The sequence below is a fragment of the Mercenaria mercenaria genome, chromosome 17 (genome assembly GCF_021730395.1).
Source record: "Mercenaria mercenaria strain notata chromosome 17, MADL_Memer_1, whole genome shotgun sequence".
NCBI classification, from domain to species: domain Eukaryota; kingdom Metazoa; phylum Mollusca; class Bivalvia; order Venerida; family Veneridae; genus Mercenaria; species Mercenaria mercenaria.
In genome coordinates, this window is record NC_069377.1 from 62909697 (window position 1) to 63053875 (window position 144179).

The window sequence follows — 144179 nt, forward strand, 5'->3', positions numbered from 1 at the left end:
AAAAAATTTTAGCACAACCCTTTAATAAAAAATTCCACTTTACTTTTAGTTTTAAAAACATAACAAAAACGTGGAAACCCCCTTTATTTTTAAAAAAAAACAAAAATTTAAATTTTTCCAAATTAAAAAAGCTTTTTGCAATTTCAAAAAAAAAAAAAGGGCCAGTAAAGGTAAAAAAATGGGGGTTTTTTAGGAGCTTTTTGGGGTTTGTTGGGAAAAACAATTCTTCCAATGGCAGCAAAAATAGCTCCAAAAAATTAGCCCCTCTAGGCATTGGTGTTTTTGTCTGGGCAAAGCCAGTTTGGTGTCAGTAAGTTATTTGGGAAATGGAAATGTTTTTGGGGTAGCAAAATGAAAGAGAAATATGATATGCCCCATATCTTAACCTATCTAAAGAAAGAAAACCTAAAAGGGATTGGAGTGTTAAAATTAACCAAAAAACAAAAACAAGAGGGGGGGGTTTTTAGGTATGTTGGCTGTTTGGGTCAGAATTTTTTATTACTTTCTTTGTTGATTTGGGAAAAGGACAACGGGATTGTTTCCAAAAGGAACCTTACAGACGAATTCCTATAGTAAAAAAAAAAAATTTATAAAAAAAAACCCAAATATCTAATTTTGGGGAAAATTGACGGGGGGTTAAAAAAAATTAAAAATTAAAAATTTAGGGGTGTATTTAGTAAAAAATAATTTTTTTAAAAATTAAAAAAAAAGGGAAACGAGTGGGGGAATAATAAATTTTTGATGACTCTATTGGCCCTGGAACCCTTTTGGGGTTTTTTACTTAAAAAAAATTTTAAAAATTTTTTAAAAATTCCCTTTTTTTGGGAAAAAAAACTTCCTCCCCCAAAAGAAAGAAATTTCAATTTTTATCCCAAATTTTAAAATCCCCAACAATTTTTTTTCAATATCAAGAAAAAACAAGTATGCTTTTTGGGGGAAAAATTTTTGTTTATTTTTCTTTAAAAAAATTTTTACCGTTTAAAGTCCCTTTTGAATAAATTTTTTGTATAAAATAAAAAAATTTAAATAACAAAGAGTAAATAAACCCCAAACTATTATAAATTATTTTAAAACCAAAAAGCCTTTTAAATTTAACTGGAAAAATTAATATAAGGGGAATATTAAATTTTAATATAAATGAAAAAGTAAATAAAAAAAGGAAAAACAAATAAAAAGGGAAAATTTAAATAAAAAAACCCTTTCCATTTTTTTTAAACAATTTATACCCAAGATCCGATGGTGGTTATTTAAATGGAAAACTGAAAAAATGCAAGCCCCGGTTTTAGTTAAAAAGGGGTAATAATGTAAAAATTTATTTTTTAATTGCTTTTTTAAATTTTTCCCCTTGTTGATGAAAATTAAAATTTAATAAAGGGAAGTAAATTACAATTAAAAAAAAAAAGAAAATTTTAATTTTCAAAGTTACGAGAAAAAAATTAAAAAAAAAAAAATAAAATCTATTTCTTTTAAATTAAATGCTAAAAAATTTTTAAAATAAATAAATTTTAATTTATTTTAATTCTTTCAACGTTAAAAATTTTCATTTAAACCCAATTTTAAGGGTTTTCTATAATTTAAGATTAATTAATTTAAGAAAGTAAATGTATCAATCCATTATCAAGAATAAATCTTTTACATCATAACATGATAAAGATGTTTTATTTAAACATAACGGGAAAAGATTATGCTTATAGAACGAATAAACTTTAAAGGTGTGATTACTTTGGGTTAAATTAAACAAAGTATCTTTTATAATTTTTATGAAAAATTGTTTTTTTAAAAAAACAATTTTTTTAATTTCCCCTTTACTTTTTTTAATGTTAATTCATTTTTTTAATAAAAAAGAATACTTTTTTAATTCTTAATTCCGAAAAAATTCAAAAAAAGGGGAATCCCGGCAGCTTCATTTTTAAATTTTTCCCTTTTATTTTTTTATTTTATCAAAAAAAAATTTTTAGTTGTTTACGTAATAAATTTTTATCAAAAAAATTTCTTTGTCCTTTTAAAAAACCCATATCATTTTGGGGTTTTTATTTCTTTAACAAAATAAAATCATTTCGGGTGATATTTATTTACAATTACCCGGGGACTTTTCTTTAATGAAATTAAAAGAAAATCCTTTAAATTAAATATTTAAAAAAATTTTAAAATGCACTTTAAAAACAAAAACAAGGTCTTTTTAAATAAAACAAACTTTTTTTATTCTATAAATCCCAAAAAAGGTTAGATTTTTAAACATGGGTTGAACAAAAAAAAATAAAGGTTTGGTATTTTTTTTTTAAAAAAAATATTTTCATATGAGTTAATTTAATTTTTCCCCTCTTCCCGTAAATTCTCCATCGCTTACCGAAACAGAATTTTTTCCTTAATTTAAAAAAAGTCCTTTTAAAATTTTTTTTTTTGCTTTAGATTTTTTTTGAGTATTAAAATAAATATTTTTTTTAAACCCAAGGATTTTTCGTAAAAAAAGTTAATATTTATGTTTTTTGGGTTCCTTTTAACCCAATTGGTTTATAGTTAAAGGTTTTTTTAAAAGGGAACTACATAATTTTTTTTTTTTAAATTAAAAAGTTGGAACTTTTTTTTTTACATTACTTTTTCCTTTTCAAATTTTTTTTAAAATTTTTTTACTAAATCAGAAAGCCTTTGATCGGGTTTTTTTAAATTTTTTCAGGAGCAAAGGATAATCTTGGGGGTTTTTATGTAATTCTTTGGGATATTAAAGTTCACTTTCAACTATAAAGTTACTTTTCCTTTTGCAATTAATATCTTAAATTTTTTTCGGTTTTAAAATTTAAATTTTCCCCAAAAGGGTAAGGGTTGGGAACATAGCCCAACCGTAAAGGTTATTGGCGTCGAGGGGAAAATAATGTATTTGCTTTTTTTCTTTTGGGAATTTTTAATCTTTCATATATTTCTTGTTTTGGGTTTACTGTATCTGTTTTTAAATATAACTTTTTCCTCCCTCATCCCTTTTCAATAAAAGAAAACATATCAATATCAAATTATTTAAAACTAACTTAATTCCAGTCATTTTTAACATTTCATCCCAACTAGCCCAGGACTACTTTAAAAAATGACAAGGGTCTAATTTGTAAATACTCTAAACATAATTTTCTAAAATTTTCGAATACATTTAGCTAAAATAAAACGTCAGTTTTAAAAAATAGGAAACGTGATATTCTCCCATTGTTTTTAAATTTTTAATTTTTTTTCCCCTTTTTTTTAGCATGTTTATATTTTGGGTTTTCTGATATATGTGTTTCATTTTTAAAATTTAATTTAAAATCTTCTTTAGAAGGTAATTTCTGTTTCTTTGTTTTTTAAAAGAACCAAGTAATCATAAGGGTAAAACCTTTCGTTTTTTAAAATTCTAGGGGGAACCGGAAAGGGTTTTCCCGCTTCGCAACACTTTTACCCTTTTTAAAATTTTAGATAAGTATTTAAATTTTGAAATTTTTTACTAGGGGTTTTCCCATGATTGAGACAAAACTGGAATGAACAATTAAAAACCAAGTCAGAAATCATAAAATTTCCCCAAAATCTTTCCAAAATTGTTAGGAAAAACATTAATTTTTTTTTTAAAAATTTTCCCATTTGTTGCATAATAAAATTTACCGTCATAACCTCTTAAATTATGAAAAATAACAGGAATTTTATGTGTTAGTTTAAAATTAATATTACATTTTTTGAGTGAGCACTTCCTCGGGAAATTTTCCCGTTATTTGACAATGAACCCCCCGGGCCTTTTGGGCCCTTTTAAAAAATTTGTTTTTTATCACGAACTGGACTTCACCTTTTATAATTTTTTTTCCAAAAAAAGACAAAACTTTTTTTTTAAATTCACTTTCATCCTTTTTTTTGACATTCCCCAAATCTTTGTTTAAAAAATTCTTTTAAAAATTTCTTTACAATATTCCTCTTTTCCCCAAGCATTTTTTTAAAAAACTTTAAACTGCATTTTGGACCTCTTTTTAAAACTGGGGTTTGGTTTTTTTTAATTTTTCGTCATAACAACAAACAAATTTATAGCCGTAACCCCCAATCTATATGAATTTTTTATTTTGGTTTTAGTAAATTTAAGGGTTTTAGTTGTTTGGTTTTTAAAGAAATTAAAATTTTTTAGTTATTGATTTTAAAATTTAGCAAAAAATTACAAAAGGTTTCTGCTTAAAAACCTTTTTGATAATTTTTTTTTTGGGGGTTTTTTTCCCTCTTTTTGGGATTTTTTTTCAACCCCTTGGGGGACCTTAATTTGCAAACAAATTTTGGGAAAATGTTCTTTTTAAAATTCTTTCTTAGAAAAATTTTTGCAGGGAAGATCTACAAAAAAGTTTCGGTTTTTATTTTTTTTTTTTTGTTATTTTAAAACTATTTAAAATCTTTTATCCAAACATAATGTTGGACTACAGTGGTTTTAACCCTCTTACAGTCATCAAACAGTTTTTTTTTTCATTATTTTATAATTTGTAATTAGCAACATTCAAAAGTGTTCTTCGTAATTTTATTTTGATATGTTCAAGGGGTAAATTCCCGTAGGTTCTTTATATCCAAATATATTAAAAAGAAATATCCCTTTAAAACTTCTATTTTAGGATTTTATTTAATGTAACAGGAAAAATTTTTTTTTCCCGGATAATCAAGGGTAGTTTATAGGTTTTTTTTATTTTGAAACTCTATGAGGGTTTTCTTTAACAGGAAAATTTTTTTTAAACTAAAAAGACACCATCTAAAACAATTCATTTTCATCGTTCTTTTAAAAAATTAATCCTTTCATTGAATTTTTTTAGTTTATTTGGTAATTCTAAATAACTTGAAGCCCCCCCCCAAAATGGACTTTACTTATATTATTTATATAATTTAGCATCAACGAAATCTATTCTCCAGCCACTTCCTTCAGAAAACCAATTACCAATTCTATTTATTATTTTTATCCCAAAAACTTGATTAAAGTTTTTTTAATTTTGTTTGTGGTTTAAAAATTTTTAAAGCCTTTGATTGAAAATAAGCTGATTTTTTATATTGTATCAGTTTTTTCCTTTTTGCAAAAGTTATTTTTAAAAAAGTTTTTTTTTATACCTTTTAAAGTTTTAATTCAGATTTAAGTATTTCTAAGAGTTGTTTATAGTTAAAAATAATTGATTCTTTTGGGTCTTGTCTTAAAATTAAAATTTTTTTTTCAAATTTCTTTTTAATATTGTTTTGTTTGATCTCTCGATTTCCCTCTATATATTATATTTAGAAAAAAAAAAACTTTTAAACAAAAAAGGGATTAAAAAAATAATTTAAAAAAAATAATAAAATAAATAAAGGTTTAAATTATCTTTAAGAAGAAATAAAAAAATTTAAATTTATATCTTTTTTTCCCTTTAACCTTTTTATATTCCAAAATTTTACTCGGTTTTTCCCTTTTTTTAAACACCCTTTTTTTAAAACCCCGCATTAATAACCCCAAATTCCCTTTTGAGGGTTTATAAGGGGCCCTTTTTTTAAAGTTTTTTTTCTTTTTGTAACACATCGGTTACCCCCAACTTTTTTAGGATTGTTTCGATAAATTTTTTGGTTGGGGACAATCCATAATCTTTCAGCATTTTCTTTTCATTTAAAAGAAAACACAGTCCCATTCAAAAAAAAGGTTTTTTTACGAAGATAAGGACTATAACATTTTTTTAATTTATTTAATTTAAAGTGATTTTTATATTCATCGCTAAATATTTGAACAAGTTTTTTATTTAAAAAAACATTTCTTCTTTTTTTTAAAAACTTTCTTATATGAAAATTTTTTTCTGGATTCATTATTTCTCCCAAAAAAGCTAGATAATTTTGCATTTAAACATTCTATCTACCTTTCTATTAACCATCTATATATAATATTCTTAAGGAAAAAAAAAACTTTAAAAAAACCCCCTAATGAAATTATATTGAATTTGAAAATTTGGGTTTTTCTTTTCTATCCTCTTTTGGGAAAAAGGAAATTTTTAAAATCTTTTTTTAAATTTTTTATCAAATGTTAAAAAAATTTTAAAAACCTTCTTTAAACTTCTGTTTTTTAAACCCTTCTTCGGTAATTTTTTTGTAGTTTTTTTAAATTTAAACTAAACCAACTTTTTTTTTTTTCCCCTTTTTTTGTTTCTTTTTTGAAGCTTTTTAAAAAAATATTTTTTGGGGTTTGGTTTTTTTAAAATAAAAAAAAAAACCATCAATTGGGGTTTTTTCCGTTTGGTTTTATTTTATATCAGTTTAAGGGGAAAAGATTTTTATACTGCCCAACTCGGGGGCATTTAAAACACCGTTTTCGGATTTTGTTTTTGAAAAAAGTTACTGTTAGTTTAAAAAACAAAGGGTTTAAGAACCGAAAACAAACCCCCTCAAAATTGGGTTAGCCAAAAATAACATTTTTTTTTTGACTGTTTAAAGTTGTTAAACGAAAAAGGAAAAAAAAATATTTGGAAGGTTTTTTGAACCCGCAATTTTAAAAGGTTTTATGAAATTTTAATTTGCGAAGCTGGAAAACCCTTCGGGTTTCACGGGGATCCATAACCCTTTTTCCATTCGTGAAAATTTTTTTCCCGGAATTTTATTAAAAAATTTGGATTATATTCTTTAATAATATCTAGAAAGTACTTTTTTTTCCCGATGCAAAATTACCTTCAAATGATAAATTTTTTTTCATTTATATAAAATACTTTTTTGAAAAAATCTTTTAATTTTAAAGGTTAATACAGCTCTTCTTTTTTTCTTTTATATTTCCAATTTAAATTTTTAAAATTCCTTTAATGCCTTTCAAGAGGTGGGTTTAAAAATTTTTTTTTTTTCTGCATTTCTAATAGCATTTTTTAAAAATATCCCGCTTTAAATTTATTTGGATCTTCTTTTAATTTTTCTTTTTCCCCAAACCGTTTCTTTTGTTTTTTAAGTTGGGTTTTTTTTTGGGATGATGTGTTTTTTAAAAAAAAATTTCTTGTCTCAAGTTTTAATCTGTTAGTAAATTTTGGGAAAATTTCTGATGGAACAGGCCCCCCACCTGCTACAAATACCCGGAATAGGGTGGAACAAGTGCTAATGCAGCCTGAAAAAACCCCCAAAAAAACCTTGCTGTAATATTAATCCGGTTTTCTCTCCCACAAAATTTTTAACTTTTTCTTTAAGCGAGTGTTTAGTTAAGTGAAAAATTAAAATTGATCTTTTGTTTCTATTCCTTTTATTAGAATTAGGTTTATTGCTCATTATATAATTAAACTTTTTTATTTTCAAATTTTAAATTTTTTTTCAAGATCGCTAAACGGCCCAATATTAAATTTTCTTTTAACCTTTTTCCATTTTATTTAAGTTTTTTTTTCTTATGTCTGTCTAATAATTTTTTTTTCAAAAAATTCTTGGTTGTGGTAATTTTCTTTTTCTAAAATAAACCCCTTTAAATTTTTTCATCTTTAAATTTTTATTGTGTATTTTCGGGGATTTGTATTATTAATTTTAAAAATTAAAAATTTTCCTTTGCCCAAATTTTGGTGTAACCCTTTTTTCAAAAATGTTTTTTAATTTTACTTAAGCAAACTCGATCCCCAATTTTAAATTTTGCTTCTCTTTGGTATTTTTAAAATCCCCTTTAAAAATTAAAGTAAAAGACCTTTTTATTTAATTTTTTACAGTTTCGGTTGGTGTCATTTTTATTTAGAATGTTTTGTTTTTTTAAATTTTTATCAACCATATCCTGAAAATTTTTTAAAAATAATAAGTTTTATTTGCTGAAAAATTTTTCCACATTTTTTCTTTTTAAATTCATTAATCTTTCTATTACTACACCCTTTCCTTCTTTAAAAGTATGATACTATTAATCTTTTTTTATTCAAAAATGATTCAATTTTTTTATAAAATTCTTTTCCTTCATTACCATAATTTATGGAAATCGTTTCTAAATTTTTTTTTTCAAAGTTCAGTACAGTTTCTCCAGTTTTTTTTTTAATGGAAAAACCCCAAGCTATTTCTAAATATATCAATAAGGGTTTTTACAAGTATTTTATCCTTTAAAAAAAGCTTGCTGTTAAATCAGCTGCCCAAGTATCATCAATATCATTAACTTCACTCTTCGTTTCCAAATTTTCCCTTTTTTTGGGTTTTGTGTAATTTTCTGCTAATTCATCGCTCACGGTGTTGGGTGCAGTGATTCCGGGGGTATTCTCTCCCCCCTTTTCCCTTTTTTTGACTTTTTTTTTGTCTGGGCGTTAAGCCCATGGGGAAAACTGTTGTTCCTGTCCAACCCAAGTTTGTTTTTTGTTTTAATTATAGGTTTTACAACTAAATTTTTTTCAATTTTTCCCCAAATTTTTTTGATTTGTTTTATTTAAATTGGAAAGCATTTGTTATCCATGTCCCTTTTTTTACACCACTGTCATAGCAAAAATCATGGCCCATAATACTGCATCTAGTTCGTTAACGGGGGGTCATTTTCTAGGGGGCCCCCGGCCCAAAATAGTTATACCCGGGAAGTGTTAAACCTTTCTTGGGTATTAAAAAGGTAACTTGCTTTGGAATACTAAATTCCCCCTGTACTTTAACAAATTTGATTTCATTTTTCCACAAGATTTACATTTTGTTTTTATCTTTTTTTCCCCCCATTTTTTGTTAAAATTATGAGGATTTACTTTATCTGTAAATTTCTTTCTTTCAAACAATATATTTTTTTTTGTAAACTCTTTTTTATATTATATTGTTTAAATTTTTTGTTGGTTAAAACTGTGGTTTTTAAAGTTTTTTAAAAATTTGCCCGGTTTGGACCGTCTGCCCAAAGGGTAAAAAGGTCAAATGAGGTTATACTGTTTTCGCACAAACAATTACTTTCCCTTTGACCATGATGGCCCTGAATCGTCCCCTTTCCCACATGACCCAGTTTTGAGTAGACATCGTTTTTTCTATTTTTTAAATTTGGGACCTATTTTTAAAGAGTTTTTTTTGAGTCATGTGCCCCTTTTTGAAACTGAATTAGATATTATCAAAAAAAAAAATTTTCTGCCCAATTTTATAAAGATCCATTGAAAAAATGGTTTAGGGGTACAAGGTTTTTTCTTATTTGACCTTTGCCTAGTTTTCAAAGGTAGGACACTGTTTTGACCTTTCCCTAGATATCATCAAGGTGAAAATTCGATAAATTTTCTGAAGCCATTAAAAAATATGGCCCTTAGAGAGGAAAAGATTTTAATAATTTTAGACCTATGACTTTTTTTTGTAACGTTACCCTTTTCAACCTGACCTGATTCATCAAGAAAAAACATTCAGACCAACTTTCATACAGCCCCATGAAAAGTTGGCCTCTAGAAATGTCAAAAGGTTTCCTTTTTTTAGACCTATGCCCTAGTTTTTGACCGCACGTCCCCCGTTAAAAACTTGACCTGATATCTTAAAAATGAACTTCGACCAACTTTATAAGATCCCATAAAAAAAATTTATGGCTCTGAGAGGTCACAAGGTTTTTCTTTTTTTGACCTACTGATGTTTTTGTGGCCAGCCCCATTTTTAAAGCTGCCCCTGATATCATCAAGAGAACTTCTCCCAATTTTCATAAAGTCTCGAAATTTTGGCCTCTGAGAGGTCACAAGGTTTTTCTATTTTTGCCTACTGCCTAGTTTTACCGCACGTGCCCCGTTTCGAATTTGACCTAGATATATTAAATGAACATTTAGACCAACTTTCATACAGATTCCATGAAAAATTATGGCCTTGAGAGGTCACAAGGTTTTCTATTTTTTTGACCTTGGGGACCTATTTTTTTAAGGCAGGGGAACCAGTTTCGAATTGACTAGTATCAAAAAGGTAAAACATTCTGACCAATTTTTATGGAGATCCTTTAAAAAGTAGGGCCCTCTAGAAAGGCCAAAAGGTTTTTCTATTTTTAGACCTCTGCCCTTTTTTTGACCGCCTGACCCTGTTTCGACTGCCCTAGATATCATCAAGATGAACATTAAACCCAATTTTCATACGATCCCTTGAAAATTAGGCCTTAGGGGTCAAAACGTTTTTCTATTATTTGACCTACTGACCTATTTTTTGATGGCACTGCCCCATTTTTGAATTGATTATATCATAAAGTGCATTTGCCCAATTTTCATGAAGATCTCATGAAATTAGGGCCCCTTTGGAGGTCAAAGGGGTTTTTCTATTTTTAGACCTACGACCTATTTTTTGCCCGCACGGACCCAGTTTCAAAATTAACCTTGATATAATTAAAATGAACATTCAGCCCAACTTTCATACGACCCTATGAAAATATGGCCTTGAGAGAGTCACAAGCTTTTTTATTATTTGCCTATGCCAGTTTTTGAGGCACGTGACCCAGTTTCAAACTTCCCTAGATATCTCAATTTGAACTTTTTGCCAATTTTCAGAAGATTTTGTGAAATATATGGCCTCTAGAGGGGTAAAAGGGTTTTTCTATTTTTAGACCACTGACCTAGTTTTTGACGGCCGTTACCCAGTTTCGAATTGCCCTAGATATCATAAGATGAACATTTGCCCAAATTTTCCATGAAGATCGTGTAAATATGGCCTCTAGAGAGGTCAAAAGGTTTTTTTTTTTTAGACCTACTGACTAGTTTTTATGGCATTTGACCATTTTGAACTTGACCTGATACATCAAGATGAACTTTCTGACAAACTTTCCAAAGCCCCATGAAAATGTGACCTCTAGAGGGGTCAAAAGCAAATTTTTTAGGACGGACGGGCACGGACTGCGACGGCCCGCGCGTCACAAAAGCTACCTTGTACTTTGTGACAGGTGAGCAAAAAATTGTGAATCAAGGGCCTAAAATGTGTGAAAAATATCAAAAGGAAAAAGCTCACTTTTTTCTAACTGATTTGGCAATAGCCCTCTTGTGCGTTTAGTGTAAAACCATCCGTTTTGTCAGTAAGTAAAGACTTTGTTTGGAGGGAACACATTCAGGGAATCCAACCCTCTTTCCCTATACTTATTACAAGTAAGTGAAAACTTTTAAACTATCAAAAAAACAATTCAAAAATACAGTTGAAAGACCTACAACAGAGGCTAAAATGGGCCCAAGTTGCTCACATGAAGAGGACCTTATCTGGCCCTTTAAGTATATACTCATTGAAAAAGTTTCCGGACAGGTAAATCAAAGAAACATTTTATAGGCTGCAAGAGATACAATTTAGTGTGTTTTTTTTTTCCATTACATTTTTTCCATTTACTTGGTCCTTCCAGTTTAAGTCCTTGTCAACTTGTCCTCCCAGAAGTATGTCTGAGTGTGAAAGGTCTATTAGTTCATTTCCAAGGTATAGTTCAAAACAGTTAATGGCACTGGATTTGTTGGCAGTCTGGATTGTCATAGCATTTTTCTTTTAAGCATTTAAAGACCTGAAATTTTTTCGACACCAAATAAAAAATTTTGTTCAGTGCGGGTTAAGGTTTTTTACTTAGCTACAGTTTAGTGGTGCTCAACAAACTTTTTTGAATAATCTTAAGTTTTCGGCGGTATCTATGTAAAAAAAAAAAGAGTGGGGGGCCCAGGATGACCCTGGGGGACCCCCAAAATGTTTAAGTCAGGTTCAGATAATTTGCCCGAGATACTGATCCTTTCACATCTTTCAGGCAGGTAAGATTTAAACCCAAATAAAGAAGTCACTGAAATTGAAAGATTTTAACTTCTCCAGTAATGTTTCCTGATAATGTCTAGAAATATTGTTCCTTGGAGTTAACAGCATTGAGCCATCTATCTCTTATAGCTGTAGTGGCAGTTTCACATGAATGGTATGCCTTTAATCCTCGACTGGCATTTGAACAACAAACTATTTTCTTCTTAGTTTTGTCTAAAACAAGTCGTTCTATAATCTTTAAGAATACAAGAAAAACTGAAATTGGCCTGTTAATTGTTTTTATCACTTTTTTAATGTATGGGTGTAATCTTTGCAATCCCTAGCTGGTCATGAACTACTTTATGTGTAATACCGAGATTTAGAATTTTAGTTAGAGGCCTTGCTGTACTTTTTGCCGACATTTTCAAATATTTAGTCCATCCAAGCCAGTGGAGTTTTTTTGAATCTATACAAAGATTGAGTTTTGACACTTTTTTCAGTTTTCGGTAATCAGTTGTATTTCATACTTTGTTTTGAATTAGAGTTGCTCCTATGTAAATTATTTGCATTTTGATTAAGGTTCTGTTGAACAGATTTAAATATATTTAGGAACAAGACTGCCAGACTGTCACAAAATGCATCAAGAGTGTGGGGGGTTTTCTTACTTGGTCGAGTATTTTGGGGCCCCAAAAAATTTTCGCAAGTTTGGGGTAGATCGAATGAAAATTTCGACCCTAGAGTGGACAGGTAATTCGGGGTTTTTAAGTAATTCAAAGGGGCCCAAACCAAGAGGCTGGGGATTTGGCTGTTATGAAAATTGGCCCCGATATGCTAAACGTTTCGGGCATGCGTTTGACGCCCATGCCCACCCCTGGTTTCAAGATACGCCCGCTCTTTCAGAGCGGGCGTTTAAAAACAAAAGGGACCCTGAGGTCCTGAACGCTCCCTCTTCCCAATGACCCCCGTTTTGAGTATGACCGTTTTTTCTTTATTTGATAGTGACCCAGTTTTTGAGTCATGGACCGTTTTGAAAATTTACTTAAAATTTTTTAAGATAAAATTCTGACAATTTTATGAAGATCCTGAAAAATATGGTCTCTAGAGAGGTACAAAGGGTTTTTTTTATTTTACCCATTTACCAATTTTCGAAAGGACGTGACCCTCTTTTGAAATTTTCCTGATATCATAAGGTGAACATTCTCACTAAAATTTTTATGAAGATTCATGAAAAAAATTTGGCTCTGGAGGTCACAGGTTTTTTTAATTTTTTTTCCCACTGGCCCCAGTTTTTGACCGCCGTGACCCCGTTTCGAAAAAGACCTAGATATCATCAAGGTGAACATTCAGATCAATTTTCATGAAGAGCCATTGAAAAATATGGCCTCTAGAGAGGTCAAAAGATTTTAATAATTTTAGACCTACTGACCTAGTTTTTGACCGCAGTTGACCCAGTTTCAAACTTAACCTAGATATCATCAAGATGAATATTCAGACCAACTTTCATACAGATCCCATGAAAAGTATGGCCTCTAGAGAGGTCACAAGGTTTTTTTATTATTGACCTACTGACCTAGTTTTTGAAGGCACATGACCCAGTTTCAAACTTGACCTAGATATCACCAAGGTGAACATTCTGACCAATTTTTATGGAGATCCATTCAAAAGTATGGCCTCTGGAGAGGTCACAAGGTTTTTCTATTTTTAGACCTACTGACCTAGTTTTTGACCGCACATGACCCTGTTTCGAACTTGACCTAGATATCATCAAGATGAACATTCAGACCAATTTTCATACAGATCCCATGAAAAATATGGTCTTTAGAGAGGTCACAAGGTTTTTCTATTATTTGACCTACTGACCTAGTTTTTGAAGGCACGTGACTCACTTTTGAACTTGACCTAGATATCATCAAGATGAACATTCAGACCAACTTTCATACAGATCCCATGAAAAATATGGCCTCTAGAGAGGTCACAAGGTTTTTCTATTATTTGACCTACTGACCTAGTTTTTGTAGGCACGTGACCCAGTTTCGAACTTGACCTAGATATCATCAAGATGAACATTCTGACCAATTTTCATGAAGATCTTGTGAAATATATGGCCTCTTGAGAGGTCACAAGGTTTTTCTATTTTTAGACCTACTGACCTAGTTTTTGACGGCACGTTACCCAGTTTCGAACTTGACCTAGATATCATCAAGGTGACCTATTTTCATGAAGATCTCATGAAATATATGGCCTCTAGTGATGTCACAGGGTTTTTCTATTTTTAGACCTACTGACCTAGTTTTTGACTGCACGTGACCCAGTTTCGAACTTGACCTAGATATCATCAAGGTGAACGTTCTGACCAATTTTCATGAAGATCTTTGAAATATATGGCCTCTAGAGAGGTCACAAGGTTTTTCTATTTTTAGACCTACTGACCTAGTTTTTGAGGGCACATGACCAAGTTTCGAACTTGACCTAGATATCATCAAGGTGAACATTCTGACCAATTTTCATGAAGATCTTGTGAAATATATGGCCTCTAGTGAGGTCACAAGGTTTTTCTATTTTTAGACCTACTGACCTAGTTTTTGAAGGCACGTTACCCAGTTTCGAACTTGACCTAGATATCATCAAGGTGAACATTCTGACCAATTTTCATGAAGATCTTGTGAAATATATGGCCTCTAGAGACGTCACAAGGTTTTTCTATTTTTAGATCTACTGACCTAGTTTTTGAAGGCACGTGACCCAGTTTCGTTCTTGACCTAGATATCATCAAGATGAACATTCTGACCAACTTTCATAAAGATCCCATGAAAAATATGACCTCTAGAGTGGTCACAAGCAAAAGTTTACGGACGCACGCACGGACGGACGACGGACACCGCGCCATCACAAAAGCTCACCTTGTCACTTTGTGACAGGTGAGCTAAAAAGTCAATGAAAGTATTTGATGTTTCAGGATCCAATATTAGGTTTTGGAGGACTTTCATGGACAGACTACTGGTGCTATAGCAAACTGTGGATGGACAACAGGCATCAGACAATCCTAAAAGCTATTATGAGCAAGCATAATAGCATCCACTCCAGTTCTGAATAATTTGGTTTGAACAGAAATAGTCCAGGATGTGAAAATTTCAACAAGAGGGTCATGATGACCCTGGATCACTCACCTGAGTAGCTTCATGTTTCAAATGTCAAACTTATGCTAAAAAATTAAGCCTCTTTTCACCCCAGGGGTATAATTTGAACAATCTTCATAGAGGACCATTAGATGATATCACATGCCAAATATCAAGACTACGTCTTGCGGTTTTGGACATGATTTTTTAAGAGTTCTTTGTGGAATTTATTTTTTTTAATTTTGAAAGGGGACTACCCAATGATCATTCCCGTGATGTTTGAAGAATTTTTTTTTTTTTAAATTGTTGACGGACAGACGATGCACATTGAGCGATCACAATAGCTCACCATGAGCCTTTGGCTCAGGTGAGCTAAAAATGAAAATCCATTCAAGGTGTGGTTAACAAAAATTGTAACATGAACCTTCATGAATCTCATTTTACTACTTCCAATCTGGTGTACTCCATTAGTGATGCAGCTTTTTATTAAACTTCTTTTTTCAGTTTGAAAATGTCCAATGCTTTTTTTCACTCCAGTAGAAGAAATGTAAACAGAAACATTGGTCTTTTTCTCTTTATTTTTTTCTTTGTATGTACACAGAAATTGACTTATTGTCCTCCACCTGGAGCAGGGGGAGCTCCAAAACCTCCTCCACGGCCTCGTCCAAATCCACCTCGTGATGGCCCACCACTTCCAGCACCTCCTCTCTGTAAAAAGAAAATAAAACAATTTTTAAGTATGCTTAAAATGAAATATCTTATTCGTTTTTTAGAAATCAAATGCTTTATATAATAGGAGTTTCAGAGGATATAAACCCATGCTTTAGACCAGTCACTCAGATTTGATGATTTTGAGCTTATTCTTACAATACAAAAATGGTAAGGCTACATTCGAAGACTGATTTTTAAGCTCAGTCTTATAACCTTTGTTAAGATCTGAATATAGACTGTAAGTTTAAAAGACCAGTATGATTATGTTGTGAATTAGACCCCGTGGTGTACTTTGTAAGGTCATATGGCCACTTTTCCAGCTTTTTTTAGGTGGTGAAAGATCCAAGGTGACAGTTGACCCTCCAAGCATTGTTCAGGCATGGCATCTCCCCTGGGTGGAGATTAATGTTTTTTTGGGAGGATTAGATGTTAACTTTTTACATTAGCATCTTTTTATCTAATCCAATCCATGTAAAAATGTTCTCAAGTAACTGACAAAAACAGTACAAATAAATAAACACAAGATAGGTAAATGAAAGGCATATACAAACGAGTTTCTGTAAACTCTAGTAAAACAAGTGATATTTTACACCTTGAGCCAATTCAATCTAAAGATCTGTTAACACTAATGAAGGTTATAGTACTTTAGGAGACTGTGCTGTCAATATTATTACAGTTCTTTTAAGAAATTAAAACATATTTGGTTGTGTCTACTTCAGCAATGCCACCTGGCAGATGTCTTCATATAACTTTCAGAAGACCATCGTGAAAATACATCATCTGTAGACAACACAGGCTGAACAACTAATCCCCTGTCTGATGTTTGCTTGTGGAACTCTTCTAGCCTATGACCCTGATTTTAACAAAGAAAACCAGTGCAGCAGGGATATAAATTAGCAGGGGCCCAGTAGCCCAAGGCCCCTAGATTGCTGGGAGAAAATGGACATATACCTAATGTTAAACATTTATTTTTGACAGTCTAGGCCCCTAAACAAAAACAGCTGGGTTATATCCCAGGTGCATTTATTTATTTTTTATTTTGTTGGGTTTAACGTCGCACCGACACAATTTTAGGTCATATGGCGACTTTCCAGCTTTAATGGTGGAGGAAGACCCCAGGTGCCCCTCCGTGTACAACCTCATCACGAGCGGGCACCATATCCCAGGTGCAGGTATACGAAAACTTCACAAGTGACAAAGAGTATCCTGGTGGTTAACAAACATGGCCAATATAAATTGCCTATAAACTCATAACATTGGAGTATAGCAGACATTTAATGAAAAGTACTTTAGTCATTAAATGGAAACTGTGAATTTTCACAATTTCAAGTAATTCAAGGACCATAACTCAAGACTGACTCAGAGTATTCTGTGATTATTAAACTTGTCCAAGGATATTATGCCCAAAAACATTGTAAGCAGGTTTGATGGACCCTGGATAAGATCTACTCATGTCAGATAGTATACACTGTCAACTTTTGCCATTTTTAGTATTTCAAAGGCCTTAATATCAGAGCTACTGAGAAAATCCAATAATATTATTGTTATCAAGCTAGGCTTGGATATTATGCCCATAAACATTGTTGTTTTTGGTGAATACTAAATAAGAACTGCTCAAGTTAAGAGCGAACAACTTAAGTGGACAACATTCGTGGCATAATACCTCCTGTTTTCAGAGACTGTTTGATATGGGATCAACTTCACATTTCAGTTACTTTAAACACTAGCGTTCATGGATTCCATAGCAGTTACGAGATTAGACAGAATGGTGAACAGCATTTCAATATCCAAGTTACACACTCCTTCCACTTTGTGAATCTGCAGTGTGTTTTATCAGTGGCACAAGGCAAACAAATGAAGTTTCCCACAGAACATCAGTCTCACCAGGAGAATTAATTTTATCTTCTTTGATTTAAAGCCTCAAGCTATCCCAATGAGTTAATACAGCAGGCTTATTTAACTATAACTTCTTGCAATCAATGAAATGGTCTCTAAGCAGCTTTCCGTTTTAAGTTCTGATAAACATACTTTATGTTCAAATAAAGGTAACATTATCAAAATTAGGTGTGACTATTTTCTTCCACCTAATTACAAAATCATTCCATTTCTTGATAAAGTGAACCATGAAACTGCCCACATAAAAGTTCTGAATGTATTTGAATACTTAAGATATATGAACTAACTAAATTCAGTCTACATCAGCCACGCCATCTGGCAGTTGTCTCCATAGCATTTTCAGAAGACCATCGTGAGAAAACATCATCTGTAGACTACACTTCACACTATAACTTAGAATTAGCAGTCTTACAAGGAATCAGGTATCTCAGATATCAAATTCACCACATACAAATACTTGAAATTCAACTCCATAATTTTAATGTTTGAAAAAAGTGTAACAACAGGAGTCAAACCCACAGCTTGCATCATGTTGTGACTTTTGTGAAGCTTTAATGAAGAAGTACACCAATCTAAGCTGAAGATTCACCATTAACTTGAGCAGACATGGACTTTTTAAAAAAAATTTAATGGCCTAGTATTTGTTGTTTCCCTTAGCCAAAAACACCTGCAATTGTTATAATTTCCTCTATAGAAGGTCCTATCTTCCCCCTTCGAATTCAAACAAAAAGTTACCTAATATGAATATAAAGAGCGGACAAATTTATGAAAGTCTGCATTTACCTATTTTTAAACCAGAAGTACCTCATGTTATTTCAAATTTACAACTTTTGCGGCTGTTATAGACGTATTATTACTCCACTCTTACTGTGTTGACTTCCCATTAGGTGCCAGAGTTATATATTGGCTTCAGTTTCTGCAAATTGGCACCATGCCTGTTATCCCGAAAATCTAATGTCCAGGTTTCAAATCTAGACTTTCTCTTATTGGTATTTCAAGCGCTATAATTTCCCCTACAGAAAGCAACAGATTGTTTCAAACTAGATGCCCATGGGCAACATGTCGAGCCCGCCAGCTGTCAAAAGGACTGGGAGTTGCATATGACACTCCTTGTCTCATTGAGGCAAACATTTATGCCAAATAAAAAAGAGATTGCAAAAAGTTACAATATAAGTTATTTAAAGTAACAACAAAGGGACGTAAATCTTTAAAAAAAATAAAAAAAAAAATTCTAAGTCCACACATAAATCCTCACCAGTAGAGATAGGTCAAATACACCTGAAAATTGGATGTAACATGCATGTTGTACTACAGAAAAGTGGTCTTGATTTTTCCCTACCGCCAGTAATAAAAAAAGTTACGAAAATAAGCTATTTATAGTAACAACAAAGGGAAGTAATTCTAGGATCTTGCGCATGACACTCCGTCTCATGATGATGAACAATTGTGCCAAGTTACATCAAAATCCCTCTATGCATCAAAAAGAAATGCTCCAGACAGTCATTCTTGTATCTGACTTTTGACCTCTGTGTGACCTTGACCTTAGACTTAGGGACCTGGTTCTTGCGCATGACACTCCCGTCTCATGGTGGTGAACATTTGTGCCAAGTTACATCAAAATCCCTCCATGCATGAAGAAGAAATGCTCTGGACAAAGTTGTCATTCTCGTATCCTTTGACCTCTTGACCTTAGACCTAGTTCTTGCGCATGACACTCCATCTCATGATGGTGAACAATTGTGCCAAGTTACATCAAAATCCCTCCATGCATGAAGAAGAAATGCTCCGGACAGTCATTTTTGAATTTGACCTGTAAGTGTGACCTTGACCTTTGAGATAGGAACCTGGGGTTTGCGAATGACACTCCGTCTCACTGAGGTTAACATTCAGGCCAAATATAAACAAGATTGCTCCAAGCATGTCAAAGTTATGGTCCGCACAAACAAATCCGGACGGACTGACGCACGCACATACACCGAACAGCAATTTGGGCAACTATGTCTTCGCTTCCGCAAGCAGGCTCGACAAAAATCAAGAAAAATTTACTGGAAGGAACACCAGTGTTAAAGGTGGTCAATCACATTTGAGGAACATTTTCTGACATTTTTCAGTATTTATATATTCTGTTAGAGATTTATTTAAGGAACAAAAAGACCCATTACATAAAGTTAGATAAACCCGTTTGGAAATGTATGATTTATTACTTCTTAAGAAATTTTGTAATTATCTCCCTTTATACAAAAGTGTTTAAAAGTAAGTATTTCTTTGTAATATCAAAATAATTTCTAGTTTGTACATTTGCATTTGATATGAATATTGGAATTATAAATACTCTGAAACAAAAGGCAAGTTTGAACAAGTGTAGCTTTTGATTGATTTATTTTAAATCTATCGGCCCTTTCGCAACAAGGATTTAGACACTAGAGGGGTAATATTTAATTATAAACCCTTTCATTCTAATGAAATTTGGCAAACATTTGTTCTTGTCAATGCAATATTCTTGGTACCCAAATCATAATACATTGTGCTTATATTCATAACATTCCTTAGGCAATGTAGTCTTATTGAAATTTATTAATTATGCTAAAATAAGCTAATCTGGTTGGGCAACCCAGGATAGGAAATATAAAAGTTTAAAAAATTTTCCAGTGAAAAATCTGATGTGATTGAAGAACTTGATAAACACAAATAAGTGTAAATTATCAGTTGGTAAAGTTTTAAAAAAATCTGAAAGTTGACCAAAATCTGATTAACCACCTTTAAGATGCCAGCAGACAAGATTTCTAAAATGACAATAATTAACTCCTTCCAGGTGTGAGGAATTGTAATAACAGCTGGGAAGGGCAATTCAACACTATCAGGACGGGAATGATTAGCGGAATGACAAGAGCTGTACGTAAGAACAGTTGAGCTAACAAAAATAGCACCTTAGAAAAGCAACAAATCGAAATAGACTGTGTCTACATCAGCCATGCCATTTGGCAGTTGTCTCCATAAATACATCAGAAGACCATCGTGAGAAAACATCATCTGTAGACATGCTAGTCAAAACCTGAACCAACAAAATTTATGCATTTTACTGGCAGCTTTTCTAAAGTTCAGCAAAAAGCATATCCAGTTCCTCATGTATAAATAAAATCTTTACCCCTTGTGACACAGAACTTTATGCTTTTCTGAAAACTGCAGTCACCATTTTAGTTCTATGTGTTAATGATAATATACTTACAAACTGGAAGTCTCCACCACCGGCACCAGCATCAGCTTTCTTGTCACCACCAGCTATAAATAGATTTTATTCAAAATGATTTCCTTTGTTTCTATTTGTTTTCAAGCAATATTGACACAGTTCAGATCATACTAAGGGCATGTTTTCCAGTTTCAAGCATAGAACATAGTTGAAAATGTCTGCGTACTATTTTAAACTCAAAATCTTGTTAGTTTCACATTTACTTTACTCAAATATCGGGAAATTCTCTTCTAGACTAGGCTTTTAAAAGTCTGAGCAATTTCATAAATAAATCAGACACTTACGTGGTCCAGCTGCACGTCTGTACTCCTGTCTGTCCTGTGCCTGAGCTCTCTGTCCCTCACCACCTACAAAGTTTAAGATTAAAACTGTAAAAACATACACTAGGCCTAAGAAGTATCCAGTCAAAGCTGCACCACTTTCAGCATTTGCCCAGTACTGTAATACTTATACCAAGATCTCAACTGTTTATTAAATCAGACTTTAATTCATGGAGTCCAACATTAGAATCATTATATCAGGTAATTTGATCAAAATTTAGTGAAATTTTGACAGTTTTTATCTTTTAATGCATAATAAATTTTTCAAAAGTAAAAAATCTTCGATTCTGTGCAGAATAATATGAAATACTCAAAAGTACTATATTAGAAATATCTTATTCCCTCATAAATATTTCTCATTTAACACTAACAGTATTTCAAGAGAAAGATTATGAAAGCAGTTCACTAAAACCACTAAGTTGTAGAAAAAAATTCTTTCCAGTAAATTTAGAATGGTCTACCATAAGATTCTTTAGGTCTTGGTCTGGCAGTCTCTGGCCTGGTCTGACGTTTCAATGTAGCTGGAACGATTTCTGCAGGCAGATGAAGGAAATCTCGCAGGTACTGAATACCTTCATTTGTCAGGTACCAGTAAAAATGTCTCCATGCGAATTGTTCTGTTACATAACCCCGTGACTTCAATGACTGGAAACAGAGACAGTAAATTTAATACAAACTAGATCAATTCGTAATTCATTTTATTACTTTAATCTACATACAATTAAATGGCAATTTTTAGCAAACACCTTTCAAATGTGGCTTAAACCTGTTCCAATTTTGTCAGCAACTGGAAGAGTTTGAGTTGTCGTGTGTAAGTAAAAACACACTTATATTTAATCTTTTGGAGAACACTTTATTTTTCTGCAAGATACTGATATAGTTTTTAATAGCCTCATCCAGCAGTTTCATTTACTCACTTGTCAGGACGCTGCCAGTGTATAGAGCCTTAAACTCTTTCCTAAGACATATAGGTCATCTTGCAATTTCTCTGCACCCTTGATATGAGTATGGTATGGTTTACATATATATTCTAAGAATTTGGTTGGGAAATATTTAAAACAAACTTTTCTAATGGAAAATGGGGGTGGGGGGTGGAAACGCTTTTGGGAGGGGAATGATGCAAAGTTTTGCCCCTTCCCCCCAAAAAAGTAAGCAAGAAATATTGGAACTGCTAGAAATAAAATTACTGCATATTAAAAGCAATAAAGCTGAATTTATCAAGTGGGCACATACCTTGTCTTAGACTTAGTAGTAAAGTCAACAAAGAAGATACTTAGAACTCCAGCAAATGGTTGCTAAGTAATATTCCAGACAAGAATTGTGGGACAGACACATGAAGCAGTGACTATATGCTTCCCCATTTAGGGAGTATAAAAACAACCTACTGGCCTGCATACAAGCACTACCAGTTAGCATTATTCACTTGAAAACAAACTCAGCCTTGTCAACTATATACAACTTACTGTCAGAGCTTTTATCACATGCAGATTGGGGACATCAATTTCTGGATGTTTTGGAGCCGTGAAGTCCTTTTTGGCTACTAGGACTCCCTCCTTGAATAAGTATTCGTAGATGGACACACGGTTCTTCTTGGGCATCAACATCCTTAAATAAGAAAAGAATAAACATTAATACAAAGTCATTGAATAAGAATTACCCATCATATAAGTTATTTGTCAGTCAAAAGGTATCAAGGCTATTCAAGCATGCTCATACCTGTCAAGACGTGCGTGTGTCACACGCATTTCGGCCCTAGATCACGCGCACATGCCTACTATTCCAAGTCACACGCATTTTAAAGAATAAAACAACGTTTTTTTAGTAGAAAATCACTGAATCATACTTGCCTGGCGACACTGACACCGTGTTTTCATTCCGTATAATACAGCTTTTACATTCACCGGTACAACATGTAATTTCAACCGAATGAATAAACGTCACAAAAAGTAAATATGGAGGAAGACAATTCAAAACCAGGTCTATTTTGTGTTGAAACAAGAGCACCGCCTTGCGGGTGCTGACGCTCATCTGATTTTTTTTGTGTAATAGAAATATTGTCCTACCCATGATTTTCTAAGTCTTAAATGGGCCATCATTCTTGCAAAAAGCAGGACAGAGTTATGTTTCTTGATGTTTAGTGTCCACTTATGATGGTGAAAAACTGTTGCAAGTTTTAAAGCAATAGCTTTGATAGTTTATGAGAAAAGTTGACTTAAACATAATACTCTACCAAGAAAATGATTTTCTAAGTCCAAAAGGGGCAAAAATTATTGCAAAAAGCAGGATGGAGTTATGTTGCTTGCTGTACAGGGTCAGCTTATGATGGTCAACAAGTGTTGCAAGTTTCAAAGCAATAGCTTTGATAGTTTAAGAGAAAAAGTTGACCAAAACATAAAACTTAACCAAGAAATCTGATATTTTCTAAGTCCAAAAGGGGCCATAAATCTTGCAAAAAGCAGGATGGAGTTATGTTTCTTGCTGTACAGGGTCAACTTATGATGGTGAACAAGTGTTGCAAGTCTTAAAGCAATAGCTTTGATAGTTTAGGATAAAAGCTGACCTAAACATAAAACTTAACCAAGAAAACTGATTTTCTAAGTCCAAAAGGGGCAATAAATCTTGCAAAAAGCAAGATGGAGTTATGTTTCTTGATGTACAGGGTCTGCTTATGATGGTGAACAAGTATTCCAAGTTTCAAAGCAATAGCTTTGATAGTTTAGGAGAAAAGTTGACCTAAACATAAAACTTAACCAAGAAATCTGATATTTTCTAAGTACAAAAGGGGCCATAAATCTTGCAAAAAGCAAGATGGAGTTATGTTTCTTGCTATACAGGGTCAGCTTATGATGGTGAACAAGTATTCCAAGTTTCAAAGCAATAGCTTTGATAGTTTAGGAGAAAAGCTGACCTAAACATAAAACTTAACCAGGCAACGCCGACGCTGACAACCGCTGAAGTGATGACAATAACTCATCATTTTTTTCCCAAAAATCAGATGAGCTAAAAAACTGTATTTTCCATGTGAGTGAGGGCATCTCCGGAATCTAGGGAGAGTCTTGACAGCTATGCATGCTTGCAGTGTTCGAAATTAGCGGTAGTCCGATAGCCCGTGGCTACTGAATTTCAGCTCGGGCTACAGATTTTCCGCAGATACAAGCCCGATCAGGATATCATTTTTTCCTGTGATTAAAAAAACAAACATGCTAATTAAACGCGTATAGCATCATGATTTCATATGATCTCCATTAATAAATGCTTATTGTTCAAGAACATGGTTAGCCAACACGTCGTTTTTTTTTTTGCACTTGCACATGTTGACAATCAAACGCAAAGTGTCAAAGACGTAACCGGGGCGCTAATTGGCTGAATATAATTACCTCTGATCAGTCTACCCTTACTGCCTCATTTTGACATCTTGCAAATTGTCAACAGTCCGAGTAGCAGTAAATAGCGAGTGTGGATCCTAAAAATTTGGGCAACCTGAATTTCGCTTTGAGGTTAGATTTCGTTTTGCAAAGACTCAGACTCATGGATTGATGTGTCCAATGATGGGGACACCGACGATGATGATATAGAGTATTCAGAGTCTGCCATTGATAGACTTCTTTCTCTGTACAGCCGATAATAAATTGTTTGAAAACATGGCAAACATATGTCTTTTTTATTCCTTCAAACATGCACAGATGTCAGTAAAACAAAATGTTTTATGGTGCAAAAATTAGAAATTTTATGGCGTTTAAGTTTGGGCTAGTGAAATTGGTGTCGGGCTTGGAAAATTTCCTATCTGGTAGCCCAAACAGGCTAGTGGATTCAAATCTGAATTTCATACACTGTGCTTGACTCCAAATAGTGACCCTGGACTAGTGCAACTGTAACATTAGTTGAGCACTTCGTCTTGACAAGGAGAATGTTCAACTCAAGCTTCATAAATATCCTACTAGGGGATTGGACAATATGATCTAGACACCTAAGCCAAGTAATTCAGTTGTGACCTTGACCTGGTGCAATTGGAGCATGTGTTTTGCACATTCACTTCACGAGATGAACAATCAACACAAATCTCATAACTACAGACAGGGCTTTTTTTCCCTATAAATCTACCTCCGGTAAAAGGAGGTAATCCCAATGCCAAAAAGTATGTTTTTTTCCCAAAGTTGAATTTAAAATTCCCAAATGATTATACCTTTTAGGGTTTTTGCTGTTTTAAGGTAGTTTTGCTAATTTGTATGTATATTTAGGTAAATTATAATACTGTTGAACAATTACTGAAATGCAATTCATTAATTTTTCACACAAAAACACATTTATGTAGATTTTGGTATTATGTAATTTGCAAATTGTCCCAATTAAGATAATTTCCGAGAGCATTTTCCCAATTCCACTGGTGTCGGTGGCATTCCCAAATTGATGAAAAAAGGCCTGACAGATGACATGGACAAAACATGAAATATATCTGAACAGGGTTCTAGCTGGAAAAGGCATGTTGTAAGAAAAATTTGAGAGACACACACCAACGAAGAGGAGAGTGCAGGAGTGGCTGCCCCTCCTTCTGGAGGTTGTATAGCAGGGTTAGAATTTAACTTTTTTTTTTCACTTGCAAATTTTTGCAAGTACAAACAATTTCAACTTACAATTTATCAACTTTAGTCGCAATTTTGTTCAACGGTTTTGGGCAGAAACAAGGCTCTGTCCTTCATAACACAACCGGTAAGCCTGTATAGTACAAAACATGTTTTTTTTCCATCATATATCATGCGCACGCATACTGGCAATTGCCGTGTTGCGTAATCAAAATCTGCAAACATCCGACGCACTATGTAAATACATCATCAATCGGTGCATACTGTGTGAATGTCATATTAAATGTGTATTTGCAGCAGATTGAAACTGAAAGTTAAAGAAATTAAAACTGTTGAATTTCTACTTGAGATTTCGCACTCGCCAAATTTTGCGAGCTTGGGCAAAAGTCACCCGCATCTTTTCAAAATGTACTCGCATTTTGTGAGTATGCGAGCTTAAACACGAACCCTATACAGGGGCCTTCCCAAGAATTATTTTTGTTAAAATGACTTTTGGCACATTCTACAAAAATATAAAAACATATTAACAGTATTTGATAAAAAGCTGTTTTCTTAAATGCCATTATTTATTAGCATCTGCCACAGAATTGAATTTCAAAGAAAATGGCTTTGTGAATCAAAGAAGCGGTAAAGCCCCCTTAAAGCTTTTAAATCTACACAACAATTTCTAACTTATTTTCTATGACTGGAGCTAATTTTTACCAATCATTTCTGCTGATCTTAAAGGATGGTGAAATGTCCAGCTCATAAACTGAAGGCATGTCGCACCAGCCTGGCGAGAACCCTGCTGAACTCAGAGACATGAAATGAAACCTAGATTGCTCTATCTTTGATAGGGGGTAATAAGCTGGGATGCAGCTGAAAAAAATGTCTTTAAAATATATCTTTAGCATGCCTCAATACAAGAAGCATTCTTTCAGAAATCTTAAATTTTTTTCTATTCCATCACTTTGCGACCACCTTGTCATGTGCAACAAAATGGCTATTAATGGATGGTTGTATCAAAATGTGTGTTTTAAGGAACTACCAGTTCCTGCAGGATCTAAAAGTGTCTTAAAAGAATACTTCAGGGTTTCGGAAATCCTTAGAAATATATAGTTATTTTTCTCATGGGCAATATCTCCACTCGCGTCAATCATTTGAAAGACCAAAATAGTGGAGGAAATTTTAAACGAAATTGTCATCACTGCCGGTTTCGGTTTTAAGGATGATCTGCAAATATAATAAAACGTATATGTATCAAAAGAGGAGTCCATTCCTCATTGATTTATGTAAAAATTATCAAATAATTTTCAAGATTATGAATTTTCTGGTGATTTATACCCATGAATAAAATTTCTGGTGACTTAAACCTATGTATGTACAGTACTGTACACGATTAACATTTACCACTGTACATGGCAATATGCGAAAGCGATAAAACCAGAAACTTTATACGACTGTGATTTATCCACAATTATCAGGTCGGAGACATCCCCTGGATTGAGAGACATTCTCTTGATCTAAACATTGTCTCTCGTTCGAAAGACAAAATGTCTTTGGATCGAAAGACTCAAATTAGCTTAAGCAATGATAATCATTGAAAGAGTAATTAAAACTCTCTTTCTAGAATGCGCAAACTTATTTCAAATATAGAAAATTATCTTTCTTTTATCAAATCTTCAAAATCAAAATTATTTTGGGAATTTTGTTTAAGCATTATAATGCTTAAGCAAACTTCTATGGCAATGTGTTTCTTGTACAGTTTACTTGAAATAACAAGTTGTTTCAATGAATAAATAATGCGACTGTAATGAAATGATTGTTTTAATAATGATTTCATGTTTTTTCAACACTTAAGCTAAGGCATAAAAAAAAAATATGTTTGTTTCCTGTAACATGCTGAAAAAAATGGGGATCGGTAGGTAGGGAATTTTTTTTTTTTTAAATTTTTTTTTAGTAGGTGTCAGAACATTTCAGTGTTTAGTAACCTTATTATCGCCAATTAACTGCCTAATCAGGCCTCAACCTTAACTTTCTTCAGCAGTTGCCAGCAGGTTCACCAACTGCTAAAATCTAGTAGACCTGCTCAGACTTTAGTGGACCTCCAATTCTATCTCATAAATTGTGATGCTGTAGACGTCATAACTTCATATGACTCAAAGAAACAGGACTTATTTCTAAATAATTAAAAATGGAAGACTGTAGCAATCTGTTATCCCGAAAAATAATTATTTTGAAAAGTGTCCCAAAATATGGACACAATCAGCACCAGTGTTGAAAGTGAAAAAAAAATAAAAACATCAACAATTATCGGTAATCATTCTGATGATAAACTAAGTAATTGGCCTCGTTTTCATCATCAATTAACACCCCCTCAAAGAGCTAAAAGAAGTGTGTCGGTTATTGTGGCATCTGCAGTGGAGATCAAAGCGGTATAGTTTCCACAAGATTGTCATTGCATTACGTCATGTTTTCGCGCCATGTGACACATCACTGTCTGATCGTACTTTCTCGATTCCTTTAATTGTTGAGAAGAAATCAGTAAAAAAGTTTTTTCTTTAATTTTTTAAAAAGCGAATGTGCAATATCCCGAATAAACTGACATGTAAATGTGTCAGATTGTGAACGATACTGACCTATTTGCCCTCAAGAAATTTACATTATTGTTTGAGAAGAATATCTAACAAAGTGTTGTGTCAAAAAATATATGTACGAAGACTCATTTAAAACTTATTAAAAATCGCAACGACATCATACTGCCTCATTTTAAAACCACATTTCTATTTACGTTCATGAGGTCACGTAACCTATTCTGCCGTGCTAACAGAAATCTGTTTGCCAAAAAATCGTTTTACTCAATGTATTTAAATTGCTGCCGCTTTTTCATTATTTAAGATTTTTTAATTGTGTTTTGTACTTTCTGGTCAAAAGTCTGAATTTTATTACCATAGTATGTACCGTTTATTTACTTTAAAAAGGAAATAAATAATCAAGATCGCGCTGTTTGAAATTTTACAAAACATTATATGAAAATTTGATCGTTTTAAAAGAATTTTGCCTACATTCCTGTCGATATCTTATTAAAATTGTTATAGAATTCAAACTGTATTAGTTCTCAAGCGGTGTTGAATATCTGAAGCGAATATATTAAAAAATGAATGCACTACGCGCGCTTTTTTAAGTATTACGATAGGGCGCACGTGCTTGTGGAATGGAAAATTACCAGCATGACGTTTTGATATTTTTACGACTCGCGGGTAAATTCCAGTCAATCCAGGTAATTTTGCCTGATGTAATTACTCAATTTGGTAAAGTTACCACGTAAAAACCACTCACCCGATCGGTGGAGTAGTCCATTCGTGCTATCCTGACTTTAACTCGCCAATGCTTATAACTGTAGAATGCCGTACTAAGGCAAAATCAACTTTCGTTTTGTGAATTCGCCGACATGGGTACGATCCCCCACCCCCCCATCACCCCTATTTTTCCACTTTTAAGGGTTTTATTTTATTTGCAGACCGTGACTGAAAATTGGTTGACCGTCGGTCTACCCAACTTTTGGTTGCGTCGGTCCAACAGTCCACCGCTAAGGTCGAGGCCTGTAATTAAATTACTAATCAAATAAAATTGTTGAAAATTTGCTCCCGCCTTTCAATAACAGATGTTGTTCATACAAGTTTTTTTTTCTACACTGATTCCTTTCGTTCAGTAAACATTGTGTAACAGGCAAAGTTCATAGTTTTGCAGACAGACATGGCTTCGGGCTGTTTTTGCCAATTAGAGATTTTCGGGACCACAATTAATCTTTTGTCGCAAATGGCTCAAGTGCAACCGACAGCGTGACCCCTGAACAAGTGGTACAAACATGATAATAGACTGCTCTTCTACGAATTGTTTATCAATTAACGTTTACACCTTGATCAATAAACACCTTTCATAATGAAGTACTAAATACAAACCGCGAGATAACCACGTGTCAGTCGGCGCGTGGCATGATTGACATCTGTCAGTAGCTAATTAGTATATGACGCTGCGCCTACTGCCATACTTCCGCTTGTGGCGGCGAACAGTATTGAAATTCACCGAGATTTTGATTGACTAGGGGCAGAACTTTTGAACTCGATATGCATCAAAGAAAACTTCTCGATTTTCGCGGGTGAAAACCCGGAACCTCGAGTCTACCGACAAACAGGCTTTTCGCCATGTTGTTTCATGTCGACAGAACCAGGAACGTTTGTGACTATGCGCGACGAGGTTGGGTGCAACTAAATTATCCCTATAATCAATAAAGATACGATCAGAATCTCGAATTTCAGCCCATAAAAAAATTGCGGTCCGCGGTAAAAACTTAGTCGGTCGGGTTACAGGAAACAAACATATTTTTTTTTTAGGCCTAAGTACAGTCTTTCGATCGAAAGACATTTTGTCTTTCAAGCGAGAGACAGTGTTTAGATCTAGAGACTGTCTCTCAATCCAGGGGAAGTCTCCGACCTGATTATTTTGGTCCTTCAAAGTTTCGACAGTAACACTGATTGTCAAAAAAATAAAACAATCTTGACTGTCAAATTGTTCCGACTACGTCAATTGTCTTTAGCACACAGTGAAATAAACAAGTTCTCTGTCAGTTAGGTGCAGATTAGGAGAGGGAAAGGGACTGACAGGCCCTATGTTATGTGCATTCGTACAGATCTAATAAATTTATTTTTGTAGACAGGGAGTCGAACTTTGTTCAGTTGCACGACAGTTACAGAAACAGGCGATTTCCTACTTCACTGCCACCGATTTAATTTGCCACTATTTCGCAGCTTCCTTAGACAAACATCTGAGAAAGTTGTTAGCATAGTGGGTAGGAAAACTATTTCTATGGTAAACTATCTTGACTCGGGGTTCTATTAAGATACAATTTTACATTGAATATGATGGTATCTTACTATAAAGAGTTACCATATGTATAATGATATGAGGAGCTCATGTGGTGTTCCTATATTTACAAACAAAACTCATTATATGCAACGATATTCACAGATTTATGTGCAAGGTAAATACCTACTTGCTGATGTTTTCACCGCAACCGGAAAAGGAAGTACAAAGGTAAATTTCTCGTTTTGTACGGGAATGAGATCCAAGATGTCAGCGCCCATGTTACGTGTTATAATATTTTCAATATTTTTCATTTTCTTCTGCGAAAACCGAATTATAAAAGAAGAGGATATAGTTTATTACAGGTAAAAAAATAATTGAGCCCAGAGAAAGCTCACAATTTTGAGGTTTCTTCAAACGTTTGACCACAATAACGATGCTTAACAGATGGGCTATGTTCGGTTACTAGTATTTCGGATGTTAAAGACTGAACAGCACTAAATCCGGCTGAACATTCTTTATTTCATAATATTAAATTAGGTGCTACACGAAAAGCAGAGCTCAAGTGAAACATCACCAGTGTGCAATAAAAATCTTAATATGAACTAAGGCAAAGCCTCAGAGCGAGCTCAAAGAAATCGGATTTATCTAAAAATATTATACATCATTTATTTGTCACAAAGAAACTATTCACTAGTCACAAGAATTCAGGAGAACCTATTCACTTGAAAAAGTCTACATTTAGTGTCACCATGCCTTTAACAGTGAATATCATACGTTGCAAAATTTATGGGAAGCCGGTGTCACGGTGACGTCATTACCGCGTGCCCGTTTCTTTCTGCTTATTAATGACATTTTTTCCATTTTCTGGCCGATGCTTGATCTTTTAAATGCAAATAATATTTTTTTCAAACAACTGGAAATCATTCTTTCATTATTGTTGAGTGATGAATATTTTTTAGCAGTTGAATGAAGTTCTGTATTCACTCCGGAAAGAAGTACTTCCTGTGAGCACCAGTCCGCTAGGGTGCGCTTTTTTAAAACTTCCGACGAAACTTTTCAAATCCATCACCAAGTGTGAAAGTATACTTGCGTTACCCTAAAGCTCGATTCTCGAGCAGGCCCTTTGGGCCTGCTCTTCAAGCTCGCTATAAAGTGGTGATATCACAATTTGGCAATATGTGGTAAATATTACAGATCAGTTTAAGGTAATTTATCTTCCAATTACTATCTTGGACTTCCATTACTGTCTAACCCTTTACAGGGATGTAGACAGTTCTGTGCGTGTCAAGTCACAAAAAATGTTAGTATAAAATAAAAGAAAATCCAGCCAAATAAAGGGAAAGGAAAATTTGTTAGAGATTTAAAGATAAAAACAGGGGTGATGAGCAAGGTTATGGTGAAGTATGTTCAATATTGCAAACATCGGCATTAAACTGCTCAAGTGTTGGAAGGAAGGGCGTGTCAAGATTATTCCAAAGGACTACAATCCTGGGGAAAAAAATATATTCGTAGTAGTATGGAGTATTTGTAGTAGTCAGTGGTTGCAGAGATTAACCTGTAAGGCAGCGATAATAATGAGGTGACTGCCTTGTTAGGGGGATGAGGTGATCTTGCATGGGGATTGCAACCAGTTTATTTGAGCTTTTATACATGGAATGATGGATAAGAGAGAGTCGGGAGTCAATGCGCTGGAGATCAAGCCTGCACCAATTTAGTTTTGTGTAGCATGTCAGTGACACTGGAAGTGCAGCCAAAGTTAGACATAGCCCAACACACTGCCATCTTTGGACTGCTTCTATTCTGAAAAAGTTGTCCCCCTTTAAAAATGAATGCTATTTTGTCAAAATATGCCCCCATTTTAATAGAAATTTTGTTTATCTTTTTTGTAAGCACAATTTTCAAAAACTACTTGGCAAAATACTTTCAGACTTTACTCATGTCTTTCATAGCATCATGAGATGACCTCACAGGGCAAATTACATAACTCTAGCTTTTATTTCTTTAACATAGAAATTTTATGAAAGTTTTACATGTAAGCATGTTTCTCATGAGCTTTTTAACTCACCTGAGCAAAGTATGCAATAGAGGCTGTATTTTTCAACTGATCTTCATGAAATTTGGTCAGAATGATAACCTTCATGAAATCTAGGCCGAGTTCGAAAATGGGTCATCTGGGGTCAAAAACTAGGTCACTAGGTCAAATCAAAGAAAAACCTTGTGTATGTAATAGAGGCTGTATTTTTCATTTAATCTTCATGAATTATGGTCAGAATGATTACCTTGATGAAATCTAGACCGAGTTCGAAAATAGGTCATCTGGGGTCAAAAACTAGGTCACTAGGTCAAATCAAAGAAAAACCTTGTGTATGCGATAGAGGCTGTATTTTTCAATTAATCTTCATGAATTTTGGTCAGAATGATAGCCTTGATGAAATCTAGGCCTAGTTCGAAAATGGGTCATCTGGGATCAAAAACTAGGTCACATCAAAGAAAAACCTTGTGTATGCGATAGAGGCTGTATTTTTCAATTAATCTTCATGAATTTTGGTCAGAATGATTGCCTTGATAAAATATAGGCAGAGTTCGAATGTGGTTGATCTTGGGTCAAAAACTAGGTCACAAGGTCAAATCAAAGAAAAACCTTGTGTATGCGATAGAGGCTATATTTTTCAATTGATCTTCCTGAAATTAAGTCAGAATGATTGCCTTGATGAAATTTAGGTCGAGTTTGAATATGGGTCATCTGAGGTCAAAAACTAGGTCACTAGGTCAAATTAAAGAAAAACCTTATATATGTGATAGAGGCTGTATTTTTCAATTGATATTCATGAAATTTCCCCAGAATGATTGCCTTGATAAAATCTACGTTGAGTTTGATTATGGGTCATTGGACTCAAAAAGTAGGTCACTAGGTCAAATCAAAGAAAACCCTTCTGTATGCGTTAGAGACTGTATTTTTCAATTAATCTTCATGAAATTAAGTCAGAATGATTGCTTTGATGTAATCTAGGTGAAGTTCAGTTATGGGTCATCTGGGTCAAAAAGTAGGTCACTAGGTTAAATCAAAGAAAAACCTTGTGTATGCAATAGAGGCTGTATTTTTCAACTGATCTTCATGAAATTTTGTCAGAATGATAGCCTTGATGAAATCTAGGTCAAGTTCGAATATGGGTCATCTGGGTTTTAAAAACTAGGTCACTAAAGTCAAATCAAGGAAAAACCTTGTGTATGCAATAGGGACTGCATTTTACACTGGATTTCATAAAATTTGGTCAGAATGGTTGGCTTGATGAAATCTAGGTCAAGTTCGAATATGGGTAGTCTGGGGTCAAAAACTAGGTCACTAGGTCAAATCAAAGAAAATACTTATTTATACTCAAGATTTTTTGCTCCAATTTTAATGATAATTGGTCAGAATATTTTTTTCCATGAAATCATTAGGTCAAAAATGTTTACACTGTTATGGTATGTTTCTCAGGTGAGCGACCTAGGGCCATCTTGGCCCTCTTGTTTGACCAAGTGTTTTCAAATTCTCCTCTCTTGACAAGTTTCATAACTCTGGCTTACACTTCTGCAAAATTATGCCCCAACTTTGCTGAGTTTTTGTGTGTAAGCTAGTATTAGGTGGAAGGGCTTCAAATAGTTAAGCCCAATCAGCTCTTGTTTAGTTATGTTTATGTACCATTGAAATCTCTTTCACTGAGTGTCACCAAAATAATGTTCCAATACATAAAGATGGGTGTTCACGATATAATTATAATCTTTCATGTGAAACAATAGGGCACTCGTTTGGCCATTTTTGGGGCCGAATATGGGCCCCATTCCCCTCATAAACTAATTTGTATTTTTCCCCTTTCTCAGAAGAAAATTCCCCTGATAATAGGTTGTTTGACACAACTAAATATGAACTCTCTTTCAAGTTATATTATAGTGCCTCTAAGGAAGGTTACTGCTGCAATATAGTTAAATTAGTTAGAAATGACTGAAAACAGTATTAATAAGTGTGAAAAGTAGTAACATATATATGGCTAAAAACTTCCCGTTTTTGTCTTAAAATGGCGAAAAACTCCCCTTCCTGAGGGTATGGGTACCTGTTCCCAAAAGTTGTCTAGTGCCCTGAACAAACATAGATCCATCTTTTTATTGAATGTCAACAGAAGTTGATACATTTCAGCATGTGACTACACACATATCATAATATCAGCACAACATCAAGACATCACAATGCTCATGCAGTTTTCTGTCAAAATTGTGTCCTTTAAATAAAATAATCATTTCAGTTAACTTGTTTCTAAAATGGACTACTCAATCTTTCAATTTGGACATTACCATTTATAGATCATAGGGGTATTCACTAAAGATTTACTGACTGAACAGCGAACAGTGCAGATCATGATCAGACTGCATGGATGTGCAGGCTGATCTTGATCTGCACTGGTTGCAAAGGCAGATACAATTGCTGCTAGTTGCTAAGAGTTAATAGGATACCTTCCCATTTTCCTGTATTAACAGGCAAACAGAAAAAGATTTTTACAAAAGTATGGCAATTAAGATGATATATATCCTTTCTTTATATTCAGGAAAAAGGTAACTGATATGTTCCACCATGCTTATGATGGCTACATCAGACATGCATATCCGTATGACGAGCTCAGACCATTAACTTGTGATGGACATGACACTTGGGGCAGGTGAGTTATATATACATGCCATGTTGTAAGCATTATTAATTTAATACCTCATTTATGTAGCACTCTTTACATGTATATATTAAACATATATTCAAAAGTGCTTTACAGAATACATGTCAACAAAAAAAGAAACAAATACAAGTAGAAAAAAATCTGCATAACTACATTGTATATCCTTATGATGAAATCAGACCATGAGGTTGTGACAGACGTGGGCATGGGTAGGTGATTGTGAAATGTGTTACATATTGATACAACTGCTCCAGGCTGGATTCAGACCTTCTACCATCTGTTTCAGAGGCAGATGTCTTTACCACTAAGCCACAGTAAATGGTACAGTTAAGTGATCTTGTTGAAAATCTCTTTACAGATTTTAAATAAGCATCTGCAAAAACATGTTCAATAAATTAATAGGGAGGCTTGTTACATGTACATATACTTTTTAATAGTTTAATCTTTAAAAATCAGTTTACAGATGTTAAAAATAAACATTGTGTAAACATTTTACTAAACTTTCTGTGCTTAGTACTTGAAATCCAGTATTCAGGGGTGGTATAGTATGTCATCAACAGGTGCGCGCAACACTTCCCGATGCGGCATTTTTGTGTCAAAACATCTCGATTCGGTGAGTAAACTTGCGATTATTACATTGACAACTAATAGATTCGGAAATGACATATAGTCTAAAGTACCCGCACATGCGTCTAGTTCATCGTTTACGTTTGCATTTTTAGCTCGACTATTCATAGAATAGTAGAGCTATTGGACTCGCCCATGCGTCGGCGTCCGCGTCGGCGTCGGCGTCCGCGTCCCGATTTGGTTAAGTTTTTGTATGTAAGCTGGTATCTCAGCAACCACTTGTGGGAATGGATTGAAACTTCACACACTTATTCACTGTGATAAACTGACTTACATTGCACAGGTTCCATAACTCTGTTTTGCTTTTTTACAAAATTATGCCCCTTTTTTGACTTAGAAATTTTTGGTTAAGGTTTTGTATGTAAGCTGGTATCTCAGTAACCACTTGTGGGAATGGATTGAAACTTCACACACTTATTTACTGTGATAAACTGACTTACATTGCACAGGTTCCATAACTCTATTTTGCTTTTTTACAAAATTATGCCCCTTTTTCGACTTAGAATTTTTTGGCTAAGGTTTTGTATGTAAGCTGGTATCTCAGTACTCACTAATGGGAATGGATTGAAACTTCACACACTTGTTCACTGTCATGATCTGACATGCACAAAGCAGGTCCCATAACTTTATTTTGCTTTTTTACAAAATTATGCCCCTTTTTCAACATAGAAATTTTTGGTTAAGTTTTTGTATGTAAGCTGGTATCTCAGTATCCACTAATGGGAAAGGATTGAAACTTCACACACTAGTTCACTGTCATGAGCTGATAAGCACTATGCAGGTTCCATAACCCTATTTTACTTTTTTACTAAATTATGCCCCTTTTTCGACTTTCTTATTCATTCAAGCGACAAGGCTGTTAAAAAGTCGAGCGTTGCTGTCCTCCGACAGCTCTTGTTCAAGAAAGCCTTCCGTTTAAGAGAACATTCGTGCACAATGCACTTCATGGAAATACTTCCCTATTCACCACACCGTATTATGTCGCATAACAAGAGTTTACATGCATTTCTGATAAATCCAAGCATTGACGGGTGTTCTTTCATGGTAAACAGATGTCAGTGATACCTTGATTAGTCATTGGAATCTAAACTTTCCGAAAAATCAGTAAACTAAAATTTCGCCTTCCCGGTTCACCAACTGAATTGATGTCCTTCCCGGCTCACCAATTTCCAGCATGACTAACATCAGGCTGGTGCCCATGTAAATGTAATCACGCTTGCCTGGAAGTTCTATTAATTGGAATAACTAATTGTTAGAGTGCTTGCACTAGATGGTCTGTAACCTTCATTTAAGCATTTGAAGATAGTACTTATTGAAAAAACGAGGCATATCTTGAACATATGTTGTATACTATAAACGTGCATATGTATGATATATGTTCTATCATGTCCTTATATTTGTTATTTTAGGTACATGAAAGATGAAAAAGGAAACAAAACTTCTAGTCTGCATCAATGGAATTGTCAATATATGTTAAAAAGGATTGCTGAGTGATTGGCATGCAAGACATAATTGACGTATTATATTTTCCAAAAGCTGTATGACATAATATTTGAGAAATGGAGAACATCCTCTAACGGAATTACCCCCAGACAAGGATTTCAGTGCTAAACTAGGTCTCCGTACCAAACACGAATATGTCGGTTGCTGTTTGAAGGTATGGATATAAATTAGTCCAAATAATATTGTACTCGAGAGTTGAATATCGTTATATGTTTTTGACTTGTCGATATCCGCAGACAACATAAAATAACAAAATATAAAATAGGTCTACCCGAGGTTTCATTATTTAGACTAGGATATAAATAACTGATTTAATTTCAATAATTTTACAGTAGAGAAACCTTTATCAGGGGTATAGATAGATAGGCACTTCAATGCATGATAATATAAATAGAAAGTATTTTGGAAACCGTTAGTTAACTTGTTACTCTAATTATTTTTTCATGATAACTATATATGGCGTGTCATCGAAAATAGTCGAATATGATGGCTTTGATTCCGAACTTGAGTTCAAGGCAAGATTCTGTGGGACAAATGCATTGATAATATGCTAAGTAAAGCAAAATTATATAGTTAAATTATTATCATGTGCTGTTTTTTAAAGGAGCAACCTATTAATATATTTTTAAAGGTATAACGTCGCACCAGTGCAGTTTAGTTTTTAATGATATGCTACTATTTAATTTTGTTTAACGTTTCAGGGCCACGTGTTCATCACAATTGCTCGGGAAAAATGAGAAATTACTGTATCGCGCCAACGAAATGTTCTTATTAAGGGGTTTTAGATGTGCGCAGGGAAGGAACAAGAGTGACTGCAACCGAATTATAATTACCATGTAGCAGAATGGGACATCGATTGAATCTACACTAGAAAGCGGTTCAGGATTTAACATTTGACTAATGTTCAGATTTTGCTTGCAAATCTTAGTGCACCCAATTACATGTTAAAACTCAAAGTGAGCTTGAACAGTGGTAGAACAATTTTACTTGCAATGTTAATTATTTTACTTTTCTTAAACTGTTTAGTTGTTGAAAATGTTGTTGTATAAAAGATTATTTAAAATAGGAAACTTTACTGATTTTTTATTTAAACCCTTACACAGTGGAAGCCGTTGTGACATAAACATACGCACATACACTTTCAAGACACAGCAACATTTTCCTTGTTATCAGCTTATGTTATATATTTACACAAATCAACGAAAGTAGATTTATTACTTGATTGTAGCGATTCTAAATTTTATACACACTTAAACGAGTATAATGATAACGTTTCATTAACTTTGGACGTAATTCTTTTTAACTCAACATTTAAAAAAAATGAAATTCACCTTAAATTTCATTAAGATCACATATCTGACAAATTCGTTCCACATTGTATGCCTTAATTTTCTTCGATCAAGAAGTAGTGTACATCTCTATGTCACATATTCTCAATAACTGGTAATATTCAGACACGACAGGGAACCCTAAAATAATTACAAAACTTTTGTGGTAATTTTAGTGTAAAAGAAAAACGATAAAAGACTATTGGTAATTTATTATCACATATTCTTAAACGCACAATACCCTCAACAACATGGTTATTATGAAATTAAAGGTGTTTTATTTCAAATGGCTGTTTGTTTTATCCACATTCTGAATAGACGACAGCAGCTTTTTGTGGAAAAAATGTCAAAGAATATGTCAACGTCCATAGAGGAAGGAATTACACGGAAAAGAAAGCTCGGAATGTTATTGATAAGTTACCGTTAAAACCAATTATTGCCATGATATACACCATGTACAAGATTTGTAATTATGAAAATTATAAAAAGATTGAAGTGGAGATGCACTGCCTATACTTCAAAATCAACAAAAATCAGAATATGATAACTCTTGAAACCATTAAACTGGAAAATGTGGAGGTTTTGCGCACTTACACTAATTATAACTCAGAAATTTCATTAAAACACACAAAAATTGATAAAGTGGCAATGTAGTATAATCTGTGAACGTTTATTGACAGAAGCATAGAGATAACAAGAATATTTAGTATTTACATTGTTGTGTTTTACCCGTTATGAGCATTAGTGTCAACGACATTTCATACAAAGTTTAATACTGCTGTTGCCTTTCATCAAAATCTGTCAAATGTTATTTAGAAGAGAGGAGATGCACTGACAAGACTCTGTGACTTCAACACAGACAGACAAAACAAAAAATGTTTCAATAAAAAAACACAATTGTTTGAAGGACACCAAAGTCACGCAAAATCTGTTCATGGCTAAATGTTGACGGTAGTGGTCACACGTAACAGTGAGTTGTTTTAAACGGTGTCTGCACATATTGCCAGTGAGTGAACCTCAAACAACGACTACTTTTGTGGTCTTCATTTCTGACTTTTTCACAAACATCCACAACAAGCGTGTATTGTTCTTTCTTCAATTCTGATTCTCATTTTATTCCCGAGAATGAATTACTATATGCAGTTTATGTTCATCTGTGTACGGATATCATACTGCTGAACCCTAAGTGTTTTGCTTCATAATTTAATTCTGATAAACAGAATATCTCTGGTGTTTCTGTTGTGATCTGAAAAAGAAAAAGTAAATCTGTCATAATATAGCCCTTGAAGGTAAATTAAGCACTGTTTTTACTGACATAAACGTTCATTGCTAAATACTATCTTTGCTGGTAAGGCAACCGAAGTACCATGCGTCAAAATAAATTGAAAGGCTACATATAATTAAGTCAAACACGATGTCACCCGGGCGGTGAACCGGGAAGTGCATCGTTTTACCTGGTGAACCGGGAAGGCGAAATTTTATATTACTGATTTCTTTGAAATTATAGATTCCGATAATTAATTAAGGTATCACTGACCTCAGTTTGCCATAAAAGAACACCCGTCAAGGCATTTAGTCATTAGAAATGCATGAAAACTCTTTTTATGCGATATAGATATCTAATATGGTGCGGTGAATAGGGAAGTGTTTCCATGAAGTGCATTGTGCTCGAATGTTCTCTTAAACGTAAAACTTTCTTGAAAAATGCAAACGTCAGTGATAAACTAGAGACACATGCGGGTACTTTAGACTATATGTCATTTCCAAATCTATTCGCTACCAATGAAATAATCGCAAATTTACTCACCGAATCGAGGTGTTTTGACATAAAAATGCCGCATCGGGAAGTGTTGCGCGCACCTGTTGATGACGTACTATACCACCCCTGGTATTCTTAGAATGTGAATCTGTATACACCCCTTTGATGTCTGGGCAAGCTTTATTCAAGGGAAAAACATGGGATTTCTTCGTTCAGTAGTGTACATCAGATTAGAACTTAAGACTTGAATCATAAACTGTTCAAAGGGACAAAGGGAACTCTATTGCTAAACAACTGCCCTTTCTTTTAATATATCATATTTGTGTATATTTTCCTTTGCATTTATCAACTTGCTCAGTTGGAAAGTCTGTCTTTGTGTGGCATGGGGGTAGGTGGGGGGGGGGGCAGGAATGGAAAGCCTCTCTGATTAATTACATAAATTAGCCATACTTAACAAGTGTCATGAAAAGATATGAATATGTTTCTTTAGTTGTTAAGGAATACAATCTTTTCATTAAGTATAACAGTTCAAATTCCTTTTGAACAAAATTGAAATTTGAAAGTGCAGTTTTTTTTTCCTTCGAATTTAGACATATCTGTTATGGAGCAAGTAGCACAGTTGTTAGCAGTTTAGACAACAGTGCTAGCAATATATAGGTTCGATTTCTTTAGGTTACAACTGCTTTCCCAACTGGTTTTCACAATAGACTGATCGCATGACAAATGTTCAGTGCTAGGTTATGCCGTTTCCAGCATTATGGGTAGACTGGATGCTTTGAAAGTAAATATTGACAGTTGTTGTTCCATCCATTTCAAATGAGGACTTTCATTGATTTCTCATGTTAAGGCCTAAAAAAATATCCTTTGTTTCTGGTAACATGCTCAGAAAAATTAGGGTAGGTAGGTCAGACGATTTTTTTTGGTATTTTTTTTATTAACATGATTAAGGGAGACTTTTCGGAAATTATTTTTGTGTCAAAAAATGTATACAAATAAGGGGGTTATGCCTTTAGAGAATCAGTAAGTTGACTTCTAACATCACTGGCCATGTTTAAAGCATAAAAGTGCACTTTTGTAAATTTTTGTTAAAAAGTTGAAAAAAATATTCTCCAAGGCCATAAAAACATTTAGGGTCGGGCCAAAAATTTAGGGTAGGTCGGGATACCAGAAACAAACAATTTTTTTTACACCTAAATAAAAGACCTTTATTATTTTCTAACTGTTATTTGCAAAGGTGAACAAAACTAACGTTTTGTCATTATTTTAAAAAACATTTATTACAGTTACTCACTGACACTGATAGATGCACTTGACATGTTGGTGATTATGGGGAACACAAGCGAGTTCCGGCGTGTTGCTAACCTGGTCATAGAAAAGATGGACTTCGATGATGATATTAATGTCTCTGTGTTTGAGACAAATATCAGAGGTAAATATTTCTAAGAATTTTTATGGGAATTAATGTTAAAAGAAAGATAGATCTAATTACCTTGATGTTTTAGGGGGTAGTTACTTTAAAAAATGAAGGCCGAAATGACTGGTCTTTGAAATCTCCTTAATTTTTTCCAATGTTCAACTAGTTTGTCAGATTGGTATATACTTTTTAATGTAAGATTTATGAATAGCAGTCAGTCAACAGTGACTTACTTAATTTCTCAATTTCAATTAATTCTAGTTTTGTTACCTCAAGTAAAATTAGGTGTATCATAAATAGCATGCAAGCCAAAATACAGCAAAGGTATTATGTGCACTTTTCCTTTTCCACACCAGTTGAAGAAATAAAAATCAAGCAATATCATGGGGCATAACTTAATTGTCACCATTTTTCCATCAAGATCTAACAGTAGAAATATTGCCCACAGTTTTAAGTAAGATGTCTCATTGGCCCAGTGGTTAAAGATATACTGTTCTCATCTTTTAGTAAAATACTTTATTATCAGATATTAATGTATAACTGAGAATATTTTCATAAAATGTATAGTAACAATCTTAAAAATCTGCCATTTTTTGTTGGTAGTACAAGTTCATACTATGTTTAGTTATACTTTTTAAACCTCACTCATGGCACTATTTATACACACAAATGTGTTTATTTTATGTTTGTATAGATACTCTGTAGCAATCATTTTTTTCAAATATGACATTCAGGCATATTATAAATTTAAGGCTGATGACTTTAAATCACTGTTCTGGTTTCAGCCATGCTCCAGATGTCATGTGAGGAAGCACTGTAGCTGACTTATGGAAGGTCAGTGGTTCTACCCAAGTACCTGTTTATGTCTGAAAAAATGCCCTGAGGAGCACCTGGCATCTTCTTACACCATTAAAGTGTGTCTGTAGTTCAAGCAACAAAAATAAGTTTTGAAACTATATCTAGTAACATGCCAAAGTGACCATATAAGATTCTGAAAAAATGAACTGAACCAAACCATATTTTAGTTGTTGGAGGCCTTCTATCAGCTCACCTGATGTCAAAGAGAGGTGGTTTGGACCTTGAACCAGGCTGGCCATGCTCTGGTCCCCTGCTAAGAATGGCTGAAGATGTTGCTAGGAGACTGTTACCAGGTAACTAATAATTCCAGGATACAAATTTAGTATTCCTAGATCATAGGTATGTGCAGCCACAAAGACAGCAGTTTGTATAATATAAGCAATGCCTCATTTCTGCAGAAAAATAACTACTTACATTTCTCATGTTTAAAGACTGGACACGCATTTATATTGGATTTTCACAGTTGTCATTGAGACCTTAGTATGTCTGGAAACATGTCGTCGTCCAACTTTAGCATGGTGTCTTGCCAGATGTTTTCAGTTCTTTTTTCTTTTTCTTTTAAGCTATAATGCAAATTTCAGATAATTATAACAAGATACCCACACCTTAATATTTCAGTAAAAAACTGATTTTATCAGATTTTTTAAAAAACATTTCTTTCACTTCAAATCTCTTCTTCAAAAAATTAATGTAAAATTTTGACAAAAACAGCTTTTTTTCTAGCCACAGATATCTACCAATTAATATTTCATTTCTTTATGTATTTTCATAAAATTATATCACTACACAATGGAGAGTATACACTTTCTAAAGAGAAAAAAATATGCAGTACTGTAAAAAAAAGGTTTATTGAAAATAGTGCTTAGATAAAATGTATCTTTTGGGAGAATAAATTGTTAAACATTCAGGAGAGAAAAAAGTAAATTTGCCAGGAAATACAGGCTCCAAAACATAGCATAGTATTTCTTTCTTCTACTTAGATAAATATCTTTATGTAGATTATAAAATATCAGTTACTACAGATGGTTAAGAATATGCTGTATTTTTTAGTCATATTTTGCAGAGATGGCACTACATACTGTTGTGCCTCATTATGCTTCAGCTTATAACCCAGAAGAGTAGGATTATTCTGCATGAATCAACTAACCTGTGATTCTATATAATTTTATTACATAAACATGCAGAATGTGTATGAAATTGTACTACCTTTAAAATTTTTGCTTGCTCTTTCAGCTTTTGATACACCAACTGGTATGCCATATGGAACAGTGAACTTAATGTATGGTGTTCCAACAGGGGAGACAACTGTGACATGTACTGCAGGAGTCGGCACATTCCTGGTTGAGTTTGGAGCACTAAGTAAACTCACTGGAGATCCGATATTTGAGAAAGTTGCTATGAGGGCTATGAAAAGTCTCTTCAAAGCTCGCTCATCAATTGGCCTGGTACTTTATTATTGATAGTTCTCATTTAAGGTAGTTCTGCACGTTTGGATCAAAACTTTTTCTACAATATAGAATTTGATTAAACCCTAATTTTTCAGATTTTCAGAAAATACTTAGCAAATTTGGCAAATAAATAAGAAAGAGTTGTGTGCTCGATTTTTTGCTAGTCTGATCTGAAAAGAGCCTATGGGAAAGTCATAATTTCAATAACATTTTTGTGAACAGAATTTTTTCTACGATGTAGATTTTAATGAAACTTCTTACTGTCATATATCGTATACTAAACCATTAAATACATACAGCAAAATCTATTAGCTATCAAAATTTTGCTTGACAGTGTTAGAAACGGTCATTGCAATATTTGTGATGAAGATTACAATAACATGCTCCCGAACATCGCCACAAAATTTTTATCCTGCGCCAAACATCGCCTTTTTTCTTGCATATGGTGTATTTCAAACTTAAAAATCTTCACTAAAACACCGATTTAGACATTGTAATTTGGAAGGATGACAGGGAAAAGGTTGATAAATATAGTCCATAAAGATATTGGCTTTGTTTTGTAATATTTTCAAAGAAATGTAGTTATAAACTTTATAATTGCTGAAATAGGCGTAAAGTTTAACATTTAACTTTGCCGTTTTTGCTCAAAATGGCATCTTTTCAAGATTATAAATTGGCTTTGGAAACATCATTTATTATGCGATAAGACTAGTAAGGTAATTTTACTGGTTATTTGTTTTTATAGACCGAAATAAGGAGAATAGTAGCACCACTAAAGTTTTCAAATCAGTGTATCGATCCTGCGCCGAACATAGCATCCTGCGCCAAACATATCAGGTTACCTAGTGTGTTTTAGAATTGAATATTTAGAAAAATTGTTATTATTTAAATTCTAAAATTATATACATTTTTGGAAAATTAAATATATCTTGATTCTTTCACTATTGGAATCAAGTACTCAAAGTAGTTTGTATTCTAAATATAGAATGATGTAGTTACATATGCTTTATGAGACTATATTACATGATTACAATTAATAGGTCCTATTACACTCATTCAAGCCTGTGCATTATTTTTTACCAGCATTTTAATTGTTTGGCAGGTCTGTAATGATGAGGCATTATGAAAATCACCCAAATGATACTCATATTGCCATTTCTAAAATTTGTGATGAGTAATTTGTATGGCGCTGCCCAAAATGTCAGTAAAAATGCAATTTCTGAGTACAAGTTTCTAGGCTAATTAGACTATTTTCATGATATTATGTGTAATTAAAAACATTTTGAATTGAGCATGTAATAAAGTTATCGATTAAAATGGGTTTTCACAATGACCCTATAATAGAAACCAACAGCATGCAGCTCGAAGTAAATAGTAAAGACCTTGGATCCATTATAGGGCCATTACTAAAAATACCAACATATTATGTAGTATTTGTAGTAAAAGCATTGAAGTTATGTATGCTGTATTTCAGGTAGGAAATCATATAGATGTGGCAACAGGAAAGTGGACAGCGTTGGATTCTGGAATTGGGGGTGGGGTGGACTCGTACTTCGAGTATCTTGTTAAAGGATCTATCATGTTCCAAAATACAGAACTTCTGGATATGTATAATGGTTTGTGATTTTATTAATCATTGCTACTGTTTGAAAATATGCTATCAGTCTGTTTATTGTATTAAGTTAGTTCAAGAAGTTATTTTAAATTTTTAAAGCAACGCATTATACATGATTACAAGTGATAGTGGTTAGTGATTGCTTAACAAATTATAGAGTTGCAGTAGAAACTCAGTATCCGTGTTTTACTTCAAGATATAAACAAGAATGAATCTAAAAAAAATGGAATAAGGTGCAGTTGTTTTTAGATTGCTCTGTGTTAAATTCATATACATATTATACATGTTTGTGTTTTTGACTAAAATTTGGTAAATCTTGTTTAAATGTGTGGATGCAAAATCTAAAGGTAAAATGGATAGGAATGTTCTTTGTTCATTTGGATTCTATATTTTGGATGGACACAGCCACAAAATCTACGAAATATGTAACTATATATATAATGATGAAAATGAAACAATACAAGGTCAAGGATGAATATTTCTCCTTTTCAGAATACCTTGTTTCAGTGGAGAAGTATTTGAAGAAAGATGATTGGTATATGTGGGCACATATGACAAAGGGATCAATAAGTCTACCAATATTTACCTCCCTTGATTGTTACTGGCCAGGAGTACAGGTATGCTATTATTTACCTCCCTTGATTGTTACTAACCTTGTGTACAGGTATACTGGGTAACACATTGCTAAATTGAAAGCATCCCAGGGTGATTAATTTCTAATTTATGACTTTAATCATTTTTTCAAAACTCATTCTTTGCAAAAACTAAGGTTTAAATTTTAATTTTGAGTTTACATGAAGACTAAACATTGAGTAATAGCACTGTTTAATTCCAACAAAAATACATGAAATAAGAGTTCATGAACTTTATCTTGAGCCTCAATTTATGTAGGAAATTATCTGCTACCTGCAGAGAATACATTGTATTTAGTAACAGATCGAGGAATAGAGGTAGGTGAATTGATTATAAAGAAATAAAAATTGGAATATATCGGATTCCAACAAAACAAACCAAGTATATTCAATGAAAGGCATGAATTTCCAGCAAGTGATTGTTTTCGACTTTATGTTGGGGGAAATTTTCTCACACATGTATTGCCCAGAATTTTGGGAACATGCTTCAGTTAAATCACAATTAATAGGTATTTAACTGAAATATGGTTCAGAAATCACTAATGTTTCAACTGAAATATAATTTAAATGTCATTGGACAAAAGACATACAATTTATCTAAATGTTTGCAGGCCATGTTAGGTCAAGTGGACAAGGCCATGAAATCCCTACATAACTTCCATCAAGTATGGAAACAGTTTGGAGGTCTGCCAGAGTTCTACAATATTGTGAAGAATGAAGCATATGGTGGCAGGGAGGGTTATCCTCTTAGACCAGGTAAATATTATGTTGTTAGGGAAGTATGTGATGCAGGGGTAGGGCATTGGGCTCATTGTACGAAAGTGATGGGTTTGAATCTGGAAATTGGACTTCAGTTTCCATTCCCATACCAAAACATGAGTCCTGGTCGAAACATAAGTTGTAAGAGCTTTCTCTATATCAAAGTAAAATAAAAAGGTTTAAACTTAACCAAAATGTTATGACTCGTTTTATTGTTGATATTATTGGGACTGCTGTGGCTATTGTCAATGTTGTTAAATTGCTTGCACCTCACTGCCGTTGGTTCAAAAGATTATGATGTATAATTCATGTTAGGAAACCATCTAGCTGGCTTATGGAAGGTCATTTTATCACCAAAAAAATGTACCAAAAAGAACATCAAACAAAATAATCCCATTTTTTGTGGCAGACACCTTGCATTTACAAATATACTTAATTTGCAATATCAACTGAAGTATTTGGAACAGTATTTATTTTGCATAACTGCAGAAATTACACCATTTTTAGTAAATCCTTCAAAACAATGAAGCTGATGTTACTGTCAAAATTTCCTGTATTCTCTTCATGGGGCAGTGTTAAAATCTTGCTTAAGTGTGAGATAAGCAATATGCACTTTAGTTTTGCACTTTATTTGTAGTTGTTGTTGTCATAGATATAGAACTATGTACCATTTTTAAATGAATGCTTAAGTCCCTTCTATTTATAACATCTTTTGTGCAGTCAATGAAAAGAGCTAAGAGATTGCAATTTTCAATTCACAATTGAATTAACACAGTATGATAATTACTAAAATTTCATTAAAGGGATTGGCCTCCAGATAGTTCAACAACAAAAAACAACATTTGTTTTTAGATATCTGGAAATAAATGCTATATTTCTTAAGAAGGCTTTAAAACTTAATTACTGACAAACTGTATGTTACGGAAACACTTGAGCATTTGCTGTTTTACTACTTTTTACGATGAAAATTGAAAAGCGTTTGTAACACTTGACTCCAGGGAAACTGTTTCAATTATAAATATCTATATTTTGAAGTCATAATTCACTAATTCCACTATAGTGCTATTGGTTATGACGACGAGAAAATGTCTTTATTGCGGCGGTGGTCCGGGGTTCAATTCCCCGATGCGGTCATCTTTTTTTCTTGATTTGGAATTTTTAAAATATTTAGAAACAAAAACTCATATTCTAATGTTCATAATATGACCAAACTTCAATTTGAAAGAAAGATTATTTTCAGCCAAATCTGGAAGTCAGTGCCTTTAAAATCTGTTTTCATGTTTAAAATGTTTATGTCAATATTTACAATAAAATAAGTTTAAAATGGTGAAACAAGTTTTTAAACTTTAGAAAATGTATTATTATTATTATTATACCAGATATTTTATATGTAAGATGTAACTATTCCTAGATAAAGTCACAGTTAACATTTCTTTCATTTGAAAAGACCAATGCCTCATTCAGTTGAGTGATTAGCCATGTCCAGTTGAAAAAAGAAAAGACCTTTGACTATTTGGCTCTTGACTTCTAAATCAGCATTGTTGAAAATCATTACTTTCAGTAGATTACAGTAGTTATTTTAACAGTGCATTAGTTATCTTAAGGGACAAAATGTTAGGAATGTCTTCAGCATTTTCTTTTCACTGTTTACTATGATGACCTCAGATACTTGTTAATCATTGTATATGTAGAGTACAGAGTATAGTTATGCACTTTGGAACTAATACTTCTATTTGGACTTTGGAATTATCAGCTGGTTTTGTCATCATTTATTATATGGAAATAAAGAAGGATATATTCAAGACTGAGACATTTGTTTGGTTTAGTCAAAATTCTCAGAATCCAGTTTCTCAAATTATACAGTATAAGTATACAGATAAATCACTAAACTTTACTGGCATTGAATTTTGTTGTTTCAGGCAAAATGATAATTTCATGGGAATTTGTGGATTTCATAAAAAAATATTTGAAATATAGAACAAAAGGTAAATTTACTTGATTGTAGAGAATAAATGTTGGGCCAGAAACAAGCATGAAATCCAGGAAAAATCAGTCCTCCATAACACTTCTTATGATTTCACAGTATAACCATAGACCAGAACAACATTAGACTGACTACATTATCAGAACATCTTAGAATTTCCAGTACCTGGACCTGGATTTGAACCCTTGACATTTGGATTGACTGCCAAGCATGTTTCCACTAAACCGCATTGCCGCTTCTGTCTTATGCACATGACTGTAGTAAGACCCACTTGTATGCCTATCAATGTAGTTTCATTTCTGATATATTGTAGAGCTGGTTGAAGCAGCCATGTATTTATACCAAGCCACAAAGGATCCATACTTATTAGAGATCGGTGTAGACATGCTGGAATCTATAGAACAGAATACCAAGACAAGTTGTGGATATGCCACTGTAAGTATCTGACAGAGATATGCTCAAATATATCTTACAGAGATAGGTGCTGGAATCTATTGAACACATCACCGAGACAAGTTGCACATAAGTTACTGTAAGTGTCTTACTTAAACTGCCTTATAAAGATAGATGTAGCCATGTTGGAATCTGTAGAGTTAAATATCAAGACAAGTTGTGGATATGCCACTGTAAGTACCTGGCAGAGATAGGTGTATGTATCTCACAGAGATAGGTATAGCACCAGGACTAGTGTTACATTACATATCTTAAAGAGATTGGAATCTATAGAATACAACACAGAGATTAGTTTTGGATATACTGCTGTATATAAGTAAGTATCATACAGAAACAATGGACTTATGCTGTAATCTGTAGAACACAGTACCGAGACTAGTTGTGAAATATACCTATAAGTATGTTATAGAACTAGGTGTAAATATCTTACAGAAATAGTTGTAGACTTTCTGGATCCATAGAACAGATTACGTTTGGACATTGTACTGTAAATATGTAGACAGACTGGAACATGTAAATATATTATTAAGATTAATGTAGGATATGCTTTTGTAAGTATCTGAGAAAGATAGGCATAGATATGCTGGATCTATAGAACACAATGATGAGGATGTATGTAGTTTTAGTTTGTTTAAGAGATGTGTGTTGACTGGCTTGAATCAATAAGGCAGAATTACAATCTTCAAGATGTGGATATTCTTCTGTAAAAAACTATTTCCAGCTATGAATTTGTTCATTTTTTTTTTCTGCTAAAGATTGTAAAGTGCATAATTTGTTAAAATGATTTTGCATCATTGTAATTGTCAAGTTATTTGTCAGCTATGCTAGTAGCTCAAAAATGAGCATGCACATGCTAAGATTTATTATTTGTAGATTTTTTTTACACTTGAGTAATCAGTTTGCTGCAATGATAAACAAAAGAGCTTGTTAATATAAGTGATTTTCACACAGATCAAGGATGTGACAACACATACACTGGAGAACAGAATGGAAAGTTTCTTCTTAGCAGAAACCACAAAATACCTGTACCTGTTGTTTGACCCTGACAATTTCATGCACAACACAGGTGATCATGGTACAGTGATAGATACACCAAATGGACAGTGTGTTATAGATGCAGGTATGACTTATTCTTAGTAAAATTGACCTCGGCAGTCAAGTTCGTTATGGGCTAGTTCTGTAGTATAGAGTTTGTGTCCTTGTTCTTTCCAGGACACATGCGCAGAATCATTACTAACTGACCTATGCTTATAGTAGTAATGCTGTCATTTCTGGCAGAAATGGTAAATTACTTGCTAGAATCACATTTGACAACACCCCTGGAATATAACTTTCTCCCAGTGCACCTTTGTTATTCTTCCCCACCCACTTGACAAAGAGGGATATATTGTTTTGCTCATGCTGTCAGTCTGTAGATCAGTTACTAAAGATTTTGGCCTACAAATCTAAAGATGATTTTCTGTGGTTAGCACATCACTAGGTCAAAGGTCAAGATCACTGATACCAGGTCAAGGTCACTGACACCTTTAGACTGGAGTCGATTTTTGATCAATAACTAGAGAACACTTGAGCCTCCAGTGAATAAAGGATCACTAGATGACTTGTATTGTTTCTGGGATCAGTAGGTCAAAGGCCAAAGTACAATGGACCAAAATACTGTAGAGAATGTCTTTGCCTAGGAATTTGCACTTCATGAGAATATTTATATAATTAGGATGTAACACGTATTGTTTTGGGGTCAGAAGGTGAAAGGTCACACTGATGTCAGGGATATCAGGACACCAGTGGTTTCTGATCAAAAGCAACAGACTGTTTGAGCTTATGATAATGAAACTTCATAGCACTATGACTGTTGCTTTGTTTGTGGTATAGATCAGTAAATTAAGGTCATCATCACAGTGGCATTCACACACAAAATTTTTATTTATTTATTTGGGTTTTACGGCACTACAACACTGTATAGGTTATATGGAACCAAACAGGACTACAAATTTTGGTTTCACATCTCATTTACATCGAAATAAAAACATTAGGTACAAAATTTTTAGGATCTGAACTTGCTGAAGAATGTGTGGGCAGTGTGCCAAGAAACATCATAGCACTTTTGTCTTTAACTAGTAAATGACCCTTTAGTTTTGGAGATCATTAGGTGAAAGGTCACAGTTCCAAAAAAAATGCCTGTTCTTAATTTTTCATGAAAATATAAATACATGATGACTTTATCAGTAACTTGAACAATTATATGTGAATATGCTGAGACAAATCACACATTTGTTACAACAGACTTTAATAAGTGAAATTTTGTTTTCAGGTGGCTATATTTACAATACTGAAGCCCATCCTATAGACACAAGTGCTTTATATTGCTGTAGTGCAGAGAAGAAAGAAGATGACATTGAACTTCAGAATTTCCATGACAACCTTGACCTTCTGACCTTATTTGATATTAATGAGAATAAGGATGTAATACAAGGGGTAAAATGGGATAAAAGGAGAAAGGAAGATTATCTAGATGAAATCATGGGTGAAAGTTTACAATTTCTAAATATTGATAACAACAAGTTGAATGTTCTTGGAAACTTAGGTGGAAGCCATCAAGCTATTATGTCAACTAAAGGGGAAAAGTTTGTTGTCAAAGATGCAAAAGTAACATCAGTTACTATTGATGGATTCAAAGCAGAAGTTAATAACCAAGATATATTAATAAAAATTCAAAGTTCCCAAAAAGATCAAACAAAATTTAATGGTCAGAGTGAAAATATTGAAATTAGACAGGATACTGCATCAGCAGAGGAGAGAAAATTTGAAGAAGTTTGTGATCAGGATGGCACATGCAAAAAAGTTGGTTTAGAATTAAGTATGAAAAAGTATACAAAAGAAGAAAATATAAATGATCCAGATCCTGTCTTCGATACTGAGAAAGAGAAGATAGGGGAAGAGACAGGTTCTGTGGATGCAACTTCAGACAGCAAAGTTGAGGAACATGATAGTTCAGATACCAAAGTAGAGAAAGTTATGGATACAGATGTAAATGTTGAAGATGAGAATAAAGATAATGTTAATATCAATACAGAGAGTAAAGTTAGTAATACTGATAAAGTTGATGCAGTATCTGACATTGAAAGTGAAACTGTAAATGTTGGTGATGAAAAGGAAGGTGCTAATTCAGAGACAGCAGCAGCTAGTGAAGATCTCAAAATAGAACATGCCGAAAATGAAGGTGATAAAGATACCATAATATATGTACATGCAGCCAAAGATAATATAATCAAAACTGAGAATAAAGTAACAGAGAATATACAAACAAAAGTTGATTCTTCTGAAACTGCACAAAGTTATAATATAAAAGTAAAAACAGATAGTCAGACTGTAAGGACTGAACCAGTAACAATGACTATAACTAAACAGCTTAATGCTAAAACTGGCACGGAAAAATTCAAAGATGTTTTAAATATTATCAAGAGTTTTACTGAAGACTATCTTTCAAATAAAGGTGTTAAAAGTATGAAATCTTTACATGATAAGTTGAAATATTACAGTTTATTTCATAGACAGAAACATGAACTATTGACTTGTGAAGCTCAACCATTCCATATGAAGTTTTCATTAATGGGTGAAATGTTTGTCACAGAATAATAATTTGATGTATTGTTTATTTATGATAGTATTTTACACAGAAAGTTTTGCACAACAAAACTTTTATAAAAAGGATTTCCGTTGAGAATGACTGAAGGCTAAATAATTCATTCTGCTTGGAAGATTTTATTATAGGAAAGAGTTAATGTTATGTAATGCATAATGTCTGTATTAGTTAAACACATGTTAAATGCAATTCAAAATATGATTACAATACAAAAGCTATGTGCATTATTATATATGGGACATTATTTATTTTTTTAGCTTTAAAATGTTCGTTTTGACTATTAAATTAATTATTTGACCAATCTGACATGCTTTACAAACTGTTTAGTTAATAGTTATCACTGTGACATTCTAAACAACCTTACATGTTCATAGTGACTGGTCTACTATTCTGAACAAACCTGATTGGACAATAGTTACCACTGTTAATAGTTACCACTGTGACATTCTAAACAGACTGACAGGTTAATAGTAACTAGTTTAATGCCTGAACAAACTGTGACTGTTTAATATTAAATATGATATTCCTGGCATGCTAAACTAACTGTGGCTAAAAGTGGCCTGTGTGAAATGCTAAATATAATAGTGACATGTCCGGCATGCTAAACAAACTGATCAGTTAAATGTGATTGATCTGAAATGCTAAACAAACTGTTCTGACATTCTAAACAAACTGTAACTGGTTGAAAGGGACTGTTCTGATATGCTAAAGGAAACATTCCTGATTTATAGTGATTTAGTATGATATGCTAAACAAACCGTGGCTGGTTAGTAGTGCTATTACTGTACAGGAACTGAAATTATGTTTTGAGAAAACCAGACAGTACTTGTTTGAGATCTTTGTTATTACATGACATGCATGATACTCTCTTATTGAGTTTAAAATGGATTATTCTTGCATTCCAAAGAGGATTTTCTTGTGTTTTTGCGGGTTCTGGAAGAACTCATCTTACAACCTGTGTGTAAGATGACTCAAGATGTTATTTATGAATGAATGCATAAATTCCTATGCTTCTGTAATAAAATAGTGTCTAAAAGAAAATAAATTAATAATTGTAGAATATGGTATGCAAGAAAAAAAGTCTTACCAAGTAACCATTAGTTGAAAGTGTAGTTCGAAATATCTGGCTCTAAGTGTTTTGCAGTAGCTAGGCAGAGCCTCATTACCGCCTAAACAGTTACCCTTGAGCCAGATATTTTCATCTTCACCTTCAGCCAGTGAAAGGTTCTTATATTGATAAAACACAGTGTAATTTATGATTGTCAGTATGTGTTGAAAAAGAGAAATTGTCTCCATGAATCATTGTTTAATATATAGTTTTGATTTTTGAAATGTGTTTTTGAAATCCATTAAAATGGTGAGGTGTTAATCTGTTTGGTGTTACATATATTCATATAAAAACCCGCAACGGAACAGTTGTTAATCATTGAATATAGAAGGAATTATGTTAAAGGGACCTGCGTCCAGTTGAAAATCAGAATTTCAGAATATAACCATATATCTACCTGTATTCTGTAAAAGAATATGGCTTGTTTTTAACAAGTAAATACAAACGGGCAGAAAAAACAACTCCATATTGTACTGTGAATCCTGTATTGTGTAAGAGTACTACTTTCATTAATAAAGTTTTTATGACCTGACCTAATTAAGTATAAATAACGAACACCAAAAAATCATGTTCTATTGAAGATTCTGTTTGATATTCATTGGTCTCTTACAAAGTACTGAATAAAAAGTGTTTTTAAATTTAATAAAATTGAAAAAGTTTCATGTTTCAGATACATTTATAGTTGGTTCTCTTTCAACAGTTATTAATACTTTGAAATGCTATGGTCTTGCATAGCTGACAGGATTGAACAGATGACAAACTTCCTACAGTACTATATACCTGCACGAGTACATTTCAACTACATAAGTAGCTTTTATTTCAGAGAAGTATTTAGTAATCTTCTGTGGAAAAAAAACCCCCAAAAAACAAAAAGGCATAGGTATAATAAAAAGGTCTTTATAACAATAGCTTGATCTGGGAAATTGTATTCAGATCTCTTAGATTTTGCCAGGCCATATCACACTCGGAGCTTGCATACCTCATGTGAGCTGGCCAAGCAAAATCCTCTGTAGGGGAATACAACATCCCAAATTAAGCAACTGCTTAATAACCCTTTATGTGCATGTAGTGAATTAAAAAAATTCATGACTTATTTTTTAAAATGATATGGGTATTTTATAAAGCATAGCAAAGATATTAATCTACATCACACTAATGCTTTAGGCAGCTTTTCTGACTACACTGGGTTTTATATATATAGATACTGGCCAGAACACACTGAATCATTTATAGTTACAAATATCTGATATAACCAAATATAATATTTTATTAGCTCTTTTTTGGCTTCCTTTGTTTATAGCTCTGCTATATAAAATATATGGAGAGCTATCCTATTCTCGGGGACATTCATGTCCGAACCTTTGTTAAAATTTTGATACGCATACACTTTATATCTGCACTTTATAACTGATGGTTTGCTTCTCTTCTAAATTAAGAATTGATATTCCTCATCACCACCCACATCATATAACACAAACTCCATAACTTGCACACTAATATTTCATGATTTATCCCTTCAACCATTTTATTTCAAGTTAAAGTTTTGATGCACTTTCATTCTATCTCTGTTTTTACTAGATGCATTAGATTTAAACTTAAAGAAGTTGTTCTTCTTCATAACGAATATCATATGAAACAAGAGCCATGTCAGACATGGCTAATCCCCCCACCGGGCATATCATAATTGAAGGATGTGGTCCACATCAGGGGTTTTAAGATGTGGAAGAAAGAATAAGTCAGTAGTGAGGTGGTTTACTGCTAAATTTTATTAATTTTCATGAAGAGTATAACTATGATGTTTTTCTATATGGCTACTGTAAAAAGAAGGAATGGAAAGCTAACAGGGAACAAGAGTGCCAGAATGTCACAATATATGCCCGTCAAAGCAAATTTCTTTACTCTAGCAGCTGTATTTGCAAATGGAATGCTAATTTTGTGGTTGTTTAGTAATCATTGTAAGTCTTTTGTTTTTTAAAGTCCACAAAAAAACTCCTTACTAGGTAGAGATACCTTATATATAATAAAATTAATAAAATACACCTAAAACTGGAGAGTAACATCTATGCTGTACCACAGAAAAGTGGTCTTGTTTTTTCCCTAGGGTCAATTATAAAATGTTACAATATAAGTTATTTATAGTAACAACTAAGGGAAGTTAATCTTTAAAAAAAAAAAAAAAAAAAAAAAAAAAATTGCAAGTCCACACAAAAATCTTTATCAGGAAGAGACTGGTCAAAATACACCTCAAAATTGGATTTAGCATGTTTGTTGTACTACAGAAAAGTGGTCACGATTTTTCCCTACGACTAGTAATGAAAAAGTTACAATAAAAGCTATTTAAAGTAACAACAAAGGGAAGTAATTCTAAAGAAGGGAACTGCGCATGACACTTCGTCTCATGATGGTGTATAATTGTGCCAAGTTACATCAAAATCCCTCCATGCATGAAGAAGAAATGCTTCGGACAAAGTCATTCTTGTATCTGACCTTTGGCTTCTAAATGTGACCTTGACCTTAGGCCTAGTGACCTGGATCTTGCGCATGACACTCCGTCTCGTGGTGGTAAACATTTGTGCCAAGTTATATCAAAATCCCTCAATGCATGAAGAAGAAATGCTCCGGACAAGGTTTTTATTCTTGTATCCTTTGACCTCTAAGTGTGACCTTGACCTTAGACCTAGGGACCTAGTTCTTGCGTATGACACTCCGCATTGTGGTGGTAAACATTTGTGCCAAGATAAATCAAAATCCCTCCATGCATGAAGAAGATATGCTCCAGACAAATTTCTTTAAGAAAATATGATAAAGGGGAATAACTCAAAAAATAGGCAAGGTAGAGTTATTGTTCTTGCACACTGCACTTCCTCCCAGTGTGTTCTATCAGTGTATGAAGTTTGAAGAAAATCCCTCCAGTACTTTTGGGGTTATGCTCCAGACAAAAGGTTTTAAGAAAATATGATAAAGGGGAATAACTCAAAAAAAATAGGCAAGGTAGAGTTATTGTTCTTGCACACTGCACTTCCTCACAATGTGTTCTATCAGTGTATGAAGTTTGAAGAAAATCCCTCCAGTACTTTTGGAGTTATGCTCCGGACAAATTTTTTTAAGAAAATAAGATAAAGGGGAATAACTCAAAAAATAGGCAAGGTAGAGTTATTGTTCTTGCACACTGCACTTCCTCCTTCTATCAGTGTATGAAGTTTGAAGAAAATCCCTCAAGTACTTTTGGAGTTATGCTGCGGACAAATATCGTTGCGGACGCACGGACGGAGAGCATTTCTAATATCCCCTTCACCTTTGGTGGGGGGATAAACAAGGTCTATAACTCTGGCACCATTTTTTTCATGCCCCCTTTTTCCCTAAAATTTTATGCATTTTTGCAATATTTCTGTTATTCAAGAAGGGATTTGATTCAGACTTCATTGTTCCACATCATCACGCACATTACATGACATAAGGGCCATAACCCTGGCACCAAACTACACAAGTGATCAATGTTAAGCCTAGTTGTGCATGTCATTGGCATTTTCTGCTTTGATGATTTTCAGTGGAATTACGGTCCTTGGTTTATCAAATTTTATTTTAGCCCTTTCTCTTATATTATTTGGCGGATTTCCTTTCAGGAGTGATCAATGCTAAGCCTAGTTATGCTTATTATTGCCATGTTCCAGCTCAGTGATTTGCTGTTTAGTTTTGGCTCTTGATTTTTAGCTCGACTATTTGAAGAGTAAGTAGAGCTATCCTACTCACCATTGCGTCGGCGCCACACCTTGGTTAAGTTTTTTGTACCAGTCCACATCTTGACAAAGCCTTTTGAGATAAAACTCATCCATCACCATGTCCAGTTCGAGGCAAGCATACATAACTTCATCAAGGATTTTTGCTGAATTATGGCCCCTTTTAACTTAAAACTTTTTCGTACCAGTTCATATTTTGTGTAAACTGTTTGACATACGGCTTTGAAACTTTTATCACTTGTTTATTATAACAGGCAGGAGTACATAACTCTGTTAACTATTTTGGCTGGAAATCAGTTAAATTTTTCTTACTAGTCCATATTTTGTCAAACCGGTTTGTCATATGGCTTTTTAACTTTGACCACTTGTTTATTATCATAGTCTACATATGTAGGCAAGTCTATATAACTAGGACAAGTATTTTAGCTCAATTATGGCCCTTTTTAGACATAGAAATTAGTTAAGTTTGGCATACCATTCCATATTTTGTCTAAACTGTTTGATATATGGCTTTGAAACTTTGAACACTTGCTTACCATCATGGTCACACATTGCCATATAGTGCAAGACTTATCCAAATCCACAAATACAGGTACATTGTTTGTCTAATCAATTTTTCTTCTTTTGTCTGAAAATCCCTGGTAATATTTTGACCCTATACTTCCACCAATTCTTCGAATAGTCGAGTGCGCTGTCAACAGCCAGCTCTTGTTAATATTTTACCTTGTCCAAGCAACTGCTTTGATACCACCTGGAGGAATTGCTTCAGAATTTATAAAGTGATCATTGCTAAGCCATGTTGCGCATATCATTGACATGTTCCAGTTCAGTTGTTTTTTTTTCAGAAGAGTTATGATTCATCAATTTTTTTCATCTTCTAGCCACTCTCATTTAATAGAGCAGAATTCACACCAAACCTTACAGGAGTGATTGATGCAAGGTTTTATTTGTGTGCGTGTTTTTCTGTTAAATCATCGCCAGAAATATTCCCCTTGCCTTGGGAACTTTATACTTGTACTTACTGCACTACCAGAGGGACTGTGTAGAAGTAAAATCTCCTCATCAGCCCAAAAAGACAACATGGGGTTACACTGCATCAGTTCGCCTGATGTGAAGGTATTTAATGATAAGTTGGTATTCTGTTTCCAGTCGCACTAACACACTTTAGGTCATATGGTGTCTTTCTAGGCTTTTTTTGAGAAGGAAAACCCCAAATGCTCTATTGGGTATTATTACAGCGTTAGGTGGGTACCTGGGTAGAACCACCCACCTTCTGCAAGCTAACTGGATAGCTTCATAAGACAATCACAACCTCGCTCTAATCCACTGATGTAAGGGACAGGTGATTCCCTGGTCAGTACTGTCTGAGTACACAAAATGAAAATTTATTTAAAGGGAGGTAATCAGTAGCTTAAAAGCTTTCAGAAGACTTGTTTTTTTTTTAATTTACATAAATAAATGTTTGATTTGGGTGAACCATGTTTTTTTTTTTTTAAAGTATTTCAATTGTCTAACCCCATTTAGTTAACCTAATCAGTCTTACTGGATTCTGGACCAGTACTTATACTTCTTCTCCAAAAGTATTTAAACTCAAAACTGACAACTTTCTAACACGAATAAGAGACAGAGAATGAAAGATAACAAACACATCTTGTCTTCTGTCAAATGGTTTTGTGGATTGAACTCTGGACCTCTGATTCATAGTTTTGCACTCTATCTTCTATGCCAACCTGGTGGGGTATACAACATAAAAGAATCATTACCATTCTTCACATTTTTTAAACAATTTATTAAAGGACACTTTCATTTGAGTACAATAAATGTGAAAATAAAAGAAATTATCAGCAATATAGTTGTTATACATAAACAATCTGAGTATATAAAATGATATGCTTTCATATATCAATCTCGTACAAAATAAGAAATTGCATGGTTATAAAACCTAGCTCAGAGACCAGTCTCATAATGCAACCTTACCATTGGTCAATTTTAATTTCAAACTCCGAAACAACGAATCAGAGACTGGTCTACAAACTCAAGTTTTGTAACCATAGAATCAGGTTCCAGGGGTGAAACACTTTAAAAAATCTTGGTAACACATTCAATTTTATTGGTCGGAAACTTGGACATAATTATTTATTAAGACCAATCAAATTAACTTGTTCATGACTGAATCAGAGATAGACATTAAGTTAGAAGTTTGATTACATTCAAGCTTGAACACTGCTGCAAAATACCATTTCAAACTTTAGGCAAGTAAACAATTTCTATGGCCTGCTGAAAATCATTTCATTTCACTACTAATTGCTTGTAAAATTTATTTCAAGCAGGGTTTAGATCCTTTCTTTTCTTGAGAGGACCTACTTGTTGGGGGGTACAAAATTATGAAAAAGTATTTTGGCATCTGATTGGCTATCAATATCAGTAAACATTTCATTTTAAATACTTGATTAAAGTATTGATACTACAAAAGTCTTTATGAACACTGAAAGGATGGTAATGGGAACTTAATCTTAAATAGTCTTAAATAAATCTAAGAAATCACTTCTCATTAAATATGTTTGCATGGTAAATTTCAGCCATTTTGGAAACCTAACATTTCAATAGCAACTTTGACTAGATTTCTTACAAAACTTTATGGACATCTTTATTAGCATAAATGCAACATAAATCATGTCAGCATTTTGGAACATTTTGAAAAGATGGATTTTTGCAATTTCCAATGACCACAGGAGAAAAAAGTGTTACAGAATTGTAGGATCAAACAGTAGTATCTTTCGTATATAATAACAAGATAATGGTAAAAGGCAAACAATCACACCAGTATCCTGAATATAGCACAACAGTTTAAACTCATACAAATATGTTAGCAGTTTCATTTTGGGTACTACCCAATTCGAACTGACTGTAGATACAGAACACAATACCAGTTGTTACAATCATGAGTAAAATACAATACAAGACAGAAATGAAAGACCTAAGTTGTTCGCCTCTCATTGACCTTGCTTTCCTTTTTCAGTTCTGGTGGCCACTTACTGCATTTAAATTGAACTATACAAGTAAATCTGAGAAAAGTTAATACAAGGTAGCTAAAGACCATGTTTGGTAAATATCCTTCAGCAATTCATGAGAAACAGTCATTATTTTTCCAATTTTAAGCATCGTAACTCCTTAATGTAGTCAAGCTTAACATTGAGAAGTCCATGCCAGGACACTACAGACCAAGTTGGACATAATTCTTATCTGAAGTTTCAGAGGTGTTTAAGCAAAGATGTTGATGGTGGATGATAGAAGATGGACAATGAACATCAAAACCATCCACCTAAACTATAAGCTCATCCTGAACAATTGCTTCTAGTGTGCGAAATACTGAGTTTGAAGACCAGTCTCAAAACTCTTGCATCTGATTGGCTATTTCTGGCAAACATCTTGAAATTGGCCAATAGCAATGTTGATATCTGGGACTGGTCTCAAATTTTGTTACACATACCTATACATTTTATTTCATCTTGTTAAAATTCATCATAAGTCATATTACATGCATTATATTTTCCCTTAAAGCTTAGCATCTGGACATCCTAAAAAGAAAATATGGAGGTTCAAAATAGAAAACTGAAAAAAAATCTGTTTACAAAGGTTCCCAGTTTTGTTTCCTAAGTAGTTTCTAGCTGAATATACTCATTTTGTGTACACAATGCAGCATATAAAAGTGTGTTGTAAGCCTGAAAGTACATCCTTGTTTCATTAGAAAAAAAGTGTACAATGAAAAGGGTCAAACATATAACCTTTTTTTGATCAGGATTATGTCTGTGAAAGTAGTTTCAAAACGTGTATAGGTTATAATTGTTGTATCTATGGGATGTGGATGTCGGAATTATTTTTCAAGATCAAACAGCTGGCATAATTGAGCATAAAATGTCTTTGGTATGTACAATATATATAAGATATCAAAATAATTAGTGTAGGTGTTCGGCTGTTGATTTTCATACAAATTTTTTCAACTATTCCACACACAAATTCTAGTGCAGTGGTTGTCCACATTGTAATTCAAAAGTGTAACCCCCATACTGATAGTAGTATATGAAACCCTAAACAGCCATCAAAGTACTTTGGTCATAGGTAAAAACAATCTATCACCTTTGTACAACAACACCTGAGTATCCTTACAACATTGCATCAGTATTAAATGTATATTACCCGTATCAAATTTGAGGTAGATTCAAAACATCATACCAGTAACAAGAGTAAAACAACAGAAAAATATTTAAAAATCTTGAGTACAAATACAACAAAATCTTAAATACTGGAGTATTCCTTAAAAACAAGTAAATACAAGTTAAAAACAACAAGTATCAGTAAATACAATTAAAACAAGAGCGACAGACCGGTAAAAACAATTAAAACAAGAGCGCCAGACTGTCACAAAATACGCCCATCATCGAACTTGGCCTAATTCAAGGACCATAATCCAAGAGTGCCTGGGGTGATTTGGCTGATTAACGAACTTGGCCAAGATACTGTGAAATCATTTGAATTTGCTGGCATGAAATTTCGCGCAAACATGAAAAAGGACTGTTTCACGCGGGCTTTAATTCGCGCATTTTCAATTTATAAATGAAAAAATAAATTTTAAAAAATAATAGCGCGGTCTTGAATTCGCGCATCGGTCCTAGCGCGAAATACGCAAAAATTTGTGCTACGCGAATAAAAATTATTTCACAGTATTATGCCCACAAACATTGTCGGCAGGTTTGGTGAACAATGGATGAAAACTGTTCGGCTTAGAAAGCAGACAAGGCTAAATTCGCAGTTTTTCGAGTAATTCAAGGGCCATAATCCAGGACTGCCTGAGGCGATTTTGCTGGTTATCTAACTTTACCGAGATATTATGCCCACAAACATTGTCAACACATTTGGTGAAGATCAGATAAAAACTGTTAGAGAGCAGAGATGCTTTTGGACGCCGCCTGCCCGCCTGCCGCCCACCAAGGGTTCACATAATACAACCCGCTCTTTCAGAGACGGGCGTATGAAAAGCAAGTAAATGCAAGCAAAAATAGGAAATACAAGTGAGAAACAAGTAAATACAAGCAAAAAAAACAACAAGAAAATGCAAGCAAAAAAAACAAGTAAGTACAAGTAAAATCCATACTAAAGTAGAACATCTAGAACTGATACATATACAACAATATCATAACCAAAACATTATGTTATAACGGCTCACTCAAAAGCTTTACAGAAAATAACAAGAGGGTCATTATGACCCTGGATCGCTCACCTGAGTAATATGAGCTACATGTTTCAAATGTCAAACTGATGATAAAATATTAAGAAAAGCAGTATGTCACATTCATGGTCAATGAAATTCAGTTTTACGCTTGGTGTGCAAAACTGTTTATGTCATCAAAATTTCAAGGCTGTATCTTAAAAAAACAAGAAAGTAGGTCAGTAGGTCAAGGTCACAGTCAAGTGACAACATATTACTTGGGGTTATCAGGTACTTATAATTAAACAGTCTTGGAAATAGGATCAGATGATTTTTAGTATTTTTTCCTATATATCTCACATAATAACTAAGTGACCCCAGGGCGGGGCCTCTTTTAACCCCAGGGGCATAATTTGAATAATTTTGATAGAGGACTACTAGACAATGCATCATACCAAATATCAAAAGCCTAGGTCATATGGTTTCAGACAAGAAGATTTTTCCTAAATAAGTCTATATACAACTTGGGACCCCCAGGGCAGGGCCTCATTTCACCCAAGGGGTACAATTTGAACAATTTTGGTTGAGGACCATAAGACAATGCTACAAACAAAATATCAAAGGTCTAAGTGTTGTGGTTTCAGACAAGAAGATTTTTAAACTTTTAGTCCTACATAAGTCTATGTTAAACTTGGGACCCCCAGGACGGGGCCATATTTGACCCTAGAGGGATAATTTGAAATAATCTTGGTAGAGGACCTCTAGATGATGCTACATACCAAATATCAAAGCCCTAGGCCATGTGGTTTTGTACAAGAAGATTTTCAAAGTTTTCCCTATATAAGTCCATATAAACCATGTGACCCCCGGGGCGGGGCCATATTTGACCCTAGGGGGATAATTTGAACAATTTTGGTAGAGGACCACTAGATGATGCTACACACCAGATATCAAAGCCCTAGGCCCTGTGGTTTGGGACAAGCAGATTTTTTAAGTTTTTCCTTTAAGTTGCCATGGCAACCAGAGTTCTGCATGGAATTCAATTCTTTGAATAATTTTGAAAGGGGGCCATCCAAGGATCATTCCTGTGAAGTTTGGTGTAATTCTGCCCAGTGGTTTTCAAGAAGATTTTTTTAGAAATTGTTGACGGACGACGGACATCAAGCGGTCACAATAGCTCACCCTGTCACTTTGTGACAGGCGAGCTAAAAATGGTGTATGATTTTGTAAACTGTATGTTGTAGATATGTAACCTGGCTCAGAAAGGTCACATCATGTTGTAAAAAACTTATGAAGAACTTGTAGCTTTCAGTAAAATTGTTCATAAAAAACCTGCAAAACTCTCACCAAAATTTCTAAGTTGAAAAAGTGGCATATTTTTTACAAAATGTATGCCCGAGTTATAAACCCTGGCACAGGAGGTGACCTCATGATGCGAAAGATGTCAACAGAATTTGAAAAAAAAATTTAAGTTCTGAGAAACATGCTTACATACAAAACATTCATAAGGTTTCTATGTTAAAAAGGGACATGTCTTGTATCCTTAAAAACAGAAATGAACTCCTACACAACCTTGAGCATTAGTTTTACATATTATATTTTCATATGAAATTACTTATGTAGTAATTACAACAACAGAAAGCAAAATGATTGTATTTGCAACAGGAATTACTCATATAACAAAACTAGTTACATATTTGTACTTGTTTGTAATCAAGGGTGCAAACAATCATTATCACTGTTCATTACTAATTGTAATGTTGTCTGTATACTTTATACCTCAATCATTAAGTGAATAATCTTTAAAACAAAACTTTTTACTTTTTTCACCTTTGAGAGTATTCTCAACTAAAATTATATACCTCAAACCTGCCACTAATGACTTTATTTTACTACCTCTTTATAGTTAAATAGCAGTTTTCACACCTTATTCTGGCATTAAACCATAAAGAGGGATATTCTTAGAACATGCATGCCCCACTTCATGGTCAGTCAGTAATGGGGGTGACAAAGAAATAACAAGCAATTAACTAGAAACCATTCTGATGTTCAAGGTGACCTTGACCTTGATCCACTGATCTTACAAAAGATGTTTGGAAAATATGCAAGTGCACCTACAGGCTGGCAAGTGGTTACTGCAGTTGAATCAGCCCGAACATGACAATAGCAACTAACTGACATGTGCAAAGCAACACGTCCCTGCTTCTTTACTTCAAATTCACAAGCCCAATCATGCTATCAAGTTCGAAGGTTCTGGGTCAAGTGGTTCTCAAGTTACCATTCAGAAATATTTTTCAATATTTAGGTCCGTGTGACCCTAATCTTTGACCTATTGACAAAATGATTACAGGGGTCATCTACTTTATAAGCCCAATCATGCTATCAAATTTGAAGGTTCTGGATCAAGTGGTACTCAAGTTACTGAGCTGAAACCATTAACAAGGTTCAGGCCCCTGTGACCTTGACCGTTGACGTATTGAACTCATAACACAATAGGGATCATCAACTTCAAAAGCTCAATCTTGCTATCAAGTTTGAAGGTTCTGGGTCAAGTGGTTCTCAAGTTATTTAGTTGGAACCGTTTTCAAGGTTCAAGCCCCAGTGACCTTGATCTTTGAGCTATTGACCCCCGAAACAATAGGGGCCATCTACTTCATAAGGTTAATCATGCTACCAAGGATGAATTCAATGTTTCTCACAAGGCATGACTGACATGTTCTTCGAAAGGGCATATTAAAATCATCTTCCTTCCAAACACAAATTCTATGAGCAGGAGAAACATTTTTTTTATGACTCTTTAGAAATATAGAAATACAAGAGGACCATGATGGTCCTGAATCGCTCACCTGTCCCAACATGACCCAGTTTTGAACTGAGTATGACGTCGTTTTTTTTCTATTATTTGACATAGTGACCTAGTTTTTGAGCTCATGTGACCCAGTTTTGAATCTGACCTAGATATCATCAATATGAACATTCAGACCAACTTTCATACAGATCCCATGAAAAATATGGCCTCTAGAGAGGTCACAAGGTTTTTTCATTATTTGACCTACTGACCTAGTTATTGATGGCACGTGACCCAGTTTCAAACTTGACCTAGATATCATCAAGATGAACATTCTGACCAATTTTCATGAAGATCCACTCAAAAGTATGGCCTCTAGAGAGGTCACAAGCTTTTCTATTTTTAGACCTAATGACCTAGTTTTTGACCGCAGCTGACCCAGTTTCGAAATTGATCTAGATATCATCAAGATGAACATTCAGACCAACTTTCATACAGATCCCATGAAAAATATGGCCTCTAGAGAGGTCACAATGTTTTTTCATTATTTGACCTACTGACCTAGTTATTGATGGTACGTGACCCAGTTTCGAACCTGACCTAGACATCATCAAGATGAACATTCTGACCAATTTTCATGAAGATCCATTCAAAAGTATGGCCTCTAGAGAGGTCACAAGGTTTTTCTATTATTTGACCTACTGACCTAGTTTTTGAAGGCACGTGACCCAGTTTCGAACTTGACCTAGATATCATCAAGATGAACATTCTGACCAATTTTCATGAAGATCATGTGAAAAATATGGCCTCTAGAGAGGTCACAAGGTTTTTCTATTTTTAGACCTACTGACCTAGTTTTTGACCGCACGTGACCCAGTTTCAAATCTGACCTATTTATCATCCAGATGAACATTCTGACCAACTTTCATAAAGATCCCATGAAAAATATGGCTTCTAGAGAGGTCACAAGGTTTTTTTATTATTTGACCTACTGACCTAGTTATTGATGGCACGTGACCCAGTTTCAAACTTGACCTAGATATCATCAAGGTGAACATTCTGACCAATTTTCATGAAGATCCATTCAAAAGTATGACCTCTACAGAGGTCACAAGGTTTTTCTATTTTTAGACCAAATGACCTAGTTTTTGCCCGCAGCTGACCCAGTTTCGAACTTGACCTAGATATCATCAAGACGAATATTCAGACCAACTTTCATACAGATCCCATGAAAATTATGGCCTCTAGAGAGGTCACAAGGTTTTTCTATTATTTGACCTACTGACCTAGTTTTTGGAGGCACGTGACCCAGTTTGGAACTTGACCTAGATATCATCAAGATGAACATTCTGACCAATTTTCATGAAGATCATGTGAAAAATATGGCCTCTAGAGAGGTCACAAGGTTTTTCTATTTTTAGACCTACTGACCTAGTTTTTGACCGCACGTGACCCAGTTTCGAACTTGACCTAGATATCATCAAGAAGAACATTCTGACCAACTTTCATAAAGATCCCATGAAAAATGTGACCTCTAGAGAGGTCACAAGCAAAAGTTTACGCACGGACGCACGGACGGACGCACGGACGGACGACGGACGCTGCACGATCACAAAAGCTCACACTGTCACTTTGTGACATGTGAGCTAAACAAACAAGAGCTGTCTCCATAGGATGACACATGCCCCCGATGGCACTTTGAATGAATATATAGTTATAGCCGATGTTAGAGTTTAGGACCTTTGACCTACAGAACTGGGTCTTGCGCGCGACACGTCGTCTTACTCTGTCACACATTCATGCGTAGTAATTTTAAAATCCATGCATGAATGACAAAGATATGGACCGGACACGCCCATCAATGCACTATCATGAAGAATGACCTTTAACATCTAAGTGTGACCTTGACCTTTGAGCTACGGACCTGGGTCTTGTGTGCGACACGTCGTCTTACTGTGGTACATATTCATGCCAAGTTATTAGAAAATCCATCCATGGATGACAAAGATATGGACCGGACACGCCCATCAATGCACTATCTTTTAACGTCTAAGTGTGACCTTGACCTTTGAGCTACAAACCTGGGTCTTGCGCGACACGTCGTCTTACTGTGGTACACATTTATGCAAAGTTATTTGAAAATCCATCCATCGATGACAAAGATATGGACCGGACACGCCCATCAATGCACTATCCTTTAATGTCTAAGTGTGACCTTGACCTTTTAGCTACGGACCTGGGTCTTGTGCGCGACATGTCGTCCTACTGTGGTACACATTCATGCCAAGTTATTTGAAAATCCATCCATCGATTACAAAGATATGGACCGGACACGAAAATTGCGGACAGACCGACAGACAGACAGACGGTTCAAAACTATATGCCTCCCTTCGGGGGCATAAAAATAAACGGCTTTGGACATTAATATTACCTTCCAGTACCTAATGTGGTTTCTGATAAAATCTAAGGAGTACATATCCTAGTATTCTGAACACAATGAGAAATGCAAACAAGGGCAAAAAGTAATGCCAAAATGGTTGATCTATCCCATAATACAATAGTACTTCCTGTGAAGGGATTGTTGGTAATGAAGCTGTGTTGTTGCTAGGTGACAGAGTAATGTTTCTAGGCAAGTCTGACAAGCAAGACGGAAAATTGGACCGTGAAGAACTGGTAATTTTTGCACATCTGGAATATAAAATGAGTACATTAAAACTATGTGTTTTCAAGGAATGACAACTCTTGCCTCAGTTAGGTATTTTTCAGGTACTTAAAAGCACAGATATATCTGTAAGATTACTTCCCCTGCACTGCCACAGTTGACTTGAATTAAACACTATTTTTGTTTTCACCAGAAAGACAAATACCTGTAGGATATATCTGCCTGTGTATGACATATCTTTGCTTCATTGCATCAGGTCTTTTTTTGTCAGCTTAATAACTTAACAATTTGGTAAGTATCACGCTGTATTTTATAATTAAGATACTCCATTCTTGCTTAATCAAAGTGTCACATTTTAGAACATAATAGGTAAGGTTGGTGAAGGTTCAGCTATATTGATCTGTAGTACCTATGCCTAAGTGTATATTCAGTTCATAATATTGATATTATATATTTATTATGCATAAGTTAAAAGTTATATCTATTAAGAATTCAAAGAGAAGTGAAACATATTAAAGTCCTCATAACTGTTGAAAGAAAGCCACCAGTCTTTCTGTACAACATAAATGACCTCAACCAGAGTTCAGCAAGGGCTGGTGACCTTTTCTTTTTTTCTTGCATACAGAAGAGAATGGTGCGAGTGGTTTCTAAATGATAGCATGTTACCAAACTTTACAGTTTAACTTCACCTCTTTTTGAATATTTTAAAGTATAATTTACGTACAGATTCGAGTTAAAAACCTTTAGAATAACTGAAATTTATGATACAGTTTGACCAACATCTACCTGCTACATTGAATATTTGCATACTTACATAACATCTTCACCGTCATGAAATTCAAGGAACATCAAACAACTGAACGTATAATGTAGGAATGCAAGATACTTAGCCCAGTCCAACCAAAATGGCAAGTTTCTAGTGTAAAATCCACCTGAAACAGTGACAAAATCAAAAAAGTTTAAAATACTTAATATTGTGAACAGTCTTTATAATATTTACCACTTAAGTTTTTATATTCCTTTCAATAAAAGGAATTACATTTTCTAAGACAGTGCCATGTTGACATTTTTCTTCTAAAAATGTAAAATGGTAAGTGTAGTATGAAAATTCGAGAGTTAATGTTAAACTGTTGTAATTCTCTTATCTAAAATGTGTTACATCAGCTTTTTGTTCAACTCTCAAAATATAAAATAGGTTTACTAGTAGTTAGATGGTATTAGGTCCAGTTGTTTAGAAATACTACAACCTGGTTTGCTACGTAAGTAGGGCACATGACAACCATAGAGGAGGTCACAATTTCCATCCACATGTGAAGCAAAAGTTTATTCAACATTAGTCATAATAAGTAAATTATTCACTTGACCTCTTGCGGGGAAGTAGCCAGTTACTTGCAAAGAGCAAGTTTGTGCCAATTTAGAAACCAGAAACACCCAAAAGGCTCACTTACAGCTGTGAAATAACCTAGAAGTGGTAAACCATAATACACTGATGAATGATGACAAAATACTGTAAAAATTTAAATGTATCAAAACATCTTTCATTATCGCAAGTTTTCTTCAATTTCCAGACTCAAATTTGAAAAAAATACAACACTATACTCATAGTACATTCATGTCCTGATAACATGTGCAAGCTTCATAGTGATACATCTTGGAAACTGTAGGAGGGTGTTATCCTGACAAGGCTTATAATGGTATCGAATGGTATACTGGTACTATATTTTGTAAAATTTTAAAGGGCCATTACTTCTAACAGCACATGACACATTCATGTCTAACAACACACACCAATTCACTTCATAGTGATCTATTTCTTAAAGTTTGGGCTAAATCCCTTGAAAACATTAAGAAGAGTTATGTGCACAAATATTAGGCAAACAGACAACTATATGCTCCCCAACCCCTGACAATATCTCTGGAAGAAGCATAAACACCAGTTGGTTTACATGTAATACTGTAACTGCATTTATCATCCTTAAGAACTGATTTAATGAAAAAATATCCCTCATTAAACCTAAACATTTAAAAAACATTGGTGAATATAAGTTACATATTATCTATACTCACCACTAAGCATTATGAACATGATGGCTACTGTTGCCCAGGAAATCCCACGTCTCATATCCATTGCAAATATACCAATACACAGGCCTATACTCTGAAATAGCAAATATACCAATACACAGGCCTATACTCTGAAACAGCAAATATACCAATACACAGGCCTATACTCTGAAAGAGCAAATAAACCAATACACAGGCCTATACTCTGAAAGAGCAAATATACCAATACACAGGCCTATACTCTGAAATAGCAAATATACCAATACACAGGCCTATACTCTGAAATAGCAAATAAACCAATACACAGGCCTATACTCTGAAATAGCAAATATACCAATACACAGGCCTATACTCTGAAATAGCAAATATACCAATACACAGGCCTATACTCTGAAATAGGAAATACACCAATACACAGGCCTATACTCTGAAATAGGAAATACACCAATACACAGGCCTATACTCTGAAATAGGAAATACACCAATACACAGGCCTATACTCTGAAATAGCAAATATACCAATACACAGGCCTATACTCTGAAATAGCAAATATACCAATACACAGGCCTATACTCTGAAATAGCAAATATACCAATACACAGGCCTATACTCTGAAATAGCAAATACACCAATACACAGGCCTATACTCTGAAATAGCAAATACATCAATACGCAGGCCTATACTCTGAAATAGCAAATATACCAATACAACTCTGAAATAGCAAATATACCAACACATAGGCCTATACTCTGAAATACCAAATATATAGAGAAAAAGATTTTTAAAGTCTGATAGCTTAAATCCTATTTTTAGCCCAAAAGACCCATATGTTCAATGAATTGGAACCATTTGAACAACTTTGAAAGAGGGCTACCCAGAGATCATTTGAATGTGTGAAGTTTCATCAAAATCCATTCAGTGGTTTTGAAGGAGATGCTGTTTAATGAAATTGCTGATGAAAAATGACCATGCCCTCTGGTGGCCATGTTTTTTGACAAAATATTTTAACAGTGTTTGTAGAAGGTCACACAAGGACAATTTGTGAGAAATTATTTTAAAATTTGTTCTAGCAGTTTCACACAAGTAGAGTTTTAAAGTGTTCACTATATACATTATAGGGAAAAGTGACCACGCCCTCTGGCGGCCATGTTTTTTGACGAATCAGAATAATTTGCACATTCTTGGTAGAGGGTCAAAATTACTTTAAAATCATGCCAGCAAGATTTTTTAAATTTCCACTATATACATATAGGGAAAAGAGACCTCGCCTCCCTGGTGGCCATGTTTTTTGATGATTTGGTATAATTTGAACAATCTTGGTAGACATAAGGACCATTTTTGTGAAATTATTTCAAAATCGTACCATCGGTTTAGGAGGAAATGTCATTTGAAGATTTCTCTTTTTTTAGCTCTGGCGGCCCCTATGTGCAACCAAGCAGAACTGTTCGAATAAGTTTGGTAAAGGACAATCCAAGGAACATCCATGCCAAGTTTCATCAAAATCCATTCAGTGGTTTTGGAGAAGATGTCGTTTAAACACAATTGTTGACGACGGATGACTTACTGGACGAACAACAGACACAGCGTGATCACAATAGCTCACCATGAGCACTTTGTGCTCAGGTAAGCTAAAATGTATCTCTCAAAGCTATATGCCTTTAATTAATAGCTATATGTACTTGCACGCAAAACTTTAACCAGGATTTTCTTCGTCCAAAAGCGGGCACAATTTTGCCAAACTGCATGTCAGAGTTATGGGACTTGATGCTATCACCTAGTTTTATAACCCCAAAGACACCTGTGAAGTTTCAATTCAATATCTGCATTAGTTTTGAAGATAGTAACTTGCATGTAAAACTTTAACCAGGATTTTCTAAGTCCAAAAGGGGGCATAATTTGGCCAAAATACAGGTCAGAGTTATGGGACTTGATGCTATCACTTAGTTTTATAACCCTGAAGACAAATGTGAAGTTTCAATTCAATATCTGCATTAGTTTTGGAGATAGTAACTTGCATGTAAAACTTTAACCAGGATTTGAAAGGGGCATAGTTTGGTCAAAATACATGTCAGAGTTATGGGACTTGACCTAGTGAGGTTGGTAATTGACATAGAACAAGAGCTGTCACTAATGGTGACAAATGCCCACCCCCCCAGCGCCTTGACCTTTGACCTGGTGACCTTGACCTTTGACCTGGTGACCCCAAAGTCAGTAGGGGTTGTGTACTCAATAAGTACTATCAGCAGGTGAAGTTTGAAGGTCCTGGGTGCAGTGGTTCGTGAGTAAAGTGCCTTCATGCAAAAAGTTAACGTTGTGACGAACGAACTAACGAACGAACGGATAGACAGTTGGAAACTAATATGCCTACCTTCGGGGGCATAAAAAGAAAAAATAAGTTTCATGGCTCAATGCCTTTAAATAAGAGCCATTTGTACTTGCATGCAAAACTTTAACCAAGATGTGATGCCGACGCCGACACCAGGGTGAGTACAATTTAGCTAAAAATGGAAGGAGTATACAAATTACCTCCATTACTCACCTGACCTGCTATAGAATGTACAAATATTGTTCCAATTGTAGCAAAGAATGAAGAGACATTATTGAGACCAGTTACCCAGTAAACCACAGTGAGGAATAACAATGGCTGGATGAGAATGACCGGAAGCTCGCTCGTCATCTTGGCAAGATAGTATGCGGACAAGCGATACCAGCCCGAGGCTCGCTCCTTGTATATTACAACCTTCTCCATAGGAACTGGAATAAAGTGTTAAGTAATTAAAAACATATTTGCACATTGCAAGATTTAGATACATATATCAACCAAGAACTGTCTAATGAAAGTGTGCTCAACTTTGAAAGCATTTTGGCCTAGTAGTTTGAGATACCTGTTTACATACAAAACTTCTGTGCTGGAGATGTAAACACTGTGAAAAGGTGACAACAACAGCTCAAATATTTGTAAAATTCAAATGACAATGAACATTCTGATACAGGAAAGTAATAAACTACATCATGATCAGTTTTATTTCTACAACACTACTGTCCAATGTAAATTCTGACAATTCTAAAATCTGGATTGTACTTAAATATAAAGATCTATTAAATTGAAGATAAAAGAGGACCATGATGGTCCTGAATCGCTCACCTGTCCCAACATGACCCAGTTTTGAACTGAGTATGATGTCGTTTTTTCTATTATTTGACATAGTGACCTAGTTTTTGAGCTCATGTGACCAAGTTTTGAACTTGACCTAGATATCATCAAGATAAAAATTCTGACCAATTTTCATGAAGATCCATTGAAAAATATGGCCTCTTGAGAGGTCACAAGGTTTTTCTATTATTTGACCTAATGATCAGTTTTTGAAGGCACATGACCTAGTTTTGAATCTGACCTAGATATCATCAAGGTGAACATTCTCACCAATTTTCATGAAGATCTCATGAAAAATATGGCCTCTAGAGAGGTCACAAGGTTTTTCTATTTTTATACCTACTGACCTAGTTTTTGACCGCACGTGACCCAATTTTCAAATTTAGCTAGATATCATCAAGGTGAACATTCAGACCAATTTTCATGAAGATCCATTGAAAAATATGGCCTCTAGAGAGGTCAAAAGGTTTTTCTATTTTTAGACCTACTGACCTAGTTTTTGACAACAGTTGACCCAGTTTTGAATCTGACCTAAATATCATCAGGATGAACATTCAGACCAACTTTCATATAGATCCCATGAAAAATATGGCCTCTAAAGAGGTCACAAGGTTTTTTTATTATTTGACCTACTGACCTAGTTTTTGAGGGCACGTGACCCAGCTTCAACCTTGACCTATTTATCATCAAGGTGAACATTTTGACCAATTTTCATGAAGATCCATTGAAAAGTATGGCCTCTAGAGAGGTCACAAGGTTTTTCTATTTTCAGACCTACTGACCTAGTTTTGACCGCAGTTGACCCAGTTTCGAACTTTACCTAGATATCATCAAGATGAACATTCAGACCAATTTTCATACAGATCCCATGAAAAAATATGGCCTCTAGAGAGGTCACAAGGTTTTTCTATTATTTGACCTACTGACCTAGTTTTTGAAGGCACATGACCCAGTTTTGAACTTGACCTAGATATCATCAAGGTGAACATTCTGACTAACTTTCATGAAGATCCATTGAAAAGTATGGCCTCTAGAGAGGTCACAAGGTTTTTCTATTTTTAGACCTACTGACCTAGTTTTGGACCGCACGTAACCCAGTTTGGAACTTGACCTAGATATCATCAAGCTGAATATTCTGACCAACTTTCATAAAGATCCCATGAAAAATGTGACCTCTAGAGTGGTCACAAGCAAAAATTTACAGACGGACGCACAGGCGGACTGACGACGGATGCTGCACGATCACAGAAGCTCACCTTGTCACTTTGTGACATGTGAGCTAAAAAAAAGACAAAATAATTAAACACTTTAAATTTATGAGAATGAAAACCTCACTTTCACTTAAAAGAACAAAACTTACATGTTGTAACAGCATCAAACAAAGGTGTGAAGCCCCAATGCATTGATATGTAGAAAATCTGAAACAAAAAAACAAATTGTACACAGCCAAATGTCTAACTAATGCTGATCATCTGCTTATCTTAAAGGAATATAAATTACTGCTCAATATGGAATATTGCTCAGGACAGGTGTTGTTACAAGACAGAATAATGAGTAGAACAAAACATCAGACAATATACCTAAGAAGAGTTCCAGTGGCAAAAATGATGAACAGCTAAATATAATATGAACAGAATATACTGTGAAATCAGTTAATTTTATAGATATGAAAATTTGGACAGTAGAAATTTCAAATTTTATTTACCAAACCCATTCTATCCCTGAGAGTGTCTTCTGACCTAGGTAACTGGAACCAGATCAGACTGAGCAACACACACAGAAACACAGTCTCAAAGATCTTGAACTTGTCAACCAGTCTCGTTTTGGCTTGTCTAAATGCCCGTACTGTCAGGTACTTGTACTGTGTCAGGAATCCAGTTGGCCAGTTCTGGTCTGGTACAGGAGATAGCTCATCCTTGTCCAGATCCATCAGGCTTACATGAACAACATCTGTGTCTATAAAATCAAATACTTTAGTTTTATCATTTATGTCTGGGAAACTGTAACTTGAAATATTTTCTACCCTGTTCACTATCAGTAGTATATCATATTCTGCAAATTATTATTTACAATTCTTTCTTTAAAAGAAAATGTTGAGTTTTTAAAACCTGATATCCTTTGTTTACAGTAAAGTTGACCTACAGCAAAAATTAAAAGGTACTGCTATTAGTATCAAAGTTGTAACCACCAGCTTTCTGCTGGAGGCAATTTTATTTCAATAAGCTCATCATATTTTGAATTCCATAGCTAGTAATTCTAATATAAAAATAATTATACAATTAGATACTGACCATTTTTTTTATTTATTTTCTTTTTCCTTATCTGTTTCCATGGTAACTTGTTCCACATTCTGACCTTTGTTTTACCTTCGATATCAAGGTCATTATCAATATTTAGGTCATCTTCATAGGACCTGCTAGTCAAACCAACTTTTCTGGAAAACAGTTACATAAAATATGTCAAACATTTATCCCTAAAGCAAATAAATATGACTTGATTATGAAAATCAATACTTTAAACAGTCAGAAGATTTTTTCAAAATATAAGTAAATGAGAAACTCCATTAGCATAGGCTTAAATTTGATTTGAGATGGCATCCAAAAATAAATGTGAATAAAAAACAAGAGGACCATGATGGTCCTGAATCGCTCACCTCTTCCCATATGACCCAGTTTTGAGTATGACGTCGTTTTTTCTATTATTTGACATAGTGACCTAGTTTTTGAGCTCATGTGACCCAGTTTTGAACCTGACCTAGATATTATCAAGATAAAAATTCTGACCAATTTTCATGAAGATCCATTGAAAACTATGGTCTCTAGAGAGGTCACAAGATTTTTCTATTATTTGACCTATTGCCCAATTTTACGAAGGTATGTGACCCTGTTTTGAACTTTACCTAGATATCATCAAGGTGAACATTCTCACTAATTTTCATGAAGATCTCATGAAAAATATGGCCTCTAGAGAGGTCACAAGGTTTTTCTATTTTTATACCTACTGGCCTTGTTTTTGACCGCATGTGACCCAGTTTTGAAACTGACCTAGATATTATCAAGGTGAACATTCAGGTCAATTTTCATGAAGATCCATTGAAAAATATGGCCTCTAGAGAGGTCAAAAGATTTTAATAATTTTAGACCTACTGACCTAGTTTTTGACCGCAGTTGACCCAGTTTCAAACTTGACCTAGATATCATCAAGATGAACATTCAGACCAACTTTCATACAGATCCCATGAAAAGTATGGCCTCTAGAGAAGTCACAAGGTTTTTTTATTATCTGACCTACTGACCTAGTTTTTTATGGCACTTGACCCAGTTTCAAACCTGACCTAGATATCATCAAGGTGTACATTCTGACTAATTTTTATGGAGATCCATTCACAAGGATGGCCTCTAGAGAGGTCACAAGGTTTTTCTATTTTTAGACCTACTGACCTAGTTTTTGACCACACATGATCCTGTTTCGAACTTGACCTAGATATCATCAAGATGAACATTCAGACCAATTTTCATACAGATCCCATGAAAAATATGGCCTCTAGAGAGGTCACAAGGTTTTTCTATTATTTGACCTACTGACCTAGTTTTTGATGGCATGTGACCCACTTTCGAACTTGACCTAGATATCACCAAGATGAACATTCAGACCAACTTTCATACAGATCCCATGAAAAATATGGCAATATCATGAAGATCTCATGAAAATATGGCCTCTAGAGAGGTCACAAGGTTTTTCTATTTTATACCTACTGGCCTAGTTTTTGACCGCACATGACCCAGTTTCGAGTTTTTTTATGGCACGTGACCCAGTTTCAAACTTGACCTGAAAATCATCAAGGTGAACTCTGACCAATTTTTATGGAGATCTATTCCAATTATGGCCTCTAGAGAGGTCAAAGGTTTTTTCTATTTTTAGACCTACTGCCCTAGTTTTTGACCCCACATGACCCTGTTTCGAACTTGACCTAGATATCATCAAGATGAACATTCGACCAAATTTTCATACAGATCCAATGAAAATATGGCCTTTAGAGAGGTCACAAGGTTTTTCATTATTTGACCTAATGACCTAGTTTTTGATGGCACGTGACCCATTTCGAACTTGACCTAGATATCATCAAGATGAACATTCAGATTAACTTCATTAAAGATCCCATGAAAAATATGGCCTCTAAGAGCTCACAAGGTTTTCTATTATTTGACCTACTGACTTAGTTTTTGACGGCATGTGACCCACTTTCGAACTTGACCTAGATATCATGAAGGGGGAACGTTCTGACCAAATTTTTATGAAGATGTCATGAAATATATGGCCTCTAGAGAGGTCACCAAGGGTTTTTTTATTTTTAGACCTACTGAACCCAGTTTTTTTACAGCACCGACCCAGTTTTGAACTTGACCCAGATATCATCAAGATGAAAATTCAAAACCAACTTTCTACAGATCCCATGAAAAAATGGCCTTTTAGAGAGGTCACAAGGTTTTTCTTTTATTTGCCTACTGACCTAGTTTTTGATGGGACGTGACCGAGTTTCGAAATTTACCTAGATATCATCAAGGTGAACGTTCTGACCATTTTGATAGATCTGTGAAATATATGGCCTCAGAGAGGGCACAAGGTTTTTCTATTTTTAGACCTACTGACCTAGATTTTGAAGGCACGTGACCCAGTTTCAAACTTGACCTAGATATCATCAAGATAACATTCAGACCAACTTTCATAAAGATCCCCAAAGAAAATTTTGACCTCTAAAGTGGTCACAAGGTTTTTCTATTTTTAGACCTACTGACCTGTTTTTTGAAACCGCACGTGACCCCATTTCCCAACTTGACCAGATACATCAAGATGAACATTCTGATTAACTTTCATGAAGATCCCATGAAAATGTACCTCTAGAGGGTCACAAGGTTTTTCCATTATTTGACCTACTGACCTAGTTTTTGATGGCACGTGACCGAGTTTCGAACTTGCCTAGATATCATCAAGATGAACATTCAGGCCAACTTTCTTTCAGACCCATGAAAATATGCCTTAAGAGAGGTCACAAGGTTTTTCTATTATTTGACCTACTGACCTAGTTTTTGATGGCACGTGACCGAGTTTCGAACTTGACCTAGATATCATCAAGGTGAACGTTCTGACCAATTTTCATGAAGATCTTGTGAAATATATGGCCTCTAGAGAGGTCACAAGGTTTTTCTATTTTAAGACCTACTGACCTAGTTTTTGAAGGCACGTGACCGAGTTTCGAACTTGACCTAGATATCATCAAGGTGAACGTTCTGACTAATTTTCATGAAGATCTTGTGAAATATATGGCCTCTAGAGAGGTCACAAGGTTTTTCCAATTTTTAGACCTATTGACCTAGTTTTTGAAGGCACGTGACCCAGTTTCGAACTTGACCTAGATATCATCAAGATGAACATTCTGACCAACTTTCATAAAGATCCCATGAAAAATGTGACCTCTAGAGTGGTCACAAGTTTTTCTATTTTTAGACCTACTGACCTAGTTTTTGACCGCACGTGACCCAGTTTCGAACTTGACCTAGATATCATTAAGATGAACATATCTGATTAACTTTCATGAAGATCCCATGAAAATGTGACCTCTAGAGTGGTCACAAGGTTTTTCTATTTTTAGACCTACGTGACCTAGTTTTTGACCGCACATGACCCAGTTTCGAACTTGACCTAGATATCATCAAGATGAACATTCTGATTAACTTTCATGAAGATCCCATGAAAAATGTGACCTCTAAGTGGTCACAAGGTTTTTCTATTTTTAGACCTACTGACCTAGTTTTTGACCGCACGTGACCCAGTTTCGAACTTGACCTAGATATCATCAAGATGAACATTCTGACCAATTTTCATAAAGATCCCATGAAAAATGTGACCTCTAGAGTGGTCACAAGCAAAAGTTTACGGACGGACGGACGGACGCACGGACGGACGCCGGACGACGACGGAACACGCCGCATCACAAAAGCTCACCTGTCACTTTGTGACAGTTGAGCTAAAAAACTTAATGCGAGTCCATAGGACTAAGTCAAGGGCCATAACTCTGGTCTAATTTTGTGAGATCCACATTAAAATGCCTGGTGCACTGCTTCCCATACTGAATATCAATCCTGTGAGATTTTATGACTATGGGTCATCACTCTTTGAGATGAGAATGATGCAAACTGAGACACAGCACAGACAGACGTACGAACGTTCCTACACAAGGGTATTTATGTGGCTACTCTTTTGTTCTCTCTATTGATCTTTTAGCCATGTAAAAGAAAAAATAGCCACATAAAAGCCTTATGGAACGAATGACATCAAAGAAAAAGTACAGTCACCTATTGTTCCTATAGCCTCCTATGTATGCAAATGTGGACAGATGGAAAAGGGCAACTCTATTGGAATATATCATTATTATCTTTTTTAAGTCACAACCATGACAAATGTATACTGTACTGTGAAATCCTTTAATTTCGGGGGCATAAAATGTGTGATTTCATCAAAAAGGGCAGTTTCATAGGTGCATGAGTTTGCTGACTTCAAAATGTATTTAGTTGGGTTTAACATCACATTGACACAATTATGGGCTATATTGTGACTTTCCAACTTTTCAGGGAAGAGAAGACCCCAGGTGCACCTCTGAGCATTATTTTTGGCATGGACGGTCACTTGGGTATAACCATCAACTTGTAAGCAAGGCGGACCCTGGGCAAGGTTTCTAACCCACAGTGGTGAGGAGTGGGGCAGGTGATTCTCAATCAGCAACCTTCACTACTTGACCATAGCGGTGCCAAATTTTAATTGTAAATATGAATAAAAGGGCATTTCATGAACTCATTAGGAATTTATTTTATGGACTGACATGAAAATGAACCTACAACATTAGTCTAACATGAATCTTGTTTTACAGGATATTGACAATTTAGACTTACATACTTTAAAGCTGATACTACATCTCTCCTCTAATCTGAAATTTATTCTATTCTTATCAAAACTGACACTAGACAGTTGTTTTTGCAACAAGAGGGCCATGATGACACTCACCGCTCATTAGAATTTCACAGCTCAAACAGTTGTAACAAGAAACATTTCTGCCAAATAACACTGAGAAATTGAAGAAAATGATGATGCTAATGGACTGACACCAAACAGTAAGTGATCATATTTGCTCTGTTGAACCAATAAAGTGGACATGAAATACTATCTCCCATTTTCGTATCTTTCATATAATTAAATCAAAATGTACTAAAGTCTGTCCCACCTATCTGGTTAACATCATTTTTAAAATTATGATATGCGTTATGATGCCCTAAAATATGTTTTTATATAGCGCAGGTCCATATCTCTGGGCACTTTTTTCATTTTTCAAAAAAAAATTTTTTTGAAGTTGATATGTTCAATTCTGTATTTTTCTCCATAGACCGTAATGCTAAATGATGTCGCGTCGCTTCTTGTATATAAACAATATGGTGGCGCTCTGTAATACTTTTTTTAGGGGACAACTCAAAATTATCGACGTTTAAATGTATTAGAAAATAAAACTCGGGCTGAGTTCACACTGTATTGCTAAAAAAAGGCTCACTGTTGTTTCATGAATTCAAAACAATGTTATTGATAAAAGATGATACGGGGAACAATTGGCATGTTTAACTTCCAGTGTAACAGAGTAATTTAAACATATTTTTGATGTTTGAGTATTAATCGTTAGTAGATCAAAATGTTTTTTAAGAACTTCCCTATATTTGGCTCGATTTTAAGATTAATGTTACCCGTAAAGCAGAAAAAGGTAGGATATCTTACCCTTTCTCATGCCCAGCTTAATTTTCCCTCGTGCGTAACTGGGATATTTGAAAAAAAAAAGAAGACAAAAACAAAAGGACATATCTTAGATGATGCTGTATCAGGAAGGCGGTACACGATGTTGAAAGTTCAGACTTTGATTATGAAAAGCCGAACCTACGATGATAAAAAGTCCAAAATACACTGATGAAAAGTCGAAAGTATGCTGGTGAAAACTCGAAACTACGATGATGAAAACTCGAAACTACGATAGTGGAAAGTCGAAACTAAGATGCTAAAAAGTCGAAACCGCGAAACCACGATGGTGATAATACGAAATGATTTCGACTTTTAGCATCATAGTTTCGTGGTTTCGACTTTTAAACATCGTAGTCTCGTTCTTACGTTGCTTCGAGCTCACATACGTTATGTGGCGATGGCCCTACCGGAACCGTGACTGTGCGTAAACATCATGCGCGGATCCAGCCATTTTTCTCAAGTGGTGTTCCGACCGAACCCTTACCATGGCAAACATGTGTCTGTTTATATTTAATAATTTGAGGTAATTTATGTGGATGTTAGCCTTTTACAAATAAAGAGTTGTCAATAAGTATTTGTTGAACATGCTAAAAGAGGAAATAGCGGGACATATTTTGAAATTCAGCGCTTCATTTCCTGCATTCTGGGACGTTTTAGAAGCATTTAATAACATCTTTTCCATTGCCATTGAATATACAATATACCCCTTATTTTCACATTTTTATGAGCTCACCTGTTAAATCAAAAGGTAGAATTATTCGTATCTTTGAGATAATTAACATAAATATGAATTAGCGCTCTATGTGAAGCAGCCTCATACACTTTGAATGCGGTCCCTAATGTTGCCTTTTCGAAAAATCATTTTCTTTCCTTCTTCTTATCTTTCCTTTTTTAGGATTTTCCAAGGGGTCAGGACTACTGGACCCCCCCCCCCCCCCCCACACACACACACTGGATCCGCGCATGGTTAAGCTTACCATTTTTACCATAAAAACAAAATTTCGACACCATTTAAACATTTTGGTAAAATTAAAATTTTTCGAAATTGTGATTTTAGAGCGGTATTTACACAAGAAAAAAAATTGACAATATTAAAACTATAAAATTATAAATTCTTTTAAACTTTCAAAACCTTAGAGATGTTTAAATGATGTAGATCTACAATCTAAATCGATCTGGCTCTATAGCATTTGACCCGCGATTCACGCTCTGAACATTACGGATTTATAATTGGCAGGAGCGTAGCTGGCTTTTTCATCCTGAACAGAAGTTTGTGCATAAAAAAATCTGAACCACGGGAAGACGTAGCCATATACCTTTGCTTTTTTATCGTTAAATTTGTTTTATCAGTTATCACAAGTTCAAACGAAGATGGAATGAAGACGGAGAGAACTTTGCTTGAATATAGCTTTAAGTCACGATCTAGTATCTCAGATGTGAAGCCGTTGATCCCATCTTATTTGTAAATACACTTTATGTGTGTGTGTTTTTTCTTTTTCTTTTTTCTTCTTTTTTTATCACGTTTCTTTAAAAACTCTTTCGATTTCGCTAATGCACGGGATCCCTCTCAGTCGGCGAAATTTGCCTCTTTGTCTCACAGGATCTCTCTTAACTCCCTTTACCCGGCACGGGAACCCTCTCTGACACAATTTTCTATCAGCACCGGCGCCCTCTCAATTTAACTTCAATGTTAGAATTATGAGATTGTATTCATATTTTTTTAAAAGTTGCACAATAATGCAGACTTACAAGTGTGGTCCCTCTTTGTATCAAATCAAATTATACAAAATCTAGTTTAAGTGATTTAAGTATCATTCTAAAATATTTTTAACATTTTCTTTTTATAAACAAAGAAGGATTTTACCGTGTAGTGTTTGCCGATTAAACATGTTTCACAAAATGACCTACTTTTTGTAATGCGTCCATTTACGCCTAAAAAGGGTTCCAGATTGAAATCCCTTCAATGGAAATAGATTTTAGTTTTGCGTGCTTTGTGGGCAAATAAAACTTTTTTCCGTTCATATGCGTCGTAATTAGGCCCTAATCATCTTTCTTATCTCATTGGTCAGGATAAGGCGGACCCGATGATGCCATTTTCAAATTTGGTGCCAAAATATTTAGTGCAGGGTTAAAAGCGCTTATAAAATGTTAACTACAAGCTGCAAGCAATGTCTATTTTCCGACATTAACAAAGTTGCAGGGCGATATTTTGCGGGGCCGTGGTATATGAGCGAGATAATAGTTAAACTGCTGGTATCTGTTTTTATCAATCATGGAAATAAAATTAATAAGCTCTAATTACATGTTCAATACGGATTTTTAGATTACCATAAGCTCCTATAGCCTTACCCCCCCTTACCATTCCATTTTTATTGCATATTTAGCATTTTTATTTTTCGTTTCCTCGATAATCTGCAGGCCCAGGCCTGCAGTGCCTTATAGAAGCTACGCCACTGGTTGGATGAACAGTAAGGCAAGTCTACTGTGACGTCATTCAGTTTTATGTCATTTGTGATGTCACTTTCAAATCGGACGCGATACAAAAGTGTAGTCTAGTGTGTTTTCAAAGCAGTAGTTTTATGGAAATTAATTTTGGAAAGGGTGATATATCGTGGATAAATCTTTGAAATACATTCAATGGGATGGAAGAATTTTTAAATCGTAGAATACAGGTTATTTTTTGAGCCATGCGTATGAAAAATGGTGTAATCAACGCATTGTTTCATATGTATGGTGCAACTGGTGCCTGAATATCATCTAGAGTGCCACTGACTGAGTGTAGTTGTTTGACATAGAACAAAAATGAAGTTGTATTAATTCCGACGTGACGGTGGAAAAATAAATGGGGAATTGATAATTTGTAAATCGGACCTTGGGATACAGCATACAGTTAACTTGGAATTTGCAAGTTGCATGTGAGTAAATTTGTCTTTCTTGCATTTGAAATTTGTTTTGAATATAGATCTACGAACTGTTCAATCTGTTGATCTTTCAAGGTATTTCAGTACAAAACGACGATTGTTCATTTTTAAATCCATTTTGAGTTGCTCCCCAAGTAATTCACGTGAATTTTCATGTTCTCCTCCTTTTTAGAGAGTAAACGCCAATGGCGGCCGATTTTTTACAACAGTGAGCTGCCGTTGGAAAAATATATGTGGCATTCATTTAGCAATTGGAGTACTTTGAGAAAAATCCTTGAAATTCTCGAGGGTGACTGTTTTGTAGTTTAACTAACGCTATTTACTTTACCGATAGCTGCACCAGTTTTGTCACCGTGCATCCAAGTTGATGTTAACCGATGGGATGGGACAGACTTTAGTCTTGTTAATGGATATTCGATGAGAGCCATCTGCTAGAGTTTCTATTTGTGGTTGGCCTACTTTGTAAAGTCTGGCTGTGATTGCTGTGCTCAAATCTTCCAGAGATTCTACTCTTAAAGAAGGAGTAAAAAATATGAAGCTCTGACTACAGGACCTCGTATCCCACAGTAAGCCCATCACCTTGAACTGCAATGGCCAAAAGTAATTCTACACATCTTCTGATTACATACATGTCAAGTATTATAACAGTTATTATTCAGTGTGTTAAAAAGTTATTGAGTGGAAACAAAATTTGGCCTTTACTTCCATCTACAAAACATGTGTTCTGCATGTCGTCACAGCATAGTAAACGTGAATTTGTGTGAAGTAATTACAAAATCCTTTGACAAAACATAATAAGAGGTGCAAATCATATTCTGACTATATGATCTTTCATCTCAACATACAACCTTGACCTTAAACCAACATGGCTGAAAGCTGCATTTTGCACATTATCTCATGATGGCATACATCTGGTACAAGCTATCTTGAACTAGATGCCCACAGGCAACAGGTCGAACCCACCCTTTGACCCTAACTGTGACCTTGACCTTTGAGACAGAGTCCGTCTCATTGAGTTAAACATTCATGCCAAATATAAACAAGATTCCTCAATGCATGTCAAAGTTATCTGGACAACTATGTCTTTGCATCCGCAAGCGGGCTCGACAAAAATACCTCAAAGAGCTAAAATGATAGGAAGCAGATATGAAACACCACTTTCTGACCTCTGATCTCATCATACGCCCCAAAACTAATTTGGTAGAAGCCTGCGCTCTTCATGCCATCTCATTATTGCAAACATCTGTTTCAAGTTATTTGAAAATCCTTCAATGGGTACAAAGCTACACAGCGGGCATGAATTTGTGAAAGACGGACAATCAGACCCAAAACAATAGGATACACAACAAATTAAGGGACACTTTATAAGGAGACCTTAAGGTTTGTCAGTTTCTCAACCTAAAGTCATCTGTCAAGCTCCACTGTTACAAAACATTAGTTCAACTTTTCCCAAAGAAAGAACACAAGATTGATTCATATAAGTTTACAGTTTCCTTCACAATCAACCAAAATAAGTATAAACTCAACTAAGCTAAATACCTTGTTTCATAGGAAGCCTTGATGATTTTCTCCTGTGTTTCTTTGCTCTCTTTAATCTTCTCCACTTTATAACGAAAAAAAAAAGAATATGTGACATCATTTTAGCTTTTATCATCACTCTTTGCGACAACATGCACAAGTCTTAGGTTACATATTTTGTAATTCTTCTGGCTAACAAATACACAAGATAAGTAACTTTATATGGAATCACGGCAATGACGTTAACGTAAACAATCCAAACAACGTACGCCTGCCAAAATTGGGGTTCATACTTTCTATTAAAAAAAAAAATCCATGCTACTTACAGAAAGTTATAGGTTTCCATAAGAAAACTCTTACCTAGAAATTCAAAAATTTAATAAAGGGAGGTAATAAATCAATGATACATATGAATTATTTTTTGAAAAACTGTATCTATATAAGTAAGTCCAAAAAAATGTGATGTTACTTCGTACTAACAAATTCACCTTATCGGATATTCCAAAGTACAGTGAGGGTTTTAGTTCAGTGCTAAAAACTATTGTCAAATGCCAAAAAAGTACCTGTTTCACTTGGCTACCTAAAAATTCCAACTACAAACTGAGACAGGTCTTTGTGAAAGTGATAATTTTCTAAGACTTTCATATTGTTTTTCATGAACATGTCAACCTTCTAAAACAGAATGAATGTTTTTTACATAGCTACAGACAAATGATAATCTTTTCTTATATTCAGTAGGTACAGCGTCGGTCTACGGATCGCGGGGTCGCGAGTTCGATCCTCGGGCGGGGCGTATGTTCTCCGCGACAATTTGATAAACGACATTGTGTCTGAAATCATTAGTCCTCCACCTCTGATTCATGTGGGGAAGTTGGCAGTTACTTGCAGAGAACAGGTTTGTACTGGTACAGAATCCAGGAACACTGGTTAGGTTAACTGCCCGCCGTTACATGACAGAAATACTGTCGAAAAACGGCGTTAAACCCAAAACAAACACACAAACAAACTTTTCTTATATTTGCTTTTCCTGAATATTTCTTCCGTAATGCCTGAATACTTACAAATAAAATCAGCAGGATTGTAATGTTGTGCCATAGGAAACCCTGCAGCAGCGAAGAACTGTGTGACATCACCTGGTGACCCATAATACACACTCTAAAATGTAAAATATACTAATGATATACAATTTTTTAAGTGCTTGAGGTAACTAGCCTGCAATGACAGTGCCATTACATATTCACGTTTGCTATTTCTGTATTTTTTAGTTGTAAAAGTATCTCAAGGAGCACATGCCTTTCCGTACCAGAGGGGAAAGCCGGAATCACAAACAGAGAAACTGTATATTGTCATTACGGCTTCAGTACCTTAGCCGACAGTTTCATGCTGATTTGTTAGTAAAGTTGTAACTGCATGCATTTCTTTCCAGAGCAGATTAATATGTTAGTTTCCATAACAAATTCACTTAGTAAACTTATTTACTTATAGAAAAGTACAATGGCATTTAAAATTTAGTACAAAATGCACTATATATTAGAAACTAAGATGAAATGAAAACAGTTAAGTTATTTGAAATTTTATACACTAAGATTAATGGAAAAGAATTAAGCTGGGAAAGGATAGTCCCACTCCTGTAAATTGATTCTGTTCATCTAGATAAATGAGCCGCGCCATGAGAAAACCAACATGATAGTGCATTTGCGACCAGCATGGATCCAGACCAGCCTGCCTGTCTGGTCAGGATCCATGTTGTTCACTAAAGGTTTCTCTAATTGCAATAGGCTTTAAAAGCGAACAGCATGGATCCTGACCAGGCTGTGCGAAACGCACTATGTTGGTTTTCTCATGGTGGGGCTTCAATACCTACCCCTGTAAATTGGTTTCCTGAACTGGATAGGAAGCAATACAAGGAGAGGTGAGCTATTAACAGGAGGTAAGCAGCTAGCAATGCAGTATATCTATCATCAAGCAAAACAAGCACCTAAGTTCCCAAGAATTAATACAAAAATTTCAGAGTTTTGTAACTTTGGTATAAATTTCAGTTCAATTTCTTCTTAAATATTTTCTAAAACGTTATCCTGGCAAATGATTTAGTTAATGAAAAAGATAACAAACAGATCTTGCATTCTTTACAAGTAGTTCTGAATAGATAATTCACACAGTTCTATAGCTCTGAAATTTTTCACGAGTTACTTTTTTTATGAAATCACTTCTTCTGTTATACTTAGGGTACTCTTTCAATGTACAATGTATCATTTTAAGATGCAAACCTGTACATGTATGCATGCTTATTTTTGTATTTTGATACATTGGAAAATAGCAGCTAACACACTGGTATAGATCTAAGATGATAATTTGACAATTATTAAATTAAAGAAAGTAACATTAACATTATTAAAGCAGTCTATGGTAGACAGAATAAAATGTCTTAATGTGATGACCTATTAATCAGCATAATTATGTGTAACAATTATTAAAGAGTATTGTAGAGTGGGTATTTTTCGAATCACTTTTATTTCACACACTGATAACAGCCAAATTCTCATTTTTAAGAATTTGTTGATTGAAAAACTGGACTATTTTGAATTCTAATTATCATATTGAAATATTCTAAATATTCAGGACTCATCATGACTATTTCTTAATTTTCATGACTTTTTTGAATTTGTGAGTTTCGAAAATAAATACAAAAATATCTTTTATAAATATGATAATTTATGGTAACTGTCAAATTGTCATCCGATACCTGTAACTATTTACACTTGGTAAGGTAGTGTAAAAAATAAACAACAGACCCATGCATTGTAACAACATCTCAGTTAGTTGTGTTAGTGTTCTATGAGTTTATAGCTGAAAAAAAAAATCATGCAAATGAAAAGCAATCAATGACAAAATATTCAAAACGTAGCATATGAACTTTCATTCTACTCTTTATTACAAATTCAATGTTTATTGTTTCAAAGCACAAATCATGACAGCTGTTTGTTGAAGCCTTGAGCAAATAAAAACTAGAAAATGCTTTTGTAAAAAAGCGCATGTCTCCCCCAATGCAAAGTCCTATAGGCAAGAAGTCAATAGAGGTCAGGAGCGAAAGTCAAAGAGACACTGGTGATTGGCTGCAATAGGGATCATCTACTTGGCATGTCCAGTCATCCCGCTAAATTTCAACACTCCTGGCCTAGTGGTTTTCAAGTCACTGTTCAGGCTCCTGTGACCTTGACCTTTGATCAAGTGATCTCAAAATAAATAGGGGTCATCTACTCTGCATGTCCAATCATCCTATTAAGTTTCAACATTGTAGGTAAAGTGGTTCTCAAGTTAATTCCAAAAAATGATTTTACATGAACAGGCCACTGTGACCTTGACCTTTAATAGACTGAACCCAAAATCAATAGGGGTCATCTACTCTGCATGTTCAATCATCCTATGAAGTTTCAACATTCTGGGTCAAGTGGTTCTCAAGTTATTGATCGGAACTGGTTATCAATGTTCAGGCCTCTGTGACCTTGACCTTTAACGGAGTGACCCCAAAAAACAATAGGGGTCATTTACACTGCATGAACAATCATCCTATGAAGTTTCAACATTCTGGGTCGAGAGGTTCTCAAGTTATTGATTGGAAATGGTTTTCCATGTTCAGGCCCCTGTGGCCTTGACCTTTAACAGAGTGACCCTAAAATCGTTAGGGGTCATCTACTCTGCATGACCAATCATCCTATGAAGTTTCATCATTCTGGGTCAAGTGGTTCTCAAGTTACTGACCGGAAATGGTTTTCAATGTTCAGGCCCCTGTGACCTTGACCTTTCACAGAGTGACCCCAAAATCGTTAGGGGTCATCTGCTCTGCATGACCAATCATCCTATTAAGTTTCAACATTCTGGTTCAAGTGGTTCTCAAGTTACTCACCAGAAATGGTTTTCAATGTTCAGGCCCCTGTGACCTTGACCTTTAATGGAGTGACCCCAAAATCGATGAGGGTCATCTACTTTGCATGTACAATCATCCTATGAAGTTTCAACATTCTGGGTCAAGTGGTTCTCTAGTTATTGATCGGAAATGGTTTTCCATGTTCAGGCCCCTGTGACCTTGACCTTTGACGGGGTTACCCCAAAATCGATAGGGGTCATCTACTCTTCATGATCAATCATCCTATGAAGTTTCAACATTCTGGGTCAAGTGGTTCTCTAGTTATAGATCGGAAATGGTTTTCAATGTTCAGGCCCCTGTGACCTTGACCTTTGACGGAGTGACCCCAAAATCAAAAGGGGTCATCTACTCTTCATGGCCAATCATCCTATGAAGTTTCAACATTCTGGGTCAAGCGGTTCTCTAGTTATAGATCCGAAATGGTTTTCAATGTTCAGGCCCCTGTGACCTTGACCTTTGACGGAGTGACCCCAAAAACGATAGGGATCGTCTACTCCAGCAGCCCTACAACCCTATGAAGTTTGAAGGTTCTAGGTCAAATGGTTCTCCAGTTATTGCTCGGAAATGAAGTGTGACGTATGGACGGACGGAAGGAAGGACGGACGGACGGACAGACGGACGGACGGACAGGGCAAAAACAATATGTCTCCTGGGGGAGACATAATAATTTGAACAATCTTGTTAGAGATCCACTAGGCAATGCTATATTCCAAATATCAAAGGACTAGGCCTTGAATTTTCAGACAAGAAGATTTTTAAACGAGAGCTGTCACTATTGGTGACAAATGCCCCCGAAGCATGTCCGGGAATGCTGCAGTTGTCTGCACAAAAAAAACACACATCATTTTGTGACCTTGACCTTGAACCAAAGACTCGAGTCATAAGCGTGACACACCTTCTCAATATGGATAACATTTGTGTCAAATTATTTTCAAATCCCTTGATAAATGGCAGAGTTATTGACCAGACAAATAACACCTTTGACTTCTAAGTGTGACCTTGACCTTGGAGCTAGAGGTCTACGTCTTGCACAAGACACGTCACCTCAATATAGGTAACATTTATGCCAAGTAATTTTAAAATCCCTTCATCAATGGCAGAGTTATGGACCGGACAAGAAACAGACAATGTTAACCTTTAACCTCTAAGTGTGACCTTGACCTTAGAGCTAGGGGTCTGGATCTTGCGCATGACACATTGTCTCATTGTGGGGAACATTTATGCCAAGCAATTTCAAAATCCCTTCATCCATGGCAGAGTTAATGACCGGAAATGAAACAGACCCTGTTAACCTTTGACTTCTAAGTGTGACCTTGACCTTGGAGTTAGGGGTCTGGGTCTTGCGTATGACATGTCATCTCATTATGGTAAACATTTATGCCAAGTTATTTAAAAATCCCTTCATGGATGGCAGAGTTATGGACTGGACACGAAAGAGACCCTGTGAACATTTAACCTCTAAATATCAAAGGCCTAGGTCTTGTGGTTTCAGACAAGAAGATTTTTAAAGTTTTTTTCCTATATAAATCTATGTAAAATTTGGGACCCCCGGGGCAGGGTATCTCTTCACCCCTGGGGCATAATTTGAACAAACTTGATGAAGGACCATTAGATGATGTTACATGTCAAATATCCAGGCTCTACGCCTTGCAGTTTTGGACAAGAAGATTTTTAAAGTTTTTCCTTTTGGTTGCCATGACAACCAGAGTTCTGTGTTGAATTCAATTCTTTGAACAACTTTAAAAGGGGGCCATCCAAGGATCATTCCTGTGAAGTTTCATCAAAATTGGACTGGTAGTTAAGGAGGAGATCTTGTTTAAAGGAAAGTGTGGACGGACGGATGCCAGACAGACGAACACCGGATGGTGAGCGATCACAATAGCTCATCTTGAGCCTATGGCTGAGATGAGCCAAAAAAACCCTGGCAGGTTACAAATTACATGACTGTTCCAGATAGAAAAAGCATTATCCATGACTTTTCCAGGCCTATGCAAATGCTCGAATATACCCTCAGACTTACATGTCCCTCACACATGAGCAGTAGTAGATCAAACATGTGGAACATCTGACTAGAAGGTTGATGTAAAGTTGATATCACTGTCTTCCCATGATCACTGGCATAATTCTTCAATGTACGTATCAAACTAAATGCTGTCTTGTAATCTAAACCTGACGTTGGTTCCTGTAGCAATAATTGAAAAATTTCTGAAAATATATATCGTCCTTACATACTTCTATAAGTATCAAGACATAATGCTACAATACCTTTCTTAAGTCATGAACTAATATTATCAAATACTGTTATATATTACAGCCATGTAAGCAAAATCACACTAATTCATAACAAGACTGCATTGGAACTTCCACTGTTCAACCAAATAGAGGTCGTGGGTTCAAACAATGGTGGCTTTCCTAAAGAAACATAATTCAGAGTGTTTCCAATAAACTTGGAGGTGGGGGAGGGGGATATTTTTGTATTATACCGTATTTGCGACAATCCATGAAATGAGCCACGCCATGAGAAAACCAACATAGTGCATTTGTGACCAGCATGGATCCAGACCAGCCTGCGCATCCATGCAGTCTGGTCAAGATCCATGCTGTTCACTTTCAAAGCCTATTGCAATTAGAGAAACCATTAGCGAACTGCATGGATCCTGACCAGACTGCGCAGCTAGGTTGTGGATTCTAACCCTACTGGAAACATGCCTTTTCAACACTGGTCTCAAGGATGATCAAACTATTGTAGATTGGGTAATATTCACAATCATTTTACTTTCCATTGTATAAGTCTCAATTTCAAATACTCATATTTAGCAGCATAATCTCTAAAACCATTTCTAACTATGAATCATGAAAACATGTTTGTTTGTTTTCTATGAAGTCATGAAAAGAAAGTGATGCAAAAAGTACACAATTACCAGTCTACTACAGCAAGAATATGGCTACCTCCACAATCAAGCTTAATTAATTATTTTGTACAACCTAATCTTTTATATTTTGTAACATGATAAATGGACTTACATCAAGCAGAATAATTGTAGGATCTGTGATGAGCTCACAGGCAATGCTGGCTCGCTTGGTCTCACCACCTGACAGTCCAGGCTTCCACATACCTCCCATAACTGAAAATAATTTAATCATGTAATAATACACACATACAGTATATATGTAATAATACATACATCATTTTACCATGTCATTGGGATAAAAAAAAATTAACTTTGATATTTTATATGAGTAATCATTATTGTGTTTAGGTATACAACTAAATCAGTAAATGGCAATGATGTTCCTTACATGGTTATTAGCATTCCTTTACCTATACTGGCACTTAGGCTCCACCCTCGTGCAAATATAGGTTTAGTTGTGCTAAATTGCTAATAACCACTTCAGCCCTGTCATTACCATTTAATAAGTGTATCATGTAAAAGTTGAACTTTTGCGCTTTCAACAGACTGAATAATATCCCTAAAACACCACATTCCTGCCAAAAATAGTCCTTTTTCAACAGCTATAAACTGTATGCACAGAAGTGGATTTCAGACAACTTGTAAATTGTTTCCAAAGCTATAACTCATTCAATCCATTGATTTGTTCAAGAGTTATTGATTTGTTCAAGAGTTATTGAACAGACAACCAAGTTTTATTAAGTGAAAACAAGTCTTAACTCCATCAACAAGAGGGCCATGAAGGCCCTGTATCGCTCACCTGACCTACTGACCTAAAGATCATCAAGATAAACATTCTGACCAAGTTTCATTAAGATATGGTCAAAAATGTGGCCTCTAAAGTGTTAACTAGCTTTTCCTTTAATTTGACCCCGTGACCTACTTTTTGATCTAACATGACCCAGATTCAAACTTGACCTAAAGATGATCAAGTTTAACATTCTAAGTTTCATGAAGATACAGTCATAAATATGGCCTCTAGAGTGTTAACAAGCTTTTCGTTTGATCTGACCTAGTGACCTAGTTTTTGACCCCATCTGACCCAGATTTGAACTTGACCTATAAATCATCAAGATAAACATTCTGACCAAGTTTCATTAAGATAAGGTCATAAATGTGGCCTCTAAAGTGTTAACTAGCTTTTCCTTTGATTTGACCTGGTGACCTAGTTTTTGACCCAACATGACCTAGATTCGAACTTGACCTAAAGATCATCAAGATTAACATTCTGACTAAGTTTCATGAAGATACAGTCATAGATGTGGCCTCTAGAGTGTTATCAAGCTTTTCCTTTGATTTGACCTGGTGACCTAGTTTTTGACCCCACCTGACCCAGATTTGAACTTGACCTATAGATCATCAAGATTAATATTTTGACCAAGTTTCATTAAGATACGGTCAGAATTGTGGCCTCTACAGTGTAAACTAGCTTTTCCTTTGATTTGACCTGGTGGCCTAGTTTTTGATCCTACATGACCCAGATTGTAACTGGACCTTGAGATCATCAAGATTAACATTCTGACTAAGTTTCATGAAGATACAGTCATGAATGTGGCCTCTACAGTGTTAACAAGCTTTTCCTTTGATTTGACCTGGTGACCTAGTTTTTGACCCCAGATGACCCAATATCCAACTCGTCCAAGATTTTATTAAGGGTAACATTCTGATCAAGTTTCATTAAGATTGGGCTAAAAATGTGACCTCTAGAGTGTTAACAAGCTTTTTCTTTGATATGACCTGGTGACCTAGTTTTTGACCCCAGATGACCCAATATCGAACTCATCCAAGATTTTACTGAGGGTAACATCCTGACCAAGTTTCATTAAGATCGGGCCAAAATTGTGACCTCTAGAGTGTTAACAAGCTTTTCCTTTGATTTGACCTGGTGACCTAGTTTTTGACCCCAGATGACCCAATATCGAACTCATCAAAGATTTTATTGAGGGTAACATTCTGATCAAGTTTCATTAAGATTGGGTCAAAAATGTGACCTCTAGAGTGTTAACAGTCAAATTGTTGACGACAGACGGACTGACGACAGACACAAGGCGATCACAAAAGCTCACCTTTGAGCACTTCATGCTCAGGTGAGCTAAAAATTAGTGGATTGCAACTTTGTAACATTCAATTTAACAAAGCTTTTGGATATCATTAAACAAGCTATTTACAACTTCAAAACATTTTACCTGGAAGTGGGAGTGGGGCTGCAAAAACAGCAACTTAAAAGCATAAAATTTGAATTTGAATTCTTGTGCGGCTTAGTAAACTTAATATCACTGGCATGAAATGAAGAAGTTTCAGTCAAAACAGCTAGTTTGCCATTAGATGAATTTGTGGATTTTAATTATATGAAATACAAAATAAATGGAAATATTATTCATCCACAAAATTAGTCCAGAATGAATATTAATGATTTCACATAATAAGAAAAGACCCTGCCCCTAACTAAATCAATGACCTTGTTTTTGACAATTTTCACTGCAGAGAATAATGACAGAAAACTCAATCTGACCAGCTATACAGCCCGTTTCTGATTTACTCACACTGGTGCTATTTTCTGTAAATATTGTAAGCAGTGTTTCCTTTAGGTAAAGGAAAGTAAAACAGTAAAAGTAATCCAGTAACCTGTATTTACACATCTGCGTAGATCTAAGGCATCGATCAGTGCCTGTAACTTGTCAACTTTCTCCTGCACTGGCATCCCATCTGGCAACCTGATCATTGCTGTAAACTGTGGAAACAATTACAATAATTAAAAGTTATCTTCTTCAAGTATTATGTAATTTAATTTCTGGCAAAAGTTACTTGTAAAATACTTGGGCCCCCTGATGATGGCCTTTCAGAAAACATGTAACTGGGTGTGTAATTTTCAGTTTCAAGTAAGTGGTGACCTTGAACTCTGACACAGGGGTCATCTAGTGACCATAAAAACTCATGCTATGAAGTCTGACAGTGGTAGGCCCAGTGGTAGGTTGTTTTCTGCAGCTATTGATCAGCATCTATTTTAGTCTCAAAGTCACTGTGCTCTTCACATCTGACGTAATGACTTATAAAACAATAAGGGTCATCTACTGACCACAGGTAGTTATGTTATGAAGTCTGATGGTTGATGGCAGTAAGTCCAAGCTTTCTCCACTTATTGACATGAAACCATTTCCAGTCTAGTGACCACAGGCAATCATACTTAAAGTTAAGCACTGTCAGCCAAAATATTCTTCAAGTATCAATTGGAAACCATCTCAGGTCTTGAAGTCACTAATATTTTGACCTTTGACTTAATGTCCCCCAAAATAAGCTTTACCTTGTGACAACTGAACTCATTCTATTAAGTTTAATTGCATGCCAAATTGTTCTCTAATAATTGATTTGAAAAGGTTTCAGTCTGAAGAACACTGTGATTTTTCGCTTTGACCTAATGACCCCCAAACCCACTCTGGTGAACTACTAATAGCAGGCAATCATCCCTTGATGACTGTATGCCAAAGAATTCTCTAGTTATTGATCTGACACCATTTGTCTACAGATCAACAGATAGAGGAACTGGCCAACCTCAATGTTTTACAATGCTTTTCTCATCAAAACAATATATCACAAATTCTTTGAAAGGTGGCATTAAAGTTGTATTACAGTAAATCAAATTCTTTTCTTTCTTCATCTTCAACTATAAACATCCTTTCTTTTTTATCTCATATAATGTCTTAGTTGTACTAATATCCCAAATTTTGCATCTGAAATTCTATCTGAATGTATAACTGACATGACCATATTGTCAGGACATAACTATCGTGATTAAAGATAGCAATCCTATAGAAAAGGCTTTTTAATTCTTAAAATAAGATCAATATTCATGTGAAATATACCATCAATGTTTCCAAGAGAGTCAAGTTTGGAAAGAAGGCATCTTGCTGGAGAACATAGCAAATTTTTCTGCTCAACTGTTTGTTCAGAGTTTGTCCATTCAGAGTTATTGTCCCTGATGTAACTGGTGCTCTTCCTGATAAACAATTCATAAGAGTTGTCTTCCCACCTCCTGTAAAAATTGAAATTGTAATTTATTTTTAAGAATACTTTGTACCACTGCAAAAAGGAGAATGTCTGAAGTTATGTCATCTGACAAGGGCTGTCAATAAGACAGTGCACTTAACTATTTGAAAGAAACTATCTATTACAGAGAAAAAGACTAATACATATTTAGCTGCAAACTCTATGTTGTAAATACTTGCTTATGTGAGTATATCTGATAACTTGGAAGCTTAGGGCAAAGTTTCAATTCAACATATGTAGCTCTCACTGAGATAAAGCTTTGTAAGTTACACGCAAAACCTTAACATAATTTTCAAAGTTGAAAAAAGGCCATACTTTAATTCAACCAAGACTTGGTTATTAAGTACACTTTTATACTTTGGAAAATTTTTGTGCAGCTTCAATATGTTTTTGTGACTGAGATATAGCTTGATAGTAAGTTGCACACAAAACTTAAAAAAAAAATTTCTGTGTCAAAACAGGGCCACAATTTACAGTAAACTAAGCCAAAAAGTTATCTAACTCAGTTATGTATGTATTTTACATGATCTTGGAAGACTTGTGTGAAGTTTCAATCTGATATATGCAGTGGTCATCGAGATACCATCTTGCATCTTAAACTTTAACCAAGATGTGACGCTGACTTCAAGGTGTCAGAGCAGAATAGTTCTCCCTGCATGTATTTTTTTAATAGTCAAGCTAATAATTCACATATAACTTGCTACATAATGTGAAGTATTTATGCACTGCTTACTTTCACTATCTGTAAAACCAAATCAGATTTGTAAAAATTAGCCTGGTATAAAACCGAACTACTGTAAAAATTACTCATTATTAGAAATATAAAATCAAATTATCTTTCCATTTACCCAAAAATTTGTAAACCGTTACCATAACAAAAATAACCCATTGTGTTATTTCTAAAAATATAAAAAATTTAAACACACCACTTGGTCCCATGACAGCCATGATCTGTCCAGGTTGAACCGCTCCATAAACCTCAGTGAGCACATTCTTATCTCCCTTAGTTACACAGACACCCTCAAACACAATGTTGAGACTCATCTTGGTGTGCAGGAATACAGTGAACTACATGTAGCTTACAGTCATGAATAGACTCACTCCAGTCTTCTAACAGTCAATGCTGACCTAGAAAATGAGCAAAAAAGTTGAAATATAAATGCATAATATTTCACATTTGAGGGCACTGCCAGACACCTATGGATTTCTTTTTTATTGGGTTTAACATCAAACTGACACAATTACAGGTCATACGGCAATTTTTCAGCTTTGATGGAAGAACCCAGGTGTCTCTCCACACATTTGTGGATTTCCTTATACCCCTAGTATACTTGTAAAAAGACATGACATTGTAGAGCAGTGGAAAAAGACACTCTTACAGAACTCTACACATACATCTATATAATATTATTTAGTTAGTTTGTCATAAAAGTACTCTCTTACCTGAAGCCTATTAAATTACTTTACAGGAAAAGTTGAGATGAAATTGCTAAAAAAAATATTCAATTCTTTAAAGGAGAAGGTTCACGTCTAAAAAAATGGCATAAAATCTCCAAGTCTTTAAATGCTGTAAATTCTAAATTTCCAGCATAGAAACACTTGTCTTTACTTGGCTAAAAATTTCTATCTTAGCAACAGGTGTGCATGCCTGTCTGAAAGTAAATTCTACAAAAGACGGAGAAGGTACTGATTCACTTAAAAATGCAAGTAAGTGTTGGGTGAAGTAAACTGGAGGCTCTAGATGCCCCTGAAATTACTCATCTGACCTTGACCTTTTCACCTTCAATATATGCAACAATTTTGTTTCATATGAAAAAAAGTCATCATGAAATATGATAGATATGACCCCCATTTAAATGAAACCATTTGTACAAACTTCAGAAAAGTCTTCTGGAAAACATCCATGATAAAAGATGTTGTTTAAAGATTTTTCTTTGCAATTCTAACAGCCCCTAAGTGCAGTCAGGCAGACCCACATGAACAAACTTTTTAAGAAATGCTACAGACCAAGCCTGGTGAAGATCCATCATGTGGTTCATGAGAAGAAGTGGTACACAGGCTTTTTTCTATTTTTGCCTCTGGTGGACCCTACAAGGAGTCAAGTGAAACCTGAGCGGTCAACACAAGGATGCAATGAACCAAGTTTATGAAGATCCATGAAGCAATTTATGAGAAGAATTTGATTAAATGTTTTTTTTTCTATTTTTAGTTTTGCAAGAGAAAAGAGGAACCATTTGAGCAAACTTGAGAGAGTTCCATCAGCACAGTACATTAGATGAGGTTTTGCTAATGAATTATTGTTTCTCTGCTTCTTTAACCCTTACCCTGCTAAATATCTATAATGAACTTGTCAACCTTTCAATTTGGACAGTACCATTAACTGTTAAAAGGGATGCTTACTAAATGGCAAACAGTGCAGTTCTTGATCAGACTGCATGGATGTGAAGGCTGATCATGATCTACACTGGTCGCAAAGACAGAATCAATCATGTCTAGCATGGTATGGGTTAGAAGTAAAGTAATATTCACTAATTTCAAAGAGTAATGCTACTCCTCTCTTTGAAAAGTAATGGAGTATTTACAAAATGCCAGAAGTATACTAAATACATCTAAGAGTAAATTCCAAGAATTGTATATTACTGGAAGCACAATGTCCTTCTTCACTTTGCATTAATTTTTTCCTCACTGATTATATAGCTAAATAATGTGCTCTCTGGCACTGCCAGCCTAAAATGCCTTTACCCAATTCTTGACTTGGTAGAGGACACGGCAATAATGACAACAGTATCATACACTGTCATCAGCATACACTTAGTAAATATTGATGTGAATAAATTGTGGACTCTTTTATCTACCTAACTGATATTTCTATGCTCTATGTCACTTTAACAGAAAGGAGATAATTATATTGCCAATATGCACTAATTTTGTTTCGCATAAATACACAATATTGATTTGTAATGGTATACATTATTGAAATGACTGTGCATTTCTGTATTTTGAATGTGTATTTATGCAGATACATAGTTTGTCTATTGTGCTGGTGCATACAAGGGTAATAAAGATAAATCCATTCGTGAAAGATTTTCTGTAATTGCAATTAAAAGGGTTTTAAACGTTTAAACAAACTTGAAAGAGTTCAAATGAGCTTAAAACAGCTTTATGCACCTTTTTCACAAGAAGTGCCACAGCTGTAAGGCTCTTGATTATTTTTACACAAAACTGAAATGATTAACAGGGCAGCAGCTATCTATGTCTTTTAAATCTATTGCTACACAAGCTTCCCATATAATAAATATCCTAAACTGGCAAACACTAGAACAATACCATCACCAAACTTCTATAATTGTATTTTACAAAATAAGATATAACCTAGTCCATGTAGATCACCATCACCTCACCCTTACCAAAAACCGAAACTAAACAATTCCACATTCACCTACATAATTCTACATGAATTCTTCCTTTCCAAAAAGAATTTGTCTGTGGTGTACCCTCCCAAGCAATGTACAGTCCAGTCCCAGCTTAATCTGTGTGCTGAGTGGCTGGCTACTGTACCCCTCATTTAAGGTACATTTGTATTTCTTTTGTTTTTAAACCATAGCAAATCATGAGATCTTTCTCACTTTTAACAACTGTTCTATGACTTGTGCCTCAGCAATATAATCAGCCACTGATTGCACAGTGACAGAGTATTCTACAGACGTAGAACCTTCATAAGTAGTGATACTGGGGCCATTATTTTGGGGTAGTAGTGTGTGGTGAATCATAATCATGTGGATTTGTTTCTTACATTTTGGAAAATTATGATTTTATAAAAGCTTATGTAATCACTATTAAAAATTCCACTGATAACATTTTTTTCGGTCACCAGTATGGATTCCACCTCCAATTTCAAAATGACTGCTGTATTTCAATAAGAATACCGTTATTCAATCTAGTCTTCAAATAAATCTGTTTTTCTTACAAAAACACACAAATTTATACTTCTAAATGGTAACAACTTGTACTTATAATGTTTGTGTGAAGTTTTAATTAAGTATTAATCATTTACATGTGAAAAACATCATTTTCAAATGCAAGTTTAGGTAGAAAATCTTCGTTATACATCCAATTCTTAGATGGCCATACATGCCGAGTTTCCTGGACAATTTTCCAGGAGATTTCATTTGAAAATCCAGGAGATTTGATAACAAGAGCTGTCTGTTGACAGCCCACTCGACTATTCGAAGCATTGATAGAAGTATAGGGTCAAAATATTACCAGAGATTTTCAGACAAAAGAAAAAGAATAGATAAGACAAACAATGTACAAAATGTACCTGCATTTGTGGATTTGGATAAGTCTTGCACTATATGGCAATGTGTGACCAGGCTTGGGGTAATCAAATACAGTAATTGTAATCACCTGTAATTGATTACTCAATCTGATTACATGTAATGTAATTTAATCAATTACAGTGAATTTTCTGCCTGTAATTATGATTACTTTTGATTACTCTCTGATTACTGGAGGAATAGTATGACACCAGGGTATAAATATATAAATTTACAATGTAAGTGATTATCTAATATGCTTCACTTCATCTGGAGAATATTCCTAATAAGTCCAATGTATTCAAAAAACATTTCAGTTCATTATTACCCCTAAACAAATAAGAGGTATGATAAATGCAGTTTGCCATCTTATTATAGTCTTAACTTATTTAAGGATCAATAACCCACTGTGTCACCTACATAATACATTATGCACAGTGGGTTTGGGTATTATGCACAGGTGAGAAAATATGACATTTAGCAGTTAATATACCAACAACTTACACAATGCCCCTGGGTAATGCAAACATGACATGCCTGAATTGAAATCAAAATGTAATTCTTAGATTAAGACTAATTTATACTTCAAAATGCACTGTCAAGAGATTTTTGTGAGCAGTCCCTTCTCTGCAACCAACCATTCCTTTCAACACTTTACTGAAAGATGTCATAGTGGGTGCTTAATTATTTCATTTTACCCAAGGGTTGTTCTGGGCCCATAAAGGCCAAAATGTAAAATGTGCCCATCCATAATTTCTGTGGTGCATTGTTGATATCCAACTTTTCAACCCATTTGATGATAAGTTTTTACACAGCTTTTACTAAAGGTAATTGATTTTATATAAAAATACCTGGAAGCATGGATACTGAATATAAGATACTGGAAATTATGTTTTTAGTTTGTTTGCCAGAGCTTTCAATAAAGGTAAAATAAATGCAATAAATTTCACAAGTTAATAATGATTAAGTGCAATGATAGCCTACAGTTTCTGATTTCCAGATTAATGAATCATTAATTGCATTGTCAAATCTGTTGAATCATTAATTGCATTATCAAATCTGTAAAAGTTAAAAACCATATACATGTGTATTCAGTTATATATGCCTTTATTTCTGTCGTCCAAACAAATGGTTATTTTGAAAGTAATCAAATGTAATCATGATTACTAGAGTGCAAGTAATGTTAGGTAATCAAATACTGATGCAAATTTAGTGTAATCAAATGTTATTGTAATTAAAATATTAAAGTAATTGTAATGTAATCAATTACTGACACATGTAATCAGCCCCAAGCTTGTGTGTGACCAGGGAGACAATCAAAATACCCTTGATCAAAATCCCCTTCACTGAAAAATGACAGGGTGTTACAAAATCCCCTTCATACTTTTGCAGGGGGTATCATAATCCCCTCTGTGATTTTTACTTATTTCATCAAGTTCAAATACAACTATTACAACTTAAAAGTCTATTGCATAAAGCACGTAAATACAATGCCTTTAGCAAACATAATTTAATTTGGAGTACTGATATCTATATATCTATAATGTTAATCACAGAGGGGATTATGATACTCCCTGCAAATGTGTGAAGGGGATTTTGTAACACCCAGTCATTTTTCAGTGGAGGGGATTTTGATCAAGGTATTTTGATATACACTCGTGTGACCATGATGTATGTCAAAAAAAGGGCCATAACTGAGTAAAAATCCTTGTCCTATGTATGTAGACTATGATGGTAAACAAGTTGTCAAAAATTCAAAGCCACATGACAAAAAGATTAGGCAAAATACAGACTGGTACGAAAAACTTAACTGATTTCCAAGTCCAAAAAGGGCCATAATTCAGCCAAAATAGTTGACAGAGTTATGTACTCTTGCCTACAGATGGAAATCATGATGATAAGCAAGTGTTCAAAGTTTCAAAGCCACATATCAAATAGTTTTGACAAAACATGGACTTGTACAAAAATTGTACAAAAATTGTACCAATTTCCAAGTCCAAAAAGGGCCATAATTCAGCTAAAATAGTTGACAGAGTAAATGTACTTTTGCCTACAGATAGAGACTGTTATGATAAACAAGTGATAAAAGTTTCAAAGCCATATGTCAAACACTACACAAAATGTGAACTGGTACGAAAAACTTAACCAAGATCTCTAAGTTAAAAGGGGCCATAACTCAGCCAAAATCCTTGATGGAGTTATGTACTCTTGCCTAAAACTGGACATGGTGATGGTACACAGGTGATGAAAGTTTCAAAGCTTTAACTCAAAAGACTTTGTCAAAATGTGGACTGGTACGAAAAACTTAACCAACGTGTGATGCCAATGCTGATGCCGACGCTGTGGTAAGTAGGACAGTTCACTTGTTCTTCGAACAGTCATGCTGAAAATCCAGGAGATTTTATCCACCAGCATTTTGGGGAAATCTTTTTAATATGACACTGTAAAACTAAAAGAAATTGAATTATTTTTCCTTTCCAAGTTGTTTAACTGAGATGGTTTCAGAGGTAACGTAAGTTGTATTTTAAAACATTAAAACAACAAAAGTATTGAGATAAATTTATTAAATTATTATCATTTAATTGGCATTCAATAAGAAGAGAAAGGTATGATATGATGAAAAGCATATTAACATCCAAACAGCTGTATCTAGGCAAACATCCAAACAGCTGTATCTAGGCAAACATCATTATTACAATTTCTCAAACTACAAAGTCATCACATGTTGGTCATTACACATCAACAAAGTCTTACTGAATGCAGACCAACACTTTCAGATTAAGTTTCTTCAAATTATGTTTACTTATTACTAACACACTTAATGTAAAATGACCTATGTTTGCTTCCTCGGCAGCTGCACTAAACACAACACTGTGTTTAAACTTTATCATATTCACTTATCCATACCTGATTAATACTGACATATCTCTTCTTTTTATTTGGAGCATCCAGTGAAGAATCTGCAGGTCTTATAGACATTTTGCAAAATTATTTCCTAGATTTTTAGCACATGAGCAGTACTGGTATCGGAACAGTACCCGAACAGTAACAGTATCCGAATTCTCGTAATTTCTCCTTTCATGTTACCCTTCATAAAGGGAGTACTATATGTTTTGGAAGGCTGTTTCACAAGCAAACATCAAGTGAAATTTCGTTCATCAATGACAAGTGTTTACAGAGAAATTCTACCTTCTTTATTAAGCAATCAACTTTCTGTTTTGTTTACATCTGAGGGATTCCACATGACACGCATGCACGGAAGACAAACCCATGTTTGTCCTATTCCAGGGAGGTAAATGCTGAGCTTATGATTTGCACTCCGTTGTAGAATTACTCTCCCTTTATAATTTAGATAAAATATTTAGGAAATTATACTGCTATTGCATCACATGGGTATTTAGTAACAAGATAGAGTACTGGCTTCAAGTGTAAGAGGACGTGGGTTCGAATCCCAGCCTCGGCTTAAACTTTTATCTTTTTTTAATTACTTTTTTAAAATCTATATAACACAGCTTAAGGACTTAAAATCAATATAAAACTCCCATATACTGGGGGTACAATGTATACAGTAATCAAATAAACTACTGTTTACAAGCTAGACAAATACACGATGTGAAAGGTGCTTGTCTGAAGTGTTGCATAATATGATTGTACAGGTGATGTACGGTACCGTACGTAACGGAACGGAAGGTAGCCATATCCTGTATGATTTATGGGAAAAAGTAGTAAAGGTTAATTACATAATTTAAAATCAAAATTATAAAAGATTTTCAGTCAAAACTATTCTAAAGCTGCTTAAAAAACCATTTATCGGAAACTGGTACTGTAGATAAACCAATTAACGTTAATTAGACTGCCCTTTCGGAGCCCCTGTTTTTGGACGCATGCGCAGAAAAGGGCCCGGGTATTGTTTACATCCTTGCAAAGAGTAAAGACTAGGGTTTTAACGATTTGTAGATTTCTTTTGTAAACAATTTGTATTTAAAAATAAATATAATGAAAACCCTCATTTTTTATCGGAAACTGGTCTGAAACCAGTAGCATAACCAGCTTGGAAATAAACTTATTTCACCATCTTAGATTTATATAGTAAAAAGTGCTTTTTACTCAATAAAAATAAAACAATGCAAAATTATAACTGTAAAAAAATTGTATCCCTAAATATCTTTTCCCACCTTGATCATCGACTAACAAGCTCCATCCAATTATTTAAGTAAACATCAGCACTCGCCAATTTACATAATCTGAAAATAGCCCTAGCTAAACACACACACACAATGTCATCAGTGCATGACCTTGCTAAACTTGTATAGATAGAGCAGTAAATTATGTTGGAGACAGTGTGTAATTAGAGATTTAGTTTGAAACATGATACCATAAGATTAGATTTTGGATTTCCGGGAGAAATAATTATTGATGACCAGGAAATGGACCTACAATCTTGGGAGAATTTTTTTTTTCAACTTTTGGTCAAAACTGCACTTTTTATGCTTTAAAGTTTAAACATTGTCAGTGATGTTAGAAATCAACTTACTAATGCAAAAAAGGCATAACCCCCTTATTTGCATTCATTTTTGACACGAAAATAATTTCCGGAAAGTCCCACTTTACCGGCCACCTACCCCATTTTTTTTAGCTTGTTACTGGAAAAAAAGAATTTTATGTCCAAGAGGTAAAATACATGGATAAGGACGTTTTTTGCTGAAATTAAACAACTGAACCGACTAAATGAAAATAATGTCATTGAAATACCTAGTCTAATCTGTCCATCCGGCTACTGGTCCAGTTGATGACAAACTGGGCCTACGCTTATCCAAAGCAAATAGAAAAAAAGCATTTATAAACGGCACAAATGTCTCTCTTTAATACTCAGGCATTATTTTTACTTTACTTAAAATAAACCATATTTCTTGGTACAAAAGGATAAAAATGACATGAATAGCAACCAGAATTTTTCCTATACAAATGGCGTAATACGAACGAAGGGACGTAACTTTGAAAACACTATTAATTTTCTATCCACCGATAACGCACAGGTGCCACTGACACGTCATAATCAAATATTTTACTTGATCAGGCCTATATAGATCCATGTATATCAGATACTTGATCAGGCCTATATATGTATATAAGATATCTTATATACATATATAGGCCTGATCAAGTAAAATATTTGATTATATACATACCCTTGTTCATGTTATAAAAGACACTCTAGGGAAAGGTAACAAATCAAATCAAATCAAAATTTATTTATTATTGAAATCTCTCCAATACCTTTCGATATATGATGATGATATGTAGTTTTATTTATACTCGCTGCCGGGAGTCCCATATGAGCGAGAGTATTCGCGCCTTCACTGTCCATCCTAGAGCGTCAGCGGGCGTCTTGTCATGCTGTCCCTCGTAATCCTTGCGGAGTACCAATCTCAGCGTTCAGCGTGGAAGATGACAATACAAAGAGGTGGTAAAACAATCCTTCTTAGGGCCACTGCCCTCGCCCTTTGTTGTGACTCTACCGGCTGTCCTCAATATAGTTATGACCACTTCCGGTAGAGCCGCATGCCTGCTCCGCGACGTGCACGCGGCGAGAGCTCAGGAGCAGGAATACCGTTCCCTACAGAGTGTCTTTTATAACATGAACAAGGGTATGTATAATAAGCTTGAGCTTAGAGACCGGTCACAGCAAAATCTTGCCATTGGTCAAGTACAGTTCGGTGGTCAGTCATTACTTGCGAACAATGTAGTACTGGTGCAGAATCCATGAACATTGGTAATTTTTTAATGTACTGCTGCACCAGGCACATAACTGAATACTGTTCTCAGTTCTTCAATGTTATTCTCTTTGTTCTTTTTATTTAAGAGAAAGACCATTGTAACATGTCTCATACTGTATCAAGCAAGTAACACCCATTTTATGACTGCACTGACTTGTAGCATACACACATCCTCACTGCCGTGACTAGGACCATACATCCCAAATGTTCTAACTTGTACCACACACATCCGCACTACTCTGACTTGTAGCATACATTTCCACACCGCTCTGCCTCTATTGTAGCACACACTTCCACACTGCTCTGACTTGTAGCACAAACACCTACAATGCTCTGACTTAAAAGATACACATCCACACTGCTCTAACTTATAGCAACATATCCACATTGTTCTGACTTAAAGCGTAAACTTATGCACTGTCCTGAGTTGCAGCACACACTTTCTTACCGGTTTTACTTGTAACATACACTTTCACAATGCCTTGACTTACACACACAAGCAGGAAAAAAAACAACAGTCGGGAACCGCCTATGGACGGCCGGCGGCCAAAATTATGGCGGGCACGATAACCTATTCATAGTAAAAGGAGGGGGGTGCACATGCAAGGGGAAAAGATGGGAGTTTGTGTGTGTGTGGGGGGGGGGGGGGTAGTGAGAAGAAAGAGGGAAGAAACGCAAACAACAAACAAGACAACATATGCAACACAAAAAAACGAGTTGGACAGAAAACAAGTTAAAAATAATGGCACCACCTTGGAACGGTCAGTAACCTATGTAAAGGAAACTGGGGGTTTAAACGCGTTTAGGGCATGCCAAACTAACAACTACAATTAAGAACATTGCAAAGTAAACATTACAAGTTAGGCCAGCATTCTTTTATGTAAGTGTTAGGGTCCTATGGTGGCATACAGCGCACGGTCCGGGACACCAGGTATATGAAAGAGGCCACCATAGGAATGTCCAGTAGTGATGATGTACAGTACAAAACCAGACGACGTCAGGAAGAAGGTAAATAAAGTACAACGAAATAGGTATTTTTTTAGTTCAACAAAGCAACGCGAAATTTAGGCGTTACGTACACACAAAAAAAACGAGCGTAGTGCATTCATTATTTGAAATTATCAACTGAAACTTTCAGCACCGCTAGAAAATAAACATAGCTCGAATTGAATTCAATAGCAATTTTGATAAGATAATGGCAGAATGTTAAGCAAAAATATATATAGAAACAACCGATTTTTATAAAATATACCCATAATATTTCATACAACGTGATCGTTTCTATTTTCTTGTCCTTTATATTTCGTTTTTATCGTAAATAAATGCTAAATACTACGGGCATAAAATTCAGACTTTCGGCCAGAAGATACCAAAAAAAAAAAAAAAAAAAAAAAAAAAAACAGAATAGAAAAAAGCTTTAATGACTAAAAAGCGGCAGCATTTTAATAACGTGTTGTCAAACAAAATTCTGTTAAATTACATAAAACTGCATTGTACTTATCGAACGGAGCGTGTTAAGTTTATAAATTTTAAATAAATCTTTGTTCTTAATTTTATCTTATGGCTTTTTAGTTTATGTAATAAAAAGAAGACTATAGACAGTCCATGACATGGCAGTTGTCCCCTTTGATGTTTTGTGTGAAACCACGGGTATCCTTGTGGATGCATTCGTAAATTAATAACTTGCAGTAAACAGTATTAAAACATTTTTGTAACATCTATTTAAAATTTGGAACAAAAACAAAACAATCACCACCAATACCCAGACATATTTTAAAACTAACACCCGGGCTTTAAATTTAGGCCCCTTTTGTCATATATAGTACACTATTTACGATTTGGAACACATCCAGTCTGGATAGGACAAAGAAGATGTAAAAAAAAAATGGCAAAATTATGTGGATTCACGGGCGTACTGGCGTATAGGTAGCTACGCGCCTGACTGTTAATGTTTCCGTTATGAACACGATAGAAGTGACATTTTACATTCGACTTTGACCACACTTACACACAACTTAAGTCACAATGGATAAAACTCCTTTACAAAGACCCAAAAAGTTGTGTAATCAACAATGGACATATGTCGGACTTTTTTAGAATTAAAAGAGGCGTTCGCCAAGGGTGCCCACTCTCTCCCTACCTATTTATTGTCTGTATTGAATTACTATCTAACTGTATTTGGAAAAACAAAAATATAAAATGCATTTCAGTTAACACAACTGAAATCAAGAACGTTTTATTTGCAGACGACGCAACGTTTGTCACAGACGGCTCAAAGAGGTCCTTTGAAACCCTAATAGCAGTATTAGATGATTTTGGCAAAATTTCAGGACTTAAACTAAACGAAAGCAAATGCCATGTGCTAAAGCAGGCTCTTTAGCAACTCTGATGTTAAATTCTGTCAAAATCGAAATTTTCACTGGACATCAGATAGCGCAAAATCATTTGGAATAACTTTCTACACAAACACTAACCTATCATATCAAAAAAAAATCTTGAACCACAAATTGAATCATTTAAAAATTGTCTTAAGCAATGGCAACACAGAAATTACCCTGCTTGGTAAAGTTACAGTTATTAAACTTTTGCTCTCCCAAAATTGATATACTATATTTCTGTTTTTACCATCCCCAAATATAAAGGCAATAACATCTTTAGAAAAAATGTAAAGTTTGACTTATAATGGGATGGAAAGCCGGACAAAATAAAAAGAGATACATTTAAGAAAGACTACTTTTAAAAGGTGGTATAAAAAATGATTGACCTTCATAAATTTATATACTCCCACAAAAGCTAGTTGGGTAAGAAATTTATAAATAATGAACATGACTCTTTTTATAAAATCTATATATCAATCTAAGTTGGAAAAACTTGGTGGAAACTTAATATCTGAGTGTCAAATAAATGAAAAGGATATACAAGAAAATTTTAAACACTGTCCGTTTCTAAGAGATATCATTTTATCATGGAATAAAGTCAAACTAATTCCCGAATGCATAAACCCAAACAAGGAAATAATATGGAATAACTGCAAAGTAAAAACGAACAACAAAACCCTTTTTATAAATCTTGGTTTGAAAGGGGAATTATATACCTAGAACATTTATATGACTTTAGAATTAATCAGATGTATTCATTTGACAATATCAAGAGATATAGAATATTCCAAGTGGAGATTATCTTAAGTATATGACTTTAGTTAGATGCATACCAAAGGAAATAAAAAGTAAAATTAAAACAGACAATATTAGAAATGATACACCAAACAAAGACATTTAAAAAAAAAAATTGAATGTAGAGAAAACAAATAAATACTTATATGAACATCAAATGAAAAATGATAAAATGTCTCCGAACACGGCAGAAAATAAATGGAAAAACATCATACCAAATGCAGATTTAAAATGGAAACAAATATATAAAAATATACTAACATCAAGTATAGATAGTAAATATAGAAATTTTCAATTTAAATATCTGCACAGAATAATCGCGACAAATAAAAGTATGCTAAAACAAAAAAAAGGTCGCATCGAATATATGTGACTTCTGTTCAATGAATGTTGAATCAATCGAACACTTATTTTGGGAATGTCCATGCGCACAAAAATTTTGGGGGGAGCTTAAAAGTTACTTTCATGAACGAAACTTCCATTTAGATCTTAACTGCTCTACTATTTCTTTCTTAATCACAGAAAAAGACAAACAAAAGGACGCGAAAAATTTTATTCTTCTAGTAGCAAAATATTATATTTATAATTGTAAAGTAAGAAAATGTACACCAAATTTAAATTTCTTTCTAAAATATCTTTGGAGTAGACTTGAAATCGAAAGCTGTATAGCATTGCAGCACAACAAAATAGAAAAACATTATCAGAAATGGAAAGATATCCTATCCTATGCAGTCTTTTTAAATTAAATATTATAAAAAAACAACAACAAAACTTCAAGAGTTGCGGTAGATGTATCTTCTTTTCTTTTTTTTTTTTGTAATTCTTTTTTCATTATCATTATACCTGCTGATATCTGCATATGCATATTTTTTGTGAATACAGTCGTGTGTGAGTGTGTGGGTGTGTGCATATGCATATATGTATGGATGTGTGTATGTTTTTTATATTGCTGTTGTTTTTGTTCAGGTAACCATGTGTGTGTGTGTGTGTGTGTGTGTGTGTGTGTGTGTGTGTGTGCGTGTGTGTGTGTGTGGAAAATGAAAATATTTCTTTGTGAACATAGAGAAATAAAAATATTTAATAAAAAAAAAAGTCACAATAAGATCTCGGTTCCTTTTGAAAACCAGCTAGATTCCATCATATGTTCTAGAGATACTATCCCTGAAAGGGGCAAATTTTCTATTCTGGCCCTTTCTGCCATATGAGGTTTCATTTATGCTTTGATTTGATACAAACTTGCATGGAATGTTTATCTTAATGATCTCTAGGTCATGTTCGAAACTGGGTCATGTGCGGTCAAAAACTAGGTCACCAGGTCAAATCAAAGGAAAATCTTGTTAACACCCTAGAGGCCACATTCATGGCCTTATCTTCAATAATGTTTATCTTGATGATTCCAAGGCCAAGTTTAAGATTGAAAAAAAACCAGAGAAACAGAGTACAAACAACTAACAACATACAAGCAGAAAGCAACGATACAACAAATAAAAGACAAAAACTTTATTCTCCTCTGAAAACTGTCACAATGCCAATCAAACATAAGAGACCTTTAACTCCTTGTTCTGGTGTCAAGGAGACGACAAAGAAACAACTAATTTCAGTTATTTTATTATATCAACTGAAGAGAAATTACAACTGGGAACATCCATAAATAAGTTTTTAAAAAATGATGAAAAATACTATAAAATGACAAATGGTCGCAGCATGCGCAGTGTGTTGGAGAATACTCCGCCGCCCCACCCCCAATGCGTCACCGACTTTGATATTTTGTGGCCAAACCAAATTAAGGCCAGCGGAAACCCTTTCAATTTGTACATAAGTTGGTCTGTTATATGATGTAAAAGTCGCATGTGGTCAGCATTTAATCAAACAATCGATATTGTCAGTTGATATTTTGTATATAATTAGGGAAAATGAAGATGAAGAAAACCTTCATGCGTTCATATGAATAATTATAATTGAATTATATTCGGTACGAAAGAACACGGTGTAGCTATTTGGCAGTAGATTTTGTAACTTAATTATGGTTCAAAATAAAGCTTACTTTTCGTGTATGTATTCAACAGAACGGAAGTGCAAATCAATAGTATATTATTACTAAACATTCAGTTTCTATTGCTGTCTAATGTCAAAGTGATTTCATGGACCTACCCCAATCAAAATCCCGGAAAAATGCTGTTTACTTAAGTTAAAAGTCCATAACGAACATTTAAGAAACAAGATACACCGTAATGCGTTGCAACTGTACCCACCGCACACTGCGTTGGAATCATTTTTTGTCGATTATTTCATATGCCTGCAATGAAAATTCACCAATTACGAAGAAATAGTTGTTGCTTGACAGTCTCGTACTTACGATTTGATGCAAACGTGCTCAGGAGTCTGCTTTGTACAATATTTTACCGCTTTTATGGGAATTCTACAAAAACGGCAGTCCCTCGTCAAACTGTACAGAAGTGTTTACATTAATGACAAAGAATTGCACTGAGCAAGTGTTTGTGGCTGGAAGAGTACACATGTGGGCTCCTGTCTCACTGGTTCTTTTCAGTCAAACGTGAAAAACTCATTAGAAAACTTACCGATGACAGCATAAATGTAGTCAACCGGCCATATTTCTCCTACGCTTCTGCGACGAATCCTCCACCGCCGCCGCTTCTGCGAAAGCTATGGCCATTGTGCTCATCATCTTCAGTAACTGCCTCACTCTACAAGAGTATACTCGCAATTTATTATATGTATTAGGAATTAGGCAATGGTATGGTATCCAGTTAAATACGTTGCATAGCGACTCACTCGGAACTGCGATGGATTAAGTTATTTGGAAATAAACTCTAATAATATTATGAAAATATGGTTGTTTTGTCTAAGGAAGTTGCCCTTCTAAAAGGCCCTTTCCCCGAGGTACTGTAATGAAGTGTTTAGACAAACGGCAAAACACCGGGATAAATGGACACATATTCCACGAAAAAAGTCTATTTTTTCATTCAGTTCGGTTAAAAACGGTAGAAATGCCTTTCAATTTTGCTAGCCATGTATATTCATTCCTTCTGCGTAAAATTCACCGCACAAAAACGTTGGAACCATCTGCTCTGAGAAAGCTGCCAGTCAGCCTCCGCACAGGAATATTGTCAATCTACTGCACTGATTAGGAACTACCCCTACAATCATCTACTGTACCGGCTAGATTCCATCATATGTTCTAGAGATACTATCCCTGAAAGGGGCAAATTTTCTATTCTGGCCCTTTCTGCCATATGAGGTTTCATTTATGCTTTGATTTGATACAAACTTGCATGGAATGTTTATCTTAATGATCTCTAGGTCATGTTCGAAACTGGGTCATGTGCGGTCAAAAACTAGGTCACCAGGTCAAATCAAAGGAAAATCTTGTTAACACCCTAGAGGCCACATTCATGGCCTTATCTTCAATAATGTTTATCTTGATGATTCCAAGGCCAAGTTTAAGATTGAAAAAAAACCAGAGAAACAGAGTACAAACAACTAACAACATACAAGCAGAAAGCAACGATACAACAAATAAAAGACAAAAACTTATTCTCCTCTGAAAACTGTCACAATGCCAATCAAACATAAGAGACCTTTAACTCCTTGTTCTGGTGTCAAGGAGACGACAAAGAAACAACTAATTTCAGTTATTTTATTATATCAACTGAAGAGAAATTACAACTGGGAACATCCATAAATAAGTTTTTAAAAAATGATGAAAAATACTATAAAATGACAAATGGTCGCAGCATGCGCAGTGTGTTGGAGAATACTCCGTCGCCCCACCCCCAATGCGTCACCGACTTTGATATTTTGTGGCCAAACCAAATTAAGGCCAGCGGAAACCCTTTCAATTTGTACATAAGTTGGTCTGTTATATGATGTAAAAGTCGCATGTGGTCAGCATTTAATCAAACAATCGATATTGTCAGTTGATATTTTGTATATAATTAGGGAAAATGAAGATGAAGAAAACCTTCATGCGTTCATATGAATAATTATAATTGAATTATATTCGGTACGAAAGAACACGGTGTAGCTATTTGGCAGTAGATTTTGTAACTTAATTATGGTTCAAAATAAAGCTTACTTTTCGTGTATGTATTCAACAGAACGGAAGTGCAAATCAATAGTATATTATTACTAAACATTCAGTTTCTATTGCTGTCTAATGTCAAAGTGATTTCATGGACCTACCCCAATCAAAATCCCGGAAAAATGCTGTTTACTTAAGTTAAAAGTCCATAACGAACATTTAAGAAACAAGATACACCGTAATGCGTTGCAACTGTACCCACCGCACACTGCGTTGGAATCATTTTTTGTCGATTATTTCATATGCCTGCAATGAAATTCACCAATTACGAAGAAATAGTTGTTGCTTGACAGTCTCGTACTTACGATTTGATGCAAACGTGCTCAGGAGTCTGCTTTGTACAATATTTTACCGCTTTTATGGGAATTCTACAAAAACGGCAGTCCCTCGTCAAACTGTACAGAAGTGTTTACATTAATGACAAAGAATTGCACTGAGCAAGTGTTTGTGGCTGGAAGAGAACACATGTGGGCTCCTGTCTCACTTGTTCTTTTCAGTCAAACGTGAAAAACTCATTAGAAAACTTACCGATGACAGCATAAATGTAGTCAACCGGCCATATTTCTCCTACGCTTCTGCGACGAATCCTCCACCGCCGCCGCTTCTGCGAAAGCTATGGCCATTGTGCTCATCATCTTCAGTAACTGCCTCACTCTACAAGAGTATACTCGCAATTTATTATATGTATTAGGAATTAGGCAATGGTATGGTATCCAGTTAAATACGTTGCATAGCGACTCACTCGGAACTGCGATGGATTAAGTTATTTGGAAATAAACTCTAATAATATTATGAAAATATGGTTGTTTTGTCTAAGGAAGTTGCCCTTCTAAAAGGCCCTTTCCCCGAGGTACTGTAATGAAGTGTTTAGACAAACGGCAAAACACCGGGATAAATGGACACATATTCCACGAAAAAAGTCTATTTTTTCATTCAGTTCGGTTAAAAACGGTAGAAATGCCTTTCAATTTTGCTAGCCATGTATATTCATTCCTTCTGCGTAAAATTCACCGCACAAAAACGTTGGAACCATCTGCTCTGAGAAAGCTGCCAGTCAGCCTCCGCACAGGAATATTGTCAATCTACTGCACTGATTAGGAACTACCTCTACAATCATCTACTGTACCGATACGGGGTAGTTACACTGTGTTGTGGAGTTCCAGTGTGATGTGGGGTACCTGTGGCGACTATATAAATAAACTTAAACGCTACGTCATGGGTATGACGTAATATGTCCATGGAGGTAGACTACATGACAAACGTATATTACAGCTTTCGAAAATACATTGCCGAAATATCCTTCGCACTAGTTTATCAACAGGCCAGTAACCAGCAAATTTTAAACAAAGGCGATCGATGAAGACCTCAAACCAGGGCACGTCACATAGCAAGGTAGATTATTAGTATTTACATCATAAAATACCTCTATACAGTAATTATAAGGAGCGTCCTAGTGCCACATGCATGCATAAAAACTGAGTTAGTATTTCTTAAATAGAAATTACATAACTACTAATTAGGATTTAGTAACTCCTTATTAGGACTTTAGTTTTTTCAAGTCAGATGTTACTACCTTCAAATTAGGAATTGATATAGTCCTAATTAGGACTTAGTATCTTTTAATTTGGACTTTGTTACTCCTAATTAGGAGATAGATCTAGCTACTCCTAGTCACGACTTAGTAACTCCTTATTAGGAGATAATCAACTACAGCTACCGATGACCTCTACAACAGTCTACGGTGATATAAAAGACAAGACACTGACGATCATCCCGAATTACACGGACGATTATAATGGCTTCACCGATGACAATATCGAAACCGATATTATTGACGACATTCATCCCGACAGCTACAGGAACTTCTAAACGACTGGTACACAGGGTAGCGATATCGTCGGCAAAGACAATTTATCCTTGTTAAAAACCAAGACTTAAATGGTGACCACGGGGGAGGAACTGTTACACGGGACTCGGTTATGGAGGATATCATGTTACAGAGTTAGGATGCTGCTGCTACAGTTTTCCCGGACAACGTTACAGCATATGAAGGATAATATTTGCTGGTGGTGGTTTGTTCACAAAAGAAATGGTAAAAAATTATCTCTTTTTTTGCAAAAATATAAATTGTATTTATAGATCAATGGTATGTACGTCATTTGAGACATAGCTTAACATGCGAAAGACAGTTTATTGAAGTCCATCAAACGTTTGATGACAGAATTCGAAATTTTGATATAAAACAGCCATATAAACTACGACTTATGACCTAAAAGCGTGACGGCAGCACCAACAGCAGCGATGTCATAGACGACTCGACTGAATATGTGCATAAATGACGACGAATAAAGGGATCCATCTCTCAGACAAGAAACCTCTGAGATACTATGTCCTAGTTAGGAGTTACTATACAAGTCATACTTAGGAGACTCTTTAGCGTCAAAATATTTACTCCGGAGAAGGCACTTCGAACCGAATCTTCCTAGAACAGAAAGAGTAATCGGAGTTTGTTTTTTTAATTATGTATCTGATTTGTCCTAATTAGGAAATGCTAATTCCTAATAAACTCCTAATTAGAAGATACTTACTCCATTTTAGTTTACGCATGTGACACTGGGACTATCACGGATTTCAGGCAAATTCTGGCTTCTAGTATTCGAGAATTCTGATGGAGGCAAATGCAGTGATATTATTAACAGAACTTCTTTTTAAGTTAAAAAGCTGAAACTATATATACGCAAGTTCAGATCAAGGAGTCCATTCAATGTTCATTTGTATTAGAGGAGGGGAGCACTTTTTAAAACCTGTCATAAACCGAGACCCATTTAAACCGAGTCTAATATTACTTTGTTTGTAGTTTATTCTTTTATTTACGTCTCATCTGTATACATCATATACATAGAGCATAGTCAATTTAGCATATAAAAAGTATACAGCCGTTCTATACAGAGCTACAAGAGACAATACATCTATCAGTCAATTTAAAACTATTTACACAATGTTAATAAAACACCTAGAATTAAAATACACATAAAAACAGAATAAAAATCAAAGGCCTGAATGGCCTGAGTCGGCTAATGATTGATGTACTGACAGTATAGTCTACCAGTTTCAGTTTGTTTTTAGTTTTTTTCTTAAAATTTCATAACACAGCTCGATATTTACCCAAAATATTATATCCGGATACGATTACACTTTTCTCCAGTTTGAACAATATATTTTACAAAATGTGATGATACGAAGACATTTAGCAGCAATTGGCAATATCTGACATTGAAGTTTACGGTTAAATTACCTCTTATTTAAATCTTTTCATAAAAAAGTTGTTTCGTTTCGTGAAAGCAGCCAAACTAAGACGATCTACTTTCGATTTCAAAAACTACAAGAAAATACAATTTAATGTTTCGCCGATTTGTTTATTTCTCGAAAAATAAGAATTAAAATCATTTTTAATATCAATAGTAACTAAACAAACCAGTAAGAGCTTCTTCTTTCGATAATTTATCCGTTTACTGACTGCAAAATTCAACCCACGCAAAGTTTATAGAAATCATACGATGCGTGTTTACGTTCAATGTGGGAGAATTAAGGCTGATCGGCTATGTTACCTAACGCATCCAGACGATTCAGATTTTTTTTTAAAAAAGCATTGTGTGCGTTTCTGTAATTTTATATACGTTTTTATACGCTTAGAAATTATTACACATGCGTATTTGCATTATTTCTATACGTAATTTACGCTAATACGCATCTTATCTGGAGCCCTGTCACAGGGAAGTTGTTAAAACAAAAATGAAAGTCGTTCTTTGGCTGGATTGTCCATATTTAGATTAAAACTACATGTATTTAACCTGGGAATTCTTCTCCCGTTAATTATTGCAACATGACAATATCACAAAGGAATGGCAGTCAATTATTCGGGCAGTATGAATTGCAGTTTATTTCATAAAATTCACTTATCCGAATTCATGTTTGTCCGAAATTCTGTGTAGTCTGACATTAACTCGCCAATTTTGTTAAGTCGTTGTTGATTTTTTGCATGTTGTGCAAGTATTTAAATTGAGAAACATAAACTCGGTGTTAGCACTAACCTGTCTCATCCTCTGATGGTTCGATAAATATGGGAAAGACTGTTTCCCGATAAATAGTGAGGTCAGCGAAAACGAAAGTACACTTTGGCAGGTGGCGGTAAAATGACATAATTTTAAGACTGGTTTACATACTGTTTTGAAAAACTACGGATCAGTGACTTTGATGTTATTGAATCAGTCTAAAATCTCGCATGCACATGTTTATAATTGCCTACTGGTAAGATTAAATGGTTAATTGTTTTCAGACTGTGACAGTAGGTGGTAAGATAATTAATGCTTCAGGCGTGTATCTCTCGATAAACAAGCTAGGGATTACAGACAACTATGAAAGTTATGTTTGAAGAGTATTTCCGGGCTACTCGATATTGAATTTCAAGTATTTTCTAAAGGTCTACACTGGGTCCGAGATACGATTTTTTGACAGAGGACCTTTTTTCTGAATTTATTTTTTTTACGGGAGGTTTTCATGTCCCGGCGGGAGACCGGGAGATATACTGAAAATACGGTAGAAAAAGTCTCCCGGCGGGAGATATGGCATGTATGCCTGTGGAACTATTTTTTGTCTTTCGCTGGATGTTACCTTAGCTTTGTAAGCCAATGCACATTTATGCTTAATGAGTTACATTCGAGTATTGCACAATTACAAGTCATAAATATGACAGATTACATCGTATATTGGTCATAGCAAAGGGAATTGACACAACTTAAGTTCATTCATGCAGTGAACTGTTCGAAGTTTGAGAAATCTAATGGAACTACATCCCTTCACTGTGTTATTTGGTCCATTTAGAGAATCGTTGGATAGCAAGGACTCGTCAAAAGGCTTTCAGCCTTTAGCCGACTCAACAAGAGCTGTCAGTGGACAACGTGCTCGACTTTTCTATATAAGCTATGAGTAAAACTTTAACATAACAATAAGCATATTCTAAGTCGAAAAGGGGCCATAATTCAGTCAAAATGCTTGATAGAGTTGCCTCCTCCTTTTTACCGACTGGGGTCATGATGGTTAACAAGTATGCAAAATATCAAAGCAATATCTCAATGGACTTTGAAAATATTTGGGGTGATACACAAACTTTAACATTACAATAAGCATATTCTAAGTCGAAAAGGGACCATAATTCAGTCAAAATGCTTGATAAAGTTGCCTCCTCCTTTTTACAAACTGGGGTCATGATGGTAAGTATGCAAAATATCAAAGCAATATCTTAATGAGCTTTGAAAATATTTGGGGTGGTACGCAAACTTTAACATTTGTGTGACGCTCACGCTCACGCCGACGCCAGGGCGAGTAGGACAGCTCCCCTATTCTTCGAATAGTCAAGTTAAAAAGAGACATTAAGCTATATGTCTTATTTCAAAACCCTAAGTTTGAAAGCCGAACTGAAGGACTGTGATCTCCGGTTTATGTCAAAATGTGACATAGCAATAACCCCACAAATTTTGGATATGTATGCCTAACCAGTCACACTCGATTTTTCTCAATGTTAGACTATGAATAGAACTATGCCAAGAGATGTGGCTTAACTCAATAAAATATATATTAAACTTTATCAGAAACTATAACAAAAGGGAAATTCTAGGTTAGTATGGGGGACACAAAAAAACTGCCACAATTCAGAACATAATTATGTGAATTGTTTCACTTGGTATAAACTTAGATATAAAATAACTAATTTAAGTAACAAGTCAAAAATGATCACGGAAGCAAAGATATTAGACCTCAGATACTGAGTTAAAAAGGGGCATCACTCTGACAAAATTAAAATCACAATTAAAAGGGATGATTCCCCTGGAGAATACCAGATATTAAGTAACTATTTCAGGTTTCAAGTCAGAAGCTTAGATAGTAAAAGAGACAATTGATTTCATCGAAACTTTAACCAACACACCAGAGATGCAGACGCCGGGATGAGTGTAAAAGCTCTTCTTTTTCTTTGAAAAGTCGAGCTAATAGTGTGAAATAACACATATACCTCAAAGGCTCCTAATGATTATAATAATAATATATATAAAAAAAAAAAACTTTTATTTACATAGGACTGATGTCCTTCTTGTTAAAATACTATGACAGGTTTTGGCAATCACTCGAATAAGCTCTTGGTTGAAAAATAAGAATTTCAACTTATCACAATCTGAATCTGACATTAGCATGAAAGTTCAGCTCTAAAATCGCTGTACATATCACAGTGAAGTATCACATGCTTTTCCGACTCTACACTATTAAAAAATGGACAGTGCCTGTCCTCATATCTTAAACCTTCATAACGACCAGTTTGTATGCGTTCTATACTTCCAAAGGATCTTTATTCTGGACGATGCTCGATCCAACGAAAGCGAGGACAGCCTTAAGCACTCGACCACGTGTGATGATTTTAATAAGTTATTAAAAAGCGTGTGCGATAAGAGAGGCGAATAACGCTATAGGAATCACGGTACAGAATCGAGGTATTTCTGGTTTCTGAGGTTATAAAACTGAGTTGGAGACCAGTCCTAATATGCAATATTGTTATCAAACAACTGATCGGGATTTTAGGTTATAAAGCCTAATTCGGAGACCAGTCTCAGATCTGAAACATCTGATTGGTTGTCTTTGAGTACAGTTTTAAAATTGATCACACGACTGGTCTCCAAACTCCCAGTTAAAGAATCTTGGACCAAGGATACCAGGCCATTTACTATATATCTATATATATTGTTTTACATTTCAGTCCCCCCCCCCCCTCCCCCCAACGCGCACACAAACACGCACATGCTCGCGCGCTCACACACACAAGTAACCACACAAGGACAAAACAAACAAATAAAGGAACACAGTGGGGCACCGCCTTGGAACGGTCAGTGGCAAAACCACCACTGGGGAACTTAAGGACAAATTTCGGGACCAAGAAAATCGTCCGTATTTTAGAAGTTTCCGGATTTTATAAGGTCCGGAATTCGGAAGTTACACTGTATTTCTGTAAATTATAAGTGATTGAAGTGGACTTATTATTTACCAAATACTTAAAACAGATCTGTTTAAGCGGCTTTCTTGCAGATTTCTCCTCTCAACTACACTTGCTTTGCTTTATCACGTTTTATCTTGCGTGTTATCGTGTCAGCGCTACCATCTTATAAAACAATCAAACTGTAAATAGAAGCATTTCATCACTGCATCAAGGCAAATCGCTTTTTGCTAAACTATCATTGACATAATCAAGATAACCGGCATATAATTGTTTATATTCCTTTCATGTTAAGAGGCCTGTTATATGCCTGCTTAGTTTTCATGTTATAACAATTAACGTTATAATTTTTGTTCATTAGTTTTGTTTCATTGATCTTTTATTGTTCTCAACAAAAGGCGATTCATTTTTAGCAAGGCTACACATTAATGTTAGAAAAGGAGACGCTGTCTAGATGCTACATTTCCGACCCACTAACTGCGGGATGAATTTTTTTTTTATCTTTTTAAGAAACTATGTATTAAAGAAAACAGGTAAATGTTATTAGAACAATTCAAGTAATTTTCAGTAAACAGAAAGAAAATCTGTAGAAACCGAGGAAACGCAACAATTAATAAATTACACCTTCTAAATCAAACCACCAAACCGTCAAGCAAACCAACACAAATTACAAACTGCCAAGTACAATAGATATTAACAGATCTAAACAAAACACACACATTGTCACATTATAACTAAGAAAAGCTGGACAAAATACTACTACCCGTGGTGGATTACCGTCTTTGAACGGTCTGCAGCAAAACGTTGCAATGTTTTTTTTTATTGATTTAAGGGTTGTCAAACTCATAATTGTCCTACTTTTTTGTGTGTAGTGACTGAAATGAATGCAATTGCAAACGCTGTCGTATTTTTATTATCCTAATATTCATTGGACTTCGCTACAATTAGACAACAATATATAACATCAAAATGAGATAATCGTCGATAAAGGGAATGCAAATTCTCATAAAAGAGTTCTGTTAACTATTTGTATCAAACTTGTGTCTCTGTCTAATTAATGTTAATCACATGTACATTTTTTAAAGATGTTCTAACGTTTTGAAAGTCTTTTGTATAATTTGCAATCTTACAGACAACCATTATAGAAATAATGCAAGATGACAGCAATTTCAAAAGAAACATAAATTATATCTGTAAATTAATAGTGTGTATGACAGTTGCGCGCTTCATACCAATTTTTGAAAGCAATTTGATTATGACATGCTTTGCACATGTACAAGAAGTGCATAATGCAAATGTACCAGGAATGTATGATACTGTGTAGTAAGTCATGCTCTTTTGCCGTTTTTTCTTTCTTTAAAAGTCAACAAAATCTTCAATAAAAACGTATGTGTTTGTTTTTATGATTCAAGATGTTATTGCTATGCTGTTACTGTAGTAGAAATAGATAGCATTGGTTCCAATTCTTCGGTATTATCGAGGTCATCAGTTTCAATTGTAATACAAACAGAAATAATTCTGTTTACATGTACATTTTAAACTGTGTAGTTCAGAAGGGTATAATTATACAATGCCACGAAATATTAGTAACAGTAATACGTTTTATCTACACAGTGTAGACTGTAGGAAAACGTATTAAATTACTACAGTAGAACTTGTTTATCCTATACAAAGTGCTAAGTCCCTCTTTCTTTATGGAATATTGAGAGTTTTTTTTTTAAATGTGACTTTTCCTGTAGAACTTTTTTCTTTCTTTTTTCACCAACAGTTCTAGAACGGAAAGCTGCAATACTGTGGCGTATGTTAATTATTGTGGAGAATTTCTGTTTTATGTCAACTATTTTTATTTTTTAATCATATTTTGATAAAAATTGAAAAAAATATCCTTAAAGACACATTCGCATATCACCATATGATTTTATTACTAACAAATAACGATAATTTGAATGTTAATGGCGCCACTTACATACCATAGCTACAACATTATGTATACCATCAAATCACAGGCTATTCTTCCGTGGTCATCTGTTATTTTTCACAACTATAAAAGAAACTTCCTTGAAGCAAAAACAAAAAAGATGCAAATTGCCGCCAACGATACACCAGACGATTAGGATAACAGTTACCAGCATTAGCTAAATAATTCCGAAAGCTCAGAAAACTACCATTAAATCAGAGAATTATTATGATATAACCGCACTTAGAGAATGTGTTTCTAGGCAACCTTTCTTTTTTGATTTCCTAGTGGCTTTACGGAACACCGTTTCACTTGATGACATACTAAAACGCACAAGCTCGCCTCAAATGTTATGACCACATTACAGGTAATTTTACATTGTGATCATAAGCTCAATTTTGTTTGTAAGGATTGAAAACTCATATACATACGAAATAAAATTAACTGGTAAAGCACAAAACGTTAAAGGATTTTTTTTTTCAGTTAAGAACAAAAAGCTATATGTACAAGCAATATCGAGTATGCAAAATCAGTCGAACTACATACACTCTTAACGGATAATGAAATAACATCAATTAGTTTAGTTTTAGCAACGTTCTAGTATATTTACAGAAGACATGGTATGCCTCATAATACAAATTACCATAGCAGATGTCAGAATTCTGTCTTTCGTACTTGAAGTTCGTAATGCAACATTTTGATATTGTTATGGATACAGTTAAATTATTTTCAGGTCTTTCTACTATATGAAAGACACGCTTGTTAACAACGTACTGGGAGGTTTATAGGAACATTTTTCTGTTAGATGTATTTCCCAAAATTGATCAAAAGTATATTTTATCCCTTTTGGCGCCATACAACCTTTACCGTGTTGATGCACCGTATACTGTAATTCGTCAAAATTATTCCACCTTTGTCCCGCATTATTGTTTATTATAACAGCAATAAGTGTCACATTTTATCTGGGAATATTTAATAGTGATCGCATATGAAGAAACACGTATAAAACAGACGAATTGCTAAGTTACTGTAAATGTTTTGTTTCGTTTAGAAATAATGGCTCTCTAGCGATCAAACGTAACAACTGGAATATCAAATCTATTCGAAACTTCTTTTGAAATATAGAATGTGAACAAGAAAAATAATGCAATCCTCATTTTCATTTTGGCCAACGTAAGCGTATGAAAAAAAACAGGTCTAGTTTTACTTCATAATTACACCACAAGGAAAACCCAAAATATTTAATGTTAAAAAGGTAGCAGATGGACCAATGGACATGACTTTATTTTATAAATATTATAGTAAAGTATTTTTTCAGACCATCTCTAAAGTAATGACAATATAAGACGTTATTTTACATTATAAAATAGTTTAATACAAGCAGTTTAAAAAAATAATATAGTAGTGTCAGTCTAAAGAACGGAGAACACAATTTTCAGCATTAAGGGAATTCAAAATTCAGTCCATACGTTTTTGTTGGAACTTACCGAAATATTTTTGTATACCGATTTTTAAAGTCGTTAATTAAATGTTACTGCAATATTAATACTCTACAATTATTACAATCGGCTGCATTCTTTCAGGAAAGAATTCGGTTTTAGTATTGTAAAACAAAAGGTTTAATGCGTTATTTTTTAGTCCAACAATAAACGATATGTTTATGGTCACATATTACTAAGAAAGCAAAAACAGTCGAATCGAAAATGATGTTGACGGATAATGAAATAACAGTAGTTATTTGTGTTTCTGAGTTGCGTTTGTAGCTGTTGTTTTTGTCTGGTATGTTAAATAGATGCACAGTAGACATGATATGCCTCATAAACTCGATTACGACTGCAGCAGTAATAACTCTTTTTTCGTACTTCAAATGAATTATGCAAAGCATTTTGATAATTTTTTGTAATATAGTTAAATCGTTTTCATGATGCCATCATTAAAGTAGCAGTTTTATTGGGACTTTTCCCTTTCAGCATAAAGATAATTGTTATAAAAATACATTCATGCCATAACATGGTTCATACAAGTAATAAAATCATTCAGTTGTTAATACAATTAAATGTGTATGTGCATCAGATAAACTTTGCCTGTTGTAGTTAAGACGTTACAAGTATTTTACTACTATTTGAAAAAAAAATACTTAAAAGATATGCTATGCCCATCATTCTATATTGCAAATTATTGGCATCGAACAGCGCGAATTCGGAGCTCTAGATAACATATCCACGCATCATTCGAAAAAAAATATGGTATCCTTCCATATCCAGAAAACTGCGTTCACATGGGACATACGAGTAGATGCACATACAAATATAAGCAGCGCCACGAGAAAATCAACATAGTGGCTTTGCGACCAGCATGGACCCAGACCAGACTGCGTATCCGCGCAGTCTGGTCAGGATCCATGCTGTTCGCTAACGGTTTCTCTAATTGCAATTGGCTTTGAAAGCGAACAGCGTCGATCCTGACTAGACTGCGCGGATGCGCAGGCTGGTCTGGATCCATGCTGGTCGCAAACCCACTATGTTGGTTTTCTCATGGCACGGCTCATATATTATTTAAATTCAACCTAAAGAATGTTTTTACATTTAATTGCAATGAAATAATGCACAAACATGTTAACGACTATGGTAAATTAGATTTCCTTGTTTGAAAGAAGAAATGATTTCCATCAGAATGCTATCATAAATAAATGTATTTTCAAAACTTTAAGTTTTTTAACACATAGTTATTAACTGAATAATTTATGTACATGCATTATAGTTCTTTAGTGTTGTAATCAGGTATATTCATTTAAGTTACGTAAAGAAACATGATCAAGACATTATTGTAATTGCAACAAAGTGACTGAAACCAGAGCCCAGACGGCATTCAGTCACAAAACGCACCAGGACTGTGGCATAGGTATCGTTTATGAAAAAAATAGGTTCATTTAACAGTGTTCTTGCATTTAGTACAAATTCGACAAATTACTTGCTAGTTAAGACTTGTCAAACGATATTCCATTTGATAGTGTTCTTTATCGTTTCGTTTTCTTAATTTCATTCCAGCTCATTAGATTTACTGCACTTATTTTATTCTGCATAAATATTATAAACAGAAACGTCTGATTAATTAGCAACTGTGTGTTGGATGTCGTCTTGGGAACATTATTTATAAGATTCTAACTCTAACTACTTCTTCTAGTTGGCGCTTATTTTTGCCCTATTCTTGTACTTTGTATACAATTTGCAAGCAAATAACACATAACCAATGTTAAATATACAAACTGTCAACTCGGATAGCTATGAACAGGTAATAGGTGTTGAATACGCATTTTTTGTTTTGGAAAAAAAATACAAACAAAAAAAACAGAGAATTTTTTTATTTTTTATTTTTCACATGTTTTGCAGCAAATTGCATTGAAATGTTCATTTCAAAAACAGACCAAAATAGCCAATTTATACCAATATTTGGACAAATCTCAATTTTTGCCAGTATTGATGTTACAGGGCATAAGGAGTAAATAAATTTACTATATATTCCATATAAAATTAGTAATATTCTGAGAGCTGTAACATATAGCCAGGCCCATTAAAAAAAATACAAGCCTTATTTTCTTAAATGACTTATAAACCACAAAAGAATACCAAGAAATGAAATGTAGGGGTCATATATCTTCTAAAAGAGGTGTTTTGTCTGACAAGTCAACACTATGGAACACTATCCAAACTGACAGCCAAAACTGTGGGTATGAACACATGTGTAAATAAGGTTTGTTATAAATACAAAACAAAATCCTAGAAAATGCTACTAGCCTGGAAATGCTTCTTGATTCCCTGTTAAATACTATTGTACCTTAACTGCGGTTAATATATACGATACCTTGTGCAGTATATATATATATATCAGTTAAACGTTGAGTTTACATTAAATTTTGACAACGTGAATATCGTGCTTTTGAATTTGAAAGAAACCGAGGATTTTATTGAAATATAAAACCTGTTAGTAAAGATAAAGGAAACATTTAAGTTTACTGCAAATTTCAAGAGTTTCAATCAATTTCATAATTAACAATACGCTTAAGGTACTCATGAACATATAAATACCACTTGCTCTTTGATTCATAACGGATATTAAGAATTATTTAGGAATTAAAATTGCATTATGTACTTACCCAATTATCTAGTGGCGACTGGATAAAGAGTAAGGAGGCAGTAAACAGTTTTCAGCTGTTAGTGTCGAATTGGCCAGGTCAAATTTACAAATAAGAGGCAATTTACGGAATGAAGTGCATATTTGAACTTCAAAATAATAATAATTGCTAGAATTGAGGTTTCAGCGGATAGAATTGAGTTTTAAAAAAATGAGTTTAGTAGCCTTGATCTTGATATTATGACGTAATGACATGCAGATGCGAATACATGCCTCCGCTGAGCTAGCTTAAAGTGGAGTTGTCATTTTAGCAGGGGCTTCAGGAAAACTGGAATAGTGAAAAGAAGGTACGGATGGCACATATGTTTGAGCTTATTTTCAGATTTTACAGTGTTACTGGAGTATGAAACCGTGTAGCAGTTGGGACTATCATTTGCAGGGAATTTTCTACAGCGATTTTAAAATTGGCAAATTTAGCTTTTTTCGTCATCAGTTTCCGCGACCGGGAGAGCACAAAATTCAGGTCTTGTAAACAGAAAACTAGATATTCCGGATGTATTGCAGATGGTTTGTAACGATAGACATACAGTGATGTTAATGTTGCAATATCTTTATTTCAGGTGTGTGGTTACAGACTTTTGTGTGAGGTTTTGAAAGTTGGGTAGGCGCTAGGCCGAGAAGCTCTGAAAACAGTTAACTGCCACCTAACTTAACGATAAAAAGTAGACCATTTCCGTTGTTCGCATACTTCTGAAGTGACATTCCGGCAATCAACTATGTTTTGTTTATCTTAAACGACGTAAGGCGGCAAAGAAGTTGTGCTAGAAAAATGGTTAACTTGCAATGAACTCATGGGAACTTCTTCACATCCATGCTCATATATCAAAATCCAGAAACAAAACGAGCTTGAATGACAAAGTTTTGTTTTTACATCACATTTCCACAGCGCATAAAAAAATAAAATTTCTACGTCAGGCTCTAATCGTCGTCAATTTTGAAGATATAAAGAAAAATATTACATAGTAGAAAAGCAAAAACAAAAAAGGTTTAATTCAATGTAAAATTTTTAAAGGTCATCGTTTAAAAACTGTTACATATAATATTAAACAAAAAAAAATATTTTAAAAATGATGGTCGGCGAATTGTTATAAGGAAAGAAGTTTATGAATTTTTCATCTAACATTCATCTTTCATCTAACATTTTTCAAATTGCAAAACTAAACACCGCACTTTAACAATTTAAATGGTTCTCTTTTAATTTTTCGCAATGGTTTCTAATGTTGCAATTTTGTTTCGTTTATCCTTAGACGAAGCCCGCCCGCTTAGCTCAGTAGGTAAGAGCGTTGGTCTACGGATCGCGGGGTTGCGAGTTCGATCCTCGGGCGGGGCGTATGTTCTCCGTGGCTATTTGATAAATGACACTGTGTCTGAAATCATTAGTCCTCCACCTCTGATAATTCTTGTGGGGAAGTTGGCAGTTACTTGCGGAGAACAGGTTTGTACTGGTACAGAATCCAGGAACACTGGTTAGGTTAACTGCCCGCCGTTATATGACTGAAATACTGTTGAAAAACGGCGTTAAACCCAAAACAAACAAACAAACAAACAAATTATCCTTAGACGAATAATTACAGCAGTAGTTTTATGAAGATTCATGAAACGGTTCATGAGAAGAGGTCATTAAACGTGTTTATACTTTTAGCTAAATTGGTCACTATCCCCATTTGTAACAAAATAGCAGGAGACCTTACGATATTGTTACACATCGAGTTTGATAAAAATCCATTAAATTTTAGTGGTTAATGCGAAGAAAAGGCATATCTACTTTTAGCTATAGTGGTCCCTAATAGGGCCCAAGTTCCTGTATAAATAAATTTGGAAGAGGACCTTATAATGATGCTCCAGACCAAGTATGACAAAGATCCACCAAGCTGTTCATGAGACGCTGTATAAAGGCATTTCTAGTTTTAGCTCTAGCAGCCCCTAAATGGGGTCAAATGTCCCAGCTGAACAAAGTTGGCTGCGGGCCTAATAAAGATGCTACAAATCAAGTTTGATTAGAATACATGAGAAAAAATCAATTAAAGGATTTTTTTGATTTATTTCTAAAATAGGCCAACTGATCCCGCTTTAACAAATGCATATTCGCTATTCATGAATCTTTGGACAATGACGTCACACCTATAAACTATTGAAGGTGAAGCAAAACATACAATTGTAATTATTTCAATATTTCTGTTTCATAAGCAAAGTTTGACCGTAGTCATATCACATAGATAAACTGTATGCAGCGTACCTTCATTTCAGTGTTATGAGATTCAGTCATTTTATAGCATATATATATAATAATGAAACAGATTTCAATTGATTTCAATATTTGCATACCATACTAAAGAAAAATATTCATATATAATAAATCAGTTAAATAATTTATAACAAATATATCAAAGCAAACAAGTACTCATTTTAATATGCAATCTGAATAAGTCACAAAAGCAAGAAACCTTTTCATATACAGACGACAATTGTAACAAGGAAAATCTTTTAAAAAACACTTCTCTACATAAAAGACTCTTATCACAACCTTATTCATGTGATACGCAGACCGTATTCAGCTCTTTCTTTAATTTGATATATGTTGGTATTTGAACAGGTTTTTATCTTGTTTATTAAACTTACTTATCATTTTGAGATATATCAATATTCTTGCTAAATATACTTAGCCAAAGTTAGCTTTAAAACTGTGAGCAGCGTCGTTTAGGATAAACGCTTTGTCTACATTTCACTCAGCGTAGCACAATCAGAGTGAAAGAAACTGACGCTCTCGTCCAATCAGACAGAGTGTTGCATAAATCTTCCATTTTGATAAATTATCTATAATGCGTTATCAAGTAGTTTGATTTGCAAACTGAAGTCACGTGGCATAAGTAACGAAAACGAATTTAGACGGCGTCGCCGAAAAATCAGCAAGTTTTATGATGATCTAACCATGTAAATTAACTATTTATCCTAGTAAGCTACTTTCTCAGCATTTTGTTTTCGTACGAAAAATGGACCTACTTCCAATTTCATCTATCGTTTGTATTCTCATTTTTTCAAAGACATTCAGTACACCTTTTTAAAATCATTCATTACAATTACCAATATAGTCTACAGCTTTTTTGTTGTTATTGTACAGCTTCATTGTTGTTATTGTTTCTTAACAATACACATAAAATGATAATAAATCACTTGACCCACAGTATTGTCGTTGAAATCTGCAAAAAAATATGACATTTATGATTTAATATTACATTTGTAACTTTGCAGACTAATGCGAATTACATGGTGTTATCAAACAAATTTGTGAGGATTTTTTACAGCTATAAGCACATCACTGGTTTTTATTCAAGTTACATTATGTTTGTTTAAAGGGTGTTTTAGGTACCAGTTAGGACAGAAGACCCTTGTGGATTTTAGCTGAAACTATGAAATCAAATTTTATTTTCACGGCATTTTTATGTATAGTTAATATATGTTTTCTCCAAAGAGAATAATCCATTTGTTTAAGATATATTAAAATATGTTTCTCTGAGACAATAAAACTGACAACGACCTTGAAATCTAAATATACACAACATTAAAGACGAAGAATGATGTGAAACTTAAAAGCTTTGAAATTCAGCATTAAAACGTGGAAGGAACATTTTTGTTGGTTTATTTTCATGTCATCAACAAATACATAGAAAGAAGGACATAAAACACAAGGATATGTAACATAATGTGAGTTACAGCAGATGGTATTTATGCTCGATAATTCTGACTAGATATAACCACATTAAAGTAATACACTCAAAATTACATACGGATCCGACAGGAATGCCAAATACCACAGCTCTCCATAAAAGTTCTGGTGCAAGGGAAGTAACCCTTAAACTGTGACATGATACAATTGTACAACCCATACCAAGAATGAGAAAACCCATAATATAACTTGAATCATGATTCAATCCAGATCCTACAGAAAAATCAAACACCATAAAACATCATTACTTATTCAATATAAAAGTAATTAGACAGCAAGATCTGCATAGTAGAGCTATCATGATTCAACTTTTCCAAACTTAAAATTGCACCATAAGAACAAAGTTTACTTACTATGGTCAAAAGATAAGTTACCATTGCTAATCTGAATATTAAAAGTCTGCAATAAATATTATTAAAATACTGAGAGAAATATTTCACAGCACTAATACGCATACTTAGACAAATCTTAAAAGATCATTTATCACCTATAATCAGATTAAAGAAGAAACTGATTAGCAATGATGACTTACACTAACATAAAATATTACTGTTTTAGAACTACTGTATACACGATTATTTACTTTAAAATTAAAATAGCCTTAAAATAAGCTTATTTATACGTGATGTTGTTCCTAGTTTTCAATATATCGTAACATGTTTTTTTAGCAATTTATAGGCATTACTGGATAACTAACAGAAATATCAATTTATCATCGTCTGAGAGAATATTTCATATTTATAGTTGTAGATTTAACAGATAGTTCATTACTTATTTCTTCATAAGTCTTGACAACGCAATAAGTCGTGATTTCATTTTCAATATCTAATCTACATATGGGACTTATTCGTAAATCTTCCGGAATATTCTCATATCTACCGGTTTCTAATCTAATGGAAGCTATCCCGCTTCTAAACTTAGCAAGTGAAGATCTATGTTTAAAAGAAATTGGCATGGTTTAATATTTTTCTACCCCATAATTATGAACAATTACAGAATGTTTATATCGATTCTGTCAAGAGTATTATGGAAAAAACAATTTATTTTCTCGTTCGTTCCTGTTTTGGTTTGTTGGAAGGCTCCTATGTACAGGTTGTTTGGATCATGATATGCACTGGCATGACACCGTGAGATAAATTGTTAATAATTATACTTTACATGGCACCATGAGATAAACAGTTAATATACTTCACAGAGGTTGAATTGCAGGAAATAGCAACGAAATGCAACACATAATACGTCGATACCTTTAAAACAATGCAATCGTACTGCCACCATAAATTATAATCGTTATTGAAAAAACAGATAAAATATAAAAAACGGTACATTTTATGATATTCTACAAATTTCTAGCTTTACTATGTCATTTGTGAAGACCGTATATTTCTGTCAGATCTATATTGCTTTTTTGCTAGAGTTACTTCCCTCGTTTGGATACATTGTTTTCCACATATGTTTAAGAGAAGCTATTTTGGAAAGTATTACACATGCGTAGAAAAATTTAGTCAGAATAAATTGAAGTAGAGTTTTCATATTACCTATTTTGTAATGTTTAACTGCTGACACCAAAAGTTTTTAAAAACAATTTTGCAGTTAATTTTGCACCGCAATTATGGTAGTTTATTGGAAATGGTCTAACCAAGAGAATAAGTACCCATATACCTACTAGTTTGTCTCGTTTAGAAATAATGAACATTGTGCTGTCTTTTTTTCTAAGTTTTGCTGCATAAATACTGAGATAAATTTTCGGCTAAACAAATGACTGTTTAAATAATAAAAAAAATAAATAAATAAATAAATAGATAAAAAGCAGCAACAGCAGCAACAACAACCGATATTCTCATAAATGCACACGAGTCACATATTGAATTCTCTGACAGTATATCCCATATTGCGTAAGCTTCTTACTTTGTAATTAATATATTGTTTTCAAATCGGTTATTTAATTTTTGCACATCCCGGTCTTTATAAGGATTTCCGGTATCTTTACCGGTGCTGGAAAAATCTTACACCCCGGGGTGTAAGATGACTCTCGTGCTGTAAATTACGTATAAGAACTACATATATGTAGAAGATTTGTGTAGTAATTTATATTCTATTTAAAAAAACGGAATAAAAATTCAATACCATTACAGTTCCTATTGGTTCCTGATAGTATATTTTTCGATTCAAATCACGTTTTTTTATCAAAAATTCATAACGTCAAGCTGCAACTGATAAAACAAAACCGGAACTAAACATTTTTGTTTTGAAACGTCATGACGTCTTTCCTGTTTACGGACGTTGGTTTCCCGCGCTTTGTTTAAATACACTGCCATAAGAAATAGTTCTAAAAAGAAAGCCGTTCAATTGATTTTATTTTTATTATTATTTCTTTAAATCGGTATGCAAGAAAAGGATTCTGTCATTGGTTATAGGTGCAGATGGAAATATCCGGCTCTCGGGTACCTGTTTAGGCGGTAACTCGGCAGGGAGCCTCGTTACCACCTAAACAGTACTCTCGAGGCCGGATATTCCTATCTGCAGCCAGTAAAAGAATCTTATATACTTGCACTAATCAATTTTGTTTTTGTTTGGTTTAACGTCGCACCGACACAAGCATTGATCATATGGCGACTTTCAAGCTTTGATGGTAGAAGAAGACCCCAGGTTCCTCTCCGTGCATTATTTCATCACGGGCGGGCACTTGGGTAGAATTCGAACGACTGACCTTCCGTAAGCCAGCTGGATGGCTTCCTCACATGAAGAATTTAACACCCCAAGTGAGGCTCGAACCCACATCGGTGAGGGGCAAGTGATTCAAAGTCAGTGACCTTAACCACTCGGCCACGGAGGACCCTCTTGCACAAATCAAGTTTAGCTAGATAGAATAGTTGTACTGAAATTGTAGAGAAATACACTTTGTAAAAAAAAATAACATAAACCTACAAAGCATCTAAGTTTTGACATGTATTTTTCGACTAAACAAGGAGGTGACAATAACAAAATTACTTCATTTCTTTAGATGTAAGAAAAAGCAGGCGTTAAATATACAAGTAATAGTTTTCATTCAGAAATCACTGCCAGTCGAGTGTTTTGAGCTCGCACTGAGTAAGTCTAACAATCAAATCAGCTGAATCAAAGAAGCAAAGCTGTAAAAAAAGGTTACTGTATAAAGGACAGTGATGTGGGACAAACTAACCTCTTTCCCAGAGCAGGTGTTTAATTATTTATTATGATAAATATAAAAACGTGTGGCAGAAATAATGTTCTAATAATTCTGGATCGCTTTACGTCCCGACAAGTTGGCAAGAACATGTAAAGGTAAAAAATGGGCTAATTAGAAAAATCTGATGTAATTATGCATGCAATGTGAACGCGAGACAATATTTTCTGAAAAGAATGTAAAGCAAGTTCACTACCTAATGCCGTAACCAGGATAAACTCTTGAAAATGTTTTATTATATATATTTTTTCATAATTATTTCCTCAGTTACCAAAGAGCGGAACAAGCACGTGGGTTATAAATGAGGGCAGAACACAGAAGGGAAAAGTTTAATTTTTTAATGTGTGTAGTGAACTAATTTCCAGTCCAGCCCACGACAAAAACCATATTTACTTTCCCAACATCCCATACTGGCTAAAACTGTTGTAATCAGTATAAATTTAAGTAGTAATCACCCACCTTGGCGAATATACTAGTACGCAGAAAAGTAACTAAATTCAGAAAAAAGGTCATAATTTATGTCTGTTATAATAAAATCCGTGGTATTGGACACAAAAATATAAACATTTAAAATCAATTAAAATATCTATGCCGTGTATACCTCAATCATTTATTCTACATTTTCCATATCATTTACATCCTTCCCAAGTCTGAAATAAAGTAGCATCACAAAAATTGGATAAAATTTCGAATTCAAATATTTGTAGGTAATTGTTTTATTGATAAATTCAGGGCCCATAAGGGCATGTGACATACATGACATATAACACAATGTAGCTGACAAGACAACTATTATATATAATAGGTTTTTCTAATGTGGAGGATAAAACATCCATTTTTGACCAGAAAATGTTGAGTATTCGATTCTCAGCCAAACTGACCTACCAAAATTTACAACAAACATTTGGTCCCTTCCCAAAGCTTAAAAACAAACTCTGACCTACCTAAAAGGCTTGAAGCACAGAGATAACAATCTCTTAATTCTCTGGGAATATTACTAAATCCACCCTTCTCTTCAGGTAACTAATGGTTAGTGCATCTGAATTTACATAACGTAATTGCAAAATCAGTTGTTAGAAATGGTAGAAATTTAAAACATTTTTTAAACACAAACGCCCCATTATACATTCTATAGTTAAGGCTTGTATTTGAATCCTGAACTGTACTATTCCAGTTCTGTATATACTGACCTTTGACTTTGTCTTCAACAATTTTCTTAAATACATTACTAGGTTCAATACTTTGATTACAGAACAGGTACTGAGTTGTTAAATATAAAACACAAAATTGAGATTAGTTAAAATTTTGTATTAAAGGTCTATAATGCTTAAATTTTTTTATCTTAAAACAGACGAATAAGCTTTCCAAATAGACGCTATGCGTACTTACATGGTTAGAAAAGCACTACTTTTAATACTGCACACGAACTGTTATAGTTAGAGCCATAAAGGGAGGCAATAAAAACAATAGTTCCAATAAAAATAGAATATTCAGCACTATTCAAACCTTTGACAAATGTTAAAGAAAGTAATTATCAGAAATAGGATTTAACAAGAAATTAATGCATTTTATGTTTATAGCGGAGATTGTGGCAGCCACATTTTAAACAAATGCATTATGTGCTTTTAAGTAAATTTACATATTTTCGTCTAATATGTGTTTCAAGCCAACGGTGACTGATGAAATGTCGACCAACTTGTACTTGCATGTTTAAACTTAATTAGTTATTTCCCTCAATAAATTATTCCGCGGGACGTACATGAATCACGATTTCTGCATTACTAGTATTTTATTTACATTTTTTTACCATGCAGACATCCACTATTCACTGCATTATATTAACTTAATTTTTATTGTCATTTTATGGGCCTGATAAAATAAATCATATTTCTTGTAGTTTATGTTGTTCATTGCATCTGTAAGCATATTTCGGAACAGTTTGTTCCAGTAATAATATAAGTTTACTGTCTGAGATTTACTCCACTCCCCATAATGAACAAGTGCAAACCATTGCTCTGGAATAATGTGCGATCTATATTCATTTGAAGTAGGCATACAAGGAGATATCATAAGTATTGAAGGCCACGTGTGTTGCATCTCCAAAGACGTACAAGTCTACAAAATATAAAAACGGTTTAATTTAAATATACTTTTTATTATCAATAGTTACTTACGTGTAATACCACACACAGAATGCATCTGAGTATTAAATATTCACTGCCACCGAACATCCGGCAGCTGGAAGATTTTTTTATAAATATAGACAGTGTAGTCTTTGGGTGATGCAGTTCTACCGTTTCATGTTAAACTAAACAAGAACAAACCAATGAAAGAAGGAAAAAGGAGCATGAAAGAAAGCAATATATTAGAAGTGGAAAAAAAGAAAAAAGAATTGCTTCTAGCTATTCAAGAAGTAAAGAGAGAAAGAAAGTTCAAGTAAATAGAGAAGTAAAGAAAGAAGTTGAAATAAAATCGCAATACCAAGAATAAAATTATATTTTTATTACAATGAGGCACACAGCGTAAAATATCATGAACAGTTAGCATCAAACATAACACAACTTGATTATGAATAGCTTATCACAATAATAAATGCATTGAAATTAATATTTGTTTTGGACAGACCTTCTTGATTAAATGATTTGTCATTTGCAACATGACAAAATATTGAAGAGAACACTCAAATGATTTTTCAAACATCTGATCATTGTCTCATGTTAAGAAGCATGCAACTGATTACATAAAGGCTTACATTTTTAAATTAGATATACAGTTGAATATCATTACCTCGATATCGGTTAGCTCGATACTCCGGTTAGTACGATGTGTTTGCGTCGGTCCCGATTTTTCCCTATTTATCAGTTCAGTTTTTATTTGGCAAATCGGCATACATCATGCCTTTGGCCAATTTAACAATTTTCAATGATGAATATGGCCAAGACATACAACAACATGTAAAAATACATTTAAACAGAATTGAATAACGTGTTGAAGAGTATTTTACAAATATACACAAACTATACATATAGCTTTTAAGAAGCAACTTCTGTTTCAAGGCTTGTCTTTCTAAACTAAAAAGCCTCATAAATATATTTTGCAGTTTTATATAACCTAAATTTACTTTTAGATGACATAATATTTACAAATTTTTGCACACTAGGCCATGCACAGTGACCAAGGTACTTGTTTCTTAAATTAGCATATGCAGGACAGCTTAACAAAAAATGATACTCGGATTCAACCATATTGGAGTTACACATTTTACATATACGTTCATGTCTTTGAGTTCCATGAAATCTTCCAAATTCAATTTCTAGATTATGAGAACTCATTCTAAAACATGCAAAACATTTTCTTAGTTTAACATTATCTTAATGTAATTATTTATCATTTCATTTCATTTCATTTATTGGCATATCGGCATTACAAATGCCTTTGACCATTTACAAAATCTATTACAAATATGGTCAAGACATATTGACATAAAATATAGAAACAATTATAACATACAAATAAAGCGGAACATATCATCCAAAAAGATAACATAGTAAACAAAACTAAGAAGCGGTTAGAACTTCAAGGGTTTGTTTCCGTAATTTAAAAGCTTCGCTTACATATTTAGCATTTTTAATCACTCTTTTCTTATTAGTAGAAGACATAATATTAATGAATTTCTGTACAGACGGCCAGGCTGTATTTATAGAATATTTCTGTCTAATGTTTGAGTACTTGTTACAACAAAGTAGGAAGTGATATTCGGACTCAACAAAATGACTTGAGCACATTTTACAGACACGCTGTTGTCTATCAATACCAGTATAACGTCCAACCTCAATCTCAAGGCTATGCGATGCAGTTCTAAAACTGGTGTATTGCCTTCTCAATAAATTGCTTTGCAATATATCCAAATATTTCTCATAACAGAATTCTACTTTAAATTTTCTATAATATTCCAATTTTGATATATTTTGAATCGACGCTTTCCAGTTTTGTATATACTGATCGCGTAACCGATGTTTAAACATATTATAATAGTTACAATTTGAATCAAAATTCAAAAAGACATCACTAAAGCCTAAATTATCTAACAAAGATTTAATTTTATGAGACCATGAATTTACATTTCGTCTATTGCATTGTTCAACAAATAGTCTATACATAGGCATATCTTGGTTTTTCATGATTTTTATCCAATATTTTAATGCTCTCTCTTTCATGATAACAGACAATGGAAAACGACCAAGTTCTCCAAAAACAGCCAAGTTTGGGGTTTGATTACGCACACCTAAGACATATTTACAAAATCGTAAATGAATTTTATCTATTTCTTTAAAATCGTATATTCCCCAAATATCAGACGCATACAATAGAATAGTGCAACCATTGTATCAAAAAGTGATAATTTCGTTCTAACATCTAGATTAATCCTACTAAATAGAGACAGCAAATTGCTATATGCCCTTAAGGCTTGATCAGAGAGAGTCTTTACAGCGTTTTTCATATTACCAGTGTATGTAAAGTTTACACCTAGATAGCAAAAATTATCGACAATTTCTAATTTCTCACCATTAACAAACCATTCAAATGCATGATTTTGTTTTCGTTTTTCAAAAATGCAGACTTTAGTCTTTTTAACATTTATCCTAAGGCCCCATTTAATAGAATAATAAATAAATACAATCTAGCTGTGCTTGTAGACTATCAGCATTTGTTGTGAATAAAACGATGTCATCCGCAAAGATTAACATATACATAGACAACTGATTTAAATCATTCTCTGTTAGGTTGTTGAAATCTATACAATTTCTAATATCGTTTAAAAACAAGATAAACAGTAGAGGCGAGAGTGGTTCCCCTTGTTTTAAGCCAATAGTGACGTCAAAAAAGTCGGACATTTTCATATTAGAAGTTAATTTAACACATGACTTAACACTTGCGTATATAGACTTTAACATTGTAATGACTTTACAACTAATACCTGAATTACAAAGTTTTACCCATAAAGCTTCACGAGTTACAGTATCAAACGCCTTTTCATAGTCTATAAAGGCACAAAATAATTTAGATTTATTATACAAAGCATTTTGAATAATTGTATGTAATAAAAATATACAGTCACTAGTGCTACGATTATCTCTAAATCCAAACTGAACATCGTTAAAAACATCATTGGCTTCGCACCATTTATTAATTCTATTTCTTAGAGTTAGTGAAAATATTTTTGCTAATATGTTAACAAGAGTTATTCCCCTGTAATTATTTGGGTTCGACTCATCCCCCTTTTTAAAGATAGGTATAATCACACCTTTACACCATGATTCAGGGTATCTTCCCGAGTCGTATATTTTGTTAAAGATAGAAACCAAATAAGGAGTAATAAAATTATTCGAGTCAATGAAAAAATCAGCAACATTTTTATCATAATCACAACTCTTATGTCTATTTAAACTGCGAATTACTTTGGACACTTCCTCAACTGTAAATGGACAATCGAGTTCATCTATACGTAAGTTCTCTGCACTACCAATATTCTCGTTATCCGACATAAAATCATCTTGCAAAGGGTTGGATAACGTTTTAAAATACTCGGCAAACTCATTTAAGCTAATATTAACAGCATCTGGCATGTTTTTATTCTTGTACTTTTTAATATATTTCCAGAACTTGCGTGGGTTTCTTTTGCTTAAATCAGCTAGTTTGCTTTTTTCCGTGTAATAAAATTCTCTTTTTGCCTTTCTTTTAATACTGGTAAAAGCACTCCTGCTAGAGAGGAACTTCAATCTGTTTTCTTCAGATGGATTTATTTTAAATGCTCTTTTATCATTACAAAAAGACTTTTTAGCCTGTTTACATCTATCATCAAACCATGGGGACTTCTTAAGTATCTTTTTATGGGGACGCACAGTAAATGTTTTACCATGTAATTGGTAGGAAATATCAAAAATTATAGTTTTCAGATTATTTATACAGGTGTCTAAGTCCGAATCATCAGACTCTAGCTTGTTTAAAATTTCATCAAAAATATGTTTATTCTCGTTAAGTACATCATTTAATACTATAGGATCATTATCTTCCCAAATAATTTTATCATATGTCAAAACATCATTCTGATAAAAAAACATATCCTCACAATTTAAGCTAAACTCAATCGGACAGTGATCCGTAAATTCAGTTAAATCACATACTTTCATATTTGAGATACTGGCAAAATTATTGTAGCTTGTAATTAGATAATCCACCACGCTTGCGGCCTTCTTATTACGGGACGTATTATAACATGTAAAATTACCCTTTTCGAGCCGTCCATTCACAATGCTGACGTTATTTTCCTTACACAAAGACAACAATTTTAACCCGAAATTGTTAACGTGACTGTCTTGCGAAACTCGTAATGGTTTATTATTTACCGCTATGTCCTCAAAAGGCATGTGAACGTAACGGTCAAGATTAATGTTATTGACAAAATCAGGTTGCTGACCTGTTCTAGAGTTAAAATCACCTGTCACATAAACATCGCCAAAATTACTGTATCTCCTGATATCATCATTTATTTGTTCAAAAAAGTCAAAATTATACAAACTTGACGAACTATTTTTATACACTTTTGAGTCTTCAGGGGATACATAACAGGTACAGAAATACAAATCATTCAACGAACCAAAATATTCTTTCAATAACTTGAACCATACGATACCTTTGTCATTTAAACTTACAAGTTCTATTTTCTTAAAATATTTTTCTTTATAGTAGATAATTACACCACCACTAAACCTTTTCGCTTTACGATTATATTTAGGTCTCGGACATGTAAAAGAACAGTAACCATTAATATCGATATTACTTGTCTTAGAGTTCCATGTCTCACTGAAAAGTAAAATGTCAAAATTGTTTATATAACGCAAGAAGTCACTATCATCTAATTTGTTTGCAAGCCCTTGTATATTCCAAAGAAGGAAATTTAACCGCCCTTGACCTTCCTAGATGTCGCCAAGTGGTGTTTCCCGGAACAAACTACCATTAATGTACAGTTTGTCATAACGAAGAACTGCTTCCTTGTTTTCATCCCTGGCCTTAATCAGTTCTGGTATAAGTTTTTTCCTACGATCCTGAATCACTTTAGGGTATTGATCACTACACCTTATAGATATGGCATCCTTTCTTTCCAACACTTTCTGTTTAACTTCAATTTTGTCCGGAGTATGGTTAAATTTAGCTACAATGGGTCTCTTTTTGCCCGGTGTAAATTTTCCAATACGATGCGCCCTATCTATTTGAATCCTAGTTTGCGCGTCAGCCATACCTAAATCATTTTTACAGAATGTGTAAATTTTACTGCAGCAGTCTTCATTTTTACGGGCCTCTGCGCTTATGTCTTCATCAAAGTTAAAGAAAAGTAAATTATCACGCATGGACCTTGACTGCAAATCGATGACTTCCTCTGATAATCTATGGGTTTCCTGCTTTAATGATTCACACTCAGACATCACCTTTTTATTTGATTCTAGACCAGATTTCACTTGTTTGTCAATGTCACATTGTTTTTTCCTGATCTCATCATTTGATTGCGAATCAAAATTTCTACTTACTTCAAATTCAGTTAATTTACTGTTTTGTTCATGTACTTTGCTCTCAAGCGATGAAACACGCTGATCTATAACGGTCATTTTCTGGGTCAAGTTGCTAATCTGGCTTTCAATAATATCCAATTTATTTAATCTTTTGTCCATTGCCTCGAGCTTTTCCATGATTGCTTGATTGATGGGCATTGTAGGCATTGAAGATTGTGTACACTGTTGTTGATATTGAGGTGGGGTCATAAACTGGGTATGTGGAGGTAAAAATTGACCTTGGTATCCAGGTACTTGTGCTATAAAGTTACCATTAGGGGATGTAGCCACCGGACTCTGGTTTGACATAGTTAATCTTTTTCCAGGTTGTTCAAACAGAAAATTTGGTGAAGCCTGAGATTTCGTTCGCTTCCTTCTACCCATCAAACCCTTTCAAAAAGTTTCAAAGTTTTAGAGTTCATCCCGCCAAAACGTACATCCATGAAATTTGATATAATCTCACTGTTTATTGATAAAACAACTCTCACTACAGTTCACTGTTAGGTAACCTTCACAAATAAGAAAAATCCAAATACTTATTAAGTCAAAAAGCACTTTTAAATCCGATTTTCACTAAAATTTTAACAGCTTGAAAATAAATCCGCCATATTGTCACGTGACCATATAATATATTTATCATTACCTCGATATGATTAGCTCGATATTTTGTTTAGCTCGATGAGATTTTTCAGTCCCGTCAACATACCTGTACTGTTTTTACACCTGGTTTCGTCGATATCACAGCTTGTCAAAAAATATCTATGTTTTTGTAAGGTGTGAAAATCAACCTATTGTTGTCCGGCGATGTATTAATCATATTCAAGTTAGTTTTTGTGTTTGTTTTGTTTGTTATTTAATCTTTAATCCAATTTAAATGTCAGAAAGTTTGCATTTAATTCCCAATAATCGTTATAAAACACAGTGCAAGCAGGAAAGCTGTTTTCAAATATAAGAACTGTTTTGATGAAATAATTTCCGTTTGACGGAGTAAAATTCTGCCATTTAGGATTGAGTAACAATATGTGTATATTACTGGCAAATTTTCGTTATTGAATCACAGTCAAAATGATTACTCAACTAGGAACGTTACCGCTGCATTCTGACTTGTTTAGGGAAGGAATAAAAATGCTGTTTAAATGTATATTTTGAAAAATTAAAAAGTTGTATGTATGTATTTAATCAAGATGTGTTTAAATTGTAAATGAAATTAAGATCGCATTTACGTTTTATATTATTTTTTTCCCTTTCAAACCCTCTGAAAAATGCATTGGATATACTGACAATATAGACGTCCAACACAAGTACAAAGAAGTCTCAGATAGTCGATATCGTTACGTCGAAATTCGGATACGTCGATGCAATTTTTACAGTCCCTTGAATATCGAGATAACGGTATTCGACTGTATATATATATATATATATAAGGGCAGTATAGACAAGCACATGTAGTATATTAATCACATGTTATCTTATTGAAAAAAACAATTCTGACGTAAGTTGGAAAAAAAAAGTTCTATATTTTTGTTAATGCTGTACAGAAACATAGTTTTTGTTATTTTGTCTTGCAAGTTCTGTTGCAAGTTTACATGAAATTGAAGTGTTTCATGATCTATTTTTCAAACAAATTCAATTTTAGAATAATTTGCCATGACCTCCATTGTTAACAGTTTGGAATACAACTTGGTTTGAGTGAAATGTTATTTTATCTCACAGTATACAAGAAGATATTAATTTACATCAATGCCTTTCGTGTCGCAAAGTCCTATATCTCAGAGTAACATCTTCCAAAGGATATATTCAAAACTAATGGTGCATATCCCTCCAAATCAAAGTGACCGTCACCCATGAAGTTTAAGGAGAAAATGCATCTCTAAGAAACCTACAGTCGTTTAGCTGCTTCGTTCGAATCTACCCTGAAGATAATGGCATAACATTTATAGGTGCTGCAAAATATTCATATGTTGTTTATAGCTACGTACATATAGTTATAATTATACCAAATTCATTCAGAATAAAGTTTTAGCGATTAAAACATTAACATAAATACACCGTGCAATGTCAGATGTATCATGTGTAATTTTCATATAAACTGCCAATTGTTTTCGAAATGTTTTATTCCATATATCTGGATGATGCCTGTCAATGCAGATCAAC

The 144179-nt window shown here is 34.3% G+C and overlaps 4 protein-coding genes and 3 non-coding genes across 11 annotated transcripts; 1 reads left to right on the forward strand and 6 right to left on the reverse strand.

Annotated features, from left to right (window-relative positions):
• Positions 1-15259: 15259 nt before the first annotated feature.
• LOC123537653 (40S ribosomal protein S10-like) lies at positions 15260-30601 on the reverse strand. Of its 2 annotated transcripts, none has more exons than XM_045321488.2 (6): positions 30486-30601; positions 22337-22478; positions 21335-21518; positions 20838-20900; positions 20533-20585; positions 15260-15407 (listed from the first exon to the last, which is right to left on the reverse strand). In XM_045321488.2, the coding sequence occupies exons 2-6, from the start codon at positions 22475-22477 to the stop codon at positions 15309-15311; spliced, it is 540 nt and encodes a 179-aa protein (XP_045177423.1). In that variant the 5' UTR covers position 22478; positions 30486-30601; the 3' UTR covers positions 15260-15308. The 2 variants fall into 2 exon arrangements, with proteins under 2 accessions (XP_045177423.1, XP_045177422.1); XM_045321487.2 differs by having other exon boundaries at positions 30482-30591.
• LOC123537682 (small nucleolar RNA SNORD35) lies at positions 16117-16195 on the reverse strand. Its single transcript, XR_006683621.2, has one exon. It is a non-coding gene; the product is annotated as a small nucleolar RNA SNORD35 (small nucleolar RNA).
• On the reverse strand, positions 17600-17678 carry LOC123537679 (small nucleolar RNA SNORD35). The gene has a single exon (XR_006683618.2). It is a non-coding gene; the product is annotated as a small nucleolar RNA SNORD35 (small nucleolar RNA).
• Positions 20263-20341, reverse strand: LOC123537680 (small nucleolar RNA SNORD35). Its single transcript, XR_006683619.1, has one exon. It is a non-coding gene; the product is annotated as a small nucleolar RNA SNORD35 (small nucleolar RNA).
• On the forward strand, positions 30524-54393 carry LOC123537652 (ER degradation-enhancing alpha-mannosidase-like protein 2). Of its 4 annotated transcripts, none has more exons than XM_045321486.2 (12): positions 30534-30660; positions 34879-34989; positions 35181-35322; positions 41502-41647; positions 42658-42783; positions 43724-43935; positions 45413-45554; positions 46046-46170; positions 46797-46941; positions 49242-49363; positions 50333-50501; positions 51693-54393. In XM_045321486.2, the coding sequence occupies exons 3-12, from the start codon at positions 35294-35296 to the stop codon at positions 53015-53017; spliced, it is 2541 nt and encodes an 846-aa protein (XP_045177421.2). In that variant the 5' UTR covers positions 30534-30660; positions 34879-34989; positions 35181-35293; the 3' UTR covers positions 53018-54393. The 4 variants fall into 4 exon arrangements, with proteins under 4 accessions (XP_045177420.2, XP_045177421.2, XP_053384354.1 ...); XM_053528379.1 differs by having other exon boundaries at positions 35288-35322; XM_045321485.2 differs by lacking the exon at positions 35181-35322 and having other exon boundaries at positions 30524-30660.
• Positions 54394-59583: 5190 nt separating this feature from the next.
• LOC123537135 (uncharacterized) lies at positions 59584-106204 on the reverse strand. The gene is made up of 15 exons (XM_053528380.1): positions 106006-106204; positions 97864-98065; positions 96754-96923; positions 95519-95624; positions 92967-93067; positions 91963-92124; positions 87079-87172; positions 86039-86102; positions 76037-76179; positions 75451-75701; positions 75106-75163; positions 73131-73345; positions 70593-70683; positions 69340-69457; positions 59584-68551 (listed from the first exon to the last, which is right to left on the reverse strand). The coding sequence occupies exons 2-15, from the start codon at positions 97979-97981 to the stop codon at positions 68305-68307; spliced, it is 1938 nt and encodes a 645-aa protein (XP_053384355.1). The 5' UTR covers positions 97982-98065; positions 106006-106204; the 3' UTR covers positions 59584-68304.
• A 35191-nt stretch (positions 106205-141395) lies between these two features.
• On the reverse strand, positions 141396-142409 carry LOC123535821 (uncharacterized). The gene has a single exon (XM_045318573.2). The coding sequence runs from the start codon at positions 142407-142409 to the stop codon at positions 141396-141398; it is 1014 nt and encodes a 337-aa protein (XP_045174508.2).
• Between the last annotated feature and the right edge of the window lie 1770 nt (positions 142410-144179).

Bases quoted from the DNA above. Each gene is read 5' to 3' on its own strand.
- LOC123537652 (XM_045321485.2), top strand. From the start codon at position 30,551: ATGAGATCCAAGATGTCAGCGCCCATGTTACGTGTTATAATATTTTCA. The intron at 46,171-46,796 runs GTATGCTATTAT...AAATGTTTGCAG, and splicing joins GTTACTGGCCAGGAGTACAG to GCCATGTTAGGTCAAGTGGA. The intron at 50,502-51,692 runs GTATGACTTATT...TTTTGTTTTCAG, and splicing joins ACAGTGTGTTATAGATGCAG to GTGGCTATATTTACAATACT.
- LOC123537135 (XM_053528380.1), bottom strand. From the start codon at position 97,981: ATGAGTCTCAACATTGTGTTTGAGGGTGTCTGTGTAACTAAGGGAGAT. The intron at 70,684-73,130 runs GTGAGTAATGGA...TTGCTATTTCAG, and splicing joins TACATTCTATAGCAGGTCAG to AGTATAGGCCTGTGTATTGG. The intron at 68,552-69,339 runs GTAAGTATGCAA...TTTATATTCCAG, and splicing joins CATGACGGTGAAGATGTTAT to ATGTGCAAAAATTACCAGTT.
- LOC123537653 (XM_045321487.2), bottom strand. From the start codon at position 30,576: ATGGGCGCTGACATCTTGGATCTCATTCCCGTACAAAACGAGAAATTT. The intron at 21,519-22,336 runs GTAAGTTGTATA...CTCTGTTTCCAG, and splicing joins ATGTGATAAAAGCTCTGACA to TCATTGAAGTCACGGGGTTA. The intron at 20,901-21,334 runs GTAGACCATTCT...TAAACTTTGTAG, and splicing joins AAGACCTAAAGAATCTTATG to GTGGTGAGGGACAGAGAGCT.
- LOC123535821 (XM_045318573.2), bottom strand. From the start codon at position 142,409: ATGGGTAGAAGGAAGCGAACGAAATCTCAGGCTTCACCAAATTTTCTG.